This window comes from Mesoplodon mirus (assembly GCF_964341445.2).
Source record: "Mesoplodon mirus genome assembly, chromosome: 3".
Taxonomy (NCBI): domain Eukaryota; kingdom Metazoa; phylum Chordata; class Mammalia; order Artiodactyla; family Ziphiidae; genus Mesoplodon; species Mesoplodon mirus.
Genome location: NC_138978.1, coordinates 42,084,156 through 42,225,099, shown reverse-complemented (window position 1 = coordinate 42,225,099; position 140,944 = coordinate 42,084,156). Strand labels below are relative to the sequence as shown.

Genomic DNA, 140,944 nt, shown 5'->3' with positions numbered 1-140,944 from the left:
GATTAATTAATTAATTTATTTATTTATTGGCTGCCTTGGGTCTTTGTTGCTGTGAGCAGGCTTTCTCTAGTTGCGGTGAGCAGGGGCTACTCTTCGTTGTGGTGTGCAGGCTTCTCATTGCAGTGGCTTCTGTTGTGGAGTACAGGCTCTAGGCGCACAGGCTTCAGTAGTTGTGGCATGCGGGGCTTCAGTAGTTGTGGCTCGTGGGCTCTAGAGCGCAAGCTCAGTAGTTGTGGTGCACGGGCTTAGTTGCTCCATGGCATGTGGGATCTTCCCGGACCAGGGCTCGAACCCGCGTCCCCTGCACTGGCAGGCGGATTCTTAACCACTGTGCCACCAGTGAAGCCCCTAGACATTACTCTTGAGGGCAGAACCTTTCCTAGCTCCAAGATTAACAGAGACCTTTATGCCTGCAAAATAAATTTAGTGATAATGTCTTAGATTTGCAGACTGCTTCACACTCTTCAAAGTGCTTTCCCACACATTTCCTCATATAATCCTCACAACCAAAACCCAACTGAAGTATGTATGGCAGACATCATCAATCTCTTTCTACAGATGATGAGACGGACACAAATAAGGTATAAGTGGGCCAAGGTCACACATTTATAGTTAACAACCTAGTCCTTCATAGCATCCAGCCCAGCAGCAGCCATTCCCTCCGTTCTTCCTCTCCCCACCGGCACCTTTTATACCCCTAGTCATTCAGCAGGTGTCTAATGTTGATTCTGCTGGGCTCTGGGCTGGGATGCTGAGCATACCGTGATGAACAAGACAACTTGTCCTGTAGGATCTCGATCCAATGGGGGAGACACATGCAAACATTAAGCAATACAGTGAGGTCAGGGCTTATCATAAAACTATATGAAGTGAGGATATATTAAGAGGAAGGTTATTTTGCAAATGCTCCAGGTTCTTCCAAAACCTTAGAGGAGCAATATGGAAGAGAAGGGGAAGATGTGATATTTCTGATAGAGGGAACAGCTTGTTGGAAAGCATGGAGATCTGAATAGGTATAGCATTGGAGGAGGGGGTTGGGGGCAGGAAACCAAAGATAGGAAGGGAAAAAATACACATCTAGAAAGAACACTGAGTTAGGAGTCAGCAACATTTGGGCTCCTCTTGTCCCTCTGCTCAAAATTCCATAACGTTGGGCAAGTCACCTCATATCACTAGGTTTATTTCCCAGTTTTTTAGGTGAAGGGGTTAGCCATGTATCTCTAACATTCTGTGATTGTACGAAATGTTAATGCAGAAATAGGCTGTGAGGAGTGATTTATAAGTCCAGAGGAGGGAAAGCCTTCTGCAAGAGATAGCATTGGAATGGGACCTTGAAGCATTTTGAAGGATTTCCACAGTCATCGATGAGGAAAAGATTTCCTTACTTTTAGTAATACCTAATTATTTAACACTTTAAAAAGAATTCCGTTTTCACCACCAAAATGTTGAGTAATAATATCTGTTCTAAGAGGTACCAACATCTCTTTCTCCAGCTCTGAATTAATACATTCCCTGACTTTAAGGAGCTCAAACTCCAGTGTGGAAGAAAACATCAAACCCACAGAAAGGGGCTTAGGGTTTGGAGGCCTGGGTGATGTTCCCTATCTCCTCTCCGCTCCCCAAACGGGAACTGTTTGGATCACAGAAAACATCCTCACAGGAAATCCTGCTTTCCCACCTCCTGGTAAGAGGCTGAACTCCAGGAAAAGGACGGATTTGGGGAGAGCCCTGTGTCCTGCCTCTTCACGGGAGGTCTGGGACCAGGAGGACAAGAGGAACTAATTAAAAACAATGGAAAAGGCGATGTCAGGTATTCAGAGCTGCAGGGCCCTCAGAAATCACTTGGTCCTCACTGTACAAATGAGGACATCGGGGCCCCAAGAAAAGGGACTTGCTCAAAGTCACACAGCTCAGTAAGCACAGAGCTCAGGCTGGAACTCAGGACTCCAGTCTCCCAGAGCATGCTGTCATATGCCATGGTATTTGAGTCAGTAAATCAGGTACCAAGCATCAAACCTAGCCTCGCCTCCCCCGCCCCCCATTTCCCTTTCTACCATAAAGGAACGAAGAGGCTCTGTGTGCGCGCGGGCACGTACACACACACACACACACACACTCCAATTGCTCCTTTTGCCTCCACACCCTCCATGGGCTCAAAGCCCTATTAACTCTTCAAAACGCAGCTTAGATGCTCCCGCGCTCCACGACTCCTCCCCACCCTGCAGGAAACCTTCCCAGAATCTTCTTGTGAGAGTGGTTTTTTTTCCTCTCTTGACTTCTCATTACCCCCTCTCTGGTCCTCTTTTTGTCCTCTTCCAGATGATTACAGCCAGCTTGTATGTTGCTTGTGAGTACCCACGGCTGGGAGCTTCTTGAGGGCAGGGACCATGTATGATTGCCTTGTCCAATGAAGAGTCACAGGGACAAGGTTTGTTGAATGTCCCCACTATGTCTGGGACCTTGTGCTAGACCCTTGGGAGCAAAACCAAGAAAGAGAAGGTTTCTGGTAGACCCTGCCACTGTAAAGATGCATCTATGCATGCACGGACATATGTGCAGAATCCCACTCATCGAACACTTGTCTTAGTCCTACTCAGTCTCGTTAGACCTCACCCAGCCCTGCGAGGTAACAGCAGCAAATGTGCAGTTTCTCATGCAGTCACAGAGGTATTCACGACCACAGAAAACTGGAACAAAAGCAGAGGAAAAGACCTGCAGCAAGAGACAAGATCCTGGTTCAGGACTGTGGTAGGAGCATATGATGGGGGAAAGGAAGACAAGATTATTCTTAGAGATCTTTCTGAAGATCAGAAACTGCCTGTTACAGAGTCAGTACAGTTTGCTTACTGCCTTGCGGATCATTCAGGTCAGAGGAAAGCACAATTACATTTGTTTTCTCATCTAATCACCATAACAACTCAGTGACTTAAGAACAATAGTTAACAGTTACTGACTACATCTGCTATGTACTAAACCCTTTACATTGTTAGCTTACTTATTCCTCACAACAACAATATGAGGTAGATACTCCTATTATCCCCCATTTTAGGGAGTAGGAAATAGCAACAGGGGGGTTAAGTAATTTTCCCCAAGATCACACAGCCAATGTGAAGAACCAGGTTTCAAACCCTGGCAATCTCGCTCCAGAGCCCTCGCTCTTCACTCGCGCATTCTATGGGGACTATCCCTGAGAGGAAATGGACACTCAGTGATAAAGTGCTGTGCCCAAGGGGCACACGGTGGAAGCCAGTGTCTGAATATAGGCCTGTCTGGCTTCTCTTCTCCTTTTTCTCCTCCTCCCTCAGAGCAGAGGGTTGAGGGAAGCATGTGTTTCCATTCCCTAAAGATCCTGTTCCTACCTTGATAAGGTGATACCAGGTCACAGATGCTGGCTGCACCACAGCTGAGTCAATCCTGGTGAGTAACTTGTTCCAAACGCCCAGAATCACCTCCAGGGGGTGCGCTGTGACTCTCGTCTCCTTCCCCTCCCTCACCCCCAGCATGGAGTACCACCGAGCCAGGGAGAGTCCAGTGCCCCACCCCCATCAAGGCCTGCATTCCCTGGGCCACCCAGGAAGGGGCTGCGACCCACAGCCTGTGTAATGGCGGAACCATTTCTCTCTCCTACAAGGGCCACACACGGGCACTTGCACGTTCTCTGGGGCTGTTTCCTAGAAGCTGGAGGGCTGACCAGTTCTGTTTCCTCTAAGTTCATGGCCCAGGTTCCTGCTGGGTGGTGTTTCTCTCCCTCAATTTCTTTCTCCAGTTCTGTCTCTGTCGCTCTTATTTCTTCAAAATACATTTGTGGTGCTCCTGCTCTGTCTCTGTGATAGGCTGGGACATGGACAAACCAGACACGGTCCCTGTCTCCGAGGCCCCCACTGGGGTACACAGAAACCTGTCGCATGTGGTCGGCACCACGATGCAGGGAGGTTTAAGGGCCACGGGAGAAGGAGCTGGAGGCAGGAACTCCTGCTCTGCTGGAAGTCCCAGGCCAACCAGAGTCCCTGGCTCCCTCTGTCTTCCTCCAGGAGATTCACCTGGTGTTCACCCTTGTCCCCGCCTCCTCCTGCCTCCCCTGTGCAGCAGGGCCCCAGCGCACGGTCCTGGGAAAACAAGACAGTGATGGGACTAATCCAGGAGAAGCAAGGTACCCAACTGTGTGCTGCCAAAGGCCTAGATCATGGACATGATTTCATTCGACTCCTCTCCGTTCTCCTAAAGGTGAGCCTTAGCTCCTTGGGGGCAGCCCAGCTGCGCTCTGCATCCTCTCCCATCCCCTGCAGCCAGCGCGGGGTCCAGAACTCCCACTCCAAAAGTGTTTGCTTAAAATGGACTAACAAGCAGGGGCTGTGCCCACTGTGCAGATGAGGAAACTGAATTCCAGACAGGACAGGAGATTGCTCCCCCACCACGGCTTTTAGTAACAGAATGAGAAGGAGCCCAGCTTTCTTACCCTAGGGCAGGGCATGCTGTCTAAGAAAGGGGAGCATGTCTTATTTGTCTCTGTCACCCAGGCACCTAAGATGTTGTCTGGCACGAACTAGACGCTTAGCAAATGTGGAATAAAATGAACGAATGAAGCTGGGTGGCATGCGATGTGGAGAGCCCTGGCCCCCAATTCTCGCTGCGTCTACCACGGAGTCCTTGCGGATCACTTGAGCCACAGTCACACTGAGCTGCTTGCTGTCCCCATCTGTGCCCTTCACTTCCCACCACTGGGCCTTTGTACTTGCTATTACTCTTCCCTGTCATCTGCCCCTGTACCTCACAGAGCAAGACAGATGACACCAGTTCTTTAAAGTCAGGTCTTACCCTTCCTGGCAGAATAAACGTACACACATGCGCGCACACACACACAGTCTCTCCTGGGTTCCCAGCACACTTTGCACACTCCGCCCTAGTAGCATACTGATTAAGCTGCACTATAATTCTTTGCTTGTGTGTCTGTCTCCTCCATCTTAGGATCCCTAGGTCTACATACGGAGCTGGTGCCAAGTAGAGGCTTCTCATAAAAAATAAGAGCTTCTGTGTATCAGATGGTGCTAGGCTCTGTGCTAAGTTCTTTCTATATGTCTCATAATCTTTCCAACAATCCTGTGAATCATATGTTATTTTTACCCCCACTTTAGAGATGAGGAAACCGAGTCACAGAAAAGTGATGTAACTTGCATAGGGACACCACCTACTGAGTAGCCAAGGAGGAACTCTAGCCTAGGTTGGCCTAACAATCAGTAACATATGCTTAACCACACCATTAGGCTCTGCCCTGTGGCAGTGTTCCGGGCTGCATGCACAGGACCCAGGCCATGTGGACAAGAGGGCTCCTGCCACAGTGTTTTCCTGGTGACTCAGAGCTGGTGACAGAGTCCCGTAGGCCCATGTGTGTCTTTAAATGGTGACTTTATAAACTCTCCCCTTCCCTTTCCACCTTCCTTTCCATCACCCACCCCCTCACCCTGGCCCAGAACAACTGACAGACCAGCTTATAACTCTCTATCAGGTCTGACTTGTTAGAAATATGACAAGGGAACCGAGATGTCTGTTGGTATGGGTACCTGTGGGGGAACTGGAGTTCTCAGTGAGAGTCGGAGCAGAGACCAAAAAAAGAGGAAGGAGGCAAAGATGAGAAGTAGATTAAGACAGAGACAGAGAGTGAGGACCAGAGGCAGGAAAAAGAGCAGACCCAGCAAGAGAAACAGAGACAGAGACAGAGAGCGCAAGCTTGAGATAGAGATGGCAGAGATGAGAGGCAGAGTGAAAGAAATGATAAGAGATAAAAGGGAGAGAGGGATCCTGTGGTCCTCTCACCCCATTACATTCCCTATTACAGATGGGAAAACTGAGGGTCAGAGGGAATGACACTACTTCCTGGCAGATGTCTCTGTCACTTTTCTAAACACCATTCATTTAGTTCCTCTCGTGTCCCCAGATACGTACGAATGCCTCCTGTGCTGGCCCTGAGCAGCACGAGTTGGACTGTAGTGGAGGGTTCACGGGGATGCTCATCAGAAGAGCAAGAGATGAGAGGAAATATCCACGCAGGATTGACCAGGGAAGGCTCCCTGGACAAGATACGATTGAAACTGGGCCACAAAAAAAGGTTTATAAATGACTTTATTGAGGCATGATTTATGTACAATAAAACACATCCAGTTTGAGTGTACAATTTCTTGAGTTCTGACATGCATACGCTTATATAATCACCACCACAATCAAGATATAGAATATTTTCATTACCCAGAAAGTTCCCTTGTGCATTTTGCTGTCATTTTCCCTCTCCCACCACCCCGATCTGAGCTCCGTCATATTATAGATTAGCTTTGCCTTTTCCAGAGTTCCCTATAGGTGGAATCAGACACTAATATGCTCTTTTGTGTCTGGCCTCTTTCACCGAGCATAATGTTTTTGAGATTCCATATTCTTGCATGTATCGTAGTTTGGTTCTTTTTTTATTGCTGTGTGGTATTCTATTGCATGAATGTACCACAGTTTATCCATTCACCTGTTGCTGGGCATTTGGATTGTTTCCAGATTTTAGCTATTATGCATAAGGCTGCTATGAAGATTTATGTACAAGAGGTCCTGTGGATATACGTTTTTCAATTCTCCCAAGTCAGTGTATGTTTATAAACTGCATGTTTATAAGGAACTGCTAAAGATCCACCAAAGTGGTTGAGTCATTTCTGCACTCCCTTCAACAATGTATGAGAATTCCAGTTGCTCCACATCCTCACCAGTACTTGGGATTGTCAGCCTTTTAAATTTTAACCATTTTAGTGAATGTATCATAGTATCTCATTGTAGTTTTAATTTGCATTTCCCAAATGCAAGTTTGCACATCTTCCCATGACATTTTGGCTATTTGTTTATCTTCTTTAGGGTCACAAGGGATTTAAACCAGGACATACCACGAGATATTTAAGTAGTTCTCCCAATGTAGCAAATATTTCCTTATAGCCAACAGGAATGGAAAGGACATTGGGTCCAAGCTGACATGGGTAAGATGTTTCCTCACCTCTTAAGTTGGGGTCACATTAGCAGCCCAGCAGGGTTATTGTGGAGGATGAAGTAACCAACAGAGGCAGAAGCCAGGAGCAATGCAGGCACACACAGCAGGTGCTCAGCACATATAGTCCCCCCTCATCGATCCAAGGATCCCACCCACAAGTATTTACATTACACAAGGGCCAGGGCTCCATCTGGGTGACCAGTAACAACTATTTGCTGGCGAGAGGGCTGGTGGCTGCACACATGTTCTTCTGTCCTTTTCTGACAGTTCTGGGAGCAAAATCATTGATGGCAGAGCTGTGTGGGGTTCTCGCCTTGTGAGGACAGACCCACTTAGGTACTATCGGCTCTATAAGTCTGGGGAGCAGCTCTGGTCTTCTGGATGCTCCTGTACGAAGCATGGGTTAGGGAAAGGGAAATGGCTTCAAAACATTGGGAAGCACAGTGCTTTCTAAATACATTCAATTCTTTTACATTGGTCTTTGCGACACGAGGGTTTTAAACCAGAGCAGTGGTTCTCACAGTTTTGTGCTCATCAGAAATCACCTGGTTGTCCTGTTAGAACACAGATTTCTGGGCCTCACTCCCAGAGTTTCTGATTTAGCAGGCTTGGGGTGAGGCCTGAGAATTTGCTTTTCTAACAAGTTCCCAGGTGATGGTGATGGTCCCCTTTGAGAACAACTGAATTAGAGTGAAGTCCTTTCCATCCCTGAGCATTGTGATGGCAGCGCTGGGTTTGGCAGCACAGAGATGACTCTCCCCGCATCTCAAGCTTGGAATTCTGGGCTCAGATGTGCTTACTGAGGGGGCAAAGTTCTTCCAGGGCAAGGAATGGAGACAGTGGTCATATGGAGGTAGAAGGGGGAAACAATGACATCTCAGATCAGAGTTTTTACTGTTAAAAATAATCCTAAGAACAGTATGATGTATAGACAATTATCATCTCCCTTCTACAGATGAGGAAAGTGAAACGCAGAGATTAAGTAACTTTCCTGGAAACATACAGCAGGCAAGTTGGGGAGCAGGGTGGGAACTCAGGGCTGCCTGACTATTGTACTCATTCTGCCTCCCTAGGTGTGCAATCTGACTCCACCACCTACCAGCTGGGTGTTCTCTGCAAGTTGCTCAACTTCTCTGTGCCACAACTGGCTACCTACAATAATGGAGGTAATGGTAGTCCCTAGTCACTGGGTTGTTGTGAGGATTAACTGAAATTAATATTTATGAGGTGTTTAGGACAGCACCTGGCACATAGTACCACCATATACGTGTACTGAAAACAAACCTGGCTGACCACAGCAGTGCACACACACTGCATCCCTCCAGGGGACAAGCTCTGGGGAGAAAGCTCAGAGATTGCCTAGGACGCAGAGACAGGGTAGGCAGAAACACTTGAAAAAAATTTAAAGCCTCGAATCTGGGGGAGAATCCGGCCTTTGGTGGGGGTAGGGGACAGGTCGGAGAGTGGCGACGACGCCCTCAGGCCCAAAGCCCCAAAGCCGGGCTAGGCTGTTCTCTCCAGGCTGCTGCCTCCAGGACCAGACTCCAGACGCACAAGTCTGGGTCCCCACGTCCCCTCCCCCTCGACATCCCCAGCCCAGGAGCTCCGGGTTTCCTGCCCCTCCGAGGCCCCTGCTTGGGGCGGGTGGAGGAGGGGTGGCATTTCCTGGCGGGGCCGTGGGCAGCGTCACTCGCTCCCGGACACTCGGACAGCGCGCTGATCGACAGGCACCAGACGCTATTTCGGGCGGCTCTCGGCTCAACGCGCAGTTTCCGTTTTTCCATCGACCGTCGGAAACGGGGAAAGGGGGGAGGGTGTAGACGTCACGAGCCCCCAACCCCAGGCAGGGAGTTGGGGGACAGGTCAGGATGGCTGCCAGACTGTCAGAATCTGGAGCTTCGAGAATAGAGGGGGATGGGGAACATCACCTCCCCTCGCGTCTCTCTCTCCCCGCTGGGCAGGGCTGACAAAAGCCTTGCCTGTCCAACAGCCTGTAGGTGCCTCGAAGGCACCTAAACTCAAGAAATGTAAAACCAAATGCAGAATCCCTCTCCGTTTCCCTTGGCTTCCAAGCCCCCATCACCTGGAATAACACTCCCATCTAGGCAAATACAGCCAGAAACCCAGAGGGTTCCTGGATTTCTCCTTCCCCCTCATCCCTCAAACCCAATTCTTATAAACCCGATTTTGTATCCTAAATACATGTCATCTGCATCTGCCTCTTGCCGTCTCTCCTGGCGACACCCTAGTCCACGCTCCAATCCCCCTTATTTGGACCACTGCATCAGCCTCAGAACTGGTATCCCCACCTCATTCCACCCCACATACCCCTTCTTCACCGTGCAGCCAAAGAGCTTTCTAGAAATGCAAAGCTGATCTTTTATAGGACGTTCCGCACCCCCTCTAACCTAATGAACAAAATGGTGCCGCCCCCCCCCCAAATTCTGTGAATTGTCCACAGCCTTGCTCCAGCCAGTACTAGACTCTTCTCTATGCCTTTCATGAACCTCAGGCCCTTTTGTTCCAGCCCTTGGCTTACCTGGAAGGTTCTCAATGCTCACTCCTCTACCTACCCTCAGAACACACTCTCCGATCTCAGTCCAGGCATCAGTTCTCAGAGAAGCATTCCCTGGATGGGCTCTCCTTTTTTGGAGGGGCTCAGAGATGTGAAATGACTGGCCCAGTGGTGCCACAGCCCAAGGATGGCAGCGCTGGGCTTTGAACTCAGAATTATATTTAGTGATGCAACCAAGCAAAGACAACAGGGACCAGAGGAGAGAGAGATGAAAACCAACCCCCGTTGCAGAGAGACTTCAAGAAGGATAGAGCAGAAAGACTGAGTCTTGAAGGATGGATGTGAGAGGAGAGGGTGCGGTAAGGCAGAGGCTGACACAAAATGGAGGGTGAGTTGACTTTGATAGCAGTGGGTGATGTGTGGCTAGAGCCGCGGGGAGAGAGTATGAGATGGGGCTGAGCAAACCACAGAGGTCGGTCCCCTGAGTCCCTGCTGAGCAGTTGGTGTGGCTGGGCCAGGGGAGGCCTTGTGGCAAGTCCAGGAATTAGACTCTTTTCCTCAAGACATGGGTAGCCCTTCTCCCATGGAATTCTGTACAAGTTACCTGTATCCACATGGCATCCTGACTTCCACCAGAGAGCATGAGAGGAACAGAGGGAACAGGCTGCACTGGATTAACTGTATCTTCGCGGAGAGTTTCCTGATGGCCAAGGAGGGGCCAGACTCAGACTGCAGCCACACTCTGGGCTCAGTCCTCGACTTTGACTCAGTCTGTGAATTCTCAGGCGCCAAAAGGAGCTCAAAACCAGAGGTGCTAGAAGGACAAAGCAGCCTGGCATGGTGGATAGAGTTGTGGACTGGGAACTGGATAATTGAGTTTGGGTCTTGGCTTTTCCTCTAGGTCACTGTAAGCTTTGGTCAAGTCACATCTCCTCATGACCTAATTTCCTTCTCTATAAGGATAGACCAGAACTCCTGTGTGCAAGTGCACATGATGTCATGCTGGGCTCCAGGCTGGTAAGTTTCCACAGATTATTGCCTTCACCACCTTTTAAAGATCATCTTAGGGCTTCCCTGGTGGCGCAGTGGTTGGGAGTCTGCCTGCGGATGCAGGGGACACGGGTTCGTGCCCCGGTCCGGGAGGGTCCCATATGCCACGGAGCGGCTGGGCCTGTGAGCCACGGCAGCTGGGCCTGCGTGTCCGGAGCCTGTGCTCCGCAACGGGAGAGGCCACAGCAGTGAGAGGCCCGCGTACAGGAAAAAAAAAAAAAAAAGAAAGAAAAAAAAAGATCATCTTATATAGTCCTCATAACAGCTCTCTGAGGTGAAACAGGTTTGGAACTAAGTGACTTATATTTATTTATTTATTTTTGGCTGCGTTGGGTCTTTGTTGCTGCACGGGGGCTTTCTCTAGTTGTGGCGAGCAGCACGGGCTTCTCCTTGCAGTGGCTTGTCTTGTTGTGGAGCATGGGCTCTAGGCACGTGGGCTTCAGTAGTCGTGGCTCGCCGGCTCTAGAGCACAGGCTCAGTAGTTGTGGTGCACGAGCTTAGTTGTTCCGTGGTATGTGGGATCTTCCCAGACCAGGGATCAAACCCGTGTCCTCTGCATTGGCAGGCGGATTCTTAACCACTGTGCCACCAGGGAAGTCCCTAAGTGACTTTGGGACTCCACCCTAAAAGAATGAGCCCAGATACCCTCCATGGGCTGAGCCCATTGCCTACCCCTCACTGAACCCAGATTTCTAGGACACAGTACAGATCTCAGCTCCTGCAGTGAGTTGAGCCCAGATCCATCCTCCAAGCCTAGGCTCTAGCTGGGCTCCAGAGGACTCTGGTGCCAGATTTCCCTCAAACCCAGGTTCTACCACTCACTAGATATGTGACACTGGGGAAGTTACTTTCTCTCTGCCTCAGTTTCCTCATCTGTAAACTGAATAATTGCACCAACCTCTTAGGACTGTTTATGAGAACGAAATGAGTTAATATTTGTACGGTGCTCAGAAGACTGCTTCAGTAGCGAGATTAAAATGTTAAATTATGAGGCGAGGGATGTTTCCCAGCTCTGGGCTCAGCCTGAAACTCAGGAGGATGGATATTTTAAACTCTTCGTTGACACCAGTTCTGCCTCCATAGACCTTTTGGGTGTGACCTCAGTCCCAACATTCAGGCAAGCAGGCTCCATTTTAGAACAGAAAAGAGCCAGGGTTGAAGGGGGTGAGAGTCTTGGGGAGCTGGGGAGCTTTCTGGGATAAGAGAAACTGCCCATCGAAATCCGGGTATCCAGGACACTGGTATGAATGAATGTCAGGGAAGGAAGGGTTGGATGTGATCATTTTGGTGGTGTGGTCTTGCTGGGGTGCGAGTCGTTGGAGAAATGTGTCTGGAAGGCCGAGGGACTGAGGTTGTGGGGAGCCCGGGTTCCCGAGAGGCCTCGGGATCAGTAATGAGGCTGGACCCGCCGGGTCCTAGACAGAGCGCCCGCCCAACTCTCTCCGTGGCGCGTTACGGAGACGGTCCCAGAGCCGCGCAACCAGTCCCCACTCCCTCCGGTGAAATTGCCAAATTAAAATGAATCATTTGGCCCGTAATGGCCGAGGCGCTTATCGGGGGCGAGCGGACCCGCGGCAGTGCCTTATCTCCGCGGCACACACGGCCCCCGCGCGCCTCGGCCCATGCTAACGAGGCCTAGAACGTGAGCGGGATTAGAGCGCGGCGGTGGAGGAGCCGGGCGCGCCGCGGCGCGGAAGGTGGGGACTGGAGGGGGGGGGCTGGGGGAGGGCTCGGCACTAAGGACCAGGCCTCAAAATGGCCACACGCGTACCCCCTTAGCGGCAAAACGTGAGCATTCTGGCCTTTTTCTAGGGTCAGGCAACCTGCAACCTCCCACGGAATCCCCCATCCAGTTCCTCCCTCTTTTGCCCGCTCGCAGAAGAGGTTTCGCTCCTTTTCCCTGGGTTTCTTTCGATGGGGGGCATTTTCCACCGACGCCCTTGAGCTCGCCGCCGCCGCCGCCGCCCCTCCCGCCTCGGAGACTCTCTTCCTTCCTTCCCCTTTTCCTTACGCAATATACAGAAATGCGCGAGGCGGTGGTTGGTTTTCATTTCTCCTTGGTGGTTGTGTGCATGCGGTGGGATTGTGAGAGTGAGTGTGTGAGCTGTGGGAAGTGTTGACTTCTTCTGAGTGTGGTGTTCTAGGAGATAGGTTGTGTGTCCAAGTGTGATGGTGTTTGCCCTCTTTAGGGTGTAGATTTGAGTTCTCCGAGGCCCTTCTGCGTTTTCATCGTTGTATATAATTATGCTCGTTTGCCTTCTCGACATGTGTGTTGGGTCGCTTGGCCTTTGCGATTGTGTTTGTATGGTCTCGTTGTTGTGTCGGGCGTGTGTGATCCTGACTACATTGGGTTGTGCGGCCCTGAGCGATTGCGTTTGATCGATTTCGTTGTGTCGTGCTGGACAATGTTTGGGCCTGACCGAGTCGGCTTGTGGGGCAGTGTTGGGTTGTGCTTACTTTGCTTCGCTTCTATGGGGCTGGACCGCGTGTGGCCCTGTCCGCACCGGGTTGTGTGCCTGTGTGCTGGTGTCCTTTGGAAGTGCGTTTGTAAATCGCTGGGGGGTGGAGGGGAGGGCGAGCGAGCGAGAGATGGATGCGCAAGTTGAGGAGGTGGCATGGGGGCGGGGAGAGGGATTTCACGTTTTATTCCAAATTATGATGTATTCGGAAGCCAGTGTTGGCTTGGATGAGCAGCCCGATCAGCGGCTGCTCTGTCCAGAGGCCACTCTGTGCCTCGGTGTTGGAGGGGTTGTTAGTGAGTGGGAGGCTCTTCCAGGCTGGAAGCTGAGCAGCGCTCGCGGAGGCCAGCGCCTTCAGGCCGGTAGCCGCCGGCTTCGGTTCCCGCCGCATTCAGGCTTCGTCCATTTCTGGTCAGTTTCGCGGTACGGCCGCCGGGGTTTGCGGGAGAGGCCCGAAAAAGACAATGGGCGCATTCTCCAGGCCTCGCGCCTCGGGTGGGGACCTTCGGGATCATCTCCAAGGAACATTTTTCTACCCCCTCCCCGGGTGAGCGACATTCCCGCGTGGGTCAGGTACCCGTCACATCGATGACCGGGACCGGACTTCATGGAGGGACGGGGTCAGTGCTGCCCTAGCTCCGAAAGAAAGGATTTTGTTTTGCCAGTTATTGTGGTTGCGAATGTCATCATCATCACCACCACCGCCACCACTACTACCACCACCACCGTCATCATCATCATCATCATATTTTAATTAAAATAATCGTCCAGGAGCGAAGCGGCTTGTCCTTTTTAGCTTCTTCGGGGCCATAACAAAGCAGCGCGGGTTTCCTCCCACCAGCGCTGTTTTTTAAATTGCTGGGTTTGTGGTAGGGAGAGAAAATGGAGAGAGGGACGAACACAGAGACTCCGTCCTAAAGCAAAAATTAAACCCGACCTCAGACACCGGGCATGACTGGATTCCTCCTTGTTCCCACACCTCCCCCCTCATTTGGATTAGAAGAGGAGAAAGAAAACCTCCCGCATTGGACTGAAACCGCAGGGAATAATTATTACTGTATTTCCACTAAAGCCGGGGCAAAAACGAGGTGGCCTTAGCAATTAATCCAAGACTTCGATGTGTGACCATCAACTGGACAATTTAGGCAAAACAAATTAAACAAACCTTCCGGAGGGAGGGGAAAAAAGGTGAACCAAATTTCACTACCGCTACCCCCTGGGAAGCAGTACTGGATTTATTTTTACCCTCCCTCCTTTCCTTGTTTATTGCTGAAAAGAATTACTAAAATTCTCCCCTTCTCGGATGATCTGAATACCGATAAATCGAAAATCTTGTGTAGGGATTGTTGAGGGAAAGGCGAGGGCCTTTCCTTTCTTTCTTTTTCCCTTTCTTTTCTTTTCCTTTCTTTCTTTTCCTCCTCTCCCTCTTCTTCTCCCCCCCCCCCTTAATCTGTAGGAAGAAAAAAAGGGACCGGGATACATCAGATATCCCCCCACCCACCCCTTTCTCTCGGATCTGCGCCGTTCAGACTGTATCCCTTCCCCTACGGGAAAGTAGCCTTTGGAATTGGGTTCTGGTTTCGCTTTGGGTTGGAGGTGGGCAGGTGAGAGTCATGGAGAGAATGGGGTCTTCAGAGGTTCTGTCCCACCGACCAGGGTCTGAAGATTGGATCCCCCTTTTCGGACACACATCCCCCTACCCACCCATGCCAGGCTGCGGACGACTCCGCGCTGTGGCCACAGCTCCGGCCTGACTTCGGTTCCCGAGCCAACGGCGTAGACGAGTCTGCTTAGAAAACAAACGGCCACACTGAACCAGACATCCCGGTTGGAGGGTCCGATAACGTTCCGGGCAGTCTGCGGCGGGGTTGTTGTTGTTGGACTAGATAGTTATTCCTGATTGGTCAGGTGTAGGGTTCTTTTTTACGGGGGTGCGGGGGAGGCTTCAAACACCTGCAGGTTGGGGGCGGAAAGCTGCTGGCGATTCCCGGGGCGGGTTGGCGAGGACATGAGGTAATTCCCAGCCATTGACCCCCATTTCTCTCTCTCCCTCCCTCTCGCCCTCCCTCTTTCTCTCCACCCCCATCTTTCCTGGAAACTCGCTTTGGGCGCGGCAGACCGCCCAGGACCACACCGCGGCCTAACTGCCGGTCTCTCAGTGAGAGAGGGGGAAAGCAAAGACCCCCTTCCACAACCTGGACCTCGGCTCCCGCCCCTCTCCCGCCGGAGGAGGAGTGGAGATCCTATTCAGAGGGGCCGCTCTCTCTAAATATGCCCCAGGTGAGTTTTTGGGGAATAGTCCTGGTGGAAACAGTCACCAGGAAGGCCTTGGGATCTGGCCTGAGGTGGGGAAAGCTTGGGACAGAGGACAGTCCAGTTTCAGACTGGGGAGGAGGAGGGGAAGACGAACCCAGAGCTGGGAATCCGGGATCTGACTCTGCCACTGACTGTGGCCTCTGTGCCACTGTGGCTTCCAGCAGGGCCCTTTCCTGGCCCTGGGTGAAAACAGCTAGTTGGACTTAGTCCCCCCTCACCCAAGGTCCCCCTCTGTCCTGGTTCTGTGGACGTTTCACAGGGCTCATAACTTTGGGACGGCTATATCCGGATAGCGCAGGCTGTGTGCGCCCGGGGCTCTGGCAGGAAGAAGGCCGCAGCCATCCTGGCTAACGCAGTCCCAACTCGGGTGGGCCCAGGCTGGGGCCTAAGGCCTAGGGTGGGGCTGCGTTCAAACACCCCTCCACTCCAGTAGCAGCGGGAAAGTGGTTCTGTTCATGGGCGATTTTGGTTTGCGTGCAGGCTTGGGGCTCCCCCAGTGGGTCATGCGGGTGTGGATGCAGTATCAGGGACCAGAGGCTGTGTTTAAGGCGGTGGCTCCAGCCGGGGCATGGCGGAGGCTGTTTTCACATAAGAAATTTTCCTTGCTGGGAATTGGGAGCTGCCGGAGACCAGGTGCCTGCCCCCCAGGAGCTTTCGGGTTCCCCTGTCATGTTCAGACACACATGGAAGTTATCTGGCTGGCTGGCTGGCAACAGGAGATGAGCCTGTGTAGGGGGCTTCGAGCTGGGTCTTGGTTGCACAAAGAGGAGTTGTAATGGTCCAATAGTTTAGTGCTGTTCGGTTCGAAATCTGAAATCTTCTCACCCCCTTCTTCATTTTCCCTAATAAAAACAAATAAACATCACTCAGGCTTTCCTTTTAATAATCTTAACCAAAGCCAAGTGATGGGGTTTAGTCACCGACCACTGAAAGTGCTTGTGAGCTCTCTGGCAGCTTCCTCGAGAGCCTGGCCCTCTGGCCTGGGTGATCCTGGTGGCAGATGAACTGGCAGGGTTTTCCTGAGGTCCTGGGAGGGGCGGGGAGAGGTTGACCACAGACCCCTGGGGACCAATCATAGGTTTGGTGGGGGGGCTCAGAGATATAGATATTTATAGGCGTCTGGAGAGGGCATTTGGGGCCAGAGTCAGCTCGTCTGAAATACGTGCTCCCCTTGCCCCTCTGGGATCTGCTCCTACTCAGAGTCTCGGAATTAATCAGAAGGTACAAATGTGTCATATGGAGAGCTTGAGCTCATTCTGGCAATTGCTGAGTGAACCGTTTGTCACTCGGTTAGGAGCTGGGACTTAAGCACGTGTCACTGGGCGCACAACGGTGCCTGGGGACAGTAAGGTAGGGAGCCAGCTCCTTGGGGCTTGTATGTTTTGCCAGAGGACGGTATATTTCTAATGCATTTCACTGTTGCAGGGGAGCCAGGAAGTCTCCAATGGTATACCTCTGGTGCATTTCTAGTGGCCGCAGTGTCTTGACGGTCGGTCCCATTCTGTGGATACAGACAGACCTATTGTTTCCACCAGGAACATAAACTCGTTTCCAGTGAAGTGTTGCGGACCTACTGCCTTTGCAGCCAGGGTACACCAGGTCTGGGGGAATTTTGTCGTTTTGGGGCGCTGCCCGTGGGGCTGGCAGAGCTAGGGCAGGAGCTTAATCTGAATGGTGATTCTCCATCAGCTGTGTGTCCGGTGGCAATTGAGCTGAGCTCCTGAGGAGGTTTCAGAAGGTCCAGTCTCTCTTCTGGGGTGGCAGGATGGTTCCCAGGTTGACTCCAGTCCAGAGTGGTGCAGTGGCAGAATGGCTGCCAGGAATGATCAGATGGACTCTGCTTGGTGCTGAGTTGGATTTTTGTGTATTTGTTTTCTGTTACAAAATACGCCAATTATATAATTCCAACAGCAGAAACCTTATTTTGAACATCTGATGAAGCCTGTTGAGTTGATTATATTTTTATTGTTTTATGAAAACTCACAAGCATTTCCCCACTCTGGACACAGAGTCTCATACTTTTTCTGTTTTCATTCTTGCGGGGTGGGGTGTGTGTGTGTGGCGGGTTTTGGAAGAACTGGAGGGAGAGGTAGTGGGGAGTGGAGCCTCTGCCTGCGGTCACCCAGAAGTATGGTTGAGGAGGAGAGGACTGTCCGTGGCTGGAGGGGGGCGGGCAGGATATATGAGAGGGTGTATATGGGAGGATAACAAAGACAGCGAGACTGGAGTTCTAGTCCTGCTCTGGGGCAAACAGGCGAGTGTGACCTTGGGCAAGGTAGTCTCCTAGCTGGCCCAGTCTCCCAGTCTATAATAACGTTTATTGAGCATTTGCACAGTGCTTTTAAATGCATATATGAGGTACTCCTCCCACTTCCCAGAAGACAACACCGAGGTAGGAGAGGGGGATGGGGGAGTGCTGGAGGAGTTCAGCAGCCATCATGACACCCCTTCGCCCCACACTCCTGGATGGGAGCCCAGACCCCTGGGGCTTCAGGAGCACCCTTTGAACGTTGGGGCTTCACACTGCCTCAGGCAGGCTTCCCTTCTAGACCCCACCTCACTTTTGAGTTCAGCTGAGCAGAAGGGGGGTATATATAGTGTATGGGGAGGTATGGCCAGGATCATCTTCCCTTCCTTATGTCCCATATCCAGTCCCGGGAGGAGTAAAAGTAAAGGGCCACTGGGGTTTCTGGCGGCTACACAGAATACAGGTGGATTTGCGGAGTGTAGACGGACGCCGCCCCCGCAGGGGTGAATATGTGTTGAAAGGGAAAGCTGGCTCCTCCGGATAATTCTCTGCCAGCTCTGATCCCTCTTGCACACACACACACACCCACCAGGTTTCTGGGTGTATGTGTGTGGCGGTAGGCTGGGGGCAGGTATTGCTGAAAGGCAAGGGAGGTTCGAAAAGCACCCCACCTCCGCGCGACAGGTTCCCCGCCAAAACCAAAAGGGGGGCGGGAAGAACACGGTCGGGGATTTGTTCCCTCCTCTTCCCTTGCGGCCTGAGCAGGAGCACGGGGTGATATTTCTTTCTCGCCTCTTTCTACATTTCCTTCCTCCTCCCCCCCACCTCTGTTTTTCTTTCGCTGGCTGTATTCCTTTTCTTCCAATGTCTTTGTCGTCCTTCTCCACCTCTGTCCTTTTGGCCCTCAGTCTCTGTCTCCCGGGCACCCTCCTCTCTTCTCCCAAACCAGAAGCCCCCTTTCCCTCCTGCCCCAGCACTGCGGGCGGGTGTGTGTCCACGTGGCGCTAAGTTTGTCCGCTTCTTCTCACGTTTCGGTGCGTGAGTTTCTCTCTGCCTTTTACCCCCTCCCGCGCCCCCCGCTCCGATCCCACCCCACGTGGATGGGCTGGGGGCGGTGGTCAGAGCGGATGTCCGCTTGTCTGTCTGCCCGCAGGATGACGGAGCGGCCGCCGAGCGAGGCGGCACGCAGTGACCCCCCGCTAGAGGGACGGGACGCGGCCGAGGCCCGCATGGCCCCCCCGCACCTGGTCCTGCTGAACGGCGTCGCCAAGGAGACGAGCCGCGCGGCCCCGGCGGAGCCCCCGGTCATCGAGCTGGGCGCGCGCGGCGGCGGCCCGGGGGGCGGCCCCGCCGGTGGGGGCGGCGCCGCGCGAGACTTAAAGGGCCGCGACGCGGCGGCTGCCGAAGCGCGCCATCGGGTACCCACCACCGAGCTGTGCAGACCTCCTGGGCCCGCGCCCGCCTCGGCCCCCGCAGAGCTGCCCGGCGACGGCCGCATGGTGCAGTTGAGTCCGCCCGCGCTGGCGGCCCCCGCCGCCCCCGGCCGCGCGCTGCTCTACAGCCTCAGCCAGCCGCTGGCTTCTCTCGGCAGGTCAGGGCCGGCGGGAGGGGCGGGTGGGCAGGAGGCATGGGCGCCGGGGCTCTCCTTCCGCACGTCGGGAGCTGGCTGCCCTCCTCCCGGCGGGGCAGTGCGGCTGAGCGTGCGAAGAGAGGGGGAGAGGGGGACGTTTTACACCCGGGGTCGGAAAAGTCTTGCCTGGAGCCCCCGTGCAAGTGAGGAACGAGCCCTCTGCTAGTGTGTGTGTGTATGTGTGCGCACGCGGGGGGCGGTGTGCAGGTGCCTTGTTAACGCGGCGTGCTGGGAGCTTGGAAGCCGAAGAGGGGGAGTACCGGCATGTGGCTGGCTGTGAGCAGAAGCGCGCGCGGGGCGCTGCCTGGTGGTGGTGGTGGTGGGGTGGACAGGAGGAGTCTGAGTGTGAGTACCAGGAAGGAGTGTGTCTGAATGCGCTCCGCTGTGAAATTCTTCTGGAAGCTGCAGCCCTCGGTGGACAGGTAAGAGATGTGCATCTGAGGGTGCTTGCAAGAGGACTCCCTCCTCTGAAACTCCCCGCCAGCGCCTGCCTGGGGGATGGATCCCTCCCTCCTCTCCCGAGCTCCTCTGCCCCTAGCTGCGATCTCTGGCCAGGACCTGTGCTCCCTTTGGTGTGAGGGTATCCATTTCCCTGCTGGGGCCACTGAGGTGGTGGAGAGCAGGAGGCACGGTTGGGGTGGGGACAGGAAGATGAGGCAGGGAGAGACAGTGGGGGGCAGTCGGTGAGTCTGTGGGACACTGGAGGAAGAAGCTACGGAGAGTCGAGTGGGTGATGGGGGGGCATGTCAGTGGGGCTGAGTCAGGGTTTCCTGTCTGTTGTCTGTCCTTGGGCCCCATGGGGCTGGAGTGAAGGTGGGGTGAAGTTGGGGGTAAGGGACAGGGTGCCCCCATGTGGTGCAGGAATTGCACACTGCCAGGTGTGAAGGCCGTGTCTGCCTGTGTGAGCACCTGTTTGGGAGCGGAGGTGTCTATGGATTGTGTGCTTGTATGTGGGGGGTGTATGTTCATTTTTGTGTTTGCTCCATGTGTTCACCATTCATTCTGTGTGTGTGTGTCTGAGTGTGTGTGTGTGTAGGGGTGTGTGGCCGCCCTCCCCTTGTTTGTCTCACCACAGAGAGGCTGGGGGTGTTGTGTGTGTGTGTGTGTGTGTGTGTGTGTTTCATGCTCCTTCTATCCCCAGTTCCGATGTGAAGGGACCAGGGTTGCCCTTGTTTTTTGGGGCGGGGGCTCAAGAACACGTGGGGAGGATCTGTATGGAGCCCCTCTCTCCCCTCCACCCACATGTGATCTTGTGATCTGCCTGCTCCCTCCCACAGTGGGTTCTTTGCGGAGCCAGATGCCTTCCCTATGTTTGCCACCAACAACCGAGTGAAGAGGAGACCCTCCCCTTATGAGATGGAGATTACTGATGGTGAGTCTACCCCCGCCCCACTTGTGTACTCACTCCCTCAAGCTGTTAGAACCCTGAAGGAGGGATCATCGGGGACTACTCCCTAGGTGTCTCACATAGATGGGCAGCTCTCTTGGAGCCAAGAGGAGCTGTCGAAGCCCTCGCCCTATTGACCTGGGACTAGGGGAGGTCATGGGTGGGGCTGGGGGTTGCCACACTCACAGTCCTGGGAAGAGAGTGCGGACACACTGTGGCGCTTAGCCCAAACCTCCACGGTGAATTGTAGTCCCCACTCTAGCTCCATTCCTACAGTTGGTAAGGATCCCCCGGGAGGGCAGAAACACACAGCGTTTCTAAGCACCGACCTCCAGGGATTCTCTGTATCTCCTCCCAAGTCCTCTTTGGAGTCTGAAGTCTTCTCCCTGCCTGGAATTGCACCTTTAAGGGTCTTGTCCCAGGTCCCTGCAAAGTGGGGCCCTCTTGTCCCCTTTTCCACACTCTGAGCTGAGACTCGGAGTTCCCTTCCTGACATCATAGATTCTACCCTGCTTCCTCCCTCCCCGCCGCCCCAAAGGCCTCAGCATTTTTAATGTGAACTACCTGAGTAGTCTTTGGCCCTGAACTTGGGGGAAGGAGTTGGATGAGTGGGAAATTTGGAGGACCCCCTCCCTCTTCCCAAGGTTGACTAGATGTAGTAGATGGGGCCCAGCACCAGGGGGCAGGAGAGCAGGCTCTTCAGAGCCGAGGGACTTCCTGGAGCTCCTGGTGCACGCCGGAGGCCTTGGAGCCAGACTGGGATTTCTGCAAGTTGCTGGTGGGAGGGATGTATATTGAGCTGGGGCTTCTGGAGGGGATCCCTCTGTGGTGTTCTGGAGAGGAGGCAAGCTAGCATCTGGACAAGGAACAGATCTCAAAAGACCCAGCCAGCCTGGGGCACAGGGGTGTAGGGCCGGGAGGGAAGGGTGTTGGAGTGTCAGTGCTGCTAGGTTAGAGACAGGAGGTGGGTGTACCAAACAGGAAGTAGGCAAGACCAGCCCTGAAGTTCCCCAGGGAAGAGGCATTTTCTACAAAGGTCAGAGACGACAGAAATCAGGCACAGAAGAAGGGGCAAGGGGTGAGGGTTTGGGGGGAGTGCAGGAGTGTAGAGAGGCGATTACCCATAAATGATGCCAATATTTACCAAGCACCTACTCTATGCCCTGCCAACATGAGACAGAGGACATGGAGGGAGGTACAGACTCAGGAAAGAGGAAGGTGTGGAGAGGTGGGTGGTTCTCTGGAAAGGACCAGAGAGGAATAGACAGAAATGGAGGTGAAGGGAAGGGTGGAGGGGTGCTAGATATGCCCACAGGATTTTGAAATCAGAGATTTAACCAAAAAGAGTCCATAAAAGTGGAGCTAACACAAGGTCTAAAGCCAGGACTCGATGTGCATTCCTGTTGCTGAACTTCTCTGGGCCTCGGTTTTCTCACTTGTAACGTAGGGAGAATAATAGCTTCCTCACAGGTTGTTGAAGGAACGCAATGGGGTAAAATGCTTTTAGGGCCCGGCTTGGGGTAGGCACGGCTTCTGGAGCCTGTGTAGCTCTAGCTGTGACAGCAGCCATAATGCCTCTCTCCCCACCTAGGAGCTCCCTCAGGATCAGCCAGCTTCAGCCACAGAGCGGTGGTCCTCCTGATGGCACAGCTGAGGGACTCCCCTCTGTCTGTCCTGGAGGCCGGAGAACAGCAAGTTATTTCCTCTGAGGCACCCAGGGTAGGACTGCCCAGCAGGTGTGCTGTATTTTTCCCAGCCTGGGTCTGGCCTTTGGCAAAGAGTCAGCTGGGCTGGGGCCTGCTGGGGTTTGGAAAGATAGCTTCTGAAGCACTGTGGGCAGAGGATGAGTGATTCTCCCTGGGGGAAACATGGGGTGTGTGTGTGTGTGTGTGTGTGTGTAAGACAGAGATGATTAAGAGGGAAGTGTCGGCACGGATGAGCTGGGTTGCAGAGGCGAGGTTTGCCTCCGTCCTGGCCGCCGTCTCCCTAGCTGTGAAATGAGCAATGGGTCTTAGGTGATGCCTTCTCTCCTACCCAGCTTTCCACGTTCTGAGATCCGGTTCCAGGGTCATCAGAAGAGGGCAAGCAACCATCCCAGTACTGGCAGTTCCTTCAGTGCTCAGAGTTTCCTGAGGACTGCCAGGAGCTGGCTCTGTGCCTCAGGGTTGCGGAAGGAAGCGGCCGCCTCAGCCCAGGAGCCTGGGAGCACTAACGGGGTGCTCCTCGGCCTTTCCTGGCTTTGGGAATCCCAGGTCACGCTTGGACATTTAGTGCAGTGCTTTGTATACCGTAGATGCTCGATACATGCACGCTGGTGTCTGCCCCTGCTCTGCAAGTCTTAGTACATGAGCGCTAGTGAATACTGTTCTAGTCTGTGATCAGTGCAGTGTAGACACGGGGAGACGGAGGCAGACCTCAGACACCTGCCCAGAGCCTCAGGCCATGCCTGTGCATGGCTGTCTCTCCACTCCTCTCCTGGGGGAGACAGCCCGCAGTGTAGGTCATTTCCCCACCACTCTCTGCTCTCTCCTCCATTCCGTACCTGCCAGCATGATCAGTTAGTCAGCAGATATTTATTAAGCTCCTACCTACTCTGTGCTTCCATCACCCTTAGAATAAAATCCCTGCATCTTACCGCAGGGCCCTATGGGATCTGGACCAAGCCTACTCTGATCTTACCCACACTAATCTATCCGGGCTGGCTTCAGCCATTTTCCAGCTCAGGGCATGTACACATGCCCTTCCAACTTCCCTTCCTGTGTCTGGCTGGCTCTTCTTCGGCCTTAAGTTCTTCCCTTATAGATGTCACCTCCTCCGAAAGGCTGTCCCCAACCACCTCAGGTAAACATGGCAGGTCCTTTCCATCTTTCGTTTACATTCAGCTTCCTGTTTGTTTGTTATTTGTTTGCTGATTGTTCATCATCTGTCATCCCCATTAACATGTAAGCTCCACGAGGGCAGGGACTCTGTGCACCTTTATTCCTTAATGCCTAATTGTCAGTAAATAACTGATGAATGGATAATAATAGCTAACATTTATTGAAAGTTTCATCAGAGCCAGGTATTATCTTAAGTACCTTAACTGTATTAGTTGTTAGATTCACAAGACAATCTTACGACTTGAGTTACTAGTATTATCTCCATTTTACAGGTGATGATGCTAAGGCACAGAGAGTTCATGTAATTTGCCCAGAGTTACTGTCTAGGGAGTAACAGTCAGGAATTGAACCCAGACAGTCTGGCTCCGGAGTTTAATCTTTCTAACTAGTGCCATATGGCCTCTTAGCACAAGTGAATGAATGAATGAATGAATAATATATGGTTCCTGTCCTCAAATGTCTCACAGCTCAGAGAGGGGGACAAACATGGAAACATACAGTGATGATCAAGAGTGATGGAGATCACAGAATTATAGGGCCATGGTGGTTGGTTAGATCTGTCTGGAGGGGTTGAGGGAAGTTCTCAGAGAGGAGGAAACAGATTAACAGGGTTTGGAAGGGCAAGTAAAGAGTTTTCTGAGTAAAAGGAAAGAGGGCATTCTAGGTTTCCCAAGTTTCCAGGTGGATGGCTTCTCCACTTCCCCACAGGAGAAGATGCCCTGGGGGATCCCCGACCCACTGTCCTAACCCTTGTCCTCCTACCTCCAGGTCCCCACACCAAAGTCGTGCGGCGCATCTTCACCAACAGCCGGGAGCGATGGCGGCAGCAGAATGTGAACGGGGCCTTCGCTGAGCTCCGCAAGCTGATCCCCACGCATCCCCCAGACAAGAAGCTCAGCAAGAATGAGATCCTCCGCCTGGCCATGAAGTACATCAACTTCCTGGCCAAGCTGCTCAATGACCAGGAGGAGGAGGGCAGCCAGCGGGCCAAACCTGGCAAGGACCCTGCGGTGGGGGCTGGTGGAGGGGGTGGTGGTGGAGGGGGCGCTGCACCTCCAGATGACCTCCTGCAGGACGTGCTGTCCCCGAACTCCAGCTGTGGCAGCTCCCTGGACGGGGCAGCCAGCCCGGACAGCTACACGGAAGAGCCGGCACCCAAGCACACGGCCCGCAGCCTCCATCCTGCCATGCTGCCCGCCGCGGATGGAGCCGGCCCTCGGTGATGGGTCTGGGGCCACCCAGGACCAGCCAGGAGGGTGCCCTCAGGCCACGGGCACCATGGGCTTTAGGGCAGGTGGGATGAGGATTGGGCAGCTCTGAAGCAGGGCATGGACTTTTGATGAGCTTTCCTTGATGTCTGAACTGTGGGAAGTCCCAGCTGCCTCTGGGGCTGGCTTTCCTGTTTCCTGCCTCAGTAGGAGAACAGAAAAATGGAGCAAAGTGGTAGGTACTTTTTATGAAGATGGCACGGTCTTCCCCCTTTTCCAAATCCCTAAGACTTCTCAAGTAAGAGGCTGGAGTGGCATTGCTTTTGGCCTGGCACATAGGAGCCCTGTCTTGGCTGAGACAGCTCTCTCCTGAGGCGTCCGGCAGCCTCTGCCTTGCCTTTAGCCCCTCCCAAGCTCTCTGGGGTGGCTTTTGTGGCCACACTATCCAAATATACAGGTACCCAATAGCTGCCCATTTCTTGAGCCCCATCTTCACCCAGGCCCCTGTTGGTCCATCCAGCTTGCCAGTGCTGCAGAGTGTCACAAGCCTCGAGGTGCCTTCTTCAGGGCCTGGTTGAAGAAGACAGCCAGTGGACAGCCTGCTCTCGACTAGCTGGGCCAGAGGGTCAGAAACCCAGAAGCCCTTACTTCTTGCCCTGGGGATCGAAGCTCTGCTTTCTCCCCACTGAGACTTGCCTTCCTCATCCTTGTGGCTGTGGGGACTGAGCCTGCGGCTGTGAGCGTGCCCTGTGAGCTTTGTTCGAAGGCAGACAAAGGAGAAATGATGAGAGTGAAATTGAGCAAGAGCTATTTGGGGCACGTGGGCTTCACATCGTGGTGGTGTCTCAGAGCTACCTGCCTGCGTCCTCAGCGACACGTCGCTGTTCGTGCAGGGAGCAGATGCCAGTGTGCTGATCGGTGTGTGTTGGTGCTGAGAGTAGACATGCGGCCCCATCTCGTGTTCTCCTAGCTCCTCAGAGGGGCCTCCCTGCTGCAGGATGTCTGTTTGCTGATGGTCTGGTCTGTGTCCTGAAACTGAATCGACAACAAACTCTGTCCTATGAATTCCTGGCATTTGGGATTTTGCTTGACTTCAGGTATTTGTGGGATCTCTAGGTCTTGATGTGACCCAGGATCTAGCCCCACTTCTAGGGCCCGGGGAGCCCAGTGAGAGACCAAGCCCTGGCAGAGACCCGAACACATTGACATTCACTTAGCAGAACCTTCGGCATCCCTGAGTGCACAAATTTTGGTCATCAAGGGTGTGTATGGGAGGCTGGCGTGATGCGGTAGGAGTGCTCCCCACCCAAAGTTGTACATGATGTTTTTGTAAATCAAATCCTTATCTTCACCTTTTAAGGAAATACTGCCACAAGTCCCTTGGTAAAGTGGAGAATCCTTTTGTGGAGTGGACTTCAGCCCCCTCCTTGATCTCCCGTGTCAATCCAGATGGTGGGACATGGTTTTCTTAAGGCGAGGCCTGCCTGTGACCCACACCCCAAGCCCCTGGAACAAACTGCACACAAGTCCTACATACCTGTCATTGTGCCCTCAAGTCACCCCAGCTGGCTCTGACCGGGCTCTGCCTCTGAGGTCAGAGGGAAAACAGTGCTCTGACTTTGCCCTGTCCATAGCAATGTGGAAGAACCATCGCTGTGGCTGTCGGGAAAGGCCCTCACACCTTATGGGCTCCAGCCTGCTGGCTCGCCTTCACCATGGCAGAACCTTGGGGACAGCCACATGCCCGTGGGGAATGATCCCTACTCTCCTCCCCTTCCTTTTAAGTTGTGAGAGGTCCAGTTCGTGGGGGTGGGAGCAACATGGTTAACCCTTGTAGCACTCGCTTGGTCCCATTTCAGCGCCTCCCCCAGTCATATTTTGATGAACATTAGGATTCATTCCTTTCTGATACTTGGAAGCTCCTGTGAAAAATCCCATCTGTCTAAAGATGGAGCACCTGTTCTAGGTCCTAAGACTGTGTTTGCTTCCGGTGGGTTAATTCGAGCTGGGAGTGAAAAGTGGCCACGGTGAGCATAGGTGGATGGGTTTTAGGAGATGGATCACACATTCTATGAGGAACTCCAGCTTCTGGCTTCCTCTTCTCTCAGACTTGCAGTGTGACCTGGAAAAGTTCTCTCTCTGATGGTCAATTTCTCGTAAATACCCTGGCTTGGCCTGTCTCCTAGGGCTGTGGTGTGGACTGAATGGAATCATGAAAGTAGAAGCATTTTGAGACCCTACGGAACTCTGTCCCCCTCACTATCGTTCCTGCAGTGGGGTTTCCCACCCTGAGTCCGGGACCTAGGCAGTGGGCCAGTCTGCCTGTCTGCATAGCATTTGGGTAATTTAGGTTCTAAACCACTTTATCCTGAGTTATCTAGGTTATCCTTATCTCTCCAGATTGACCTCATTTCAGTCTCATTCCAAAGCAAGGCACAGGAGGGAGGCTAGAAAAGAGAGATGGGAACAGAGGCAGAATATGTAAAAAGTACTGCAGCTACCCGAGACAGGCCTGGGTAGGGGTGGGCAAAGCTTCGTGTCTTTGTTAAGAACTAGAAAAGATCCATAATTTTCACTTTCATTTCCAGCACCTCCCCCCACCATACTCTTCTCCTTCCTCTGCCTCCTCTTCACCCATGAACATTCTCCATCCAAGAATACTATCTGTACAAAAAGGAAAAAATGTAAAAAAACATGAGGAGGACAAAGATGATTGTTAATGACTGGAGGGAATCACGTCTTTTAAGACAAATTCGTATTCTTTTATTTGTAGTGGCAAACGACAAGATGGTACAACCTTTATCCTTTTCCGAAAGCAAAACAAAGGGCACAGCATCGGTAGTCAGCCGACAACTGTCTCGGCCTTTGGGGGTGGTCGTGTCGTACTTGTGATGTCAATGGTACGTGGCCCCCGCCGAAGGCTTGCCCCCCAGCCCATGTACATAGTGCATCGTTCCTGCGGGCGGGCCCAGCACTTTCCGTCAATGTTGTACTGTACGTGATGCATTGCGTTGGTCTCTGCATTTTTCTGCAGAAGAGGAGTAACCGCTCCAGGTACCTTGACCTTTGTACAGCCCAGAGGCCAACACTGTGGGCGTGTGACTCTTTAGCGACAAAACCCATGTGGTGGTGATGTGTGTATATATATAAGGATATATTGGGAAGATTTCTAAATAAAAGTTTTACAAAGGGGCCTAGACTCTGTGCTTGCATGTTGCACCCCTAGGACTGAGAGTTGGGACATTAAAGGAAAGGCGTGGCACGAACCTGTCTCCCCTGAAATGGGTTCTCCCGGGGTGGGCTCCCACCTTCTACCCTGAGGCTCCCCCCTTAGGGTTTCCGTTTTTTTTCCTCTGCCAGGCCTCACGGAGGGGGGCCTCTTCTCAGTGCTGTGCACGCACACTTCGGGCATGGGGCCTCAGCCCGGAGAGTCTTCTCTGCCTGTCGGGTTCAGCTCCGTGGCAGGGGCAGTGGCTTTTATCATAGGTTCAGGACAGATTAAGTTCTCACCAGAGGATGGCCCCAGGCTCCCCAGTGACTCAGTGGAGGCTGCTCTTGAGGATTGGGGGTGCGGGTCTTACGTGGGGCTCAGTGACAGAGGCTGAGGCTTCGGGAGCAGTGAGTGGAGGCTCAGGCAGAGAGCCACCATTCAGAGGCAGGGACTCTGGATGCCGGTGAGGCCTCTGCATGCAGACCGTTGGATCTTCGGGAACCTCAGTAGGTCAGGTAGGCACTTCCAACGAAGTACCAATCCTTCTTTCTTTCTTTCATTTAGCAAATATTTACTGAGCCCCTGTTGGGCCAGGTATTGTTCTAGGTACTAGGATCTAGCAGTGGAGAAAACCAAGATCCCTGTTTTTGTGTCACTTGAATTCTAGGAGGGAGACAGTAACCCACAGACACACACAGCCATATGAATATGTTGATTGTATAGTAGGTTAGAAGGTGGTTAGTATTAAGGGAAGAAGATGTGCCAAGTGGGGAGCTCAAGGGGCCCACAGATAACTTTGGCTCTTTTGGGGTGAGCCTTGCTCATCCTGCCAGGCTCCGATCTTGGCCGCCCCTGTTCCGGGGGTGCTTCCAACCGTTGCTAGGAGGGCAAAGGCACAACAGGGCATGGGGATACTGCTCTGGCCTGTAGGGAAGCTCCTTGGCTTTTGAAAGATGCCAAATGTGCCTCTCGACAGCCCAGGGCAAGGAGGTCCCTGGGCAGAGAGATGGTGAAGCTCAGTCATGGGATGGGGACACCAGTGGGAATGGGTTGCAGGTCTTGGCGCTGGTGGTGAGAGCAGCGTGGTGAAGGGACATGAGAGAGAGACAGGGCGGGGCAGTCAGAGGAGTAGGAGAGCTACTGGCAGAGTGTGAGTGTGATGTGTCAGAGGCTGAGGCCAAAGGGTGTTGGGGGAAGTGGTTAGCCAAGCCCAAGGCAGCCGAGAGGGCAAGCAAGAAAAGGTCTGAGAGTGCTGACTGGATCTGGCAACGTGGAAGCCGCTGGTGGCATTGGTGAGAACAGCAGCAAGGGAGGGGTGGAGGCAACAGTCTGACTGTCGTGGACACAGAATCGGAAGGGAGGAGCACCTATTTCCAGGAGGACCTTTCTCAGGAGAGAGAGAGGCAGTCCATGTCCAGAGAGCTCAGGAAGAGCCCGTCAGCTCTGTGACCACCAGGCAGAGACTACGAGGCCATCAACTGCCCAGGCTGGCTGGTGCCCCATCTCCAGATGGGGAGACTGAGGCCAGAGAGGAGAGGAATCTTCCCAGGGCCACACATCCCATGGACAGTGGCAGGCAGGGCAGGGCCGGGCCTCCTGTCCCCCACCCCCACAGGCTGTGCCTGTGAGGGGGAGGGGCGGCCACAGGGCCTCGCCCAAATGGTCTCTCCGGCCTCATTTCTCACCACCCCGCCCTTCGTTCTCTCTGCTCTTGTTTCACGAGCCTTTCTGCTCTTGCTACAATTATTTTTATCTGTCCAGTTTTTGCACTTTTGGTTTCTATCCATCCTCTGTTCCCACCCTCCTTCCATCTAGGTAAGTTGTCTTCAGCATCAGGAGACTGTCCTGACTCACTGGGGTCAGCTGCCTCTTTTGTGTCCCCACAGGCCTTCCTTCACTCTCTGTCTGCTTGTCCACTTATCTGCTTTCCCACTAAAACACGAGCTCCTTGAAGGTGAGGCCGTGCCTGATTTGTCTGTTCACCTCCAGCGTCCTGTGTCAGACCCGGTATGGGGCCCTTTCAACATTTGTTGAATGAAGAGGTTCCCCTGCATGGAATCTCTCAGCTCGGTGTTGAGGCCAGTGTGGAATGAAAGGGTAGAGGGGTGGATGGGTGGGAGGCTGGGTCATTACTGCAAAGATGCCCTCCGCCTAAAACCATGGGCCTGGGCTGGTCAGGGGCAGACGGACAGCTCTGCCCCTTTGGGCTGGCAGAGGACCTTGGGCTGCTTTGGTTGGTGGATAGGAAGGTGGGGTATGTATTTTCTTGGGTTGGGCCCCCCTAGCCTGGTTCTCGTACTGGATCCGAGTTGGGGTGAGGTGGGGATAACGAAGATCAGGAAGCTGATGATCTGGTCCGCTCATAGCAGCCTTACCTCCCCATGCTGCCCACTCCCCTTTCTCCAGCTTGCAAAACAACTAAGTGTTCCCCAGCAACCAGCTCTCCCCTCTCCGGCTGTGTGACCAGACTGCTGGGGACGGGCCATGGTGCTGGGCACAGTGTCCAGCAGTAGAGGCTTAGCCATCATGACTGTAAGGACAGGAGTCAGTCAAGATCACCCAGGCACCCTCTCTATCGTCCAGAGGAGGAAATGAGGCCCAGAGAGGGTATGGGCTTCACCAAGATTACACAGGATTTGAATTCAGGTCTGATCCAGAGCCAGTGCTCAGGGCCCCTCAGGAGAGGAAGAAGAAATAGCCAATAGGTAGGTAGTGCTCTTAGAGCGGGTGGGCCTGTGCTAGGCTGGGGGCAGATAGCAGCTCGGTTTGTCCAGCAATCTGCCCAGGACCATGAGCAATCAGTGTGGGCGCTGGAGAGCTTGCCGATAGCTACAGACAGGCTCGGCTTGAGGACAGGCTCGCAGGCAGTGAGGACAGTTGATGTGGTGTCAGCTCAGGGAGGGAGAGGCAGGACAGGAATGGGATTGAGCAGGAAAGGCAGCAGGGCCACAGAAAGAGCCTGGCCTTCGGGGTTAAGTTCCAGGGCTGCCGCTTCTTGTGCCTGCCGTGTGACTTTGGGTAAATCACTTAATCTCTCTTAGTCTCAGTTTCCTCATCTGTTAAATGAAGTTATTAACACGTATCTTACAAGACTCTCATGGGACTTCAATAATATATGTAAGTGCTTGTGTCTTGTAGAAAGAACCATTACTCTCGCTGGAAATGGGTTTGGGATAGGGCTGTATTTGGAATGGCAGAAGAGAGAAAGAGGGCAGAGGGGAAGTGGGAACATTAATCATTCACAGCAGCAGGAATTCCTCTGCACCTGCCCCATGCTGGGCAATGCTGGGGAGCCAGCAAGGGATCTTCCTTGTCCCTGTCCTCAGGGGGCTTGCAGGATGGGTGGAAGTGAGATGTAGGGGAAGAGATCCAGAGTATGACAACCCTGGAGGCAAGTGCTGTGAGAGAGAAAACCAGTGGGTGTGGGAGACCTGGCTCTGGCAGTGGAGGCCCAGAGTAAATGTTTGCTGAATTGAAGGAGCCTGGGAGGAGGCTGGGGAAGGCTTCCTAGAGACGGTGTCATTTCCATTCTTCTAGGTGCCTTTGCAGGTTCCCGCAGCCTGTCCCGAGCCCCAGCATCTTCTCTCAATGGCAGATGCAAGCTGCTCCAGGGATGCTGGTCCTCCGTCCTGGAGGCCCTACTCCTGTCCAGGCCACCTGGGGCAGGGCTGGGCTGCTGGAGCTATCCACGCCCACCAGGACATTCCCTCTGGCTCCTCCTTTCTCTCCCCACTCGCTTGGTCCGAGCCCTGCCTCCCTCCCCAGCTCCTGGCCTTCTCTGTCCACACAATAACAGGATGTGATCCGTTCGAAGAGAGGAAGTGGGGAGGACGGGCAGTGCTGATAGCGTGGTTCTGACTCTCTGCTCTCCGTGCCTCCCCTCCCCTCCCCTTTGGACCAGCCCCTGAGGCCACCTCCTGTCCAAGGCCCTGCCTGCCTGGGCCTCTCTCCGTGTTGGGAGGGATGAGTTTGGGGTCTTCAGGCTTGACTCAGGCCTGTGTAAGCCCACGGAGAGATACACACTGGCCCTCTGCATGGCCTGCCTCCTGGCTCTGGCTTTGCTGGCCTGGAGACAACTGTCTGAGACGCTGAGACTCAGGGAGACTGGCCTGACAAGCTCGGAACTCCAGGGTGTTTTCTGGAGTTGCCAGAGCCTGTGGGTGGGCAGGTGGTTCCCTCAGCATCCACAGGAGCAGGGCTTCACCCACCGCCTGTTTCCACGTGGGCCTGATCCAAGGCAGCAGGGCAATAGGATCAACCAAGAGGTCCTCATCAAGCACCGACTCTGCTCTGCCTTGTACAGAGTGTGGGATAGGCTGCCATATGGGGAAACTGAGGCTCCGAGAGGCAAAGGGAATGTCTAAACTCAGCATGAACTAGGAACTAAGCTGGAGCTAGAACCCAGCTGTCCTGACCCCCAACCTGGAGCTGTCCCACCCCCTTAGGCCTGTGCGGTCCAACAGAACTGAGCATGTTCCATCTGCCCTGTCCAGTATGGAAGCCGCTCAATCAGAGCGTGCAGCTCTCCGGCACTTGAAAGGTGGCTAGTGCAACTGCATAACTGAATTTTTACTTTTGTTTAATTAGAATTAACCTTAATGTAGACCTGTTAAACTGCCATCCCCTCAGGGAAGAGCCGGTTTTGGTAGAGCGAGGCCAAGGGTCCCCTGGCCCCAGACCTGGGGAGCTTGGGAAGAAGATGTTGGTCGCCAAGGTTAGCCTCACCTGTGCTCAGTGTCTGCAGTTTATACCGAAGGGATGTGCTTTCAGCTCTGCCATCTCACTGACTCCTCCCAAGAACCCGGTGTGAGGGGACAGTCACTCCCATTTCCCAGATGAGGAAACTCCGAGGTCAGAGAGGTTAAGCGATTTGGCCAAGGTCGAGTGGCTGAGAGAGAAGCCCAGCTGGGATTCTGACCCGGGCTGTTTGGGGAACCCGTTCCCTCACCCCAATGCAGATGAGCCCCTGGATACTGCCGGGATTACTGAGAGGGACACCACCCAGTCCCTGGCTGTTAGTGTAAGCCTACTCAGAGGAGCAATCAGAGGAGGGCCGCCCCCCCATACATTGTTGGGGGGAGGTTTTGTTATATGTTATTTTGTGAGTCCCTGTTACGGGGGAGACACAATCCCTCCTGACTCAGTCTCAGTTCTGCAGATGGTGATCTGAAGATAACACCCTCTCCCTCAATTGGCCCCCACCCCCTTCTTATCCCATAACTGCCACCACCCCCTGCCCCCTGCAAGACCCTTGCGTTTCTGAGACCCAGTGGAGCTACGGGACCAGGGTAGAAAACCCTTTCCCACCCCATGCCTGGTGACAGCCCAGCCAGCTGAGACCCGGGAGCCTAGGGTCCTCAGCCCTCCCCAGCTCACCCCCAGCAGCCTGGGACCTGTGATGCTCCCGGGTCCCAGGCTCTGCGGGATCTCGGCGGGGGGAGGGGGGCGGGGGCCAGGCCTTCTGCCCTCTGGCCGTTCCCACACCGGCAGCCCCAGTGCCTTCTCTCAGCGCTCCGCCCCTTCTCCATCAGTCCCCCGCGAGCTGCCGTCTTCAATGGGCTATCAGGCTTCCCCATCACTCTCACGCCCCCTCCCCACTACCCCTGAATAGGTGGGATCCAGACAGACACTGGCACTCCCAGCCCCAAGCCCCCAGGCAATCTCTCCCAGGACCTCCTGGGACCTCACAGCTATGATGCCTGCTACCTGCCTTCCATGCTCAAGACTCTAGGTCCTGAGGCTGCAATTCTGTTGTTGAGCAATGACACATTCTAGAACAGCGGTCCAAACAAGGGGCGACATGCTGTGATTCGACTCCGTGAGTCTAATGACAGGTAGAAGTTGATGTCTCTACGATCCTCAGGTTCCATCGCCCTAGGAGTTGTCATTCAGGGATCACACGCTTACTGGACTCCCTTTGGCTTTTTGGCGGCCGCAGCAGGTTCCGTGGGGCAATGCAAGGAGAGGCTTATGGGGTGGGCAGAGCCGGGTGGGGATTGCCTGGCTTGGTTATTTTTTGAGGAGGGGGGCCAGGGTTGGCCACAGGCCCCTTCAGGGTTCACATCTGCTCGGTTGGGGCTCGGCCAAAGCTGGGCTGCCGGTCCAGTCGCCCAGCTGCGGCTAAGCGGGGAGGCTGGCTGGCAGGCTTTCTGTCTGATGCTAATGAAGGCAGTGGCAGGCGAGGAGGGGGAGGCACCGCTTTTGTCTTGCACTTGTCCATGCTGGGGTCCTCAGAGAAAGACTAGGGACCCTCCTCACACCCAAGTGGCCGTGATTAGCCTGCCATCACTCACTTTGATGGCTCCCCGTGCTCTGGGGGTGTGGACAGGGTTTCGGGGAGGGAAGGGGGAGCAACTATGGTCCTGTGCCCCACCCCCCAGCTGTGTTTTCCGGGGAGTATCCTAAAAAAATAGGCTAGTTTAAGATCCGAGCGAAAAATGTGGCCCCGTTCTCTCTCCTCCAAACTCTCTTAAGGGCCTGTTGAGCTCCCCAAGTGTTCCACATCCATCCTTACTTTCCCTCCTCTAAGCCTTTGTATAAACCCGAGATGCCCTCTTTGTAGACTCCCACCACCAGTAACACTTCTGTGTGTTAAACTTTATTTGAGGCTGCATCTGCTGGTCCACCCCCCGCCCCGCCCCGGACCGGGGTCTCTCCTATTTCTGAACTCACAGAGCCCCTTGAACCATATCTGGGTGCTGCCTGCCATCTGCCCATGTTTGAATCCTGGACTCATCTCCCTATTTGTCTGTGAGCTGGTCATTGCTGGGACAGTGTGTCACTGGTGCCTCTGTCAGGCCCAGTGTGTGCGTGGGGTACGCAGGTGCTCAGTAAATGTTTACTGAGTTATTTCATCAGATCCTTGGGGTGAGTGGGCACAAATGGATCATTACCATCATTTTATTGTGGGCATTTTCAAATATACATGAAAATAGAGAGGATCATATAATAAATGACAGGAATCCATCACCAACTTCAACAGTTGTCCACATGGGTAATCTTCTCTCATTCATACCTTCATCCCTCCCCACACTCCCTGTCCTTGAAGAGGATTATTATGAAGCAAATCCCAGACATCATGTTATTTCATCTGTAAATTCAGTTAAAATCTCTATTAGTTGATTAAATTAATATCTACTGAACATCCATTCTGTCTGGTTGTGTGCTACGTCATTCTGGTAAATTCCTATTCATCTTTCAATGCCCAACTCAAATGTCACCTCTTCTTGGAAGTCTTCCCTGATTCTTCCTTTTCCCAGAGGTGTTTAATAGCTACTTCTTTGGGGTTCTAATTGTATACCTCCTTCACAGAACTCATTGCTTTTTAGTATTGTTTGGTTTTGTTTTGTTTATGTGAGGAAGCATTGTAATGCATGCTTAAGAGCTTTAGAATCAAATAGATGTGGATTCAAGTTCTGGATCCATTTACTTAACGCGTTTAACTTCTCTGAACCTCAGTGTTCTTGTCAGTAAAACAGGGATATAACACTCCCCTCATACTGTTGTGAGGCGCCTGGTACAGTGCCTGGCCCACAGTAAGCATTCCTTCCAGAAGTGGCAGCGTCACTGATGGGACATGCCTCTCTGTCACCATGAACTGAGCTGGATGGCAGGACCCAGGTACTTCCTGTGTGTGTCCTGGCACCTGAGAGGCTTCTGTAGAAGAGTATGGTGGGGGGAGCCTCCAGTTAGCCAGATAATATACAGACTGGGCTCTTCCACAGAACTCTAGTGGCCCTGCCTGGCCAGGGATGGATTCTTTGGCAAAGAAAGGCTCTGGGTTAACTTTTGGGCTATTTAAGGGCATCAGTAAAAATTTGGAAAAGTAACTTGATTTTGCCTTTTTAATGCACATTTTATTTTATTTTTAAACTACAAGGTCTCTCACCACTGCCCCCTATCCTCCACCCCAAACAAACATTCCTTGTTATAGAAAATCTGGAAAGAACAGAGAGGGACTTCCCTGGTGGTGCAGTGGTTAAACTGCGAGCTCCCAATGAACTAGATCCCACATGCATGCCACAACTAAGGAGCCCGCCTGCCACAAGTAAGACCCGGTGCAACCAAATTAAATAAATAAATAAATAATTTTTTTAAAAAAAAGAACAGAAAGAGAAAACAAACAAACAAACAAACACAAACTCAGCCCAGGTCACCAATGAATGTTTTCATGTATTTCCTCCCTTAAACCACACCCCCCCAAAAAAACCCATGTTTTTCTTTTCCCAACTGTGAAATTGCAATTGCATTTTGTTTAACTTTTGCGTGCAGCCTTTGAAAGTTATTTTCATATTGAAGGTCAAAGTCTGACCTTTCAGATAAAAGCTCCAAGCATGAAGTGGCCCGATAGTTTGGGTGTGGTTCCTTCTAGACCGAGTTAGAGGTGGTGAACCTGTGGCCAGCAGAATGTACCCCTCTCCACCCTGCTGGTGCTTCCGTTCTGAAAAAGGAGCGGTTTGGGACAGGGCAGTACAGCTCAAACCCTTGACACCTTGTTCAGATCTGAGAGCTCCTAACATTTATCAAGTATCTAAAGCTACAAGGTATTCAGGTGCATTATCCTCCAACCAATCTGCTGCAGCACTACTGGGAGACGAAGGCTCAGAGAAATGAAGAGACTTGTTCAGATCACAAAACTACTGGTGGGTGATGGTCTTGACCCTCAACTCACACTTCCTGGTCCCCAGGGACTAGGCATGGCGTCTATGCATCCCTCCCCTGCCCCTTGCTGTGCTCTACCTCCCCCTTGCGAGCTCACAGCTCCTGCTTGCACACCTCTAGTGATGGGAAGCTGAGCACCTCTCAGAGTCATCTCTGCTATCTCGAGACAGCTCTTTTAGACAAGCCTTTCTCTCCCTGAACCAAACCCAGCCTCTGTGTGACTCCTCTCATCATCCCCAGCTCGGCGCTCAGAGGGCACAGAGCACAACTTCGCTCTCTGATCTGGAGACAGAGCCCTCTGAGGCTGCTCCTTTTCAGGCTGAAAGCTCAGCTTCTCCAAATATTTAATAGATCAATGGCAAAATTAGTAACAAGGGAAGAAAACAGTTTTAGTTAGGATGAAATAAAATCAGTTACATGACTCCAAAGGACCTGAAACGTGAGGCATGCCTGATGCTTGTAGATCGTAAGGGGATAAAGGCCGTATGTGCGGCTTATCTTCCCTTCAGTTCAGATGGAGACCCACTCTCCATCCATTTAAGTAGGGCATTTCTTTCTTTTTTAAAAAATTAATTAATTAATTTGTTTTTTTAATAGATCTTTATTGGAGTATAATTGCTTCACAATACTGTGTTAGTTTCTGTTGCACAACAAAGTGAATCAGCCATATGCATACACATGTCCCCATATTAATTAGGGCATTTCTTAAGGCTGGGTCCCAGCCTGATGTCTCATCCTTCCCTATCATGGCCATATCATCTCTGCCTAAGGCCTCAGCCACCACTCATGAGCTGCTAAATTCTAAACCTCTAATTCCAGCTCAGATCTCTCTCAGGAACGCCAGACCGACACCCCTAGCTGCATCCTGAGATGTCCCCCAGGCCCTGCGAACTCAGCCTGCCTGCACTAGAAGCCCGGATATGTTTCATTGCTCATTGCTTGTCTTATCCACTAACATGTGAGTTCCCTCAGAGCAGGGCTGCGTAGCTGTAGTGCCTAGAACAGTGCTTGGCACAGAACAGACACTTTGAATGTTTTGTTAAATGAAGGAATACATGCTCTCTCCTCACTGCTTCTCTTCTAGTATTCTCTGGTTTAAAAAACAGCACCAACATCCAAGCATTGTCCAAGGTGGGGACACGGGTGCTGCCTTAACTCTTTTCTTTGGAGGCCCTTCCTCCCTGCATCCATGCGGTCACCACAGCCTGCCAGTTGTACCCCTTAAATTGATCTTTGATCCTCCCACTTTTCTCCATGCACTGCTCTAAGCCTTGCCACACCATCTCTCTCCTGGATTCCCGCGCCCCTACTCCCCTACCCCCATACACAGCCTGCTTACAGCTTCCTGCCTTATCTAACCCATTCTTCAAGCTGTGGTTGGAGAGATCTTGCTGAAATGCAAGACTGCCTATGGCACTTCCTCGCCTAAAACCCCATAATGGCTCAGTATCCTCTGTAAAGACCAAACCTCTTAACAGGTCCTGCAAGGCCCTCAAGACCCCTTTCCCAACGACCCTCTGCTCTCCGGCCAAGCCCATCTCCCATCAGTTCCTCCTGCTGGGGCTCCTTCCCATAGGCTTTTACCCAGCCTGGAAGGACTCCTCCCTACCACTGCCCAAGCCCAGCACTTCAGATCTTCTCTCCCTGGGACCCAGGGGAGCCTTACATCGCTGCCCCACATCTCCCAAATGTACATCTCCAGCCTGGACCTTGCCTCTTAACTCCAGATTCACGTACCCATCTCCAAACCAAACTCGCAAATCCTGCTCCTTCTGAGCAAGAATGGCCTGGTGTTCCTGAACCTTCCCCCATCTCAGCCTAGCGCGCTGAGCAGACTCAAAACCTTGATGCCGGGCTTCCCTGGTGGCGCAGTGGTTGAGAGTCCGCCTGCCGATGCAGGGGACACGGGTCCGTGCCCCACTCCGGGATGATCCCACATGCCGCGGAGCGGCTGGGCCCACGAGCCATGGCCGCTGAGCCTGCGTGTCCGGAGCCTGTGCTCTGCAACGGGAGAGGCCACAACAGTGAGAGGCCCGCGTACCACAAAAAACAAAAAAACAAAAAAAACCTTGATGCCATCCTCTTTCCCTCACATTCCACATCATGTCACTTTACCCTCAAAAGACAGCTAGATTCAGATCACATTATCCCCAGTTCATGGCTGCTACCTTGACCTAAGCCACTGACACCTCTTGCCTGGAGTGTTCAGTAGCCTCCTAACTGGCCTCCCTGCTTCTGGCCCTCTTGCTCCCGTGGCCTTTTCTCAACACAGCAGCCAGATCACGTCTTCTGTGCTCATAGTCCTCGAAGAGCTTCTCGTCTCAGTCTGACTAAAAGCTGAAGTCCTTACGGCACCCACAGGCCCCAGAGGAGTGGCCTCTTGCAGCCTTTCAACCCTCCTCTCCTGCCCTGTCCCTGCGCTCACTTCCCTCAGCCACAATGACACCTCCCTCCGTGCTCCTTCCCAGGGCCTTTGTACGTGCTCTCCTTGCCTGCAATCCTCTCCCCTCTGAACGCTGAATATCTTGTTTCCCTACTCTCAGCTCTCCTCAAATGTCACCTCTAGAGGAGCCTTCCCTGAAGTGTCTGTGTAAAACAGCACACCCCTCCCTGCGAGGACCCCATCTTCCTGATCCTATCTGGTCTTTCCCCTACTGCCATGTGACCTCTTTTATCTGTTTATTTGTTTGCTTCCTGGCTAACCTCTCTAGACTATAAGCTCTGTGAGGGCAGGGACTTTGTTTTGTTCACTGCTGTATCCCTGGCATCTCGAAGAGTGCCTGGTCCACAGAAGGCATTCAATAAACATTTGCAGAATGAATGAAGAAGTGAATTTTAGACTTAATACTCCCTTTTCTTGATTTTATAAACTAGAGGGCATACCCATTTATATACTCTTCACGCCCTTCCATCTCCTTTGAAATATTAGGTGCAATGGTAATTAGATAATAGTATAATGTAAGCTCTACCTTGTTCGCTACTGTCTCCAGTCCCATGGGAGACAGTACATGTGTGCTGAGTGAATGAATGAAAGCAAGCCGATTGCTGTTTGGGAAACTGACCAACAAGTAGGTGCTTCACAGTGGGACTGGGCTAGACAAAAGAATGCTTGGGGTTTAGCCCTATCTTGCCTACTATTGATAACTTACAGTGTGACCTCCAGTTAGTGACTGTCTCTTTCTGGGTCACAATTTCCCCAGCTGAAAAGTGAGGAGAAAGATCACACTACCCAGGATGAGCCTTTAGGCCAGGAGAGACCGTGATTCTAGAAACCAGCACCCACCGTGCGATTCCACTGCTGACCTACAGCCTGGGGCAGGGGAGCAGGGCTGTGCTGGAACCACTGGGCAAAAATTTGGTCTTGGGACCTCTGCTGGCAGGCTGGGCTCTTGGCCCAGGACCAGCCCTTTAGTTTCTTGGCAGAGTGAGTGGGCAGCAGGAGGTGATTGATCTTCCCCCACTGGGGGGTCCTGGCCCTAAATCTCACCAGCCCAGTGGGGTCACCTAGGACCCAGGAGTCCAGCCAGTACATTCCTTTCTGCTTTCTGCTCCTTCCAGCCCCCCGGGCACTGGGGCCCTCTATGGGCAATCTGACCGTGGCCCCCAGCTCTGAGTCCCAGAAAGCCTCTGTCCAGAGAGTGCCAATCTTTCTCCAGGTCTGACCTTGAGATCATGTAGCTTTGCTTTGAGCAGACCTGCCCCCGGCTCCCTGTGTCAGGACTTCCTAACTCTTTGTGCCATGGAAACCTTGGGCAGTCTATGGACCCCTTCTCAGAGTAATGCTTTTACTTATTTAGTTAGTTAGTTTTGAATAGATTTTATTTATTTAGTTAGTTAGTTTTGAGATTTTGTTTATTTATTTATTTATTTTTGCCTGCATTGGGTCTTCGTTGCTGTGCTCGGGCTTTCTCTAGTTGCGGTGAGTGGGGGCTACACTTCGCTGTGGTGCACGGGCTTCTCATTGCAATGGCTTCTCTTGTTGTGGAGCACGGGCTCTAGGTGCGCGGGCTTCAGTAGTTGTGGCTCGCAGGCTCTAGAGTGCAGGCTCAGTAGTTGTGGCACACGGGCTTAGTTGCTCTGCGGCATGTGGGATCTTCCTGGATCAGGGCTCGAACCCGTGTCCCCTGCATTGGCCGGCGGATTCTTTTATTTAATAAATTTATTTATTTATTTTTGGTTGCATTGTGTCTTTGTTGCTGCACGCGGGCTTTCTCTAGCTGTGGCAAGCAGGTGCCACTCCTTGTTGCCATGCGCGGGCCTCTCACTACGGTGGCCTCTCTTGTTGTGCAGCACGGGCTCCAGGCATGTGGGCTCAGTAGTTGTGGCACTCAGGCTCAGTAGTTGTGGTACATGGGCTTAGTTGCTCCGTGGCATGTGGGATCCTCCCGGACCAGGGCTCGAACCTATGTCCCCTGCACTGGCAGGCAGATTCTTAACCACTGAGCCACCAGGGAAGCCCAGTAATGTTTTTAAATGCATAAAATAAAATGTGTGGCATTGCAAGAAAACCAATTACATTGAAATACAGTTATTAAAATATTAAAAATACTAGTTTGCAATATAGTAACTATATGTACTTTATGATAAGATCTAGTGGAAGTCTAGTCCCAGTGACTGTTATATTTCCATAGTGATGAGCAGAAATAATAATCCATCCAGATATCTGCAACAATTGTATGGTGACAGGAAAAGATCACAGAGGGACTGTGGTTTGATGCCTTCATTCCTAATGGCAGAATATGGTGAATTTCAATTAGAGGTTAGTGAGATACAGATGTAACGTTTTTCTCATGCAAGTTCGTGAACCTGAGTACTGCCCATGGGCTCTTGTGGAGGGAGTGCTAAGTGAAGTGAGCTGGGGGAACCAAATGCTGAGTCTGAGAGGAGAGAGACTCACCCCTAACCAGCCCACTTCCTCAGAACCTGATTAAAATACAAAAATCTACCATAGTCTTTTAACAGAGTCACAGAATCACAGGCTTCCAGAGGTGGAAGGGCCAGAACCCCTTCTGTAGTTGCCCCCACTGGGGGACCTGGTTCCCAGCCTTGGCTTGTGCACCTCTAGGGGTGGGAACTCATGCTCATCCCGGGCTGGCCAGGTCCAGCTTCTCTGAACAGCCCTGACCCTGTCTCCTCTCACCCAGAGATGAAGCAGATCCACGCTCTGCGCCCACAGCTAGAGGACAGAGAAAGATAAGGTCCTGACTAGAGCTAAAATACCTAACTCATTCAACAATCATTCTCTGAGCTGCTCTCTGCCAGGCCAGAGGTAGGCGCTGGATACGCTGAGACTTACATTTGTTGCGTGTGTGCTCAGTACTAGTGTGCTGGGGCTGAAATGGACACGATGCCTTCTCTCCAGGGAGACAGACACTAAATGAGTAAACACACATATCAACATGTCGTTGCAATTTGTGATAACGGCTGTGAAGAGATGAGCGGGGGACTCACAGAAGGAGTGACTTCAGATGGGGGAGAAGGGAGATCAAAGAAAGCCCTTTGGAGAAAGTGACACCTAATGCAAGACTTGGAGGAGTGGTTAGAATCCGCCAGGCAAACAGAGGGGAAGAGCAAGTGTGGAGGAGGCCCTGATGCAGGAGAGAGCTTGGCTGCTGTTAGGAAGTGACAAAGGCCCTGGGGCCAGATGAAGCTGGAGAGGAGGGTAAGGGCAGGTGGTGGGGTCTTCAAGCCGATGCTAAGAAGTCTGCGTATTATCTGAAGAGTAACTGGCAGCCCTGAAGGGGTTTAAGTAGGATCTGTTTGAATGAATAAAATAAAGTCTCCAGGAGCTCTCAGGCTTGCAGCAAAGACATTAGCAAGATGAAACATAAGAAATGAGTTAAAAAACATTTTACTTCTGTGCTTTAAGCCCCAACGAGAACGTGCCTCCGTGCTTTTCCTCAGGCTGAGCTCTCTGCCTGGATGCCTTCCCCCAGGCTGTCTCTCTGCTAGGTCCAACAATTCAGCTAAACTTTTCCTAGCATCAGCCTCGCCAGGACGCCATCCCTAACGATTTAGCTGTTAGTGCTTCCCTAGAGCATAGCCCTGAGCATGCCAGGTGCGCTGTTCACAACATCACTGACTATTTGTCAGCGTCCACCCTCCCTTCCCTCAAACTACCCCTGGAAGGGGTCGGAAGTGGGGCGCTGGAGAGAGGAAGTTGCAGAACCTTCAGCTGCAAACTGGCTCCCCTCTATGCCCTCCCCAACTAGTCTGGGATCAGGGCTAGACTCTGCCACCTGCTGGCAACAAGTGGAATGGCAGTCTGGATGGGGTGCGGATAAAGGGGACTCCTAGAAGCAGTGAGGCCCACTTTGGCTTTTCTGAAGGGTAATCACACAAGACCTAGCTGTGTGGATGACACGGGGTGGCAGAGCTGGGCTGGGAACAGGAGGGAGGAACTGAGCGTTGATGGAACAGTGGCTCAGAGATGAGGACACGGGGTCCAGCCCTTTGGGGCTGCTGAGGCCTGAGTCCAGATCTTGGACCCAAGCCAGACCAGCAGGGGCTCCAACTTGTTACCATGGGGACTCAGGGCTGTGTCCATATAGCTGGGGAGATGAGCCCCCCCCCCCGCCCTCAGCTGGATGAGGACACCTAGAGAGAAGGGACCAGCCTCAAAGCCAAGTGTCCACCCACACCCCCCTTTTCCGGAACAACTTGTTTTGCTCTAAAGCTTGGGACTTTGACCTGGGAGGTGTGTTTTCCTCCTCTTGGTCACCTGATGTCCTTCCTGCTCACTCCCCTCCCGCAGGGTCCCCAAGCACGGCCCAGGGAGTTCTTGTCCTTCCCTGGGTTCTATAGGGAAGGGGGGTGCTTGGATGAGAGAGGCAGGCGCTGGGACTTGGGGACTGATGGGAGAGGCTGGGCTGCTCTGGGGGGGCACTGGCTGGAGGGGGGTCCCTGCCTGTCGTCTCTTCTTGGATCTCACCTTCCACACTTTCTGGGACACGCACTCTCTTGGAGTTTCCCCTCCTGCTACACCCTGACTCCTCTTCCTTTGAAAGACCCTATGCCTTCGGCTGTGTCCGGGTCCCTCACTGCTTCCCTCCTTGCCCTGGCTCTCTCCTTGCCACATGAGCATGCGTACACCCACACAGACACACCCTGGGGAGACCGTGTGCTTCCGTGCCTCAGCTACCAATGCCATGCCGCAGGCAGCTCCCAAAATGTGCCTCTCTACTCCAGACCCAGGGATCCCACTGCCTTCTGGATGCGTCCCTCTGGAGCATCCACAAGCACAGTACATCTAAACCTGTAGCTCATCATCCCGCCCTACCTCCTGAAACTTGGTCTGGCCCCTTCGGAGGCACCACCAAGCCTGAAACTGGGAATGACCCTCAGCTCCCTCCGTCCCTCACTCCCCACGCCCAGCTCGTCAGTGTTCTAGTGACCATGTCCCATCCATTTAATCCTCCTAAATATGGCTCAAGCCCATTCCCTCTGCCCTGCCCTGCTGCAGCCCGCGTCCCCAGCTGTTATAGCAGCTACCCCATGACCTCCCTTTCTCCGGTCTTTGTGCTCCCCTTTCATTCTCTGCGCTGTCCAGAGATGTTTTCTTGAATGCAAATCTGACCCTGTGACTCCCCTGCTTAGAAGAAGGCGTCAGTGGTTGTTTGTTACATTCAACCCAGTTCCCTGCATTCTAATCAGTGATTCACTGGCTGTTCATTAACACACAGGGTGCCTACTCTAGCCAAACTTTATGCCAGAACACTCTGAAGACACCAAGTTGGGGTAGGACAGACAACAACTGTCTAGGTATAGGAGGCATCACTCACCTCCAAGCCAGGTTCCCCTACATCATCTTGAGACCCCGTCGTTGCACGGCTGTGTGTACCACTCATGGTAGTGGGCACACACATACACACACAGGAAGCAGGGACGAGGCGTGATGTCTGGGTGCTACCACTGGCAATAGATAGGGCTGCCCAGGAGGTCTTGTGAGCAGCCGTCTGGTGGCTTCTGGGCAGGGACGCTGTGGAGGGGCTTCCAGCTCACGCCCTGGCTTCTGGGGACCCTCCATCTCTGAGACTTTGCCCCAGTCTTCTGGCTCCTTCTTTCTTGACATCTGTGGAGCCAAACTCCAGCATCCCTGGCTTCCTGTACTCCTGGGGGAGGGTAGGGGGTGGGGAGAAAGGAAACCCAGTATGGCCCTTGGCCCCGGGGCCTCGACAGGTACTTGGGTCATTCTCAGTTCCTGAGCTGGAGAGTCTCATGGGCTCCATGGGATCTTGGGAGTTGAGGGCCCAGGGGTTCAGGGCCCCAGACTTGGACCTTCCACCTGGGGTGTCCTTCTTTTGTCCTCTAGAGCAGGGCTGTGTTCACTTACTTCCCTCCCTGTGATGGGTGGAGAGGGGTCAGAAGGTGTGTGCAGAGGCCTCTGACCAAGCCCAGATCCTGTCCCAGCTTCTAGGGACCACCTCTGGGGCCAAGAGGAGGAGCTGAACTGGGTCAGGTCAGCTGGGCTGGGTGGGGAAGGCTGGGACTGGGACCCTCAAGCACTCTGTTGTGATCCCCATGGGAGAGGCTGCATTTAGAGAGTTACTGAGCTGGGCAGGGCGTGCAGGGACAGAAGCCAGGTCTGTGCCCCAGGACTGGGGCCCCAGGGTTTGGCTTGGCTGAGTGGGGACAGGTGAGGGGAAGAACAGGAAATAGGCCAGGTTCTCGGGGAGGGGGCAGCTTTGACCTTTCCCTAGCCTCGGAGAATTTCCCCGTGTCCCCGAGCCAGCCAGCAAATTAATTAATCCCACCTTCAGCCTTCCCAGAGGCCCCGCCCACTGGGCTCATTCAAGGCAGGAGCAAGAATGTGTCACTCCTATCCCCAGAGCTCAGCCCCACTGCCAGGAAGGGGGAGCTGACGCAAGACTCCAGGAGGCCTGAGGCTTGGAGGTGAGGCCCCGATTCTCCCCCACATCTCCCAGGACCTCAGACCCCTGGTCTCTGGAAGATGACCTCGAAAGCCAGCCTGAGTGGGCTGGGCTCCAGCCAGGGGAGGCCAGGCCTGGCACGTTACCACGGGAGGGAGGGCAGGTTCCCTCCGCCTTCCCTCCTCCTCCTCCCTCTCCTCCTTCCTTACTAGCACCTCTCCTCCAGGGTCAGACGGAGACCAGGCTGATCTCAGCAGACACCGACAGGCCCCAGGGCAGCTCCAGGAGCCCAGATTCCAGCGGCCGGAGAGAAGGCCCAGGAGCTGCCTGCAGCCATGTCAGCCCTCGGCCTGGTCATCCTGGGCCTGCTCACGGCAGTGCCACCCGCCAGCGGTCAGCAAGGTAGCACAGGCCTGGGCCAGCCTGGGGTGGGGATAGGGACTGCAGTACGGAGAGGGCCGGCCTGGGTGCTGGGAGCCCCGGGGTGGAAGGGGTGGCCTTCTGGCCCCTCTCATCACCCTTGGCACCTACACTTTGGAGGGGGAGCTGGGACGGGCTTAGCCAGAGGAACCTCCAAAGGCAGACACAGGCTTCTGTCTGTGACTTGTTTCCCACGAGTGAGAAATGGGGGCAGCAGGGGAAATATTGGATCTAGGGTCTAGGGTCGGGGAGGGGAGTTGAGACCCACATTCCAGGAGCAGAAATTGCCCTAGAGGTGGCTGGTTGCTGAGGACAGAGCGTCGGGGGCTGTAAGGGGGGTGGGAGTAGTGTGTGAGCCTCAACGAGTGTCTCCCTCAACGGCAGGATTGTTTCAGGGGCAGGCAGTGCTGTCAGGCGTTTGCCCATGGCTTTGGCCTAAGTTGTTTCAGCTTGCTACCCAGAAGACAAGGGTCCCAGTGGGGCCCCCACCATGTGCCTGAGCTCTTTGTCCAGCTCTGCCTCTGTCTTGCTGTGTGGCCTTGAGCAAATCACTGTCCCTCTCTGAGACTCAGTTTTCTCATTCATAAAATGAGGACAATAAACCTGCCCCACCCACCTCCCAGGGCAGCTACCACTCAGGGGTGGGGAAGGGCTTCACACTGGTAAAGCACCACACCCACCATCCGGTGTCAGCCCTGAGTTGTGGGGACTCTGCAGGTGGGATTTGTGTCCAGAGCGGGTTGGCAGAGACGCTCCCAATGCACCCCTCCTTTGCAGATGCCCTGAGCTCTCACGCATGTCTGCTTCAACTCTGTTTCTCAGGTCTTAGAAGCCCTCTGTGGGAATCGAAGATCAGAGGGGTGGAGTAACTAGTGTGGGTCACACAGCAGAGCAAGAAGGGACAGGGCTCAGATCACCTGTCTCCTGCCCCAGGCTCTGCCCCTTATGCTATATGTTCATCCCAGAGCCACCTGGAAGGAGGAGCAGTGTCCCTGGTGTGTCTGGAAGGAATTGGCTGCAGGGTCTGGAAGAAGCAAGGACAAGCCTCCCAGGGCTTGAGTAACCACTGACCTGAGGAGACAATGGGTCTGAACCATTGTTTTTTGGGGAAACAATGAGTCCAAAATACAGCTTTTTGGCAAGTACGGAACTTACAGTAAGCATACTGAGTACCTTTTGTTACCCAAGGAGATAAGCAAGGGCTGACCTGGCCGTGGCACAGAGTTCCCAGAGCCCTCCCTCCTTCCCAACACCTGCCAGGCTCAGAGAGCACTTGGAGAAGAGGCAGGGCCTCCCTGCAGCAGGAGAGCTTTCGGGTAGACTCAAGGAAGGACTTCGGAGCGGGAGTGAGGCAGAATGAGATTTTTTTTTTTTTTTGCGGTACGCGGGCCTTCTCAGTGTTGTGGCCTCTCCTGTTGCAGAGCACAGGCTCTGGATGCTCAGGCTCAGCGGCCATGGCTCACGGGCCTAGCCGCTCCGCGGCATGTGGGATCTTCCTGGACCGGGGCACGAACCTGTGTCCCCTGCATCGGCAGGCGGACTCTTAACCACTGCGCCACCAGGGAAGCCCAGAATGAGATTTCTGATGTTCAGCCTGGGCCCCTCAAGACACAGGATGGCTCTAGGGAGGCAGGTGTTTTGGCCTGGAGGCAGGACTCTTCAAAAGTCTCCTGTTGGCCTCTGTCCCCTCCTGAGACCTCTAACTGCTACTGTGTGTCTGTCCTCTGGGGGCCGGGCCCCCTCGGGCTCACAGAGCACAGTGATGTCCGGGGAGAGGAGAGCCCTTTGGGGCTGCCAGTGGCTGAGGGCAGAGACTTCTGGGAAGCCTGAGGGTTAGAGGTGGTGCCAAGCGTCAAGGGGCAAAAGGCAGAGAAGGTGCCTGGAAGAGGCCTCAAATTGGTCTCTGGCCCAGTCCCTGGGGCGCTGAGCCAGAGAAGGCAAAAGGGGCTCAGGTTTGAAGCTCCCCTCCTGGCCCCCAAGACCCAGAGGAGAGCTTGCCCCTCTGTCTTGACTTTCCTAAGACAAGTCCCACCCCTTTTTCTGGGCACTCCTGGCACCCTGAGCCAAGCAGCCCCTTCCACCTGCACTCCCACTTCACTCCCACTTCACTCCCACTGCACTCCCACTGTACTCCCACGCCTACCCAAACCCACAGAAACCTCTTACAAAACAGGATCTTCCATATGCCGGCCTAGTCCTATTAGTTCTGGGCTGCCTCAGCGTGGGAGCCACCCTCACTGGAAAGGCCTAGGCCGTCTGTTCAGGGGGCTGCCCTTTGGTCCCTGGGGCCTACGCACTCCCCGGGGGCCCTGCACTGACCCACTGCAGCGGGGGAGGGGTGGGGTGGGGTGGGGTGAGGGGACGGTCTGGGCTGCCTGGACCTCAGATGCTGCTCTCTCAGGCTTGTTCCCTCCTCAGCTCCTTTCCTTCTTCCCAATCCTGTCTTCCTCCAAACCACGGTCCGTTTTATAAGCCCAGGGGTCAGATGGGTCCTCATTCCCCAGAAGGTCTCCACTGGTCCCGGCAGCAGGCTGGTAGCCTCTGACAGGCCCCAGCCCCGGGGGGCATGAGGCCCCACCTGCACCCGCAGCCCCACTGTGCCCAGCCCTCCACAGCACCCGTCCCCCACTCCTCCCTTTCCAGGCCTGGGGAACCTGCAGCCCTGGATGCAGGGCCTTATTGCCGTGGCTGTGTTCCTGGTCCTCGTCGCAATCGCCTTTGCTGTCAACCACTTCTGGTGCCGGGAAGAACAGTGAGTGCTGTGCGGGGGCCCTGGGAGCTGGACCGGCGCAAGCCGGGAGGTCCCAGGACCACGGCCACTGCTCTGGTAGCAGTGAGAAGGGCCGCAGAAACCCTGAGCCCATTCCTCTCACTGTGTGGAAGGGACACTGAGGCCCGAGGTCTCGGGGACCAGAGCTGAGGCTTGCTGGAGCCCTGCGAGCACACTTGCTGCGCTTTGGGGAGCGTCTTTCTTCTTGGAGTCTCAGTGTTTCTCTCCGTATAGTTGGGACAGTGGCCCGTCCGTGATGGAAGCTGTGAAAACCCCTGGACAGGAATGTTCTGCCCTTCTTCAGGGTCTGCTGCTGTGTCACATGCAGGGGCTACAGAGGGGCAATGGGACAGACACTACTCTTGTGCTCACAGACTCCCAGACCAGAAGGGAAGGCAAACATGGAAGGGGTGATTGCAGTGTGAGCGCTGATGCTAAAGGAGCAGGCAGAATGCAGCGTGGGCCTGAGCCGGGGGGCGAGGCTGTGGTCAGAGAAGTCTTCCTACTGTATGTTTGTCCTGAAGCCCAGGCAGGAGCCAGTCACAGCACAGAGTGGGGTGGGAGAGCACTGCCATTGAGGGAAGAGTCACTGGGGGTCCTGAGTTCCGAGCAGAGCACAAAGGTAGAAGGGGTTGGGCTGAAATCCAGCTCACTCCGCACCTGCTGACTCTGGGGCAAGGCTGCATCTGTCCCCAGCTCTCACACAGGTGACCTGGTGCCTGGGTACCAGCAGCAGCACTGTAGGACCCACTGAGGGAACAGAAGCAGCTCATGGATGGAGAGGCCCGAGATAGACTGGTGAGGTCGGCAGGGCCCAGGCCAAGCAGACCCTTGGGCACCAAAGCCCCGAACTTTGGGCTTTATCTTTAGTGCAGCAGGAATCCAGTGCAAGTTTGTAAGCCAGTCTTGGGATGCGATGTGGCCGGAGCAGAATCACTGGCTGCCCCGTGGCGGATGCTTTGGGTAGGGCCAGTCTGCAGGTGAGGTGAGCGATGAAGAGGAGGTCAGGAGAGAGTCTGAGCTGTGGAGGCGGCAGAGGGGATGGAGAGAGAGTACAGGTCTAAGAGCTTCCTAGGAGGGGGTGGGGACACTGAGGACAGGAGGGAGGAAGGACAGGGATAACATCCAGGCTTCTGATGGGACCACTCACTGAGACACAGACCACAAGAGGCAGATCTGGGGCAGTTTGGGACATATTAAGTCTGAGGTGCCCGTGGGAAGTCCGAGGAAAGATGAGCCGTGGTTGGGGTCCCTGTAACCCTCATAAGAGTGGTGTCTGGGGAGCTGGGGATAGAGGACACACCTGAGTAAGAGGCGAGGAGATTTTTGTCGGAAATATTTCTTTTCTCCACTGGCCCCAGCTCTGCCTTCAGTGACCGCTCCTACCGCCTAGGAGAACCTTGCAGAAATCTAGAGCAGACACTGAGTCCTGCTGGGTCTGCCCTGGAGCTGAGCTGAGGCCAGAGGAAAACAGCAGAGGGAGGCTAGGAGGTGGCCGGTACAAGGCCTGGGGTACATCCTTAGTAGATCTCAGGCTGGGACCTGAGGGCCCCACGGTGGAGTAGGGAGAAAGATGTGCGGCCCCATGGCCAGAATCAGGCTGCTGACAGGGCCCTGCTGGAGAGAGGAGCTTCTGCCCTAGAGCCTATAGAACAGGGCCTGACTGGACTAGAGGGAGGAGGGGGACAGAGGGAGAGGGGACCCACAGAGCCCTAATGGTGAGCTCTGTCCCCAGGGAGCCTGTGAACATGGTCATGACCGTTGGAAACAAAGCAGATGGGATCCTGGTAGGAACGGACGGCAAGTACTCCTCGATGGAGGCCAGTTTCAGGTGAGGTTCTAGTATAGGGCTGGCCACCCTGTGCTCCAGTGTCCCCTGGGGACCTCAGGACCAGGTGCTTCTGAAGGGGAGAGGGCTCAGAGGATGGGGGCTCATATGGGGAAGGGCTCAGTGAAAGGGGGGCTCCGTGTGGGGAGATGGTGAGCGATGCGGGTTTTGAGAGCACTGCAGGGCTCCATGGAGACACGCAGCCTCAGTTTGGGGAGAGGGTTCAGTAAGGGGATGGGGACTAGGTTGGGGGAGGGGCTCAGGGGGTGGATTGGGACTCATAAGGGTGCAGTGGGGAAAAGAGGCTCAGCGCAGGAAGGGGACTCTGAAGAGATGAGTTGGCGGACTCAGTGTGTGGGGGGAGGATCTGTAGGGGAGGGAGCTCAGTGGGGAGGTGGGTTCAATGTGGGCCCAGTGGGGGAGGGGCTAGGTGGAAGAGAGAGATGGGGTTCAGGGGTGGTGGTGAGAGGCCTCAGGTCTCAGGTGCAGAAGACCAGATGTGGTCGGGGAACCCCCTTCTGGGGCTCAGACATTTATTCTGGAAGACACTGCCCTCACACATGCAGGATGGGGCAGGCAGAAGGGGATGGGATAGAAGGAGCAGTGACCCCTGTCATCCTCTTTCAGGTCCAGTGAGCATGAGAATGCCTATGAGAACACCCCGGAGGAGGAGGGCAAGGTCCGCAGCACCCCAATGTGACCCCTGCTTCCTTGTGCCCGATGTCCTGGCCCCTCCTTCTCTGTACAGGAAGCTGCAGTAAGGGGCTGACTCCTCCAGCCCTCACACCTGCCCCACCCTCCAGCCAAGCTCGGAGCTCAGACTACATCCAGGCTGGGGCTCAGCCGTGGCTCTGGGGTCCTAGGGGGTCTCCCACTCAATTCAGTTCAGAAGACCCTTCTGAAAGGGACGATCAGCTCAGCACCTCCCATCCTGCCTCACAGCTCCCTCCCTCCAACCGTGGAAATGGCTCTCATTTCTGTGAAATAAAGCCGTTTTGTACTTCTGGGTCTGAGGCTCCCAAGGGCTCAGAAATAGCTCCTCAGGCTACCATCGAGGCCTGATCTTGCTTTCTGGAATCATCTTCCAAAGCCTCTGTCATGGTGATTCTGGAGGATTTCCCAGGAAGCCCTCTCTGGGAGAACCCCTGGGGCCTGGGAGCACACCCCTTACTCCAGGCAGAGACCCTCCTACAAGTCCCCCCTCTCTTGACCTGCCTTTCACAACTGCAATTCTGGGCGATTCTGGGGTCTTCATGCAGCACCAACATCCTGACCCCCTGTCTCCATGCTGCCGGGCACTGAAGTGGGCTCACTCATCTCTCGTCCATCCAGCTCTGTCCTCCTGCCCGTGGCCCTTCTGGGCTGGGCTTTGGGCATAGGAAGCCCCAGGAAAGAGTCTTGGGCTAGGACTCAGGAAGCCCCGATTGGAGTCTGCGGTCCTCTGCTGACTTGCTGTGTGACTTTGGAGAGTCACTGTCCTCTCTGAGCTCTGCTAACCCTCTGTGGAGGATCTGGCCAGTCCCACCACAGAGCTCGAGTAGAATCATCCTCCCTAATGCCACTGACTCCCAGTCCTGGGGGGCGCCGGGGCCAAGGAACTGGGCCCCCGGGGGGAATGAAGCAGGAGGGAGAGGACACAGGAGGCTTGACTCAGCGGGGCTGGCTGACCCTGGAGGACCTTCACCTCTGTGACTGTCATTCTTTTTTGTTTTTAACACTTTTTATTTCTTTTTTTTCTGCGGCACGCAGACCCCTCACCGCTGCGGCCCCTCCCGCCGCGGAGCACAGGCTCCAGATGCACAGGCCCAGCAGCCATGGCTCACGGGCCCAGCCTCTTCACGGCATGCGGGATCCTCCCGGACCGGGGCACGAACCCGCGTCCCCTGCGTTGGCAGGCGGACTCCCAACCACTGGGCCACCAGGGAAGCCCCTATGTGACTGTCATTCTTATGGCAACAGCCTCTGTCTCTCTCTCTGGGGTGACAACTGGAGGCTGGCTTCCCCAGGAGCACTCCCAGATCCAGAGGAGAGGGGCTGGAAGGCAGGAGGCAGCCCACCTTGTCCCAACGGTCTCCCTCTGTCACCTGTCCCAACCTGTCACAGCCCCTCGTTTCTCCGTTAGAGCTGCTCCTTTGCTGTTCCAGGGCTTCACCCAAATATCCCTGGGGAGACCCATCTGAAATCCGAATTATCCTTCTCACCTTACTGGGGTCTAATTTGCAGCCTGCAGCAGAGGGAAGATCCCTGAGCAGAGGGTTGGCTGGGTCTTTGCCCTGCTGTGTGACTTGCCTCCCCTCTCTGGGCTTCAGCTCAGTGAATTGTGGCTGGAGCTCTTGTGATTCCCACTCTAGGCTTTTGTGCACATGGCTGGATGCCTTTTCACCCATCTCTGCCAGTTGAAACTCTGAATATTCCTTTTCCTTGGCCCTGTGTAGGTTCCTCTTCCTCTAGGAAGTCTTCCTTGGTTAGACCAGAGGGCGGAGTCAGATGACCAGCCAGCCAGCCTTTGGCTACCTTGGATCTGATCCTCCTTGCATGAAGCTACATTCCCTCCCACCTCTGCCCCCTGTTGTCCCTGGGGGGTTCCAGTCTGACCCCTCACTGGCCTGCCAGGGCCTGAAGACAGAGATACCATTCCTGTTTTCCCTCCAGCCCCTCACACTTGTGAGGTTTTACCAGCAGGAGCTGTGGCAGCTGCTGTCCTGCCCTGGCGCTGAGGGTGGGGGAGTGGGGAGCTGGGGTCGGGTCGGGGAGGCAGAATCCCCAGCAGGCTGCCTGGGCCTCTCCACGGGCAGGACCAGGATGGTGGGAACTCCATCCTGGGGTCCTTGCCGTGCTGGGCTAGCACTGAACTTCCCTCCAATCCCATGTTCCTGCCCTGACAGGGGGCAGGGGGCATGGAGCTGCCGACCCCAGAACTGCCCGAGCCCCCAGTCCTTATCGCCAGTTCCCACCTGCCAGCCTGGCCAGAGGAGGGAGGGAAAGGAGGCTGGGCCCGGGCCAGGGCGGTGCTTAATGACCCTCCGGGGGCCTAATCGCAGACTGGCAGCCGCTGAGTGGCTCGGGCTGGCTCCTGGAGAAGGCTGATAACACACCAGCTGGGCCCCCCACCATCTATCGGGGCTGCACAGCCAGTCCCTAGGGGGCGGCGCTGGGAGGGGGAGCCTCTGGGCTCCGGCGGCGGGGCGGCAGGGGAGGTGGGGGAAGCTCTCCGCCCCCGCCCCTGGGGGAAGCGGATTCTGAGCTCCTTGATTGGCAGACAAGGGGGAGGATGCTCCTTCAACGCCTTCCTGCTCCCTCCCCACCCCTTTCTCCCCAAGCAGGACCTCCCCCACCCAGGCCCGGTCTCCTCTTCGGCTCTCGAAGCCTTTACTCATCTCCGTCTCTGTGCTTCTGTCTTTTTCTGAGCGTCTCTCTCGTCCTGTTTTTACCTCCATCTTCTTGTATCTGTCGCGTCTCTCCGTTCTCCTCCCTCCACCTGAACTCAGTGCTCACTGGCCTCTCTCTCCCCTCGCATCCGTCCTCTCTTTCTGGCTGGCTCTCCCTGTGGGCCCCTCCCTAGCTCTCCCCGACGTGCCCGCGCTTCCCTGATGCCTCCTCTTGGCGGGCCGACTCCGGTGCCCTCACTGGTCTCACTCTTTGTGCCCTGTGTGATGTCGCATGACCTCCTGCTGAGCCCGCCACCTGCTCTCTGGGCAGAATGCACAGGCTGCCCAGGCCCTGGCTGTAGGAACCCGAGGTTCTCTTACCCACAGGAGACGTTCTTGCTCTTACAGCTTCCTGGAACAGGGCTTGCACCTTTCTTATTCTTCCCTTACCTAAAACATGTGGATTTCACAGGGTTACATTATAGGTTACACACAAACTCATGCACTAAAAGCTCCACCCAGGAAATGAAGAGGTGAAGGTAGATTGCAACACTGCTTACTTCAGTTAGACTTGAAGAGGAACTTCCAGCCTGGAGATGGTTTTGAAAAAAGGCTGCGGAGTTCTAGCTTGAGTGTCACCTGTTGTTAAGACAAGAGTGGCAGGGCGTTGGGCTGATTTTCAAGATGACATCCCTTATGCTCAGAGTGACATGAGCAGGAATACTGCTTGCTTATTGTGTTTCAGGGAGCCATCAGATGGGAACTACTGCTGGCCAGAGTCTCCTCCCCCAGTCCAGGGTAAAGGAGTGGGTGTGGGGAGAGGTGCAGAGTGTGTGTGACTTTCTCCTTATCCTATTGTATCCCCTTGGACCAACCTCACAGGTGAGTCAGATGGCTGGAGCCCGCAGAACTTGCTCTGGGATGCGGGTGGGAGGCATCTGCTTCCCCTCCAGATCTGGCCCGGGGCCTGGAGCCCCCAGCTCAGCTCTCCTCCCTCCCTAGCAGTACACACAGTGGCCAGGAGCTTGAGCTTAAGAATCATGAAGACTGTGGTTCAAATTCCAGCTCTTCTCCTCACTGCCTGTGGGACCACCTGGCCTTTCAGATGCTCCTTTCACTTGCCAGTAAAATTGGTTCTGTCATGGCTTCCCTGCGGGGCTGCTGGGAGGACACAGAGATAATGTATGTGTTATCACACCTGAGACTCGCCAGAAGTCTGCCTAGGCTCGGCTTAGAAGTTACTTCTTCTGGGAAGCTCATCCCCAACCCCTGGGTTAGGGGCTTCCTCTGAGCCACGCCAGCCATCTCTACACTCACTGCCCCGTGTTGTCTGTTTCCTTGTCTGTGTCCAGCTCCAGCCCCAGGTCTGGGAGCTCCTCAAGGGCAGGCAGGGCGTGACTTTCCTCTCTGAGTCACCAGCACCCAGGACGGGGCTGGGCCCAGGGAAGGGAAGCCCAAGGGATGGTGAAGAGACCCAGAAGGTGGACTAAACCCCAGTTGTCTGTCCAGCTGTATGTCTGTCCGTGACCCTCAGCCTCACACAGGCACAGACACACACCTGCACGTGCTCTCTCAAGCTCTCTCTGGCTGAAGGTCCTGGGGTCAGTGAACACTGTTACTCCATCTGGGCTTCAGCTGGCGGGGAAGGGCTGCTCTCCCCCATCTGCCTGTAGCCTCGGCTGCCACCTGGTGGCTGTACACTCAATGGGACAGGCAGATTCAGCAGAAACTTTGAACTTGACCTTCAGGGGGCTCTTCCCCCTTAAGCACCGGGACAAAAGGCCTTCCCATGGCACGGCCCCGGGGACCCTATAGGTTGTGCCAGCACCTTGCCCTGCAGGCTTCAAGGGCAGCCGGACCTCCAGTGTCCCCTCCTTGTGTGGCTAGAGGCCAACTCCATGAAAACCTCAGGTTCCGTGCACTACTGGTGGGGCCAGACTCTGGGGCACTTAGCCTCCCGGTCCTGATGACACACCTCCCTTTCTCTCAGAAATGGTCTGAGAGCCCAGTGGCATCTATCCTGAGTCGCTATTCCAGAGAGTAAGGAATGACAGTGTTTGTGGTGTCCTGTTCCCTAGAGACCCTGGCCCCCTGGAGAAGCAGAATAGAGAGAGTTTGATGAGAGAGAGTGAGAGAAAGTTCAAGGACGAGTCTCAGTACTTTCCTGAGCAAGCTGGAAGATGCTGGAGCTGGGGGGACACCGCACTGGGTTGTGTGGACTGCACCTCTACCTGCAACCTGGTGGGCCTGCATCCGCCTGCAGGGAGGGGTGCCTATTTCTGCTTCTCACAAAGGTACTGCACAGGCTAGTGGATGGCCCTGAGAATGGCAGGTGCCAGGGGACAGGCAGGAGCATGTGGGGTGAGGATGCATTTGGACACATGGAGTTTAGGAGCTGGTGGGACGTCTACAGGGAGTGGACTGGGGGCGGCACAGTTGGATGCACAGGGCATGTCTGAGGCACAGTTGAGCAGTTTGTAGTTGAGCCAGAGATTTTGCCTTCTAGTTGGATGCCTGCTAGGAGGCTAAGAGGCCAGGTCTGGGCCAGGCAGCCTGGACACAGTGCCACTCTGACACTAATACCACGTGACCTTGGATAAATCAACTCAACCAAGCTCCAGGTTACTCATCTGTAAATTGGGGGCAGTACGCGGTGCCTATTTATTTATTTATTTAAATGAGAAAATGCACTCATAATTTTATTTATTTATTCATTTTGCAGTTCTAGCGCGTCAGCACAGTGTTATCCACTTTCCGCTGTTTTCTTTTTCTTAATTTTATAATTTTTATTGTGGTATAGTTGATTTACAATGTTGTGTTAGTTTCAGATGTACAACAAAATGAATCTGTTATACATATACATATATCCACTCTTTTTAATTTTTTTATTTTTAAAAATTAGTTCATTGTTCTTATTGTTATTTTATTTATTTTTTATTTTTTGGCCATATCGCGTGGCATGTGGGATCTTAGTTCCCTGACCAGGGATTGAACCCACGCCTCCTGCATTGGTAGCATGGAGTCTTAACCACTGGACCACCAGGGAAGTCCCCTGTCCACTCTTTTTTTCGATTCTTTTCCCATATAGGCCATTACACAGAATTGAGTAGAGTTCTCTGTGCTATACGGTAAGTCCTTATTCATGGTGTCTACTTAATAAGAAGTGTTGTGAAGATTCAAATAAACGGTGCACACAAAACATATAGAATAGTGCCAGATATACAGTTAGTGCACACAATAAATGTTAGCTTTTGTTTTTTATTACTATTGTTATTATTACAGGATGAACTCGGTTGGATGCAAGACTACTGTGTCAGAGCTAGCAAAAACCTTAGAATCATTTAGCCCAGTTTACTAATATTGCACTGTGGAATCTGAAGCCCAAGGAAGGGATGGCACCTGCCCAAGGTCATGTAATAAGTCCGGGTGAGAGGTAGGCTAGAGGCTCTGCATGGCTGGTGGGTACAGAACATGCTGAGCACAGCTACTCCCCTGGATCTCTGGAGGCACCAACGTAATGGGGCTAGTTTGTTCTGCATTGCTGAGGCTGGTACAGTTCTGTACATGGACTTTGCAAATGAATAACTGTGCTCTTGACTGGTTCTGGCTGTGAGCTGGGGGTATGGGATGGGGGTGGTGGTGAGGATGTGTGCTGGCAAAGTGGGGGAGTGGTGAGGGAGGGGAGGGAACTCCGGGGAGCAGAGGGGAAAGGGAGAGAGAGGGATGGGAAGAAGCCAATGGAAGAATCTTCCAGGTGCCAAGAGCTAAGAAGTTGGAACAAGAGACCGGGAAGGGCCTTCCCTCAAAGCCAAACGCAGTGATGCTTGTGGTAATGGTGGTGGTGATTTGCACGTTGAAGCTGACGGCTACTATATGGTGTGTAGGATGTCTTCTGTTTGGAGACTCATTCTGACCCTATTTTCTTGAGGAAAAAATGCAGACTCAGAGAGGGAGGTGACTTGCCCAAGGTCACACAGCCCGGTAGTGGCACTGGACCTCGTCTAATTCTACCCCAGCATAGGGTTCTGTGTGTGTGTGTTTGTGAGAGGGAGAGAGAGAAAGAGAGACAGAGAGAGACAGAGAGAGAGAAACGGAGAGCTGAAGAGGAAAACAGAGTGTTTGCCACTGCAGCGCTCACAGTCCCTTTGGAAAGAAGCATCTGGGAAAGCGTCTGAGAGTGGTCCTCACAGCATCTAAGTGGAGTGGTCTGCATCGGCTGCTTCTGCCTCCATCCTTTCCACTAGCTCGTCCAAGTCTTCCACCCCCAACACGATGCCGAGACTGCTCTCACCAGGAGCACCAGAGTCCCGTCTTCTTGTTGCAAGATACGGTGGCCTATCTGGTCCTTCTGCCCTCAGCATAATAGGATGGTGGCCATTCTCTCTGGGGAGCTCTTCCTGACCAACCGCCCTCAGCTCACCAGGCTCCCAGAGGCCACTGGACTCACAGCCTCATGTTGGTCAGGGTGTTGCTCTCTGAACAAGGTTGTGAACGCTGATCTCCATGAGGCAGAGACCACAACTGTCTTGTTTGTCGTGATGTCCGAGTATCCAGCACAGGTCCAGAATACGGGCGGTCCCCGGTCAATGGTGGTTGAATGAATGACACAGGGACCTTACCACTCCATTCATTTACATCATTTCCCATGCAGTATCAGCTTCCGAAGCAGCACCTCCAGCCCCGTCCCTTCCAGGACCCAGTTGCCTCCTGCACAACTCCACAGGCACCTCAGGCCAAGGTGGAATTCCTGATCTCTGACCCACCTGAGTTCCCTGTGCTGTTAGTGACACCACCACTCATCCACCCAGGCCAGAGGCGGGACGCACCCTGAACTCCCCTCCCTCGTGCCACCCCATCTCCCCTGCTTCAGGTCTGTGGCTTGCCTGGATGTTTGCAGCTACCCTCCGCTCTACTTCTTGTTTTCACTCTGGTTGCATGCTCAAACTGTCCTCCACATGGTCACTAGAGAGACCTTTCCCAAACACAGAGTCAACCAGGACCCATCCCTTCACACCTGGGAGGTGAGCCTCCCTCCTCCAGGCAGGTGTAGCTTAGTGGCTGCGGGCCTGGACTTGAAGCCAGCCCTCCCTGGGCAAATCCTGCCCTGTCAATTTTATATTAGTGTGACATTGGGCAAGTTAGTAATAAATGCGCCTCAGCGCCCGAATCCGAAAATTAGGGGTAAAATGATGCACATATTATTGGGCTGCAGTGAAGAGTAAATAAGTTAATGTATGTACAGGAAGCATAGAGTAAATAAATGCTCAATAAGTGTTAGCAACAGACATCTGAATTTTCCTTCCTGTTTTGCCTGCAATGTCTTAAGCAGCCACTAGATGGCCACACTGCAGGCTCTCTGTGATTTCCCACACCAAGCTCTCCTTCCTCCCCTCCCACAACGTTTCACATCTCAGTGCCGATTTGTTCATGTTCCAGGCTCATGTTTTCCCTTCTGCCAGCCTCACCTCCTTCAAGACAGCTTTCTGATACATCTTTCCCACTCCATGCTCACCAAATGGGCTATGTTCTATGTCTGAGAGCTTCTGGAGGGCAGGATACCTCCAGGACACCTGGCAGAGTCCCTGCATAGAACAAGTGCTCAGTGTTTGTCGGATGAATGAATATGTGTCAGCCAGTCCCAGCTCAACGGCTTAAATAATTTGCATGATCTTGGGCAAATCACTTAACCTCTCAGTTTTCTTTTCCTTAAATGGACATCAAAAAGAGGCTCTATGTCGTATTTGTGGAGAGTCCGGTGTAAAGCCCTAGCATAAGATCTGGCATGCTGTAGCCCCAGGGCCAGCATGCACAGACACCTACCAACCATGGCTCATTCTCATCGCCCACCAGCTATTGCCCACTTGTGCTTACACCTTTCCCCTGTCCCAGCTGAGGGTATTAAAAATGGTTTTACCGGGACTTCCCTGGTGGTCTAGTGGTTAAGAATCCACCTTCCAGTGCAGGGGATGTGGGTTCGATCCCTGGTGGGGGAACTAAGATCCTACATGCCACAGGGCAGCTAAGCCTGTGTGCCACAACTACTGAGCTGGCATGCTCTAGAGGACCACACGCCACAATGAGAGATCCCACGTGCTGCAACAAAGATCCCGTGTGTTGCAACTAAGACCCGACACAGCCAAATTAATTAATTAATTAATTTAAAAAATGGTTTTATCTCTTCCCAAAGGTCCTTCTTTACCAAGTATGGTCTGGAATTAATCTGCAAGCTGGCTGCGCTTGGTGGGCCTAGGCTTAGTTGATGGTTCAGCAGAGCCCAGTGGGCTCCCACTTGCCTGGAAAGCACAGGTTCAGCCTCCCTGCCCCTGAAAGCCCCACTGTCCTCCTGAATGAGGCCCTCCTGGGCCTCCTTTTCTTCACCCTAGTTCTTGATGTCCCAACACTGGCTGGCATTCGGCAGAAGGTCTGGCTCCTGGATCTCTGCACTCTTATACTGCCTCTGTCTGGATGACCCTAGTCATTGTGCTTCTCCCATCAAACCACTGAAGCAATGGCCCTTCCTTAGGACAAACTCCCGGGAGTGGGATGTCTCCATCAAAGAATATGAGCATTTCTGAGGCTCTTGTAAGGTACGTGCTCACTAGTGGTTTCCTTAAGAGCTGAATCCATTTTACATTTAATCAGTTCACTGTAGACAGTGAGGGTGGGGGTGGGGGAAGATTTCAGTTTGCTTTGAGGCCAAACACTTTCTAAAGGGCTGTTCACGAAGTACAGCACTTTCTTTTTGCCGGTTGTCTCTTCTGTCCTTTTATCCTTTCTCCCTATTCCTTGCAATATCCTGAACAGCCACCAGATGGCAGAGCTCACACAGTCCCTGGGACGCTCCCTCTTATACCAGCAAACCCCTTTTCCTGTGTGTATAGGGGAGTGTGCCCAGGCTGGGGGTCTGAGTGTAGTGGCTGTTGATAGGATCCCTGGGGAGATATGGAGGTGGCCCAGATGGAGAGATCCCTGGCTGGAAGTCAGGGCGTTGTATGTAAGGGCAGTTCTTCAGCCCCAATCCATCAGGAGCTCAACAGATTGACCTGAAGCGAAGAAAGTTACCCACAGTAGTAAGAAGAAAGTGACAAGAAAGTAAAAGGAGAATGAAACAGAAAGCGCCTGGATGGGAAAAATTAAAAGACATGTTGATTCCCGTATTTTGTACATGTAGCTTTTGTGTGAGCAAAGGGATGGTAAAATTGCATGGATTATGGGCCTTAGGGGATCTAGAATAGAGGTAGAGAAAAGAATTTTCTCCAGTTGGAAGGCAGCAATAAATCATTTTACAATGCTGCAAAAGCTAAAACACCGACCGGATGTAGGTATAATTGAAATAGAAAGATAGGGAAAAAGAGAGTAAAAGTTGACTCTGAGTTGTCTAGTTTGAGCAACTAGGCACATGGAATATTATGTAGGTAATCAACATTACAATGAATAGTGTGTGAAAAATACCACTGCGCTGAATTAAAAAGAGGAAACTTCTATATACTAGGTAATAGCGCAGATCCTCATGAACAAGTAATGGGAGAGATCTAAGAGAAAATTGGAGTAATTGCTTCAGTATACTGGTTAAGAGCACAGACCCTGGAGTTTAACTACTTGGGTTCAAATCCTGGCTCCAACATTTACCGGTGGTAAAATTTCACCTCTTTGTGCCTCAGTTTCTCTAAAATGTACATAATACTATGACTTTCATGGCAGAACTGTTGAGAGGATTAAATGAGTTAATACATGAAAAACATATAGAACAATGCTTACCACCTAGACTGGTTGCTTTTTTATTACAGAAGTGAAGCTGATTTTGTAGGAAGCAATTAATTGCTGTTGGGCAACTATAGTAACACAGCTGCAATAAAATACTGCTGCAGTTTAATTGGACCCACTACAGCTGCCCAAGTCAAAGGCAGCACTGGAAAGAGGATTAAGATTAGAGGAAGCTGCAGAAAAACACCCAACATAGTCAAAGATAAATTTTGGCCTATTCCTTTATATGTCTGTAACATCATCTTTTCCAATCTGTCTTGCATTCCACCAGCAGATTCATTTTTCTAAAAAATGAACTATAATTATGCCACCCATCTGAGGTGTCTTATATATCAGTCTCTTGCTTGATCAAGAAAGGCTGAACACTAGCTGGGCCTTCGAGAGCTCTGTGATCTGGCTATGCCAGGGCTCCAGGTGTAGTCCCATAGCTTCCCTCTGTGGCCCCTGGAGACTGGTGGGTTGTAGGAGCTGCTCAGTGACACGCTGGCACGTGCGTATAGGGAGAGGAGAAGGCAGGCTGCCTGCAGCTTCATGTCTGTTCTTCAATCTGCCTCTGATGCCACCTCTTTCATCTTTACAAATCTCCTAGTCTGTCAAGGTTCAACACTGAAGACATGATGCTTCATTAAGTCCCCCTGGTCCACCCCTCAGTCTGTGTGGTGGAATTCTGAGGATTTTGCACCTTTGCACCTTGATAATCCAGTGCCAGTTTGGGGGCTCTGAGAGCTCTCTCCTTTTTCTCTCTTTCTGAGAAATAAAAACTCCTGTGGCCCAAGGCACCACAGATTCTAAGGACAAATGTCAGTTAGAGACATGAGTGTGTTAAGACGTTTCAGGACCTGCAGGTCAGGAGCGTCCATCTGGAGAGGTCATGCGTCTGTTGAGAGCACGGGACAGGATTGGGGAGGGCGGGTCGAGGTGGAAGCATTCCTCGCAGCACAGTGTGGTGAAGGGCGTCTGGCTCAGCTGTTTTTTAGGTGGAAGCACAGAGGGAAGACGGAGGAAAGGTAGGCAGTTAGCCATTGTATTGAAAGCCCAGCGTTATTCCACTTCTGTAACTGGAAACGATTTTTTTCTTTACCCAAAGTAGACTTCTGATGTACCAAATACCTCTTTTTTTAAAGGAAAAGATAAACGTGAGCATGAGCCAATTTTCACACGTGTGACTGGAAGGTTTTTTTTTTTCTTTCCTCTCTCATATATAAGGGTCTTACCCTGAGACATATCTACTCAGAGTCTAGAAGAGGTATTTGTATACCCATGTTCATTGCAACATTATTCACAATAGAAGCAACCTAAGGGTCCATTTGTGGGTGAAGGGATAAGCAAACTGTGGTATATACATACAATGGGATATTAGCCTTAAAAAGCAAGGAAATTCTGACAGTTGTTACCACATGGATAAACCTTGAGGACATTATGCTAAGTAAAATAAACCAGTCACAAAAATACAAATACATTATGATTTCACTTGTATGAGGTATTTAGGGTAGCCGAAATCATAAAGACACGAGATATAATGGTAGTTGCCAGGGGCTGGGGAAAGGCAGAAATGGGGAGTTAATGTTTAATGGATGTAGAATTTCAGATTTACAAGATGAAAGGTTATGGGATGGATGGTGGTAATGGTTACACAGCAATGTGAAGGTATTTAATACCATGGCTGTACACTTGAAAATGGTTAAGATGGTAAATCTTATAAACTCTCACACCTAAGGTCAATTAATCTTTGACAAAGGAGGCAAGACTATACAATGGAGAAAAGACAGTCTCTTCAGAATAAAACTCCTAGAAGAGAACATAGGCAAAACATTCTCTCACATAAACCGTAGCAATGTTTTCTTAGGTCAGTATTCCTTGACAATAAAAATAAAAGCAAAAATAAACAAATCGGACCTAATCAAACTCACAAGCTTTTGCACAGTATAGGAAACCATAAACAAAACGAAAAGACAACCTATGGATTGGGAGAAAATACTTGCAAATGATGTGACCAATGAGGGCTTAATTTCCAATATATACAAACAGCTCGTACAACTCCATAACAAAAAAACCCACAACCCAATCCAAAAATGAGCAGAACTATTTACAATAGCCAGGACATGGAAGCAACCTAAGTGTCCAGGTACAGGTGAAAAGATAAAGAAGATGTGGCACATATATACAATGAACTATTACTCAGCCATAAAAAGGAATGAAACTGAGTTATTTGTAGTGAGGTGGATGGACCTAGAGTCTGTCATACAGAGTGAAGTAAGTCAGAAAGAGAAAAACAAATACCGTATGCTAACACATATATATGGAATCTAAAAAAAAAAAAAAAAGGTTCTGAATGAACCTAGGGGCAGGACAGGAATAAAGACGCAGATGTAGAGAATGGACTTGAGGACACAGTGAGGGGGAAAGGTAAGCTGGGATGAAGTGAGAGAGTGGCATGGACATGTATACATACCAAATGTAAAATAGATAGCTAGTGGGAAGCAGCCGCCTAGCACAGGGAGATCAGCTCAGTGCTTTGTGTCCACTTAGAGGGTGGGATAGGGAGGGTGGGAGAGAGACGCAAGAGGGAGGAGATACGGGGATATATGTATATGTATAGCTGATTCACTTTGTTATATGGCAGAAACTAACACTCCATTGTGAAGCAATTATACTCCAATAAAGATGTTTTAAAAAATGAGCAGAAGATCTAAATAGACATTTTTCCAAAGAAGACATACAGATGGCCAATAGGCACATGAAAAGATGCTCAACATCGCTATAATTATTAGAGAAATACAAATCAAGACTACAGTGAGGTACCACCTCACACTGGTCAGAATGGCCATCTTTTTTTTTTAAACATCTTTATTGGAGTATAATTGCTTTACAATGGTGTGTTAGTTTCTGCCGTATAACAAAGTGAATCAGCTATACATATACATATATCCCCATATCCCCTCCCTCTTGCGTCTCCCTCCCACCCTCCCTATCCCACCCCTCCAGGCGGTCACAAAGCACCGAGCTGATCTCCCTGTGCTATGCAGCTGCTTCCCACTAGCTATTGTTTTTACATTTGGTAGTGTATATATGTCCATGCCACTCTGATTTCTTGGCGGATGTCTTGGGGAATATTTTGATGCCCAAGAGGTGGGTTATTTGGGGCTACTAATAGATGCATTCTCTGTTTGAATTCTTTACCTCCTTGGACTTCACTGTGTCCTAAGAATATACTAGCTCCTAACTTATTTAGCAAGTCTCTCCTGAGGAGAGGGACAGGGCATTCTGGCATATACAAGAATGAGTGAGTGATAATAATGGACCCAATTCTGCAGGCAAGGGGAAACATAAATCGCCTTACCTTTGGCTGTCCATCAACTCCCATCACTGTCCAGTCATGGCTGGAGAGGGGGCTGGCTGGCCAAGTCAGAACAGAGCAGGTGGCTCCAGTGTCTACAAGAAATTCAGTTCCCCTACCTGCCATGTCAAGGGTGACCCGAGGCTCCGCTGGAGTGATGAGGATGGATTGAGTGGGATCTGGAGCCCAGCAGGCACTTGGGCCCTGTCAGTCGGTGTGCAGGAATCTATCATCCAAGAGATTTGCAAGGAACTGGGGCCGGTCCGTGTTGCCCCTCCGGCATCCCACGGGACAGTGCTCAGGACATTCCCTCTTCCAGTACCCTCCTTTCTGACAAAGGCACACTGGTTTGGGCCCAGGCTTCTTCTTAGTGCTCTGTCCAGCCTTCTTGGCCCTCCAGGGTCTCCTCGAGGTGGTGGGTGGATCAGAGCAGCCAAAAGCTGCCTTTTCTTTATTAGCCTCTCATCTTTATTGGCTTCCTCCATTAAGTCTCCATTGTTATAGACCCTGAAGGCTTCCTCTATCAAGTTTGACAGTGGGGTTTGGGGCCCAGCCTCAAGTTTTTGTAGTTTTCTCCAGATATTAGGAGTAGGCTGGGTGATAAAATACATGGCCAATAGTGTCCTCCCTTCTGCAGACTCAGGGTCCGTATTGGTGGACTTCATGAATGCTTCTGTCACCCAGTTCAGGAAGACTGCTGGGTTCTCATCTTTTTCCTGTGAAACCTCTTGGACCGTATCATCATTTACAGGCTTCACCCTACACTTTTCATTCCTTCTGATAGACAAGTAATATAATGTCTCATCCTAGCCTGGCCTCCACGATCTTCACAGTCCCATTGTGGGTCATGATCTGGGATTGCATCCCCACCCACCTGATAAATTTGGTGGTATGGACTGATGGCCAGTAAGCCATCTGCATGTCCCCTGGCCTTTCTCAGTATATGCTCTTTGTCATCTGGGGTGCAACAGTGGGCCAGAATAACCATGATGGCCTGCCAGGTGAGAGATCACTTAAAGGCACAGAAACTCACACAAGCTGTTATCAAAAGCAGCGTTCCAGGACAACTTTGTTCTCTTATGAGAGAGAGAAATCAGATCCAGTCTTGTATCAGCCTACTCTTAATAAAATCCATTTACCTAATTAAATGTAATCCAACCTTAGAAAATCCTGACCACATACAATATTGTTTCCTCAGTGTAGTGTTCCTCTTCCGCAAACCTTCTGCAAATTTCTGTAGCCATAATTTGTCCCTCATTCTTTCCCCATTGAGAAATATCCAGCTCTAGGACACCATCACCCTTTTTCCTTTCGACAAAATATATTTCCATTCCCCATACCTTCTTTTCTGAAAACACGCATCCTACTTTCCTTAAGCAACCATGAACTGTCTTATTTATTCATTTATTTACTTATTTATTTATTTATGGCTGCGTTGGGTCTTCACTGCTGTGCGTGGCTTTCTCTAGTTGTGATGAATGTGGGTTACTCTTCATTGCGGTGTGCGGGCTTCTCATTGATGTCGCCTCTCTTGTTGCGGAGCACGGGCTCTAGGTGCACGAGCTTCTGTAGCTGTGGCTCACGGGCTTAGTTGCTCCATGGCATGTGGGACTCCTGGACCAGGGCTTGAACCTGTGTCCCCTAAATCCCATTGGCAGGCGGATTCTTAACCACTGTACCACCAGGGAAGTCCCCCATGAACTTTTACATAAGCATTCCGTATATTGGTAGAGAACATTTCAAGGCAGTACCAAATAGCTTAATTTCTCTCTCACAAGAAGACAAAAGTAGGTAAATTTAGACCTGTTTAGCAATTAGTATTCCAACATTTTACCTTATTTGAAATGGCCTGAATATTCAAATAGTTCCTATGATTTAACTTAATTTAGTTTCAAATTTACCAAAATTTGGAGAGACTTGTTTTAGATGGATGTTTCCAAAACATAATTATTCTTATAGAGGTTACCAAAAACTTCTTATCCCAGTACTTTTACTTAAAAATTTAATGATATCAGGTTACTTCCCCTGTTGACACGTTTTATAACAGAAACAATATGCATTTATTGACTTCCAGGAACCCTAGGTACAATGAAAGTCTTGTACTTAATGTTGATGACTCTAAAGATAGGTCTGTATTAATTAAACCCACAAGCTTAAGTTAGACAAGTTAATTTCTACAGAACCAGAGATTTCATAGTTTTCCTGCTTGAATTTAAAATGGCTCTCTTTTTCTTTTTTCCCTGGGTGTGGGGGACTACAGATGGATCAGGTACTTCCTGAGAGCCCAGGCAGAATAGTTACATTGCAAAAGCAGAGGCAGAGATGCAAGCCCCTTGATCCCAGGAAAGAATAGTTACATTGCAAAGGGAGAGGAGGGAAAAATGCAAGCTCCTGTCTTTTCTTTTTGTTCTTTAAAATCGCACTAAGTAACCCAAGGCTAGGGTCTCAGGCTATGTGGGCTGTGTTTGTATTTCAAGGCTTAAGTGCTCCACCGTGGTCACAATGGCAGCAGAGACTTGCAGGAACAGTTGCACAGAAAAAACTGCATCACAAACAAAGATGCTGATCACAAACCTTAAAGACACAAACAAGAAGTTTTAGGATAAAGTGGACGGAGTGTAGGGGTGAGGACCAAGGGAGAGGTAAACGGAGGAGGGACAGAAAAGAATGTCAGAAAAAGAGAAAGAGACAGAAAGAGACAGAAATAGAGAGATTGCCCTTTCAACCTGCCCCCGCGGGTGTCTATTCAGGCACCAAACAACGCTCTTCCAGAAAGGGCCAGTGAAGGAGGGAGCCCACTGGGGTGATTAAGCCCGGAAACCAGCCAGTTGTATGTTGTCTGTGGGACTCTCACCCACACGTACACCAGTATATAGAAATCCGCCCCTTCAGCCCGTTCCCAGTGGGACTTTCCTTGGCGGCAGGAAGATAAAGTTGAGAATATTGGGATGATAGGGCTTCCAGCCATTCCAGGATATGAGGTTTGAACATCTATCACTCTCATAAATCTCTGGTCAGGGAGAGCCCTCTGGACCACGATCTGCACGGCGTGAGGCAAGCCTCTCCCGCCTCTGCCTGTCACCCGTCAAGGTGAGCCGTTGCCGGCCAGAGGGAGCAGGTCTCACAAGCTGAGAGGAGTGATGCTGTAGCTGCCTGACGTCCACTCTCTCGGAAGGACAGGACAGAGGAGGAGAGGACAGAAAGAGAAGTAGAGAGATTTCAGGAGAGGGAAAGGGACTAAGGGGAAAGGGAAAATGGTGAGGGAAAAAGGACGAAGGGAAGGGGGAAAGTGTTGCCTGAATGAGGATACTGAAGCCCCCAGGGGCCAGGAAGGCAGACTTACCAAACGTGGTGACACTGAAGCAAGAGGTTCAGGTGGCTGCTTGTCACCCACTGTGAAGCTGCGTTCGGTGGTCCCAGAGGTGCCCAGATCCTCTTCCCAGACAGGCACAAGGGCCCAACGTTGGGCACCACAAAATATGTAACCGACCAGGGCTCTTGGCCTCCTTGATCAATAGAAATTGATCAGAGGCCAGACAAGAAATGCAGGCAAGGCTTTATTGGGGTCCCTGCTGCAGTGGGGGGAGCCAGAACAAACAACAGGTTCCCTTGCTTGCTCGTTCCCTGAAGGGGGGCAAGCTTGTCTCTTATATGGGGTGAGGGTAGGGGTGTGTCCAGGGGTCGGGCCAGAGGGTGGCTTAGGTGGTCTGCCCACCCCTTAGGTGGTGTCGTGTGCAGGGGGAAGGCGCAGCACCCTGCTTTTGCTCCCGACACCCTGTTTTTAATTTAGGCTCTTCAAAAGTGGCAGTTGGGGGTCAGAAGCCAAAACAGGGTGCTGCCCATGCCCCCTGCACACAACACCACCTAAGGGGTGGGTAATAAGTGGTGCTGGGAAAACTGGACAGCTACATGTAAAGGAATGAAATTAACACACTCCCTAACACCATACACAAAAATAAATTCCAAATGGATTAAAGACTTAAATTAAGACCAGACACTATCAAACTCTTAGAGGAAAACATAGGAAAAACACTCTTTGACATAAACCACAGCAAGATCTTTTTTGACCCACCTCCTAGAGTAACGGAAATAAAACCAAAAATAACCAAATAGGACTTAATTAAACTTAAAAACTTTTGCACAGCAAAGGAAACCATAAACAAGACAAAAAGACAACCCTCAGAATGGGAGAAAATATTTGCAAATGAAACAACAGACAAACGATTAATCTCCAAAATATACAAACAGCTCATGGAGCTCAATATCAAAAAAACAAACAATCCAGTTAAAAAATGGGCGGAAAACCTAAACAGACATTTCACCAAGGAAGACATACACATGGCCAAGAGACACATGACAAGATACTCAAATCACTAATTATTAGAGAAATGCAAATCAAAACTACAATGAGGTATCACCTTACACCGGTCAGAATGGGCATTATCAAAAAATCTAGAAACAATAAATGTTGGAAAAGGTGTGGTGGAAAGGAACCCTCCTGCACTGTTGGTGGGAATGTAAATTGATACAGCCACTATGGAGAACAGTATGGAGGTTCCTTTAAAAACTACAAATAGAACTACCATACGACCCAGCAATCCCACTACTGAGCATATACCCTGAGAAAACCATAATTCAAAAAGAGTCATGTACCAAAATGTTCACTGCAGCACTATTTACAATAGCCAGGACATGGAACCAACCTAAATGCCCATCGACAGATGAATGGATAAAGAAGATGTGGCACTTATATACAATGGACTATTACTCAGCCATAAAAAGGAATGAAACTGAGTTATTTGTAGTGAGGTGGATGGACCTAAAGTCTGTCATACAGAGTGAAATAAGTCAGAAAGAGAAAAATAAATACCGTATGCTAACGCATATATATGGAACCTAAAAAAAAAATTGGTACTGATGAACATAGTTGCAGGGCAGGAATAAAGAGGTAGACACAGAAAATGGACTTGAGGACATGGGGTGGGAGGGCGAAGCTGGGGTGAAGTGAGAGTAGCATCAACATATATACACTACCGAATGTGTAATGTATAAAATAGTTGGCTGGTGGGAAGCAGCAGCATAGCACAGGGAGATCAGCTCAGTGTGTTTGCAGTGACCTAGAGGGGTGGGATAGGGAGGATGGGAGGGAGGCTCAAGAGGGAGGGGATATGGGGATATATGTATACATATAACTGATTCACTTTGTTGTACAGCAGAAACTAACACAACATTGTAAAGCAATTATACTCCAATAAAGATGAAAAAAGAAAAAAAAAAGTGACAGTTGGGTTTTTTGGTCTCTTTGTATGTTTTGTTCAGAATTTGCCCCAACTGTGCATGGACATAGTTATTTTTAGTCCCACACACTTTCTTTGTATTTTGTTGCTCGAAGACAGGTGTAACCAGGTGCAAGCATTGTAGCGCTGCAGCAGAAGGTCCCAGGCGCAGCCTGTCTCAGCTGGGCCCCTCTAAAGATGCAGTTGAGGAAGCTACCACACAATAGCTGGGAGGCTCCTTCCCCGACAGGTGCCCGGGGTGAGCTTCTTCCCTCTGAGCCTTTGGAGACAAGCCCTTTCTCCTGACTCAGCTGCCGCGGGAGCCTCAGGTGACAGGCAGGTTGTGGGGCGTGAGGGACCCCAGAGTGTGAGGCTGCAGGGGTGCTGGGACACGCTTGTCCTGCTGGGGTTCTGGGCCCACAGACCAGGGGTCATGTCCCCTCCTCGTCCCCTCTGCCTTCCCTCCCCTTCTCTCTCTCTTCCATTCCATCCAGCTCCTTGCAAGGGAAGACACACACACTCCATATGACATTGTGAATTTATCCAGGGAGTGGGAAAGCGGGGAAACCAGGTTAGTGACAAACGGGTAGACCCGTAACACACGGGAGTGATCCGGGGCCCAAGGCGATGGTAGTCACACAGGACTTAGCAGCTACAGTAACGGCTGCCCAGGGTGTCCTGATCCTAATCCCCGGAACCGGAGAAGAAGCCTGTTTGATCTGCTTGGGTCCATGTAATCACAAAGGCCCTTATGAAAGAGAAAGTGATGTCAAGACAGAGCAGGGGAACATTTGAAGAAGCTGCTGGATTTGAATATGGAGGAGGGCCCAGGAGCCAAGGAATGCAAGGATTGCAGCTCTAGATGTGGGAAAAGGCAAAGAGAGGGATCCTCTCCTAGATCCCTGCACAGGGGTTCCTGCCAACATCTTGGTTGTGTCCAGGGAAACCCATTTCTGATTTCTGACTTCAGAGCTGTCAGAAAATAACTCTGGGTTGTTCTAAGTCCACAAGGCTGTGGCCAATTATTTTAGCAGCAAAAGGAAGTGAATTCAGAGACAGACAGACAGGCAGAAAGGGAGAAAGACAGAGAGAGAGTAGACAGACTGAAGGAGGGCAGGCAATCAGGATTTAGGTGGACAGTCAGAGACACAGGTGGGTCAGAGACAGACGGAGAGATAAGCAGAAAGGGAGCCTGGAGAAAGGTGCGAGGAGGAGGGCAGAACGTCTGATGGGCAGGAGGCAGGAGATGAGGTAGGCAGGCAGGTGGGCAGACAGAAGCAGGAAGTGGGCACAGAGGCAAGGACGGGAGAGAGTGACAGCGAGCCAGGACGGCAGGCAGGGCCCTCAGAGCTCGTCCTTGTCCCCAACAAGCATTACAGGAGCTTCCTGAGCTGCAAGTGGATCCCATTCTGGGGCTTCAGCACAAGCCTTGGAATGGGAACAGGGACCCTGGAGGGATCCGGTGCCAGCTCAAAGCGAAGCAAGGTCAGGGCCACGGCCACCTTCATCTCATTCATGGCAAACTGCTTCCCGATGCAGTTCCTGGGTCAGGGAGGGAAAAGGAAGTGAGCAGAGCCTTCTAACCCCTGCCGGGCACGGGGCATTCAGGGTTCTCCTTCATGTGGCCCAGCCCCGATCCCTTCCTTACAGATCACACTGAATGTGCCATCCAAGCCTCGGTCCACCCTCTCCCCCTGACCTTTACAAAGGCCACCTCTCTCCAGGACTAGCTCCTAAGTCCTACTTCTGCTCTCAGCAATAGCAAGTCCTTGTTGGGTAGGGTCGGCGCTCTAAGCCACAGGGTCAAGTCACGTGAATCAGTAAATATGAATTAGTACTTTGTTCACTCGTCCACAGGCAGTTTCTGGTTTCAGGCCAGGCCAGGGCACTGTAGTGGGGTGTGGGCAACTCTTGGGCCCTCACCACCCATGTCAGACAAGCAGGGGCCCCAGTCCCCAGACAGGACAGGACAGAGTTGTGTAAGGAAGTCAGGATGGCAACAGGCAGACTTCTTGGAGGGGCCACGGGTTAGCGTCCCTCGACCTGCTGGACCACTTTCTTCCCAGTTAATGCTCCGGCCTCCTGTCTCCCCGCAGCCCCTCAATCAACCCGCCCCTGGAGCCTTCCCATTCTACTCCAGCAAGGCCCCTCCTCCCGTCCCGTGGGCTCCTCACTGGCCTTTTCAGTCTCCTTGCCTCCCCTCCCTCTACTGCAGCCATGGCGGCTCGGGGCCTGCTGCGCCCTCCATCACAGCGAGGACAGGTCGCGGGACCTCAGCTGGCGTCACAGTGCTCTCTGGGCTGCTCCTCACTCACCTCGTACCTGTCCAGCCCCTCTTCCTCACTCCGCTCCTATTGAGGTCCCCTCCCCCCGCCTCTGCCGGCCACATGCTCAAGACTCAGTCTAGTGACTGCCTGGCCTCCCACCTCTGCCGCCTGCACCTCTTTCTCCGACATCCCCAAGCAGCTTTAGTGTTAACTCAAGGACACATCACCGTCCAGTGACCAGAACAGTGCCAGAAAAATGGAACATTCCACAATCTGCTCAGTGAATGAATGAACGAGTGAAAGAGTGGATGAATGCATGATGTCTGTCTTGTAAGGCAAATGTACTGACCACTACACTATGGAAACGTCGCATGTCTGTCTTGAATAGCAGTAGTTGTTTCCTGACTGTGAACTCTTGGAGCAAGGAAAGTTCCTTTCGTCTCTGTGTTCCCATCTTGTAATATATGGTTTGGCACACAGAGGCTTCCTTAATAAATAGCTTTCTATTTGAACAAAGTTAATTGAATTGAAAATAAAAGGACTGGAGTAAAATTAAACATTAATTCTGACCTCGGAATTGAGTTGCCAGGTACCCCCTGTCCTCTGGTGGCAGCCGCATGACCTGCAGCCAATGTCTACAAGGAAGAACAGGACCCTGGCACAGACCAAATCCTAGAGCAAATTCCGGGAACGTGTTGCGTCAAGCCTGTTTGTGAAGGTTGATTCACCAACTGAAAATTTCACAGAATTATACACTCAGAAAAACCTTGGATTACTAAGTAGTTCCAAAGTTATGAAAGTTACTATTTCAGGGGGGATCTGTAGCCATTGAAGATTTTCACAGCAGTCATTTTGGAGTCTATCATCCAGCTTAACAGCTATTTCATGTTTGCTTTATATTTTACACGGCAGGAACTTCTCAAATGCATGTGTCAAACACAACATAGTGAGTTTTCTCTCAAAAGCACTTGATTGACTTCAATTTCATCCTTTTTTCCAAAATTAGACTATGTAGATTTTGGGACTATGGTATATAATCCCCGCTATGTATATAGAATTTTGGCAACTAGAAAAGGTGTCATGTGTATATTAATACGTGGTCATAACTTTGTTGTGTTCGACCACAGAAATAGAGAACACAAACAAGGCTTTCTTCAAATGGCAACTGTAACTGATCACATACATAGCTTGAATCCTCGGGACAAGAAGGCAGCTGGAAATCCAAATCCATGAAAACATGACTGCTGATACAGTGAGAGGTGGATTGGTGAATTAAGTAAAAAAGACAGTGGGCTGGACTAGAAATGTGCCAAGAGAGAAAACCACCTTTTAAGAAGACTGATAATTGGGAAAAGCAAACATCTGAAGTTTAAGTTTCATGGAAAATTCTAATGTTGAAAAGTCATACACCTAAAGTGAGGAAAACCCTGGAATACTTGGGAGAGGCCACGGCCATGGAAATGTGGCTGGTTGTTGCGGAAGTCAGGAGGCCAAGGTCTCCGTGGCGTGCCCTGAAGGCCTTCTTGTACATGGGGACACACGCCTCCTTCTCAACATGCCAACATACAGGGACATAACTGCATACACCACATATGAATGTATACAGTCACACACATCAGGTAGCACCCAGTGACACCTGACTGCCCCAGGTACAGAAGGCCTCACCTGGATCCTCCTGAGAAGGGCAGGAAAGCATGGCTGTGTCGAGCAGAACCCGGTGCAAACCGGGATGGGTCAAACACCTGCAGAGAGAGCACCAGGGCCAGGGCAGGTGGGGTCAAACTCCTTGCACCAATCCATCAGGGGACAAGAATCCCTGAGGGAGAGCAGAGGAGGTGCTGGTCTGGAGAGAACATCCCATCCCCTCCTCCCATGGCCATCATACCTCTGGTTTCGGCCACACCTTCGGGTTGTGGTGAAGCGCATAAAAGGAGAGGGAGAGTAGGATTCCTGTGGGGCAGGGAGGAGAGAGGGAAGACTGATGGTACCCACGGCAACAGGGGCAATGTACACAAAAGGCCTGGGAGCCGCCATGAGAGCTACCCTCCATCACTCTGAATGAAATGGTGCTCTTGCAAGACAGGTGGGCTGGAGGTGACAAAGCACATGAGCACAGATTAGGAGTAGGTAACCATGCCCAGGACTGAGAAGGAAAAGAATTGGAGGCTTACATTTAGGATCACCTCACATGAAAACTCACATTTATCAGGTGCCATCATGAGCCCTTGGGGAAAGTGCATTAACTCATCTAATCCTCACAGCAGCCCTCAAGGAAGACACTCCTATCCTCACGTGCAGTTGAGGCACCTGAGCCTCCGAGAGGTTGAGGGATGTGTCTGTGATCCCACAGCTAGGAGGTGGCTGGGCTGGGATTCAGACCCACTGGGAGGTGAGCCAATGGGTGGCCTCCAACCATGACAGTGTTCTCAGACTTGAGCATCAGCTGCTCTCTGCCATCCACCTGAGGGCTCCCCAGAGACTGGACCCTCTGACGCATGACAATGGACTCCCTGAGCTCCCTCGTTTACATAGACCCCATATGGAAAGAACCACATCTCCCCTTACTTATTTCTGCTTCTCTCTCAAGCCTTCACATCTCAAGGAATTAGAATTTTAGGGCTTCATTACAAGACCACATTCAAGGGCTAGCATTTGCTTATTGAGCTTTCGTTGGTTCAAGTTCTGTGTCAGGCGTTTTACAAAACGTCCACACTGCAGAGTAAATATTAATTATCTTCAGGCGAAAACAACTGACACAGCATCCCGGGGCTGGAAAGCACATGTGTATTTCTGATCTCCCCTGTGGTCTTGCAGAGTGCTTAGTTTAGTGGGTGTGGTGAAGTTCATACCTGCAGGTAAGGAGCGTCCATCAGGGAAGGTGATGGGCTTGCTCATTTCTCTGCTAACGAATGGCACTGGTGGATAGAGTCGTAGTGCCTCCTTGAGGCACATAGTGGTGTAGGGCATCTTGTCCAGGTGGTCCCTGAAAAGAAGCCCATCTAAGGGCGGGCAACCAATGGTCCTCCACTTGTAGAGGGGCAACGTTCTCCCATCTGTTGGGCACTCACCAGGTGATGGAGGTGCCATCCCCCAGGAGGCTCTGGATCTCTTCCCGGCACCTCTGCTGATGCTCAGGGTGGGAAGCCAGAGCATAGAGGGTCCAGGAGATGCCACTGGCTGTGGTGTCGTGACCCTCAAACATGAACGTATCCACTTCGGCACGGAGGTCCGTGTCAGACAAGCTGCTCCCATTCTCCATCTGCAGAGGCAGGGAGAGTGCAGGGTTTGCCCTACCTCTGTGCTTCTGGGCAAAGCCTCAGGCCTCTCCTGCCCACACTCACTCTGGCAAAGAGGAGGATGTCCAGGAAATCCAGGTGCCTCTTGCTCCTCACCTTCTCCAGCTCTCCCTCCTTCTGCAGGTGAGCTTTCCTCCGCTTGATCACTTTATCTGTCCCAGAACAGTGGTTCCCAGGCAGAGCTGAGGGCTCTGGGGAACCAGATGCAGCACCCACCATACCCCTATCTGCCCCTCAGGCCCAATCTGGGTACCAGATAGATGAGGACGAGGGTGGGAATGGGCGCACATGTCAGGGCAGAGAGCTCCAGCATCGAGTGATCCAGGTCAGGAATCCCCTCAATAGCACAGCCCATGGAGGCTCTGTCTGAATGCCGCTGGGAGGGGGTCTCATTCAACCATCACCAAAGCTGTGGCACACGTTATCTCCCTGCACCTCACCTGACACCCTGACATCTCGGTTCACAACCCCTGCACCAGGAAGTACCCAGTGTGGGTGTGTGCCAGCCCCTGAAGAGGAAGCAGGAGTCTGGGCTCTGCCTGAGGGGTCAAGGCCAGGGGAGGAGCTACCCAGAAGGAGGAGAAGAACCTGTGTGTTGATGGGCCAGCTGGCAGGCCCGGTGGCTCCAGCGGCCTTCAGGGGTCAGTCTGTAGATGATGTCGTTCTGGTAGAAAGCATTTCTTATTCGGGAAATAATCAGATTGCTGAGGTCCCTGATGGCCTGGATGTAGGACTGGATGTTCCTGAAGGGAGAGGATTCAGAGGAGACTGGAGTGGAGGGAGCCTCTGACCTGGAGACGGAGTGGGGCTCCAGGTGGGGATTCCTCAGTCAGTGGGGACAGGCAGCACTGAGGCTTTGTCATTTCTGCCTTACAACCCTGGAGACCCTCAGTCCTTTACAAGTGGCCTGAGTGGCCAGGTTTCTCCCTGTTCAGGAATCAGGGACCTGTGACTGAGTCAACGTTGGTCTGGGTGGAATTTGACTGTGGTCCATGACTCTGTGCAGAATGTTCTGTTTTGTGCTGATAAACATCCATGCTGCCCTAACTGCCTCTCAGGTAAGTCCTCCCCAGCTGGTGAGAACAAGGACCCTGGCATTGAAAGGTTGCCACTGACCTGTCTGTCTGGATGCTGCCCTGGTGGCTGAAGGCGCACTTCATGATGGTGTCCAGGGTCATCAAGGAGACGTGTCCAAGGATCTCCAGATGTGAGTCTGAGCTGACGAGCTCCTCCCACTTGTCCTGTGGTGGGAGGGGAACATTGACCCTGCTCTGCTCTCCCAGAAGGCCTGTGCTGACATGGCCAGGCTCTCTCTCTGTCTCTCTAAATCTGATGAGATTTCCTCACTTTCAAAGCAGATATGTTTTAGCAGTTTGAAGCTGTAACACATGTGTGTAATGTGATGTCTATTTTCTCGGAATCATTTATTATATAATTAATGATACTCTCTCATAATATTCTGAATCAATTCTGAATTCTAGGAACAATTTATGGTGATAATCACCTTGTGGCAGACCAGAAAACATTGTTTCTCAAGGGACAAAGGGGTAATCTTTTGTGTCTTGAGATCGGAACTGAACAGGCGATGGCCAACTTTAGTAAGCAAATATTTCAAGGCAAGGAAAAGGTTGAGGGACTCTATTTGGGCTCCTATGAAGGGGCGATTCCTTTCATTCATCCTTTGTTAACTGAGACCAGCTGGTGCTCCGTCTGGATCAGAGGTGATGTTTGCAAGACCTGGCTCTGTGAGTGTAGACGTGGCCTCATTTCCTCCCATGAGTGGCTCAATTCCATGCAGAGGCCTTGGGCCCCAGGCCAGAGACTAGTTGAGTGACATCCTGGGATGTCCACTCTGCCACTGAAGCTGCCATTGTCCATGACATCCGGGGGCAGCTTGCACCGCTGTCCAGGGGAATGACCCTTGCTCTAATCTTCTGTGTTGAAGATGTGGAGATGAGAGGGGAGTGGACCCTGAATACACTATGTCCCTGCTTTCCCTTTCTTCGGAGCAAATTGTGGATCCAAGCTGCTGCCTGGGGACCCCCGTGTCCCTTCCAGTTTTGGTGAGCTCTGCCTCAGAGTACGTTCTGAATGCATCATTCTGGGGGCTGTGTCTGATGGACGTCTGAGGGACACAAGGGTCTGAGAGTGGACTTTTTCAGCAGTGCTGGATGGAGTGGGTCCAGGTGACAAGGGATGGACTCACCAGCATCACTCGGACAGAGTCGGCCATGAGACCCACGTAGGGCTTCAGGATGTCATAGTGGAAGGCTGGGGTCAGCATCCGCCGGTGCTGGAACCACGTCTGCCCCTCCAACAAAAGCAAACCATTCCCTGGGCCACAGATGGGTGTGTATGGGTCAGAGAGACTGGATCAGAGGGATGACTAGGGACAACTTGGGAGGAAGCACGGGTGTCAGGAGGGGGCACATCATGGGCAAAGGTAGGAAAGGCCAGTACAGTTCAGGAATGTGAATTTCCAAAATGGCTGGTCCATAGGATGTGATTATGACAGCTGTGAGACAGAGGTTGAAAAAGAGTAGGGGGGCAGGTGATAGAAGGTATTAATTAATAGTCAGGCTGAGAATATCGCAGAGGACTGAGGAGTGATGAAGATGAGGCTGAGTTTCAGGAGGGCTATCATCACCATTACAAAGGGTGAGAGCTTCACTGGAAGGAGAGAAATGAGGCTTGACTGAGAGATGAGGTGGTGACAGGGTGCCTGGCACCTGTTGTTCTCCATTAACCAAAGTGGTAGCTCTTGGTAAACCTAACTGGTGGGTGGACTGCAGTTGTATTTAAATGTACTTACCAATCCAGGGAATCAGCAATCTGTAGGCATCATGAGACTTTGGGTCTGAAAGGTAAGGAAGGAAAGTGGAGGGCACCAAACAAGACAGGCAGCCCCCAGAGCAGCTGTGGTACCTTCCATTCCTGATGCTTGTCAGCTGGCAGTCTGTCTCAAGCCACCTCCCTCTTGCCTCCCATCCCTGACTCTCTCTGTCCTGATGGTCACTGTGGGCCCAGGAAGGCAGACTCAGTGTCCCAGCAGCAGAACACCCACAGGACTAAGATGGTGAAACGGCAAGAAAGATAGGCTCTGCTCACTGCCACAGGGTAAGAAAGAAGCCTGTGGTTTTCCTACAGTTTGTGGTGGTTTGGCCATTTCATGACCCAGGACAGGCAACAGTGAGAGGTGTCAAACCTAAATCAGTGTGGACAGGGAATTGTCTTCCAGACCTGGGATCATCTCAATTGGGTTAAAACAAGAAAGAAAGTAAGACAGAAAAGAGAAGTCAGCCCCACCCAGGTGTTTAAGCATTTACTATAAATGAATAATGTTGGCCTTAGTCTGGCTTGTGGGCTGCAAGGATGGCTGGTAGAGAGTCAGGTATTGATGGCTGAAGTGCCAGTTTCTTCTGGAATTTCACAGATCCAAGGGCATGCACCCAGGAGGGAAGATTTTCTCCTGCTGGGATGTGGGTTTCCCTCTCACCTGATCTCCCCAGGACCACCTTCATGTAGTCAGGGTCATAGATCAACACTAGGGCTTTCGTCCCCCACAGCCAGCGAACACAGGCACTTGGGTATTTCTCTACCCTCTTCAGTAGGGGTCGCAGCTCGGTCTCCTCTTGGAACTGTCCCCAAGGGAAAGATAAATCAATAAAACCCTTCTCTGAGTTCCAGTGCTGGAGTGGGGGTGAAGGGCAGGATGGGTACAGGGAGATCGTTCTTTTTTTTTTTATTTTTTTTATAGTGTTTATTTTTACTTGTTGACAGTTTGCTTTATTTATTTATTTATTTTTGGCTGTGTTGGGTCTTCGTTTCTGTGCGAGGGCTTTCTCTAGTTGTGGAGAGTGGGGGCCACTCTTCAGTGCGGTGCGCTGGCCCCTTACTATCACGGCCTCTCCTGTTGCGGAGCACGGGCTCCACACGCGCAGGCTCAGCAATTTTGGCTCATGGGCCCAGTTGCTCCGCGGCATGTGGGATCCTCCCAGACCGGGGCACGAACCCGTGTCCCCTGCATCGGCAGGCAGACTCCCAACCACTGTGCCACCAGGGAAGCCCCCAGGGAGATCGTTCTTGATCGATCCACAGAACTAGGAGTTTGGAACTATTTCTTCTGACCTGGGCTCTGTCCCAGACCTTGCTGGCTGTCCACCTTCGTCCTAAGACCACATTCTGTCCCCTTGTCGGGTAGAGCCCTGGGCCACTGGTACAAACTGCCTACAGAAACTTACATCAGGGATTCACTCCCAGGCGTAGAAAACTTTGGGAAGTGATTCGTACAACATTTGCATGAGTAATTTATGATAAATCGTATCACTTGATAAGCAGTTTAGTCATATAATTTTATTTAGAGAATAAAGTAGTTTATATTTAAAAAAATAAATTTATATATTAATTTCCTTTTGCTTACTGACTTCTGTATATCATCAATATTCTCCCAGCATACATGTAAATGTTTGCTAATATGAAAGTGTTAGGATGTATATGGCTAAGTGAAAAAAACTAAGTACTAAATTGTATGTGTATATATTATTTTAAATATTGAGTGTATACACAGTGATAGGATAGATTCTGGATGTATACATCAAAATGGTATTGATCTAAGGTTCTTACATGTGGATCTTTAAATCTTATTTTCACTTACCAATAACTAGAAACTTGTGTGCACTTTCCACCGCCTAGAGGAATCTCTTGAAACTCCTCAGTGTGGACCACAAAGGCCCTTGCTTTCTGGCTTTACACTCTCTATTCTTGCCTCCTGCCGGGCTGGCGAGTCCACAGGACCCATTGCTCTGCCTCCAAAGATGCTGCCGCCAGTGCTCCTTGCACTGGCCCCACCTGCTCACACTTCTAGGCCTCTGCCCAGGTTCTTTCCTCTACCTGGTGTGCCCCTCCTCTTTGCCACAGAGCAACTGCCTCTCCTTAACCTTGGAGATTCAGCTTTGTTTTATCACCTCTGGATTTCCCATCAACATTTGGTCCTAGGCATGTTCTATGCAGTCACCTCGTCTTTAATTCAATGGCTTCTGTGTAGCTCAAAGCATCCCCCTGCCACTTTGGTATCTAATCTCTGTCTGCATCCTTCTACCATCAGGACTCATCAGCTCTGAGGCAACTTGCCTACTGTGGGATGGGTTCTTTAACTGAGCACGTATTTACTGAGCATTTACTATGTGCCTGGCACTGTTTTAAGGCACTGAATTAGGATGCGGCTGTAGATGCTTGTCTGTTTGGAGCCTCCAGGAGGAGAGAGCGAGATTGAGGCCATGACAACCGTAGGGGCTCATGAATGTGTGATGGACGGAAGACCAAGCTTCTGGGGAAGCTTTGGGGCAGGAACCCTAACTCAGACCTGAACGTTAGAAAGCTCTTCGTCATGCACTTGCTCATTCATCAAGTCATCATTTACCAAGATGCTCTCGGGTTACAAAGATGAACCAGAGGCGGGCTCTCCCAGAAGGAGCTCACAGCTATGACACCGCAGACAAAACTAGCTGAATCTGGTTAGCACTGCCTTATGAGAAGGACAGCCAAGGGAAAAAGAGTTGTCCCCTGCGCTCCTGGGAGACCCAGAAAGACATCTTGGAGGAGGTGGCTTGGGGTTGGGCCTTGGTAGATAGACATATGAGGGACAAGATCATTCCAGGTAGAGGGCACATGGGAGCAGAGTCCCAGAGGCCAGAATGCCCAGGCAGGCGGGGAGGACGCTGAGTAACCTGGGGTGCAGGAGATTAGGAAGGAGAGGGGAGAGAGGTACTGGGCCAGCCCACGTGGGGCTTGGGCTGTTTCCGGTTCCCGTCTCTGGCTCCACTCTACAATAATCATGCTGCAGAGAAAGGGAGGCCTCAGCTCTCTGCAGCCCCTGATTTTCTCCCAACATTTGTTCAGTCCACAAGCCCTTGAGGAGCCCCTCTCCATGTGGCCCCTGACTTGGCTCTGAGCCCCCCGCCGCCCAGGCTAGTGCTGCCAGTGCTGGGGGGGTAGGCGCTGCCCCTCCCCAGCCTGCAAGCCGCTCCTTCCTGTCCCTCCACACATTGGGCTGACATCCCTCTGCGCAGGCTCTGTGCAGGGTGCTGGGGGTGAGGGGGATTTCACACTCGGTTCCAAGAGCTCATAGTCCAGTGAGGGAGGACAACAGGCAGGTGACCTCACCCTGTGGATGGTGCAACTCAAATGTCAGTTCTCCTTACCTGGTACCATCCTGGGAACCTCACTCATGTGTGCCAGCAGCTTGTCAGGGTTTAAGCACTGAAATCAGGAGACTGGAAAATTCCTCAGTCTTAACAAACTGAGCCAGTTTGTCCCTACAGCTGACGTAACCCCCCACCCAGGAGGTGGGTCTCTTCTCCTGTGAACTGACATCTTCCTAGATTCCTGTCTGTCATATCCACCGACAGTGAGCCCACAGGGCAGCATCCATCAGACTGATTGATGTCTGTGCTCCCAGGCAAGCTCAGGGCCAGGCAGAGAGGATGGGATTGAGGGGTGGGGCAGGGAAGCATCTAGAAGCCTGTTCTATGAGAACAGCTGAAGCTGCTCAGCCTGGTGATGGGGGAGACTCAGGAAGGAACAGCCACTGTCCTCAAAGTGCAGGGCTGCTAGGACAGCCTGCAGATCTCCCAAAGGGAGGAGCATCTGACAGACCTGAGGACACCAGCACAGGGTCCTGGGAGGGAGGGAGCTACCCAGACTGGGATGAAGAGCCAAGACCTGAGAGGTAAGCTGGGTCCTTTTGTGAGGCCACGTGCTCTTCCCACAGCAAGGCTTTGTCCCATGGGCTTGCTGATCAGGACCATGGTCTGAGAGCCCCGGCCCTCCTTGCCCTCCCACTCCCCCGCCCCACTCCATCCTACCTCCTGCATGTGCCCATAGAGCCAGTGGGAAGGAGGAGACGGGAATTGCTGGAGGGCTTTGAGCAGCCACTGTCTGCGCAGGTAGAGCTGTGCTGCCTTGAGCAGAAGCAGAACCAGGCCGAGCAGGGAGACCACCTGCAGGAGACCAGAGACACCACCCAGGGCTCTGGGGGTGCTCAGTGCAGAGACACTCATGGTGCAGCGGCTTCTGGATCGCTGACTGTCCCTGAAGGTGGCTGACCTCTCCTGAGCACCCAGCCTGGTCAGAGAGGCTTGCCCCGCCCACCTGGGGGAGGGTGAAGGTGAGGGCAGAGCTCAGACCTGGGCCTCCAGAGTTGATTAACTGTGGAGGATGCACTTCTGGAAACAGTGGGAGAAAAACTTCTTCAGCTGACAGTGACAATGGCCAAGCGCAACCCCACTTTCCTTCTCCATATTACCTACCAAGTATTTAATGAGCACCTACAACGTGTCAGGCAGTCTGCTAGCTGCTGGGACACAGCCGCAAGCAAAGCAGACATGAATCTTGCTGACTTCAAGACAGTCACAGTCTCGTTTACCAATGTTCAGTAGATTTGGTTGGTTTTATTATCATCCCATTTCGGAGGGGAAAACTGATTTCAGAGAAGAAAAGTGATGTGGCCAGAGGAAAACAGCCTCTGCTTGTCCCAGTTGAAACTGAAATCCTTCTCTGTTGGACTTCAAAGCTGCCTGCTTCAGCTGCCTCTGAAATGTTCCCCAGGGCTTGTACCCATCCACTATGCAGTGTGTCCTGGGTGACTGTGCCAGTGGACAGAGCACTGGCCTTGGATTCAGGAGGTCCAGCCCCAGGGCAGTTTCACTACATATGAAGCTAGAGACTTGTCCTCTCTGAGCCTCAGCTTCCCCTTTGAAAGTTGGGAGAATAATTCATTTCCTATTTACATCCAAGAAATGTTCATTCAGTCATTCATTCACTCAGCAAATATTTCTTGAGCTCACAGGCTATAGGTAAAGGTATAAAAGTATATTAGTTAAGAAAAATGGTAGGCTTGTGCTGGAAGAATGAATAGTGTCCGGACCGATCAGGAAAGGAGAAAACTAAAAAAAAAGAATGGGGTTTTGAAGGGTGAATAGGAGTTCACTAGGTAGAGAGTGCTTCTAGAGGGATGGGCACTGAAAAAGTCATGGAGGTCATATGTGAAAGAGCAAAAGGGATGGGGAAACCTTCATTTTCTGTCTTCCCCAAGATCAAATCCAGTGTCCATAATTCAGAAAGTAAAACACCAAAGATTTCCATGAAGAATTACTTGGAAGCAAGCTCTCTTAGGAGCCTTGAGTTTCCTCCTGACCTGCTCCCCCACCAAGTTTAACTTCTGTCCCAAAAGCCTCTTCCTTTGCCTCTCCTCATGACAGGTGCTTCACACATAACCTATGGGGCCACATTCTGGGTTGCTGTCCTAACTAAAGGTCAGGGGTGACTAACCACCTACACATACCCCCTCACAGCCCAACCTTTCACCCCCTCTCAGGTTCCTCTCAGGTCTCTGCCTCTGCTTCCCCCGAGATTGTGAGCAACTAGACTTTCCTTTGTTGGTTCAGCAACTTGGTCCAGCACTAGGAACAGTAAGGAAAGTGAGTGCCCATCGTCCCATGCTCTCAGAGTAACCAGCCCAAGCCCTTCTGCACCACCTGACGCCAGGGGACCTGCCAAGCTTCCTGCCCAGGACAGTCCCAGCTAACTCTCCTGCACCACCCCCGGTCAGGCACAGAGTGTACTCCTGGCCCCAACTTTTTTTTTAACATCTTTATTGGAGTATAATTGCTTTACAATGGTGTGTTAGTTTCTGCTGTATAACAAAGTGAATCAGTTATACGTATACATATGTCCCCATATCTCTTCCCTCTTGCGTCTCCCTCCCTCCCACCCTCCCTATCCCACCGTTCTAGGTGGTCACAAAGCACGGAGCTGATCTCCCTGTGCTATGCGGCTGCTTCCCACTAGCCATCTATTTTACATTTGGTATGTATATATGTCCACCTGTCCCCTTCTTGGAGCTGAGTGAACTAGCCCTGTGACCTAGGAATGGGGAGGGGACTGGACAGAAGGTTCCAGCTGCAGGCAGCGGCTGGGGGAGATGTCCCCCTCAGGAGGCACATGGCGGCATCACAGCACAGCACAGCACAGGGCTGCAGGGGGGTCTCCTCTGGCACCCGGGGCCCTGGCTTAGGAAGGGCAGGGGTGGGACGGGAGGAGGAACTGTGTGCAGAAGCAGCAAGAGAGCAGGGCTGATGCAGAGAGGCTGGTGGAGGAGTGCAAGGGGCCTGGCGCTGGTCAGGGTCAGGAGGACCAGTCCCCCCGAGGTCTCCAGGAGTGCCAGGGTTGAAGAAGCCCGTCCTTGCTCAGGGGCCGGGCAGACACACGGGGGACTGCAAGGGGCTGTCCTGTGGGGGAGGTGCACCGGCTGGTCCTCTGTTTCGGGTCTGACATCCTCTCCCAGCAGCCAAGGCTCGTGCCCAGCTGTTTCCTCCCAGACCCTCCTGCACAGTCACCCGCTCGGGCCTCTGTGGAGCCTGCAGGCCCTGCGTGTGAGGAAGGGCTGCCGAGGGCTGGTGACATGGCCAGGCTGGGCTCTTCTCAAATCTCATTTGGGGTGAAGGATTGGCCTCCTGAGGCCCTCGCGTTGAGCCAAGTCTGTAAGTCTTGTTTGCTCAGGGCAGGATGGACTCTGGCTGGGCCCCTCTAAAGATGTAGTTGAGGAAGCTACCACACAATACCTGGGAGGCTCCTTCCCCGACAGGTGCCCGGGGTGAGCTTCTTCCCTCTGAGCCTTTGGAGACAAGCCCTTTCTCCTGACTCAGCTGCCATGGGATCCTCAGGTGACAGGTGGGTTGTGGGGCGTGAGGGACCCCAGAGTGTGAGGCTGCAGGGGTGCTGGGACACGCTTGTCATGCTGGGGTTCTGGGCCCACAGACCAGGGGTCATGTACCCTCCTTGTCTCCTCTGTCTTCCCTCCCCTTCTCTCTCTCTTCCATTCCATCCGGCTCCTTTCAAGGGAAGGGTAAGCTGGGACAAAGTGAGAGAGTGGCATGGACATATATACACTACCAAATGTAAAATAGATAGCTAGTGGGAAGCAGCTGCATCGCACAGGGAGATCAGCTTGGTGCTTTGTGACCACCTAGAGGGGTGGGATAGAGAGAGTGGGAGGGAGGGAGATGCAAGAGGAAGGAGATATGGGGATATATGTATACGTATAGCTGATTCACTTTGTTATACAGAAGAAACTAACACACCATTGTAAAGCAATTATACTCCGATAAAGATGTTAAAAAAAAAAAACAGGTTTAAAAAAAAAAAAAAAAGAGAAGACACACACGCTCCATATGACATTGTGAATTTATCCAGGGAGTGGGAAAGAGGGGAAGCCAGGTAAGTGACAAACAGGTAGACCCATAACACACGGGAGAGATTAGGGGCCCAGGGCAATGGTAGTCACACAGGATTTAGCAGCTACAGTAACGGCTGCCCAGGGTGTCCTAATCCTAATCCCCGGAACTGGAGAAGAAGCCTGTTTGATCTGTTGGGTCCATGTAATCACAAAGGCCCTTATGAAAGAGAAAGCGATGTCAAGACAGAGCAGGGGAACATTTGAAGAAGCTGATGGATTTGAATATGGAGGAGGGCCCAGGAGCCAAGGAATGCAAGGATTGCAGTTCTAGATGTGGGAAAAGGCAAAGAGAGGGATCCTCTCCTAGATCCCTTCATAGGGGGCCGTGCCAACATCTTGGTTGTGTCCAGGGAAACCCATTTCCGACTTCTGACTCCAGAGCTGTCAGAAAATAACTCTTTGTTGTTCTAAATCCAAAGGGCTGTGGCCAATTTTATTGTCAGCAAAAGGAAGTGAATTCAGGGACAGACAGGCAGGCAGAAGGGGTGAAAGACAAGGAGAGAGTAGACAGACTGGAGGAGAGCAGGCGATCAGGGTTTAGGTGGACAGTCAGAGACACAGGTGGGTCAGAGACAGACGGAGAGATAAGCAGAAAGGGAGCCTGGAGAAAGGTGCGAGGAGGAGGGCAGAACGTCTGATGGGCAGGAGGCAGGAGATGAGGTAGGCAGGCAGGTGGGCAGACAGAAGCAGGAAGTGGGCACAGAGGCAAGGACGGGAGAGAGTGACAGCGAGCCAGGACGGCAGGCAGGGCCCTCAGAGCTCGTCCTTGTCCCCAACAAGCATTACAGGAGCTTCCTGAGCTGCAAGTGGATCCCATTCTGGGGCTTCAGCACAAGCCTTGGAATGGGAACAGGGACCCTGGAGGGATCCGGTGCCAGCTCAAAGCGAAGCAAGGTCAGGGCCACGGCCACCTTCATCTCATTCATGGCAAACTGCTTCCCGATGCAGTTCCTGGGTCAGGGAGGGAAAAGGAAGTGAGCAGAGCCTTCTAACCCCTGCCGGGCACGGGGCATTCAGGGTTCTCCTTCATGTGGCCCAGCCCCGATCCCTTCCTTACGGGTCACACTGAACGTGCCGCCCGAGCCTCAGTCCACCTTCTCCCCCTGACCTTTACAAAGGCCACCTCTCTCCAGGACTAGCTCCTAAGTCCTACTTCTGCTCTCAGCAGTAGCAAGTCCTGCTGGGGAGGGTCGGCGCTCTAAGCCACAGGGTCAAGTCACGTGAATCAGTAAATATGAATTAGTACTTTGTTCACTCATCCACAGGCAGTTTCTGGTTTCAGGCCAGGCCAGGGCACTGTAGGGGGGTGTGGGCCACTCTCGGGCCCTCACCACCCATGGCAGACAAGCAGGGGCCCCAGTCCCCAGACAGAACCGGACAGGGTTGTGTAAGGATGTCAGGATGGCAACAGGCAGGCTTCTTGGAGGGACCACGGGTTAGCGCCCCTCAACCTGTTGGACCACTTGCCTCCCAGTTAATGCTCCGGCCTCCTGTCTCCCCGCAGCCCGTCAGTCAACCCGCCCCTGGAGCCTTCCCATTCTGCTCCAGCAAGGCCCCTCCTCCCGTCCCGTGGGCTCCTCACTGGCCTCTTCAGTCTCCTTGCCTCCCCTCCCTCTACTGCAGCCACGGCGGCTCGGGGCCTGCTGTGCCCTCCATCACAGGGAGGACACGTCGCGGGGCCTCAGCTGGCGTCACAGCGCTCTCTGGGCTGCTCCTCACTCACCTCGCCCCTGTCCAGCCCCTCTTCCTCACTCCGCTCCTGTTGAGGTCCCTTCCCCCCGCCTCTGCCGGCCACATGCTCAAGACACAGTCTAGTGACTGCCTGGCCTCCCACCTCTGCCGCCTGCACCTCTTTCTCCGACATCCCCAAGCAGCTTTAGTGTTAACTCAAGGACACATCACCGTCCAGTGACCAGGACAGTGCCAGAAACATGGAACATTGCACAATCTGCTCAGTGAATGAATGAACGAGTGAAAGAGTGGATGAATGCATGTTGTCTATTTTGTAAGGCAAACGTACTGACCACTACACTATGGAAACGTCGCATGTCTGTCTTGAATAGCGGTAGCTGTTTTTTCTTTTCTTTTCTTTTTTTTTTTTTTTTTTTTTGCGGTACGCTGGCCTCTCACTGCTGTGGCCTCTCCCGTTGCGGAGCACAGGCTACAGACGCGCAGGCCCAGCGGCCATGGCTCACGGGCCCAGCCACTCCGCGGCATGTGGGATCCTCCCAGACCGGGGCACGAACCCACGTCCCCTGCATCGGCAGGCAGACTCTCAACCACTGCGCCACCAGGGAAGCCCCCGGTAGTTGTTTTTTGACTGTGAACTCTTAGAGCAAGGCAAATTTCTTTCATCTGTCTTCCCATCTTGTAATACAGGAGTTGGCACACAGAGGCAGGCTTAATAAATAGCTTTCTATTTGAACATAGTTAATTGAATTGAAAAAAAAAGGGACTGGAGCAAAATTAAATATTAATTCTGACCTAGGAATTGAGTCGCCAGGTACCCCCTGTCCTCTAGTGGCAGCCACATGATGTGCAGCCTGTATCTACAAGCAAGAACAGGTCCATGGCAGAAAACAATTCCTAGAGCAAATTCTGGCAGAATGTTTGCGTGAAGCCTGTTCTGTGAAGGTTGATTCACCAACTGAAAACTTCACGGAAGTATAGACTCAGAAAAATCTTGTATTACTAAGTAGTCCCAAAGTTATGGAAGTTACTGTTTCAGGGAAAGATCTGTATGTAGCCTTTGAAGATTTTCACAGCAGTCATTGTGGAGTGTATCATCCAGCTTAACATCAATTTCACGTGTGCTTTATATTTTACATGCCAGGAACTTCTCAAATGCATGTGTCAGATACAAAAGAGTGAGCTTGTTTTTAATCAAAAGCACTTGGTTGTCCTTCATTATATTCCTTTTCGCCAATGAGAAACTCTGGACTCTGGGACTATGGTATATAACCTCCGCTATATATAAAGACTTACGGTAACTAGAAAAGGTGTCATGTTTATATTAATACACAGTCACAACTTTGTTGGGGTCGACTACAGAAATAGAGAACACACACAAGGCTGTGTAACTTTCTTCAAACGGCAATTGTAAATGATCACATACATGGCTTGAACCATCAGGACAAGGAAGGCAGCTGGAAATCCAAACCCATGCAAACATGACTGGTACAGTGAGATGCTGTCTGTTGAATTAAGTAGAAAAGGCAGTGGGCTGGACTAGGAATGTGTAAAGAGGGAAAACCACCTTTTATGATGACTAAAAATTACAGAAACCAAACATCTGAAGTCTACCTCTCATGGAAAATTCTAACGCTGAAATGTCATACTCCTAAAGCAAGGAAAACCTTGGAATACTTTGGAGCGGTCACAGCCATGGAAATGTGGCTGGTTGTTGCGGAAGTCAGGAGGTCAAGTTCTCCGTGGCATGCCCTGAAGGCCTTCTTGTACATGGGGACACACGCCTCCTTCTCAACATGCCAACATACAGGGACATAACTGCATACACCACATATGAATGTAGACAGTCACACACATCAGGTAGCACCCAGTGACACCCAGATGCTCCAGGTACAGAAGGCTTCACCTGGATCCTCGTGAGAAGGGCAGGAAAGCCCTGTGTTGAGAAGAACCCGGTGCAAACCGGGATGGGTCAAACACCTGCAGAGAGAGCACCGGGGCCAGGACAGGTGGGGTCAATCTCCTTACACCAGTCCACCAGGGGACAAGAATCCCCGAGGGGGAGCAGGGGAGGTGCTGGTCTGGAGAGAGCATCCCATCCCCTCCTCTATCATACCTCTGGTTTCGGCCACACCTTCGGGTTGTGGTGAAGCCCATAAAAGAAGAGGGAGAGTGGGATTCCTGTGGGGCAGGGAGGAGAGAGAGAAGACTGATGGTACCCATGGCAACAGGGGCAATGTGCACAAAAGGCCTGGGAGCCACCATGAGAGCTACCCTCCATCACTCTGAATGAAATCGTGCTCTTGCAAGACAGGTGGGCTGGAGGTGACAAAGCACATGAGCACAGATTAGGAGTAGGTAACCATGCCCAGGATTGAGAAGGAAAAGAATTGGAGGCTTACATTTAGGATCACCTCATGTGAAAACTCACATTTATCAGGTGCCATCATGAGCCCTTGGGGAAAGTGCATTAACTCATCTAATCCTCACAGCAGCCCTCAAGGAAGGCACTCCTATCGCCATGTGCAGATGAGGCACCTGAGCCTTCAAGAGGTTAAGAGACATGTCTGTGACCCCACAGACAGGAGGTGGCAGGGCTAGGATTCAGACCCACTGGGAAGTGAGCCACTGGGTAGCTTCCAACCACGGCAAGGCTCTCAGACCTGAGCATCAGCTGCTCTCTGCCATCCACCTGAGGGCTCCCCAGAGACTGGACCCTCTGACCCATGACAATGGACTCCCTGAGTTCCCTCATTTACTTAGACCCCATATGGAAAGAACCACATCTCCCCTTGCTTATTTCTGCTTCTCTCTTAAGCCTTCACGTCTCAAGGAATTAGAATTTTAGGGCTCCATTACAAGACCACATTCAGGGGCTAGCATTTGCTTATTGAGATTTCATTGGTTCAAGTTCAGTGTCAGGCATTTTACAAAACGTCCAAACTGAAGAATAAATATTAATTATCTTGAGGCGGAAACATCAGACAGAGCATCCTGGAGCTGGAAAGCACATGTGTATTTTTTATCTTCCATGTGGTCTTGCTTAGGTTAGTGGGTGTGGTGAAGTTCATACCTGCAGGTAAGGAGCGTCCATCAAGGAAGGTGATGGGCTTGCTCAGATCTCTGCTGATGACGGGCACTGGTGGATAGAGTCGCAGTGCCTCCTTGATGCACATGGTGGTGTTGGGCATCTGGTCCAGTTGGTCTCTGAAAAGAAGCCCATCTGAGGGCAGGTGGGGCCGGACAACCAGGAGTTCTCCACTCGCTGAGGGGCAAGGTTCTCCCATCTGTTGGGCACTCACCAGGTGATGGAGGCGCCATCCCCCAGGAGGCTCTGGATCTCTTCCCGGCACCTCTGCTGATGCTCAGGGTGGGAAGCCAGAGCATAGAGGGTCCAGGAGATGCCACTGGCTGTGGTATCGTGACCCTCGAACATGAACGTATCCACTTCGGCACGGAGGTCCATGTCAGACAAGCTGCTCCCATTTTCCATCTGCGGAGGCAGGAAGAGTGCAGGAGGCATGTGCGGAGGCAGGGAGAGTGCCCTTCCTCTGTGCTTCTGGGCAAAGCCTCAGGCCTCTCCTGCCCACACTCACTCTGGCAAAGAGGAGGATGTCCAGGAAATCCAGGTGCCTCTTGCTCCTCACCTTCTCCAGCTCTCCCTCCTTCTGCAGGTGAGCTTTCCTCTGCCTGATCACTCCATCTGTCCCAGAACAGTGGTTCCCAGGCAGAGATGAGGGCTTCTGGGGAACCAGATGCAGCACCCACCATAGCCCCATCTTCCCCTCAGGCCCAATCTGGATACCAGATGGATGAGGACGAGGGTGGGAATGGGCCCACATGTCAGGGCAGAGAGCTCCAGCATCGTGTGATCCAGGTCAGGAATCCCCTCAATAGCACAGCCCATGGAGGCTCTGCGGAATGATGCTGGGAGGGGGTCTCATTCAACCGTCTCCAACGTGGTGACACATGTGTCTCCCTGCACCTCACTTGACACCCTGACATCTCGGTTCACAACTCCTGCACCAGGAAGTACCCAGTGTGGGTGTGTGCCAGCCCCTGAAGAGGAAGCAGGAGTCTGGGCTCTGCCTGAGGGGTCAAGGCCAGGCCCTTTTACATGTGCATGATGGGGGTGGGTGCGCGGGAGCCGCCCAGAAGGAGGAGCAGAACCTGTGTGTTGATGGGCCAGCTGGCAGGCCCGGTGGCTCCAGCGGTCTTGAGGGGTCAGCCTGTAGATGATGTCGTTCTGGTGGAAAGCATTTCTTAATCGGGTAATAGTCAGGTTGCCGAGGTCCCTGATGGCCTGGATGTAGGACTGGATGTTCCTGAAGGGAGAGGATTCAGAGGAGACTGGAGTGGAGGGAGCCTCTGACCTGGAGACGGAGTGGGGCTCCAGGTGGGGATTCCTCAGTCAGTGGGGACAGGCAGCACTGAGGCTTTGTCATTTCTGCCTTACAACCCTGGAGACCCTCAGTCCTTTACAAGTGGCCTGAGTGGCCAGGTTTCTCCCTGTTCAGGAATCAGGGACCTGTGACTGAGTCAAAGTTGGTCTGGGTGGAATTTGACTGTGGTCCATGACTCTGTGCAGAATGTTGCTTTTTGTGCTGAGAAGCATCCACGCTGCCCTAACTGCCTCTCAGGTAAGTCCTCCCCAGCTGGTGAGAACAAGGACCCTGGCATTGAAAGGTTGTCACTGACCTGTCTGTCTGGATGCTGCCCTGGTGGCTGAAGGCGCACTTCATGATGGTGTCCAGGGTCATCAAGGAGACGGGTCCAAGGACCTCCAGATGTGAGTCCAGGCTGACGAGCTCCTCCCACTTGTCCTGTAGTGGGAGGAGGACATTGACCCTGCTCTGCTCTCCCAGAAGGCCTGCGCTGACAAGGCCAGGCTCTCTGTCTGTCTGTCTGTCTCTCTAAATCTTTGGATGAATTTTTCTCACTTTCTAAGTAGATGTGTTATTTAAGAGTGTAAAGTAAGTGTGTAATGGGATGGCTATTTTCTCAGAAAATTTAATTATGTAATTTATGATCATCCCTTATAGTTTGACTAAAGTTTGAATTTTAGAAATTAGTTATTATGATAATCAATTTTTGAAGACCAGAAAACACTGTTTCTCAGGTGCCAAAGGGGAGTCTTTTTGTTGATAGCTGAGCTGCACATTTTGGACAGGCGAAGTTCAACTTTAGGGAGTAAACGTCTCAAGTCCAGAGAAGGCTAACTGGATGTTATTGGGGATCCTAAGGAAGGGACATCAGGGACTTCAATTTCTTTTGTTCAACAAATGTTAGCTGAGCACAGTTGGGTGAGAAGCTGGAAACGTGATGGAAGGCGATGTGTTGGCAGGACAAAGCTCTACACAGATTGTAGACCTGGTTTCCAGTTCTTCCCATTAGTGGCTCAGTTCCATGCAGAAACCTGGACGTCTGGCCAGAGTCCACCTGAATGCCATCCTGGGATGTCTAACCTACGGCTGAAACTGACATTGCTCAGGCCAGAACTGCTCAGGCCTGACATTGCTCAGGCCGTGTCCTCAGGTTGTCCTGCTGTCCAAGGAGAATGACCATTGTTCCAGCCTACACTGCTGAAGACTCACAAGCAGGGGCAATGTGAACCCTGTATCCACCATGGCCCTCCTTTCCCTTGGCAATGAACAAATTGTACATCCAAGGTGGTTACTCTTCTGTCCAATCCATTTTACGGGGAGTCCTGTCTCATAGTCAAGACCTGGGACTCTGCCTTTGGAAATATCTTAGAAGGACTTTCCATCAAAGGAAGAGGGATTTATTTATACCAATTTGAAAAGGAAGCTTCTTTCTAAGAGTTGCAAAGTCAGTATATTTGGACATACATATCCCGAGTGTATAAATGCATGCCTGTGTACATCTGTCAGGTATGTCTCAATGTGTCCAAATATGTGCATATGTATGCCAATGAGTGTGTCCAAATTCTTACCTCCATATAACAGTAGCACATGTGTGTTGAGGTGTATGAGTCACATAGGGTGTGTGATAATGTGTCTATGTGTCTGCAAGAGGCAACAGGGTCTGGCTGTACAAGGGTGTCTGAACACTTGACATTGCATATGTGCACTTCTAACGTGTGATGTGCCTCTCTGTGGGATTGAGCGCATGATTCTGGGGAGCTGTGTCTGATGGATGTCTGAGGGATATATCTGTCTGAGAGTGGACTGTGGATTGAGCTTGCTGTGAGTTGTGCAGGTGAGAGAGAGATGGACTCACCAGCATCAGAGTCAGCCATGAGACCCACGTAGGGCTTCAAGATGTCGTAGTGGAAGGCTGGGGTCAGCATCTGCCGGTGCTGGAACCATGTATGCCCCTCCAACACGAGCAAACCATTCCCTGGGCCACAGATGGGTGTGTGTGTGGGATGGGGAGACTGGATCAGAGGGACGACTTGGGAGGAACCAAGAGTGTCACAAGGAGGTCTGTCACAGAAAAGGCAGGAAAGGCCAGTACATTTCAGGAATGTGAATTTCCAAAATGGCTGCTCCATTAAGAAGTGACAGTTTGACATAAAGTTTGAAAAAGAGTTGGGGGAACAAGGACCTACTGTATAACACAAGGAACTATACTCAATATTTTGTAATAACCTATAAGGGAAAAGAATCTGAATCACTCTGCAGTATACCTGAAACTAACAGAACATTGTAAATCAACTATACTCCAATAAATATTTTTAAAATATATTATAAAAAACTAATATATGTTTGAAATATAGTCACAATCTGAAAACATTTAATAATTTCTTACTTTGGTTAGTCATTATTAATTATTCATTGTGCAGAAAAAATGAGAAAAACAAGACATTTACCTCAGAAGTTTTGTCCATAATGATAGGTCATGAAATATAATCTCCTTTCTAGTATATGAAGAATAATATAGTGTAACTTATAGGGCTATTTTAAAGATTAAATGAGGCAATAAATGTATGTTGCATAGAACACATCTGACACTTTATTTTTTAACGTTTTTATTGGAGTATAATTGCTTTACAATGGTGTGTTAGTTTCTGCTTTATAAAAAAGTGAATCAGTTATACATATACATATATCCCCATATCTCTTCCCTCTTGCGTCTCCCTCCCTCCCACCCTCCTTATCTCACCCTTCTAGCTGGTCGCAAAGCACCGAGCTGATCTCCCTGTGCTATGCGGCTGCTTCCCACTAGCTATCTATTTTACACTTAGTAGTGTATATATGTCCATGCCACTCTCTCACTTCGTCCCAGCTTCCCCTTCCCCCTCCCCGTGTTCTCAAGTCCATTCTCTAGTAGGTTTGCGTCTTTATTCCTGTCTTGCCCCTAGGTTCTTCATGACCATTTTTTTTTTTTTTAGATTCCATATATATGTGTTAGCCTACGGTATTTGTTTTTCTCTTTCTGACTTACTTGACTCTGTATGACAGACTCTAGGTCCATCCACCTCACGACAAATAACTCAATTTCGTTTTGTTTTATGGCTGAGTAATATTCCATTGTATATATGTGCCACATCTTCTTTATCCATTCATCTGTCGATGGACACTTAGGTTGCTTCCATGTCCTGGCTATTGTAAATAGAGCTGCAATGAACATTGTGGTACATGACTCTTTTTGAATTATGGTTTTCTCAGGGTATATGCCCAGTAGTGAGATTGCTGGTTCGTATGGTAGTTCTATTTTTTGTTTTTTAAGGAACCTCCATACTGTTCTCCATAGTGGCTGTATCAATTTACATTCCCACCAACAGTGTATTGAGGGTTCCCTTTTCTCCACACCCTCTCCAGCATTTACTGTTTGTAGATTTTTTTGATGATGGCCATTCTGACCAGTGTGGGATGATATCGCATTGTAGTTTTGATTTGCATTTCTCTAATGATTAATGATGTTGAGCATTCTTTGCCATGTGTTTGTTGGCAGTCTGTATATCTTCTTTGGAGAAATGTCTATTTAGGTCTTCTGCCCATTTTTGGATTGGGTTGTTTGTTTTTTTGATATTGAGCTGCATGAACTGCTTTTAAATTTTGGAGATTAATCCTTTGTCCACATCTGACACTTTAATAAGAAGAGTTCATGTTAATAAGAGTTCTTGTTACCTCTTCTTCTTTAGACCTGAAAAAAACACTTTAAAGCGTTGTTGGGACTTCCCTGGTGGCACAGTGGTTAAGAATCCGCCTGTAGGACTTCCCTGGTGGCACAGTGGTTCAGAGTCCGCCTGCCAATGCAGGGGACATGGGTTCGTTCCCCAGTCTGGGAAGATCCCACATGCTGTGAAGCGGCTGGGCCTGTGAGCCATGGCCGTTGAGCCTGCGCGTCCGGAGCCTGTGCTCGGCAACGGGAGAGGCCACAACAGTGAGAGGCCCGCGTACCGCAATAAAAAAAAAAAAAAAAAATAGAATCCGCCTGCCAATGCAGGGGACACGGGTTTGAACTGTGGTCCAGGAAGATCCCACCTGCCGCGGAGCAACTAAGCCCGTGCGCCACAACTACTGAGCCTGCTCTCTAGATCCCGTGAGCCACAACTTCTGAGTCTGCGTGCCACAACTACTGAAGCCCGCGCTCCTAGAGCCTGTGCTCGGCAACAAGAGAAGCCACTGCAATGAGAAGCCCGCGTACCACAACAGAGTAGCCCCGACTCACCTCAACTAGAGAAAGCCCGCGTGCAGAAATGAAGACCCAAAACAGCCAAAAATAAATAATTTATTTTAAAAAGTGTTGTTGCTACTATCATGAATACTTTTAATAATAATAATACTATGGGCTGCCTTCCCGTCCTGATGCTTGTCAGCTGACAGTCCGTCTCAAGCCACCTCCCACTTGCTTCCCATCCCTGACTCTCTTAGGCTGGCTTGTGGGCTGTAAGGATGGCTGGTAGAGGGTCAGGTATTGATGGCTGAACTGGCAGTCTCTTCTGGAATTTCACAGACCCAGGGGCATGTACCCAAGAGGGAAGATTTGCTCTAGCTGGGATGTGGGTTTTGCTCTACCTGATCTCACCAGGACCACCTTCATGTAGTCAGGGTCAGAGATCACAGGGCTAACCTTGCTCCCCCCTAGTCAGTGAGGATGGACACATGGGAATTTCTCTATCCTTTTCAGCGGTTGTTGCTGTTTCTGTTCCTTTGGAACTATAACAAGAGTAACAAAATAAAAAAACCTTGTTTTAAGGTCAGTTGCTTGGGGTGGGGGTGAATGTTTGGACAGGCATGGAGAGATGGTTCAGAAACTATCTGCAGAGATCAAAGATTAGCTCTGATGAGCTGGGCTCTGATCCAGATTCTTGATATCTCTCCAGAGCTTGGCCTAAGATCGGATTCTGTCTCCTTGTTTGTTTCTCACTCAGAATTGCCATTATAAGTTTACGCATAATTCATGCTTGATAAATGTTCAGGGATTAACTCCATGGCGTATAAAACATTTTCATAGACATCTGTAATGCTCAAGACAAACATGTATAAGGGAGGGATTATTACTTGATCCATCTCACTGAAGAATGAGGCAACCCACATTAAAGGATAAGCCCAAGTGAGCTGCATCTAAAGTCAAACCTGCTGACTCCAAGGTGTCCTTCCCCAGGGTTCCCAAGGCTCCCTGGGTGCTTCTATTATCAGGTTTCAACTCAATGTTCTAATTGTGGGGCACCGTGTTGACAAGCTTACTTTTCATATATGTCATCCCTGTGTTCCTAGAGCCAGCATAGATCATGGTTCATAGAGATTGTGCCTCCTCACTTTTAAAAGAATCAATAATGTTCATGAAGAAGGAGTGAGTACATGCAGGAGTGTGAATGAATGAGTCTTGATTAAAATTGCTGTTGCAAGTGACAGAATCAGAGCTAACGGAAGAGAGAGGAAAAGGACAAAAAGAAAGCTGGGGGCCCAGGGGTGTCTCACGGACCCCAAGGGCAAGGGGCAGCCAGGCTGTGGAAGGGCAGAACCAGGGACTGAAGGGCTGCCAGGACTGTTTCTCCCATTCTTTCTCTCTGTACCTCCATGCATTCATCTCCCAGAAAGTGTTTATGGAGGTTCCACCTCGTACAGGCACTTTTCTAGAAGCTGGTGATACAGTTACGAACAAACAGATACAGTCACTGTCCTTGTGCAGCTGGGTCCAGGAGATACAGGAGGGAATGTCTGCCCTTCTGAGGTTGGCACCTCACCATTCTGCCACCATCATGTCTGAGTGGCACTGCTGAATCCTATTCCAAGAATCTGATTCTAATCTCATGGCCAAGACGTCCACCTGCTACAATCAACTGTGGCTGGGGGTGAATAGGGTTTTCGAAAGCCACCCTGTGCGAGGGAAGAGATCTCAGAGCAGACATCCAAAATGTTTCCACTACAGTGAATGTCAAATACATGAATGAGTAGATGGGTAGAAGGACTCATTCGTTTATCTGGTAACTCTGTGTTGAGTACTTACTTTGGGTCAACTGCCATCCTAGGAGCTAGAGATCCAGCAGTGAACAACAAAATCCCTGCTATTGTGGAGCTCCTGTTCTAGTGGGGGTGTGGGCAGGGCTGACAATCCTGCCCTGAACTGAGACGTGTCCTGCTTGAATTCATTCTGGGGGCTGCCCTGTGTTCCCAGGTCACGTCCATCATTGGGACTGCCCTGCTTTGTTGATCCAGTGCAGGGACTGACTGGTGGGAGCCTCTTACCTCCCCAGCTATGTTACCTAGTTTTCCTGGATCTCCTCTTGTTGGCCCAGAGGACTTGGGGTCCGTGTTTCTGCACAGGAGCATGCCTCCTTTCTGATTGCTTGGTGCCCAAGCCAGCCAGCTGCCTGCAAATCCTTCTTCATTGGCACTGCCTTTGTTCTACCCAATTATGTATGGCATTCTAATTCCTGACTCTGCCAATATTAGAGGGGTTGAAAGAAATCTCAGTATTATAAGAGCTAGAAATATTTGGTTGTGATTGCTATATTAGGCCAGTAGAAATTGAGAAGTAATTAAGCACCATGAGTAGTATAATTTATGTAAGGGAAATTATCTACTTATTGAGTCTATATATTCTCTGATGGCCATCAGTGTAATGGGAACATCACTGGAGGTGTTTTAGGGGTTCCATCCGTCAACTCTTAACTCAGAAAAGTGACAACTGCATCAAAAAAAGACCACAATTTCTCAAAATCAAAATAATCTGGAAATCGAATACAACCATTTTCATGAACAAACTGGGCTTTGGCTGACTCTCTGTGGCTTATTCCAATAGGAGCCATCTTAGCTCCACTCTGCTGATAATCACTCGGCCTCCTTCTCTTGAGAAAAGACTGGCTCTCACTGTGTGCCCTCACCCCCTGCATCCCCCCGGGGCTGAGTGCTGGCTCACTCAGTGGGTAGGCACTGCCCTTCCCCAGCCTGCAAGCTGCTCCTTTCTCTCTGTCTGCTCTCACTCCACACACCTGGGCTGAGCATCTCTCCAAGTCAGGCTCTGTGTTGGGTACTGGAGTACAGGGGTACAAGAAGGGGACGATACCTCAGCCCCAGGGAGCTCATAGTACAGTGTATGAGGGACGAGAGCCCAGAGATGAACAGACCCTATTTAATGGCACAAGTCAAATGTCAGTACCCTTTGCCTAGAGGCCATCCTTGAGGCCTGATTGATCAGTTTGCCTAGGAATATCACAGTTTTAACCACTCAGAGTCCTGCATTCCACCAAACCGAGCCAGTTGGCCCCCCTCTGACTGACATAACCCCCCACCTAGCAGGTGGGCCTCTTTTCCTGTGACCTGACACCTTCTTAGATTCCTGTCTATCATCTCCATGGACTGTGAACCCACAGGGCAGCATCCATCAGACTGATGTCTGTGCTCCTAGGCAAGCTCAGGGCCAGACAGAGAGGATGGGATTGAGGGATGGGGCAGGGAAGCATCTAGAAGCCTGTTCTATGAGAATAGGTGAAGCTGCTCAGCCTGGAGAGTAGGGAGACTTAGTTAGAAGAGCCATTGTCCTCAAAGTGCAGGGCTGCCAGGACAGCCTGCAGATCTACCTAAGGAAGGTGTGTCTGACAGACCTGAGGACACCAGGAACACAGGTTCCTGGGAGGGAGTGAGCTCAGCGAACTGGGATGAGGAGCCAAGACCTGAGAGGTAAGCTGGGTTTTCCCCAGGAACCATGTGCTTGTTACACAACAAGACTTTGTCCTGTGGACTTGCTGACCATGACCATGCTCTGAGAGCACTGGCCCTCCCTGCCCTCCCACTGCCCTCTGTCCCACCCCTTCCTACCTCCTGGTTGTGCCCGTGGCTAATTAGAAGCCCTTCAAGAACATTTTAATAATCACATTGGAGAGATAGGTTTTGCAATATCAATAGCATAATCATTTCTCCATTCAAATACATGAGAATTTCAAGATTAAGTTTTATCCTTAATCTTAATTATGATATTTTCCTACTAATAGGTTTACTTTGAACTGCAACCAGGAAATGTGCTCAGCTGGGACTACATCCCCCACTTCCATCATCCGTAGAGGGTCCAACACCAGTTTCAGTCCTACTTCACTGAAGTACTACAGTTGTAGCAGGAGTAGTTTTACTAGTTCCTTTTTATCCTATGTTAGAAAATAATTATACAATTAAATATTTTATACTCTGCTTAGGAGCCTTTAATATATCATTTATTGCAATCTCTTCTTAAACAAAAAATGCTATTTTAAAAATTGTTCCTTTCTTCTGATAAAACTTTACCTAGGTTCACCAAGAAAAAAAAGAGGATATGTTACAACTCATAACCATAGAAATACAAAGGAACATGAGACTACTATGAATAATTAAATGCCAACAAATTTGATAACTTGGAAGAAATGGATAAATTTCTAGAAACGTACAGCCTACCAAGACTGAATCATGAAGAAAATAGAAAATCTAAGCTGGCTGATTGCTAGTGAAGAGATTGAATCGGTAATCAAAAACCTTCAACAAACAAAACTCTAGGAACAGACAGCTTCACAGGTGAATTCTATCAAATATTTGAAGAAGAATTAATACCAATCCTTTTCAAATTCTTCCCAAAACAGAAGATAAGAGAACACTTCCAAACTCATTTTACAAGGCCAGTATTACCCTGATATCAAATGCAGACAAGAAGAACACAAGAAAAGAAAATTACAGGCCAGTATCTCTGATGAACATAGATACAAGAATTTTCAACAAAATGTTAGTGAACTGAATTCAATAATAATTTAAAACGTGGAAGCACAAAAGACACTAAATAGCAAAAACAAACTTGAGAAAAACAGAGCAAATCTGGAGGTATCATCCTCCCAGACTTCAGACTATACTATAAAGTTATAGTAATCAAAACAACACAGTATTGTTGTAAAAACAGATCCATAGATCACTGGAACAGAATAGAGATCCCAGAAGTAAACTCTCCTAAATGGTTAGTTAATTTATGACAAAGGAGCCAGGAATATACAATGGGAAAAGGACAGTCCCTTTAATAAGTGGTGGAAATTCAGAAGGAAGTGGAAGCATGGAGGGAAATGCTTAGAGTCTTAGAGAATACACATTTCATCATAACAGAATGTTGGGAGAAATATAAGCATTAAAGGTATTTCTGATGATGGCTCAGAAGGAAATGAGGGACATGTTATTGGAAACTAGAGAAAACCAAACTTGTTATATAGTGGCAGGAAATTTAGCCGAATTATATGCAGCAGTTGTGTGGAAAGCAGGACTTCTATGAAAACACCTTGGATATTTAACTGACAAGATTTCCAAGCAAAATATTGAAAATATGGCCTGGTTTCTTCTTGCTGCTTATAATAAGAAGTGAGAATAAAGAAATAAATTGAGGGAAGAGCTGTTAAACAAAAAGAAACTAGTTCTTTATGATCTGGGAAATTGCCAGCTTATCCAGATTGCAAAAATTATGCTAAAATGAAGAGAATCCTTCTTAGGAAATAATGTTATGCAGACAAGTCCAAGGGTGTCCTTTGCTGGTTCTGAAGAGGTCAATGTGTGACTCACAGATTCTCTCAAAAACTCAGAAGGCAGGAATAGAGGTGGGATTATTCAGAAAAGACCTCTGGAGGATCTTCCTGTCTAATGGTATGAATCCCTGTGGCATACAGGGGAGATCCACAAGATTTATGAGAATGTTCTATTAGCTGAGCTAACTTGTACTGAAAGGGATCAAGAAAGGACAAAATGAAGGAAGCCTGCTGGACTCCAAATTCTACAGGAAAGAAACAAGCTAACAAAATTACTCAGCTGCAAATATATTCTATCCTTCAAGAGAAAGGGAGAATGACTCCAAGACAAAACCTTAGTGTCAGAGGGTACAGTCATGAGCCCAGAGGATGGAACCTCAAGCCACAAAGGATTATTCCCAGGCCTGAAATATAATGACATTTGCCCTGCTGAATTTTGAAATTGCTACAAACCGGAGACTCCTTTCTTCTCTTGTCTTCCTTTTGGAATAGGAATGTCTATAACTCTTATACTAGGCTTTGTCACCAATTTACTTTGGGAACAGATCAATTGTTTTTTACTTTCACAGGGCCAAATATTTAGGGGAATTTTGTTCAAGGATGGCTTATACCCAGGCTCACACCCATACCAAAGTGAGATGATTTAGGTAATAAGATTGAGACTTTTGAGCCGATGATATTTCCATGAGACTTTGGACTTGAGTTGATACTTATTATAAAGGACGGAGGTTTGGGGGGTTATAGGATGGAGTGAATGTATTTTGCAAGTGGAATGGACATGAATCTTTGGGAGACACAGGGCAGACATTCGTAGGCTGAATAATGACTCCCAAATATATCAGATTCTATTGATAATTCTAGGACCATGTAAATATTACCTTACTAGAAAAAATGGTCTGGGAAGATGTGATTACATTCAGAATTTTGAGACTGGGAGATTATCCTGGATTATCAAGGTGGCTCCCAGATTAAATCATTTGTATCCTGATAAGAGGGAGGCAGAGGTAGATGTAACACACATGGGAGATGATCATGTGAAGACAGAGTGAAAAGAGATTTGAAGATGCCGACTTTGAAGAATGGAGATATGTGGCCATAAGCCAAGGAATTCCAGCAGCCACCAGAAGCTGGAAAAGAAAGGAAATGAATTCACCCTAGAGATTCCAGAGAGAGTGTGGCTTTGCCAATATCTTGATTTTGCCCCAGGGATACTAATTTCACACTATGGCCCCAAGAATGATGACATATTAAATTTATATTGTTTTAAGCCACCAAAGTTCTGGTACATTGATACAGTTGCCCCAGGAGACTAATATAGGTAGGATAGGAATCCTTTCTCTGAATACTTCATAGAATTATTCATTCAGTCAGTCATTAATTCACCCCAAAACTACTATATTTTGAGTTCACGGTTTAGTGCCCAAAGGCAGAGAAATAAATTAGTACAATAAATTATGATAAAGGATGTCCTGAAGGAATGAATAGTAGGTGTAGGCAACCTAGGGAAAGAGATGATTAAAAAATAAAGAAGTCTTACTAGCTGAATGGACACAAAAACAGGATCCATATATATGCTGTCTACAAGAGACCCCCTTCAGACCTAAGGACACATACAGACTGAAAGTGAGGGGATGGAAAAAGATATTCCATTCAAATGGAAATCAAAAGAAAGCTGGAGTAGCAATTCTCATATCAGACAAAATACACTTTAAAATAAAGACTATTACAAGAGACAAAGAGGGACACTACATAATGATCAAGGGGTCAATCCAAGAAGAAGATATATTGTAAATATTTATGCACCCAACATAGAAGCACCTGAATGCATAAGGCAAATGCTAACAGCCATAAAAGGGGAAATTGACACTAACACAATAATAGGAGGGGACTTTAACACCCCACTTTCACCAATGGACAGATCATTCAAAATGAAAATAAATAAGGAAACACAAGCTTTAAATGACACATTAGACTAGACGGACTTAATTGATATTTATAGGACATTCCATCCAAAAACAACAGAATACACTTTCTTCTCAAATGCTTATGGAACTTCCTCCAGGACAGATCATATCCTGGGTCAAAATTCAAGCCTTGGAAAATTTAAGAAAACTGAAATCATATCAAGTATCTTTTCTGACAACAACGCTGTGAGACTAGATATCAACTACAGGAAAAAAATCTGTAAAAAATACAAACACATGGAGGCTAAACACTACACTACTAAATAACCAGACATCACTGTAGAAATCAAAGCGGAAATAAAAAAATACCTGGAAACAAATGACAGAGAAAACACGACAACCCAAAACCTATGGGATGCAGCAAAAGCAGCTCCAAGAGGGAAGTTTATAGCAATACAATCCTACCTCAAGAAACAAGAAACATCTCAAATAAACAACCTAACCTTACACCTAAAGCAATTAGGGAAAGAAGAACAAAAAAACCTCCAAAGTTAGTAGAACTAAAGAAATCATAAAGATCAGATCAGAAATAAATGAAAAAGAAATGAAGGAAACGATAGCAAAGATCAATAAAACTAAAAGCTGGTTCTTTGAGAAGATAAACAAAATTGATAAACCATTAGCCAGATTCATCAAGAAAAAAAGGGAGAAGACTCAAATCAATAGAATTAGAAATGAAAAAAGAGAAATAACAACTGACACTGCAGAAATACAAAGCATCATGAAAGATTACTACAAGCAACTATATGCCAATAAAATGGACAACCTGGCAGAAATGGACAAATTCTTAGAAAAGCACAAGCTTCCAAGACTGAACCAGGAAGAAATAGAAAATATAAACAGACCAATCACAAACATTGAAATTGAAAGTGTGATTAAAAATCTTCCAACAAACAAAAGCCCTGGACCAGTTAGCTTCACAGGCAAATTCTCTCAGACATTTAGAGAAGAGCTAACACCTATCCTTCTCAAACTCTTCCAAAATATAGCAGAGGGAGGAACACTCCCAAACTCATTCTATGAGGCCACCATCACCTTGATACCAAAACCAGGCAAGGATGTCACAAAGAAAGAAAACTACAGGCCAATATCACTGATGAACATAGATGCAAAAATCCTCAACAAAATACTAGCAAACAGAATCCAACAGCACATTAAAAGGATCATACACCATGATCAAGTGGGGTTTATTCCAGGAATGCAAGGATTCTTCAATATATGCAAATCAATCAATGTGATACACCATATTAACAAATTGAAGAAGAAAAAACATATGATCATCTCAATAGATGCAGAGAAAGCTTTCGACAAAATTCAACACCCATTTATGATAAAAACCCTGCAGAAAGTAGGCATAGAGGGAACTTTCCTCAGCATAATAAAGGCCATATATGACAAACCCACAGCCAACATCGTCCTCAATGGTGAAAAACTGAAAGCATTTCCACTAAGATCAGGAACAAGACAAGGCTGCCCACTCTCACCACTCTTATTCAACTTAGTTTTGGAAGTTTTAGCCACAGCAATCAGAGAAGAAAAGGAAATAAACGGAATCCAAATCGGAAAAGAAGAAGTAAAGCTGTCACTGTTTGCAGATGACATGATACTATACATAGAGAATCTAAAGATGCTACCAGAAAACTGCTAGAGCTAATCAATGAATTTGGTAAAGTAGCAGGATACAAAATTAATGCACAGAAATCTCTGGCATTCCTGTACACTAATGATGAAAAATCTGAAAGTGAAATCAAGAAAACACTCCCATTTACCACTGCAACAAAAAGAATAAAATATCTAGGAATAAACCTACCTAAGGAGACAAAAGACCTGTATGCAGAAAATTATAAGACACTGATGAAAGAAATTAAAGATGATACAAATAGATGGAGAGATATACCATGCTCCTGGATTGGAAGAATCAATATTGTGAAAATGACTCTACTACCCAAAGCAATCTACAGATTCAATGCAATCCCTATCAAACTACCACTGGCATTTTTCACAGAACTAGAACAAAAAATTTCAAAATTTGTTTGGAAAAACAAAAGACCCCGAATAGCCAAAGCAATCTTGAAAACGAAAAACGGAGCTGGAGGAATCAGGCTCCCTGACTTCAGACTATACTACAAAGCTACAGTAATCAAGACAGTGTAGTACTGGCACAAAAACAGAAAGATAGATCAATGGAACAGGATAGAAAGCCCAGAGATAAACCCACGCACATATGGTCAACGTATCTTTGTTAAAGGAGGCACGAATGTACAGTGGAGAAAGGACAGCCTCTTCAATAAGTGGTGCTGGGAAAACTGGACAGGGACATGTAAAAGTATGAGATTAGATCATTCCCTAACACCATACACAAAAATAAGCTCAAAATGGATTAAAGACCTAAATGTAAGGCCAGAAACTATCAAACTCTTAGAGGAAAACATAGGCAGAACACTCTATGACATAAATCACAGCAAGATCCTTTTGGACCCACCTCCTAGAGAAATGGAAATGAAAACAAAGGTAAACAAATGGGACCTAGTGAAACTTCAAAGCTTTTGCACTGCAAAGGAAACCATAAACAAGACCAAAAGACAACCCTCAGAATGGGAGAAAATATTTGCAAATGAAGCAACTGACAAAGGATTAATCTCCAAAATTTATAAACAGCTCATGCAGCTCAATAGCAAAAAAACAAACAACCCAATCCAAAAATGGGCAGAACACCTAAATAGACATTTCTCCAAAGAAGATATACAGACTGCCAACAAACACATGGCAAAGAATGCTCAACATCATTAATCATTAGAGAAATGCAAATCAAAACTACAATGCGATATCATCCCACACTGGTCAGAATGGCCATCATCAAAAAATCTACAAACAATAAATGCTGGAGAGGGTGTGGAGAAAAGGGAACCCTCAATACACTGTTGGTGGGAATGTAAATTGATACAGCCACTATGGAGAACAGTATAGAGGTTCCTTAAAAAACTAAAAATAGAACTACCATATGACCCAGCAATCCCACTACTGGGCATATACCCTGAGAAAACCATAATTCAAAAAGAGACATGTACCAAAATGTTCATTGCAGCTCTATTCACAATAGCCTGGAGATGGAAACAACCTAAGTGTCCATCATCGGATGAATGGATAAAGAAGATGTGGCACATATATACAATGGAATATTACTCAGCCATAAAAAGAAACGAAACTGAGCTATTTGTAATGAGGTGGATAGACCTAGAGTCTGTCATACAGAATGAAGTAAGTCAGAAAGAGAAAGACAAATACCGTATGCTAACACATATATATGGAATTTTAGAAAAAAGAATGTCATGAAGAACCTAGGGGTAAAACAGGAATAAAGACACAGGCCTACTTGAGAATGGACTTGAGGATATGGGGAGGGGGAAGGGTAAGCTGTGACAAAGCGAAAGAGAGGCATAGACACATATACAGTACCAAACGTAAGGTAGATAGATAGTGGGAAGCAGCCGCATAGCACAGGGAGATCAGCTCGGTGCTTTGTGACCATCTGGAGGGGTGGGATAGGGAGGGTGGGAGGGAGGGAGACGCAAGAGGGAAGGGATGGGGGAACAGATGTACATGTATGACTGATTCACTTTGTTATAAAGCAGAAACTAATTAAAAAAAAAGACTCAGACGTAGAGAATGGACTTGAGGACACAGGGAGGGGGAAGGGTAAGCTGGGATGAGGTGAGAGAGTGGAATGGACATATATACACTGCCAAATGTAAAACAGATAGCTAGTGGGAAGCAGCCGCATAGCACAGGGAGATCAGCTCGGTGCTTTGTCTCCACCTAGAGGGGTGAGATAGAGAGGGTGGGAGGGAAACGCAAGAGGGAGGAGATATGGGGATATATGTATATGTATATCTGTTTCACTTTATCATACAGCAGAAACTAACATGCCATTGTAAAGCAATTATACTCCAGTAAAGATGTTAAAAATACATAAATAAATAAATAATAAAAAAATAAAAGTCAAAGCTTTTCCCAGTTTGGTGGGTAATAAAAAAATAAAAAAATAAAAATAAAATAAAGAGGTCTTGGAGGATGGATAGGAGAATACCAGTTGGCAACGCTAGAAAAATTTTAATGTATTAGCAAATCCATGGATATCATACATAAAAAAGCCAGGGATGAGGACACCATCGTCAACCCAACACTTCTCTCACTTTTCTCATCGTTATCTCCTTCAAGATCATATCCAAGACCCAAAATGCAGAAAGTAAAAAAAAATGAATTTCAAGGAGAATTACTTGGAAGGGATCCTCCAAGGGGCCCCATTTCCTACAGACCTGCTCTTCCACCTATTTACCTCTTACTCCCAACACCCTCCTCCTTTGCCTGTCCTCGTGACAGCTAATTCATTACACAACCCATGAGGCCAAAGTTCTTTTCTTTCTCCCCTAAATCCTGGGCTGCGTCCAAACTCCAGGGCATGTAACCACTTACATTCTTTCCTCTCCACTTTCCCCCAGTTCTGTGGTTGCTCTCCATCCCCCTCTGGGCACCCCTCCCCCCCCCACAGGGACGCTTGGACTCCAACTCTTTCCCTTACTTGGCTCAGCACCAGCTTTTCGCCCACAGCATAGGGGCAGTAAGGGAAAGACCTTTGAAGTGGGAGAGCCTGGGTTTGAATTCTGCTTGTACCTCTTTCTTTCCCTCCCTCAGTCCTCGGCTTCTTCTATATAGTTGCGCTCACAATGCTCGGTAATAGTGAACACTAGTGAGCACTTCCTATGTTCTAGGCACTGAGCAAAGCCCAGTATATCGTTTCTCCCACAACAATCCTACAAAACTGATTTCAAAAAAAATCCCCATACTCTAGAGGAGAAAACTAAGGCACAAAGAGGTTAGCTGCTTGCTCAGGGTCACTCTGTTGGCAAGAAGTAGAGCCAGGATGCAAACCCAGGGAGTCTAGCTCCAGAGACTTTGCTGTTAACCGTGAACGTAGAGCAATGACTAGTGGGTTGAGCCTCTGTTCCGTACATGACAGCCCCCTAATTTTCCAGGGGCGTTTCATGCTTGATCTGTTTTCCAGTGTTTCCAAGTAGCAGGAGAGTGTTTCAGGTTATCAACTCCATGTACTGGTATGAATGCCAGCGTCACTATCCAGGGATGCTTTTGTGAGAAAGGGTTAGGCAAACCACGTGCTTAGATGGAGCAGTCATTGAAAATGATGTTTATGGAGACTTTTCAATGGGCTTATAACAAACTGATCAAAGCAGACTGTACAACTCTCTGTAGCGTATGAGCTAAACTCAAAAAAACTGTGTCATCTGTGGTCAATATTTATTAACCAATAAATATTTTTCCCATTCATTTGGTACCCACACAACCCAACCAAGGACTCCTTGAAGGTTGTCACTAGGCGTTCTATATCCTTATACCTTCCATAGCCTGGACAAGAGGACTCTGCCTACTGATGATGCCCAATAAATACTTACTGATTTGATGAACAGATGAAGGAGGGACAAGCACAACTTTGCACTACTTAAATCATCATCTTCAACAGACTAGGGTGAGTTTTGGGTGTCATATTTTTAAAAAGGAAATTAATATTTTTATTCCAGGATGCTTCCTGATTCAGTTTATAGGCAACAGAAAGGCAGAAGAGGTGATGTAGTCAATTCCCAAGGCAGCAGCTTGAAGCGATTACTGCTGTGGGGAGATCACTCCAGGCACTTCTTGTTTTCTGTGTTTGAAAAAGTTGGGTTTCATGCTGATGCAATTTATCATATTGTGATTATTTTTACTCATCTACAAAGACTGCAACTTCCAGGCAAAAGTTTTTTAAACCTAAATATTTGCTTGCTTTCCCATTCAGTGCAAGGCACAGAGCTATTCTGTTTATTTTCACCTGGGTCAATCTATATTATCACTTTTTACCTGGAATGAGATACAGAAGTGATTCTGAGAAAGTGAGGTCTCTTACTCTGTACCCTGCACGACACAGGCAGTATAAGCAGGAAAGGTTTAAAACTATCTCCTCAACGTTTGCATAGTGCTTATACTTTCCAAAGCACAGTCACAATGACTCCTCAATTTACCAGGTGTTATTAACCTTGGTTTATGGACAAGAAAACAGGGCCAGAGATGTCAGTTGACTTTTCAAGGCACAAAGCAAGTAAGTGTCAGAGTTAAGACCATCACCGCAAATTTCTAACTGCAGGTTTGCTAATACATTGCTCTCACTCATTTTGCAGCTACTTGCTTTGTGCTGGCATGGTGCCAAGTGCTTTCTCTATGATGTCTCTTCATCCTTTCAATACTCTGTCCTAGAGCACACACCACCCTCTGGACAATCTCTCCAACCTTATCTCAGGCCACTGTCCTACGTAGTGGCAGCTCCTGGGAGACACCATACTTTTTCCTACTCCAGACTCTGTGCTTGCTGTTCCCTCTCCCTGGAATGCTCTTCCCTTACTCTTCACATGGTCAGCTCCTTATCAACCTTCCGGTTTGACCTTGAATGTCCTTTCCAGCAAGAGCCCATCCTGGGTCACTCTATCTAAGCAGGGCCTCCCGTTAGTCTCTCTCCCAGCGCTGTGTTTATTTCCTTCTTATTACTCACTACTTTCTGCAATCTTTTTACTTTGTTGTTTACTTGTTTATTATCAGTCTTCCCCCCATAGAAGGAAAGGGAAGGATCATGTTTCTCTCATTCCCCTGAGACAGGGCTCTGCACATAGCAGGTCCTCAATAAAAATGTGTTGCATGACATAACAGGGCTGGAATCAAGGTGGTTTCTGTATTGAACAAGAAGCTGGAATTCTCATTCTAATGAAAAACTTTGATGCTGAAAAGAAATCTCTTTCTGGCTACAGTGGAGATAGGCGTTTGGTGGCAGGCACCAGATGGAAGTAGCTTGACCAGTTTGCGGTTGCTGGGCTCACCCAGGGGCAATAAGAAGGTGGCTTGGACTTAGAGAAGTGGTTATGGGGCTGGAGAGGGGACTGAGCCCAGAGATGTGTAGGACAGGGTAACTGGCTAGGAGAGGGGGTGCAGGAGGAGGGAGTGGGTGCTCCCTGGACCTTCCTGGGCAGTCTCCTCTCTTCCCCGCTGGCCTGGCTGGTGACGCTGGGTTCCCGAGTGGCCTGGTCTTCTGTTGCCATTTCAGATCCAGCAGATGGGGAGTCTGGACAAGTTGGTGTCCCCACACCCACCCACTGTGGTTGGGACAGTTCCTTGGCTTCCTGAACATCTATGACCCTGACTACACCAAAGCTGTGTACAGTCGAGGCGGTGAGGGCTCCTGGGAGAAGGTGGAGCTTCCTGAGAGCAAAGGAACCATGTGGGGAGGGGTCCTGGGCCTGTACCCTAAGTCTAGGCAGCTGAGGTCCCCACCTTATTTATCACCAAGCATCCTCCGGAAATCCCCAGTCCCCGCTTGACCCAAGCTTCTCTTTGCCCTGCAGACCCTAAGGCCCCGGATGTGTTTGACTTCTTCCTCCAGTGGATTGGTGAGTGGGCACCTGCCTTTCCTGCCCTTGGTGCTGGGTGAGCAGGAGCCTTCCCTGTCCGGACCTCCCTGCCCAGTGCCCACTCTGGTAGTTGTTCCATCCACCGACCACCCGGCCCCCAACTGCCTATGCTAAGCTCAGCTGCTCAGTAGGAAATGCGGGAGGAAGCAGGAGAGCTCCAGGCTGCCAGGGACGTGGGTCTCAGGCAACTTCTCCTGCCAGAGTGTCTCTTCCCTAGAGAGCCAGGGCAAAGGCTCTGGACAATGTGTCCCTGTGAGGAACAGCGTCCTGGAGGAGGCGGCACTAGAGGTGATCCAGGAGGTTTTATTGGTGGCGCTGTCTGGGGTCAGGGCCTGAGGAAAGGAGTGGTGGCAGGACCCAGGCTGGTGTCACCAGAGGCTGCGAGGCTGTGTGGCTGGAAGGCAGAGCTGGGTTGGGATGCGAGGCTGGGCAGGGAGGACGGGGGCGGGGTTGGCTGTGCTTGGCCCCAGGCTGCCAGGGATGGGGCAGGATTGTGTGACCTGACCAGCCTGCCCTCCCCCATCCCTTCCCCAGTGAAAGGCTTGCTGCTCCTCCAGGGGCCCAAGTAGTTTCAGCATCACAAGCTACTCACACCTGGCTTCCCCATGACGTGCTGAAGCCCTACGTGGCCATGTTCGCCGAGTCTACACGTGCCATGCTGGCGAGCTCCCCGTGCCAGACTCCTGGAGTCTGTGCTGCAGGGCCAGTTTTCCCTGGGGGAGGGCAGTGAGGAGAATTGCTGAGGCCCCGAGGCCCGTTTCTGTGTGCAGTAGCTGTGCGAGCCTTGCCCTGCCTGACACCTACTGCGGGCTGGGTGCTGACCAGGTGCTGAAGCTCCAAGTAGCCAGGCAGCCCCGGCCCTTGTCTCCACCAGAAGACCCAGTCCTCCCTCTTCCCAGATCAAAGGGCCTCTGTGAGACCCCAGTAAAGCTCCTACTGTAGCCGATTTGAGGACTGCCTCTTGAGAATATTAGGAAGACCTTCCATGTCTAAAAAGTGTCTCCTCATTCTCGGCCTAGCACAACCGCCTGAAATAACATCAAGAGCAACTCATCTCTAAAATGGATGCTGGGGGACTTCCCTGGCTGTCCAGTGGTTATGACTCCGTGCTCCCAATGCAGGGGACACGGGTTTGATCCCTGGTCAGAGAACTAAGATCCCGCGTGCCACATGGTGTGGCCTAAAACATAAAATAAAATTTAAAAAAATTAAATTAAATAAAAATTAAATTAAATTAAATATAATATAAAATGGATGCCGGGTATCAGGGGTCCAGCTCAGAGTCTTAGGGCCGGATAATCCCCAGTCGTTAGTCAGGCTGCTCTTTCCCTTTGCAGGAGGCTCGTCCGCAGGATCACTGCAGGCCTGACTTACACACAGACTGTGCTGGGGAGCTCATCACCCCTCGGCCCTCCTCTCCCCTTACACACAGCTGCCTGGCTGGGAAGAAGTGTCTGTGTGTGCTGGGCGAGGCTGCCTCCTGGTTCTGCCCTCTGAGCCTGAAGCCTCTTCCCTCCACCACCCCCATAACAGCAGGATGGAGGCCAGGCCAGGGACCGGGGGTATGCGGGGGGAGGACAGCGGTGGGTCCTGGAGGGGAGGTGTCGGGCACCCAGCCTGGCTGGCCTCTCTCCCTCATCATCTTCCATCTCTGGGTTCTAGGACAAGTGGGAGGAAAAGTCTCGTGAGCATAAGAGCTTTGACGTCTTCTGTGATGTGGGCCCCATGGCGCTGGACTCGCTCCTGCAGTGCACCTTTGTCAGAGGAAAGAGCAGCCCGGGCCACAGGTCAGGGGCCCTCGGGGCTGACCGCAGTCTCCACCCAGGCGGGCTTGGCGGGGCGAGGTGGCAGGACTCCCGGGCCCTGGTCTGAGAGGAGATAGGGTCCTGCCCTAGGGAGCCCAGCTCAGGTGGAGCCGGGCCTTTCCCATGGCTTTGGTGGGAGGCTAATGGCAGGGAGAGGACAGGCAGAGAGCACAGCGGCTGAGGCTGGATTGTGGAATGGAGCCGCTCGGGGGCTCTGCTGGGGGTCAGTATCTGAGCATCCCTCCCTCCCTCCGCTGTGCAGGGACAGGAGCTACTGCCTGGCAGTCAGTGATCTCTCGCTGTTGATGCAGCCGCGCTTCGAGCCCTTCCCGTACCACAAGGACTCCATCTACTGGCTCACCCCGCAGGGCCGCCACTTCCTGCAGGCCTGCCAGGTGGCCCAGGACCACGCAGGTGGGACATTCCTGCACGGCCCACCCACGGGAAGCCCAGGTTCTAGTCTAGCTCCTCCTGGCCCCTGGGGGACCCCTCCCATTGCAGGACATCCGTTCCCCCTTCGGGCAGAGGGTGGGTCCCCAGACAGTGACACCCTGTGCTCCCGGGACAGACCAGGTCATCAGGGAACGGAAGGCAGCCCTGCAGAACAAGAAAGAGAGGAAGAAGATCCAGAGCCGGAGGCACCTGGACTTCCTGGACGTTCTCCTCGAGGCCCACGTGAGTGCACAGTCACCCGATGCGACCTGAGAACTTGTCCCACACGGGTCTTCAGAGCGTCCTCCTGGGACAGGGCTCACTGGACAGCAGCAGGGGCTAAGCATTTTCTTCCTCTTTCCCCAGCACATATGACCTGTTTCTTGTCCCATGATACATATCAGCAAAGGCTCAGAGGTGGGAAGGGGCTGGCTGTGGCTGGCCGTGGCACTGGGGAGAGATGTAGTGGCAGGGATGCTGGGTCACATGCGTGAAGACCAATTCCAGACTTCTAAGACTCTGAAGAATCTTAGCACCCGCAAATCTTACAATCTTAGGCTTTATACATTACTTATTCATTCATTCACTCATTCAGTTGTTCCTTTATTCACTCACTCCACAAACTCACTGAGCCCTACCCTGGGTTAGTGTCCGTGCTAGGGATGCAGACGCTGAGAAAGCCTTGGCCTTGGCCTCCAGACGCTGACGGTCTAGTGCAGGAGACAGGAGGTGGACATTGACAGACCTCTTCTTCCTCCGGGTGGTATTCTGTGTGTCAAGTGAGCCAAGATGACAGGGCTGGTGAAGTCACAGGTCACTTGGCCAGAGGGGTCAAAGAAGGCTTCCTGGAGTAGGAGGCATCCAAGCTGTGCTTGGGAGAACAGATAGGAATCTAGGGGAAGGTCCTCACCCCCAGTCTGAAAAGGAGCTTTCCCTCCCTCCCCCAGACCTTCATTTGACAGCTACTGTTATGAGGTCTTGTTGGAACCTACCTCAGATGCCTTGGGCGGTCGCACTGTGCCTTTGTGACCCAGGATGAAGATGGGATCGAGCTGTCAGATGCAGACCTCTGGGCCGAGGTGGTCACGTTCATGTTTGAAGGCCATGACACCACCACCAGTGGCATGTCCTGGTTCCTCTACTGCATGGCCCTGTACCCCGAGCGCCAGCATCGCTGTCGGGGGGAGGTGCGAGAGATTCTTGGGGACCGGGACTCCATCCAGTGGTGAGTGAGGCTGTGGGTGAGCCCCATCTGTCCTGCTTCCCGGTCCCAGGGAAGAGCTGTGCTTACAGGGCCACCCTGGAAACCAGGTGACGGCAGGTAACCCTTGTCCTTTTCCCCTTCAGTGCTGTGGCTTTGGGGGCAGCTCTGCGTGGACACAGCCCTGAGCCCTTTCTCTCAGAACAGACCCTTTTCAGATGGGAGTCATGGAGACAAGGTGGTGAGCAGGAGGCTGACCTGTGTTCCGGCTCCCTCTGCTGGCAGAATCTGAGGACCCTTCTGGCTTCCTGGACAGAGCAGGCAGCACCGGGAGAGGAAGGTTTGGAAACAGAGGATGCACAGAGCTGGGGTAGCCAGGGAGCGGATTCCCTCCCATCTGCCTTTGGATGGCCATGTGCAGCCTCTAGACTCCTCTGATGAAGGAGAAAAGGCTGTTTCCCAAACTCCATCACTTCAAAACTTGCAACTGTTTTCCGTTTCTTGGTTCAAGCTTGAGCTCACTGACACGACACTGGTTGACGCTGACCTCTCTGTGCAGAATGAGCTTTGGCGATCTCCCACGGACCCCTCTCCCAGCTGTGCCCTCTGCCCCGTCTCCCTTCCTCCCCTCAGGCCTTCGAGTCCTGTCACCTTTCTCTCTTTCTCACAGGGCTAGGCACACAGCAGGGCCTCTGAAAATGCTCAGTTGAGGGGAGACACTTTAGATTCACTGAGGGAGACTGACTGAGAACTCCAGCAACCGGGTGAAGGATGTGTGGGGGTTTTTTTGTTTGTTTTTTTTGAGGGTTTTTTTTTTTTTTGCGGTACGCGGGCCTCTCACTGCTGTGGCCTCTCCCGTTGTGGAGCACAGGCTCCGGACGCGCAGGCTCAGTGGCCGTGGCTCACAGGCCTAGCCGCTCCGCGGCATGTGGGATCTTCCCGGACCGGGGCACGAACCTATGTCCCCTGCATCGGCAGGAGGACTCTCACCCACTGCACCACCAGGGAAGCCCAGGATGTGTGGTTTTATTGGTAGGACACTGGAAACCTCCCAGGGTGTGCGGCCGTGTGCCAGGCACTCTCCGGGGTGTGGGTGCGGAGGGGGTGGAGCCACGATACTGCCCTCAGGGAGTTTTCAGAAAGACAGACTCACAGAACCAAAAAGCTAGAGAAAACCGCAGAACGGGGTAAGACTGCGTGGCCCTGTGTTGAGAGCGGAGGAGTCAAAAGGGGTGGACCTGAGTTGGCTTCCTAAGGAGCCCTGAAACTCAGGTAGGCAAAGGGGGAGAGCTGGGCCCTCCAGGTCAGGCAGCAATGTGAAGACGGCCTGGGGGCAGGGAGTTGAAACGTATTTAATTCTCATTTCATTCCATTTCAAACTTGAAGCAACTTAAAAGACACCTATTCAATGAAATGTAGAACACACATGAACAGTGAGGACCAGGGGGAATAAACCCTAGAGCTGGGGCTCTGTAATAAGGTGTTGCACAGTAGTTATAGTTGGACCACATTTGAGTCTGAGCTTCCTAGTGGCAATATATTCCTATATATAGAAAATTACTCACCCTCCTCTGAGCTTGTCACTGTTTATGCATGTCTTGCTTCATTTGACCAGTGTATATCAGGCCCTGTTCCTCTACATTCCAGCTCCCCAGGGAAACCAAGCAGAACCTAAAGAACTGTCCCTTGTGGGGTTTCTGTGGGGCCCTGAGAGACACAGGAGTGACCTTGTGTTTGATGGTTGGAAGCACATACACCCCTAGGGTCCTGTGCTTTCCCTTCCTAGCAGTGCAGGTGAGGGAGGGATGGAGAAAAGTGGAGCTAGATCCCTGGGTCTGAGTGGCCACCCTATGTCCAGCCTGGCCTGGACACTTGGAGCACTCGTGTCCCTCTGACTCTCGGGTGTGTGATGGTGGTGAAGGGAGGAGCTGGGGCTGGGCCCGCCTTCCCGCAGGACCGTGTTGCTCGCAGCCCGGAAAGGCCTGGCTGTGTTGCTGGCAGCGATGATCTGAGGAAGATGACCTACCTGACCATGTGCCTCAAGGAGAGCTTCCGCCTCTACCCCCCTGTGCCCCAGGTGTACTGCCAGCTCAGCAAGCCCATCACTTTGTGGATGGTTGCTCTCTACCTGCAGGTGGGATGGGGTGGATTCTGGGTGGAACCGGAGTCCTTGCGGGTGCTCTCTGTACCGTCGCACCAGTGGGGAAGAGCCCAGGCTTTGTGTTTGGCCTGCGTCCAAGTCCTAGCTCCACAAGGTAGGGGTAAATCCCTCTGCCTCTAAGCCTCTGCTCTCTCTTCTGTACCTGGGGATGAAAAGGGTCCCTGCCTTACTGGGTTGTTCTCAGGAGGAAAGAGACAACTTTCGTCAGGGCTGTCATGTACCACCATGCAGGTGGGGCCCTGAACAACTTCAGGAGGCATCATTCACTTCGGGTATGATGCTGTGCAACGTCCAACCTGTGTAACCGTGTGTGGTAGCTTTGTAAGGAGTGTTTAATGCTGGATCTGACACATAGTAAGCACCAATGAATGGTAGCTGTTGCTGCTGAGAGCATAATATAATGAACAAGTACTTCCCTTGAGAGTCAGTTAATGGAAACCAGAAAGTGTGTGATAGTCCTTGCCTGGCCTACCTCGTGGTGGGGTGCATCAGTCCTTTTTTCCTTTTCCTTTCTACAAATGTCTGTGTCAAGTGTTGTGCTCAGTGAGGGGCTGCAGGAAGTAGGTGTGATGTTGATCAGAAGCATTTTGATGTGTTGAGGGTGGTCGTGGACTCTCTGTCACTGGCAGTGCTCAGGGAGGGGCTGGTACCCAGTTAGGGGGATGCTAGGGGATGGATTCTGGCCCTGTGAGGAGGTGGGCCTGGCTGCCTCACAGCCACCTGGTCACCAGGCCTCTGCTCTGCCCACAGGTAACCTGATTTCTCTGCACATCTATGCCCACCGTAGGAATAGTGCAGTGTGGCTCGACCCCGAGGTACGCCATCCCAGGGCCCAGAGGTCAGATGGGGTGGGTGGCTATGGGGTCAGCCTGCCCTAGGACCTGGCAGGTATTTAAGCAAGGCCTGTCCCCTCAGGTCTTCGACCCCCTGCCCTTTTCCCCAGAGAATGTGGTTGGATTTTTGCCTTCATTCTGTTCTCTGCTGGGCCCAGGTAAGGAGAGCCTAACATCCCTGGTCCTCTGGACCAGGGAGGTGAGGATGGAGGATGTGGTTGGGGAGGCATCCTGTGGGGGAACTCTGGGATGAGGGGGACCATGCTGGGTGTGCAGTGACCCTGATGCAGGGGAAGTTCCAGGGACCTTCCTCCTACCATTAGCATAGTCTTGTCCTTGGCAGGTGGGTGGGTGAGTCGTTCCAAGAGAGACCCCCTAAGCCACAGCCCACAGTGTGAACCTACCTGGTCTGGGACCCTCACCATACTCCCAGGATCTGTTTCTTAAGCCCAGGTCAATCAATCAATCATTCAGTTGATCAATTGATCAATCAATCAATTCATCCAAAAAGAGTTACTGATTTCTGCTGGTCACTTAGAGCACTGGTTTTCATCCCTCTGGACACCCTGTAGCCTGATGTCATTTTGTGCTGCTCGTCGCAGGAACTGCCTTGCACAGCAGTTTGCCATGAACAAGATGAATGTGGTCACAGCCCTCTGCTTGCTCTGTTTTGAGTTTTCCCTGGACCCCTCAAGGCCACCCATCCAGATACCCTGCACTCCAAGAATGGCATCCACCTCCACCTGAAGCCGCTGGGCCCCGGCTCTGGGAAGTAGATCTGCTGAGAGTAGGGCCCCAGCCAGCCCAGGTTGTGGCCTCTCCCTGGGTGCTGCCATCTCCAAGCTGGGTTGTAGAGTAGCTGTGTTCCCTTGTCTTCCATAGGCTTGTGGATTAGCAGGGAATAGGTAACTGCATAGACTGTCACCTCGAGGGCAGTGCCATGTAAACATGTGTGTCTATAAATGCTTACAATGCGTGTGTTTCAGAGCTCACTCAGTCATTCAACAAACATATAGTGAACACCTACTTGCCTCTAGACTCTCCATTCATCTCCCATAATTGTTCATCTTTCTAAAGTTTACACAGCGTTCGCAGCCGAAGTTGTGCCTTGGGATTGGTGGTTATGACCAGGCACTCACCCATTCCACCTGATAGATGGATGGCTTTCGGGGCCTGCCCCTTCACTGTGATCTGTGTCTTTGTTTAACTTTGTGTGTATGTTTTTGGAATATAACAGACATAAGGAAAAATTGCTTAAACCAAAAATACACAAGACAATGAATTTTTAAAGAAAACTCCCTGGTAACCACTGCTGAGGTCAAGGAATGTGGACGATGGTTCCATGGGTGTATCCTCTGCCCCTCCTGTGACAGGTCTGTGCGGAACTCCTGCCATCATCAGTGTCTGTGTCAGAGTCATCTGGTGCACTGGGCATGCAGGGTTTTGCTGGGGAAGGTAGCAGGGTGGCATTAGAGTGTGGCTTCCGGGAAAAGATGGTGCCTGAATCAGGCCTTGAGGCAGGGTGAGGTATGAAGGTGCAAAGGAGGACTTTTGGAGACGGACTGAGGCTGGGGCCACATGGGGAATTAGCACTCCTACCCTAGTTGTCCCTGCAGCAGCTGCCTGATGGCTGGGGGCACATACACCTCTAGGGGTCAAGTCTAAGGGCATTAGTGCACTCCAATACAGGAAGTAGACAGGTGTGGAAGGGAGGGCACTGGACGTTGTGGGAAGGGGTAAGAGAGGGGACTTCTGGCCCTGGGACTTGGGGATGTCTTTATGTGGCCCTGGGATTGACCATCTGGAGACACATCCTTCCTCATATTGATGCTTCCCCTCTGGGAAGAAGCTCACAGCCTTGGAAGTTTGGTCATGGGCCACATGTTCACTCCTGCAAAGCCCTGTCAAGACTGAGACCTCCTTGCTCACCTGAGGCTGGGATGCCGAGGCCTCAGCCAGAGTGTCCCCCATGCCACCCACTTTCCCCTCTGTCCTGGCCCTGGACAGACCTTTCTGTGCACAAGTGAAGAAATGGCTTCAACAGGCACCATCAGGGAGCAGAGCCCAGTGTCCCAACCATGTCTGGCCCACGGGTGGCACGTGAGCCTAAGATGTGTCTACTTCCCTGATCTCTGGATCCTCAGGAGGCCAGTGAGGCAGGACTGAGGAGGCTTAAATACTAAGGGAAGGAACCTGCCAAGTTGCTCATCAGGTAGGAGCTTGAGTGGAGGCCTTCTGACGCTGGCCTCTTTTGACTAAGACTCCATGGGTAGAATTGCCTTTCTCTCTGAGGACACGTGTCTGTGGGAGCTCTGGAGCCAGAGGGAAGGAGGAGGCTCCTTGTCCCCAACAAGCATTACAGGAGCTTCCTGAGCTGCAAGTGGATCCCATTCTGGGGCTTCAGCACAAGCCTTGGAATGGGAACAGGGAGCCTGGAGGGATCTGGTGCCAGCTCAAAGCAAAGCAAGGTCAGGGCCACGGCCACCTTCATCTCATTCATGGCAAACTGCTTCCCGATGCAGTTCCTGGGTCAGGGAGGGAAAAGGAAGTGAGCAGAGCCTTCTAACCCCTGCCGGGCACAGGGCATTCAGGGCTCTCCTCCACGTGGCCCAGCCCCAATCCCTTCCTTACGGGTCACACTGAACGTGCCGTCCAAGCCTCGGTCCACCCTCTCCCCCTGACCTTTACAAAGGCCACCTCTCTCCAGGACTAGCTCCTAATTCCTACTTCTTCTCTCAGCAATAGCAAGTCCTGTTGGGGAGGGTTGGCCCTCTAAGCCACAGGGTCAAGTCACGTGAATCAGTAATGTGAATTAGTACTTTGTTCACTCGTCCACAGGCAGTTTCTGGTTTCAGGCCAGGCCAGGGCACTGTAGGCAGACATGCAGGGTCTCCAGTCCCCAGACAGGACAGGACAGGGTTGTGTAAGGAAGTCAGGATGGCAACAGGCAGGCGTCTTGGAGGGACCACGGGTTAGCGCCCCTCGACCTGCTGGACCACTTGCCTCCCACTTAATGCTCCAGCCTCCTGTCTCCCCGCAGCCCCTCAATCAACCTGCCCCTGGAACCTTCCCATTCTGCTCCAGCAAGGCCCCTCCTCCCGTCCCGTGGGCTCCTCACTGGCCTTTTCAGTCTCCTTGCCTCCCCTCCCTCTACTGCAGCCACGGCGGCTCGGGGCCTGCTGCGCCCTCCATCACAGGGAGGACACGTCGCGGGGCCTCAGCTGGCGTCACAGTGCTCTCTGGGCTGCTCCTCACTCACCTCGCCCCTGTCCAGCCCCTCTTCCTCACTCCGCTCCTGTTGAGGTCCCCTCCCCCCGCCTCTGCCGGCCACATGCTCAAGACTCAGTCTAGTGACCGCCTGGCCTCCCGCCTCTGCCGCCTGCGCCTCTTTCTCTCACATCCCCAAGCAGCTTTAGTGTTAACTCAAGGACACATCACCGTCCAGTGACCAGGACAGAGCCAGAAACATGGAACGTTCCACAATCTGCTCAGTGAATGAATGAATGAGTGAAAGAGTGGATGAATGCATGATGTCTGTCTTGTAAGGCAAACGTACTGACCACTACACTATGGAAACGTCGCATGTCTGTCTTGAATAGCGGTAGTTGTTTCTTGACTGTGAACTCTTGGAAGCAGGGAAAGTGCCTTACGTTTCTGTGTTCTCCTAATACATGACTTGGCACACAGAGGCAGCCTTAATAAATAGCTTTCTATTTGAACAAAGTTAATTGAATTGGAAAGAAAATTGGAATAAAATTAAATGTTTATTCTGACCTAGGAATTGAGTTGCCAGGTACCTGCTGTCCTCTAGTGGTAGCGACATGATGTGCAGCCAGTGTCTACAACAAAGAAGGACCCTGGCAGAAACCAAATCCTAGAGCCAATTCTGGAAGCATGTTTGCTTCAAGCCTGTTCTGTGAAGGCTGATTCACCAACTGAAAATTTCACAGAATTATAGATTCAGAAAAACTTGTTTTACTAAGTCATTACTAAGTTATGGAAGTTACTATTTCAGCAGGGGACTTATACTGTTGAAGATTTTCACAGCAGTCATTTTGGAGTGTATCATTCAGCTTAACAGCTATTTCAAGTGTCCTTTATATTTTACATGCCACAAACTTCTCAAATGCATGTGTCAATTACAAAATAGTGAGTTTTCTCTCAAAAGCAATTGATTGCCTTTAATTTTGTGCCTTTTTGCCAATGTTAGACTCTGTAGATTCTGGGACTATGGTATATAATCCCCGCTATATATAAAGAATTATGGCAACTAGAAAAGGTGTCTTGTTTATATTAATAAGCAGTCACGACTTTGTTGGCTTCAACTGCAGAAATAGAGAATACACACTGCTGTGTAACTTTCTTCAAACGACAGGAACTGTAAGTGATCACATACATGGCTTGAAACCTCAGGACAAGGAAGGCAGCTGGAAATCCAAACCCATGCAAACACAACTGATAATACAGTGAGAGGTGGATTGGTGAATTAAGTAAAAAATGCAGTGAGCTGGACTAGAAATGTGCCAAGAGAGAAAACCACCTTTTAAGAAGACTGATAATTGGGAAAAGCAAACATCTGAAGTTTAAGTTTCATGGAAAATTCTAATGCTGAAAAGTCATACACCTAAAATGAGGAAAACCCTGGAATGCTTTGGAGAGGCCACAGCCATGGAAATGTGGCTGGTTGTTGCAGAAGTCAGGAGGTCAAAATCTCCGCGGCCTGCCCTGAAGGCCTTTTTGTACATGGGGACACACGCCGCCTTCTCAACATGCCAACATACAGGGACATAACTGCATATACCACATATGAATGTATACAGTCACACACATCAGGTAGCACCCAGTGACACCCAGATGCCCCAGATACAGAAGGCCTCACCTGGATCCTCCTGAGAAGGGCAGGAAAGCCCTGTGTTGAGAAGAACCCGGTGCAAACCTGGATGGGTCAAACACCTGCAGAGAGAGCACCGGGACCAGGACCGGTGGGGTCAAACTCCTTGCACCAATCCACCAGGGGACAAGAATCCTGAGGGGGAGCAGGGGAAGTGCTGGTCTGGAGAGAACATCCCATCCCCTCTTCCCATGGCCATCATACCTCTGGTTTCGGCCACACCTTCAGGTTGTGGTGAAGCCCATAAAAGGAGAGGGAGAGTAGGATTCCTGTGGGGCAGGGAGGAGAGAGAGAAGACTGATGGTACCCATGGCAACAGGGGCAATGTGTACAAAGGCCTGGGAGCCACCATGAGAGCTACCCTCCATCACTCTGAATGAAATGGTGCTCTTGCAAGACAGGTGGGCTGGAGGTGACAAAGCACATGAGCACAGATTAGGAGTAGGTAAAAATGGCCCAGGACTGAGAAGGAAAAGAATTGGAGGCTTACATTTAGGATCACCTGATGTGAAAACTCACATTTATCAGGTGCCATCATGAACCCTTGGGGTTGTTCATTAACTCATTTAATCCTCACAGTAGCACTCAAGGAAGGTACTCATATCCCCACGTGCAGTTGAGGCACCTGAGCCTCCGAGAGGTTGAGGGATGTGTCTGTGATCCCACAGCTAGGAGGTGGCTGGGCTGGGATTCAGACCCACTGGGAGGTGAGCCAATGGGTGGCCTCCAACCATGGCAGGGTTCTCAGACCTGAGCATCAGCTGCTCTCAGCCATCCAGCTGAGGGCTCCTCAGAGACTGGACCATCTGACCCATGACGGTGCATTCCTTGAGCTCCCTCGTTTACATAGACCCCACATGGAAAGAACCACATCTCCACCGGTTTCTGTCTGCTTCTCTCTTAAGTCTTCATGTCTCAAGGAATTAGAATTTTAGCCCTGCATTATAATACCACATTCAGGAACTAACATTTGCTTATTGACCTTTTGTTGGTTCAATTTCTGTGCCAAGCATTTTTCAAAAGTCGTTCAAACCACAGAGTAAATATTAATTATCTTGAGGTGGAGAAAATAGTCATGTCATCCTGGAAGTGGGCAAGCCCATGTGGATTTCTGATCTTCTATGTGGTTTTGCAGAGTGTTTAGTTTAGTGGGTGTGGTGAAGTCCATACCTACAGGTAAGGAGTGTCCATCAGGGAAGGTGATGGGCTTGCTCAGATCTCTGAAAATGAATGGCACTGGAGGATAGAGACGCAGTGCCTCCTTGATGCACATGGTCATGTAGGGCATCTGATCCAGGTGGTCCCTGAAAGGAAACCCATTTGAGGGTGGGCAGGGCCGGACAACCAGGAGTTCTCCACTTGCTGAGGTGTAAGGTTCTCCCACCTGTTGGGCGCTCACCTGGTGATGGAGGTGCCATTCCCCAGGAGGCTCTGGATCTCTTCCCGGCACCTCTGCTGATGCTCAGGGTGGGAGGTCAGAGCATAGAGGGTCCAGGAGATGCCACTGGCTGTGGTGTCGTGACCCTCAAACATGAACGTATCCACTTCGGCCCGGAGCTCCCTGTCAGACAAGCTGCTCCCATTCTCCATCTGTGGAGGCAGGGAGAGTGCAGGGTTTGCCCTACCTCTGTGCTTCTGGGCAAAGCCTCAGGCCTCTCCTGCCCACACTCACTCTGGCAAAGAGGAGGATGTCCAGGAAATCCAAGTGCCTCTTGCTCCTCACCTTCTCCAGCTCTCCCTCCTTCTGCAGGTGAGCTTTCCTCTGCCTGATCACTCCATCTGTCCCAGAACAGTGGTTCCCAGGCAGAGATGAGGGCTTCTGGGGAACCAGATGAAGCACCCACCGTACCCCTATCTGCCCCTCAGGCCCAATCTGGGTACCAGATGGATGAGGACGAGGGTGGGAATGGGCGCACATGTCAGGGCAGAGAGCTCCAGCATTGTCTGATCCAGGTCGGGAATCCCCTCAATAGCACAGCCCATGGAGGCTCTGTCTGAATGCTGCTGGGAGGGGGTCTCATTCAACCATCACCAAAGCTGTGGCACACGTTATCTCCCTGCACCTCACCTGACACCCTGACGTCTCGGTTCCCAACCCCTGCACCAGGGAAGTACCCAGTGTGGGTGTGTGCCAGCCCCTGAAGAGGAAGAAGGAGTCTGGGCTCTGCCTGAGGGGTCAAAGCCAGGCCATTTTACATGTGCATGATGGGGGTGGGTGAGCGGGAGCCGCCCAGAAGGATTAGAAGAACCTGTGTGTTGATGGGTGAGCTGCCAGGCCCGGTGGCCCCAGCGGCCTTCGGGGTTCAGCCTGTAGTTGATGTCGTTCTGGTGGAAGAGATTCCTCACTTGGGAAAAATTCAGATTGTTGAGATTCCCTGATGGCCAGGATGAGGACTGGGAGTTCCAGATAGGTGAGGATTCAGAGGAGACTGGAGTGGAGGGAGCCTCTGACCTGGAGATGGAGTGGGGCTCCGGGTGGGGATTCCTCAGTCAGTGGGGACAGGCAGCACTGAGGCTTTGTCATTTCTGACTCACAGCCCTGGAGACACTTAGTCCTTTACAAGTGGCCTGAGTGGCCAGGCTTCTCCTTTTGCCAGGATCGGGGATTTGACCATGGTCCATGTCTCTCTGCAGAATATTGCTTCTCGAGCTCATAAGCATCCAAGCTGCCCTAACTGCCTCTCAGGTAAGTCCTCCCCAGCTGGTGAGAACAAGGACCCTGCAGTTGAAGGGTTATCACTGACCTGTCTGTCTGGATGCTGCCCTGGTGGGTAAAGGCGCACTTCATGATGGTGTCCAGGGTCATCAAGGAGACGTGTCCAAGGATCTCCAGATGTGAGTCTGGGTTGATGATCCCCTCCCATTTGTCCTGTAGTGGGAGGGGGACATTGACCCTGCTCTGCACTCCCAGAAGGCCTGTGCTGACAAGGCCAGGCTCTCTCTCCATCTCTCTAAATCTTTGGATGAGATTTCCTCTCTTTCTAAGCAGATGTGTTTTAGCAATTTAAGGCTGTATCACACATGTGTAATGTGATGCCTATTTTCTCAGAATCTTTCATTATATAATTAATCATGTTCTCTCATAATATTCTGAATTAGTTTCGAATTTTAAGAATAGAGTATGATGATGACCACCTTGTGGCCGACCAGAAACCATACTTTTTTATGGGACAGAGGGGGAAACTTAGGGGTTCTGAGATCAGAACTGGACAGACCATGTTCAACACTAGTAAGCAAATATTTCAAGTAAAGTAAAAGCATAAGCGGCTCTATTGGGGCTCCTAGTAGGGGGCATGATATACTTCAATTCCTTTCATTAATCCAGTGTTAGCTGAGATCAGGTGGTGCCCAGTCTACATCAGAGGTGATGTTTGTCAGGACCCAGCTCTGTGCATGTAGACCTGGCCTCATTTCCTCCTGTGAGTGGCTCAATTCCATGCAGAATTTCTGGGCCCCACGCCAGAGCCTACCTGAGTGACATCCTGGGATGTCCACTCTGCCACTGAAGATGCCATTGTCCAGGGCATCCGGGGGCAGCTTGCACCGCTGTCCAGGGGAATGGCACTTGCTCTAATCCTCTGTGTTGAAGATGTGGACATGAGAGGAGAGTAGACCCTGAATACACCATGGCCCTTCTTTCCCTTATCTCAGAGCAAATTGTGGATCCAAGCTGCTGCCTGGGGACCCCTGTGTCCCTTCCAGTTTTGGTGAGCTCTGCCTCAGAGTACGTTCTGAATGCATCATTCTGGGAGCTGTGTCTGATGGACATCTGAGGGACACAAGGGTCTGAGAGTGGACTTTGTCAGCAGTGCTGGATGTGAGTGGGTCCAGGTGACAAGGGATGGACTCACCAGCATCACTCAGACAGAGTCAGCGATGAGACCCACACAGGGCTTCAGGATGTCATAGTGGAAGGCTGGGGTCAGCATCCGCCGGTGCCGGAACCACGTCTGCTCATCCAACACGAGCAAACCATACCCTGGGCCACAGATGGGTGTGTGTGTGGGTTGGGGAGACTGGACCAGAGGGACAACTGGGCACAACTTGGGAGGAACCAAGGCTGTCAGGAGGGGGCACATCACGGGCAAAGGTAGGATAGGCTGGTACATTTCAGGAATGTGAATTCCCAGAATGGCTGGTCCATAGGATGTGATTATGACAGCTGTGAGACAGAGGTTGAAAAGGAGTAGGGGGGGCAGGTGATAGAAGGAATCAATTAATAGTCAGGCTGAGAATACCACAGAGGACTGAGAAGTGATAAGAAGAGGCTGAGCTTCAGGAGGGCTCTCAGCACCATTACAAAGGGTGAGAGTTTCACTGGAAGGAGAGAAATGAGGCTTGACTGAGAGATGAGGTGGTGACAGGGTGCCTGGCACCCGTTGTTCTCCATTAACCAAAGTGGTAGCTCTTGGTAAACCTAACTGGTGGGTGGACTGCAGTTGTATTTAAATGTACTTACCAATCCAGGGAATCAGCAATCTGTAGGCATCATGAGACTTTGGGTCTGAAAGGTAAGGAAGGAAAGTGGAGGGCACCAAACAAGACAGGCAGCCCCCAGAGCAGCTGTGGTACCTTCCATTCCTGATGCTTGTCAGCTGGCAGTCTGTCTCAAGCCACCTCCCTCTTGCCTCCCATCCCTGACTCTCTCTGTCCTGATGATCACTGTGGGCCCAGGAAGGCAGACTCAGTGTCCCAGCAGCAGAACACCCACAGGACTAAGATGGTGAATCAGCAAGAAAGATAGGCTCTGCTCAGTACCACGGGTAAGAAAGAAGCCTGTGGTTTTCCTACAGTTTGTGGTGGTTTGGCCATTTCATGACCCAGGAGAGGTAACAGTGAGAGGTGACTAACCTAAATCAGTGTGGACAGGAAATTGTCCTCCAGACCTGGGATCATCTCAATTGGGTTAAAACAAGAAAGAAAGTAAGACAGAAAAGAGAAGTCAGCCCCACCCAGGTGTTTAAGCATTCACTAGAAGTGAATAATGTTGGCCTTAGTCTGGCTGGTGGGCTGCAAGGATGGCTGGTAGAGAGTCAGGTATTGATGGCTGAAGTGCCAGTTTCTTCTGGAATTTCACAGATCCAGGGGCATGTACCCAGGAGGGAAGATTTTCTCCTGCTGGGATGTGGGTTTCCCTCTCACCTGACCTCCCCAGGACCACCTTCATGTAGTCAGGGTCATAGATCAACACCAGGGCTTTCGTCCCCCACAGCCAGCGAACACAGGCACTTGGATATTTCTCTACCCCCTTCAGTAGGGGTCGCAGCTCGGTCTCCTCTTGGAACTGTCCCCAAGGGAAAGATAAATCAATAAAACCCTTCTCTGAGTTCCAGTGCTGGAGTGGGGGTGAAGGGCAGGATGGGTACAGGGAGATCGTTCTTGATTGATCCGCAGAACTAGGAGTTTGGAACTATTTCTTCTGACCTGGGCTCTGCCCCAGACCTTGCTGGCTGTCCACCTTCGTCCTAAGACCACATTCTGTCCCCTTGTCTGGTAGAGCCCTGGGCCACCGGTACGAACTGCCTACAGAAACTTACATCAGGGATTCACTCCTAGGCGTAGAAAACTTTGGGAGGTGATTCGTACAACAGTTGCATGAGCAATTTATGATAATTTGTATCACTTGGTAAGCAGTTTTGTTGTATAATTTTGTTTATTTAGAGAATAAGATAGATTATATGTTTAAAATTAAATGTATACATTAATTTCATTTTGTCTTACTTGTTTTATATTTTCAATAGTATCTCAGCATACATATAAATGTTAATTTGAAAGAGTGTTTGGGATGTATATGGCTAAGTGAAAAAAATTAAATACTAAATTGTGGTTTGAATCATATTATATTACATATTGAGAGAGTACACAGATTCTGGATGTATACATGAAAATGGTATTGAATTAAGGTTTTGACGTGTGGATTATTTTATCCCATTTTCATTTACCTGTGTCCAGAAACTTGTGTGCACTTTCCACCGCCTAGAGGAATCTCTTGAAACTCCTCAGTGTGGACCACAAAGGCCCTTGCTTTCTGGCTTTACCCTCTCTATTCTTGCCTCCTGCCAGGCTGGCGAGTCCACAGGACCCATTGCTCTGCCTCCAAAGATGCTGCCGCCAGTGCTCCTTGCACTGGCCCCACCTGCTCACACTTCTAGGCCTCTGCCCAGGTTCTTTCCTCTACCTGGTGTGCCCCTCCTCTTTGCCACAGAGCAACTGCCTCTCCTTAACCTTGGAGATTCAGCTTTGTTTTATCACCTCTGGATTTCTCGTCAACATTTCGTCCTAGGCATGTTCCATGCAGTCACCTCGTCTTTAATTTAATGGCTTCTGTGTAGCTCAAAGCAACCATCTGCCACTTTGGTATCTAATCTCTGTCTGCATCCTTCTACCATCAGGACTCACCAGCTCTGAGGCAACTTGCCTTCTAGAGGATGGGTTCCTTCACTGAGTACATATTTACTGAGCATTTACTATGTGCCAGGCACTGGTTTAAGGCACTGAATTAGGATGCGGCTGTAGATGCTTGTCTGTTTGGAGCCTCCAGGAGGAGAGAGCGAGATTGAGGCCATGACAACCGTAGGGGCTCATGAATGTGTGATAGAGGGAAGACCAAGCCTCTGGGGAAGCTTTGGGGCAGGGACCCTAACTCAGACCTGAACGTTAGAAAGCTCTTCGTCATGCACTTGCTCATTCATCGAGTCATCATTTACCAAGATGCTCTCGGGTTACAAAGATGAACCAGAGGCGGGCTCTCCCAGAAGGAGCTCACAGCTATGACACTGCAGACAAAAGTAGCTGAATCTGGTTAGCACTGCCTTATGAGAAGGACAGCCAAGGGAAAAAGGGTTGTCCCCTGCGCTCCTGGGAGACCCAGAAAGACATCTTGGAGGAGGTGGCTTGGGGTTGGGCCTTGGTAGACAGACATATGAGGGACAATTTCATTCCAGGTAGAGGGCACATGGGAGCAGAGTCCCAGAGGCCAGAATGCCCAGGCAGGCGGGGAGGACGCTGAGTAACCTGGGGTGCAGGAGATTAGGAAGGAGAGGGGAGAGAGGTACTGGGCCTGTCCACATGGGGCTCGGACTGTTTCTGGTTCCCATCATTGGCTCCACTCTACAATAATCATGCTGCAGAGAAAGGGAGGCCTCAGCTCTCTGCAGCCCCTGATTTTCTCCCAACATTTGTTCAGTCCACAAGCCCTTGAGGAGCCCCTCTCCATGTGGCCCCTGACTTGGCTCTGAGCCCCCCGCCGCCCAGGCTAGTGCTGCCAGTGCTGGGGGGGTAGGTGCTGCCCCTCCCCAGCCTGCAAGCCGCTCCTTCCCTCCTTCCTGTCCCTCCACACATTGGGCTGACATCCCTCTGCGCAGGCTCTGTGCAGGGTGCTGGGGGTGAGGGGGATTTCACACTCGGTTCCAAGAGCTCATAATCCAGTGAGGGAGGACACCAGGCGGGTGACCTCACCCTGTGGATGGTGCAACTCAAATGTCAGTTCTCCTTACCTGGCACCCTCCTGGGAACCTCGCTCATGTGTGCCAGCAGCTTGTCAGGGTTTAAGCACTGAAATCAGGAGACTGGAAAATTCCTCAGTCTTAACAAACCGAGCCAGTTTGTCCTTACAGCTGATGTAACCCCCAACCCAGCAGGTGGGTCTCTTTTCCTGTGACCTGACATCTTCCTAAATTCCTGTCTGTCATCTCCACGGACAGTGAGCCCACAGGGCAGCATCCATCAGACTGATGTCTGTGCTCCCAGGTAAGCTCAGGGCCAGGCAGCAAGGATGGGATTGAGGGATGGGGCAGGGAAAGATCTAGAAGCCTGTTCTATGAGAACAGCTGAAGCTGCTCAGCCTGGAGACGGGGGAGACTCAGGAAGGAACAGCCACTGTCCTCAAAGTGCAGATCTATAGGCCTGCAGATCTACCTAAGAAAGGAGCGTCTGAGAGACCTGAGGACACCAGCACAGGGTCCTTCGAGGGAGGGAGCTCCCTGGACTGGGATGAAGAGCCAAGACCTGAGAGGTAAGCTGGGTCCTTTTGTGAGGCCACGTGCTCGTCCCACAACAAGGCTTTGTCCCATGGACGTGCTGACCAGGACCATGGTCTGAAAGCCCCGGCCCTCCCTGCCCTCCCACTCCCCCATCCCACTCCATCCTACCTCCTGCATGTGCCCATAGAGCCAGTGGGAAGGAGGAGACGGAAACTGCTGGAGGGCTTTGAGCAGCCAATCTCTGCGAAGGTAGTGCTGTGCTGCCTTGAGCAGAAGCAGAACCAGGCTGATCAGGGAGGCCACCTGCAGGAGCCCAGAGACACCGCCCAGGGCTCTGGGGGTGCTCAGTGCAGAGACACTCATGGTGCAGCGGCTCCTGGATTGCTGACTGTCCCTGAAGGTGGCTGACCTCCCCTGAGCACCCACCCTGGTCAGGGAGGATCACCTCACCCACCTGGGGGAGGGTGGCGGTGAGGGCAGAGCTCAGACCTGGGCCTCCAGGGTTGGGTTTTTATGTTTTGTTTTGTTTTGTTTTTTAAATTTAAACCAATCTATTTTTTGTTACAAAATGTAAGTAATATAAAGAGAAGATAATATTTATAAATAGAAGTGGGAGTTTGTGTTGTAACAGGATCCTGCAAACTATCAAATGCTTACATTTTTAAACACTTTAAACAAATTGAAATAAAACAGGATAGTAAATGTTTTTTCAAACTCCCTTGAATAACGTATCTCTGTGATATCTTGTTTATCACTGTGATATTGTACAGACCAGAATTTAAGTCTGTCGTATCATCCAGCCGTGGACTACCCTGCATGAGCACACGAATCATTTTCATTTGTCCAATGCAACTGAAAATTCCATCCCACCCTTTTTTTCAACTAACCAGCAGGTTAATGCACACAGAGTGTATGGATGCTTAAATATTTTTTTAAGTTTGCAGGGGTTTTGTCTGTGTGAATACCCCTGTCTTCCTTCTTAAGAAATGAGAGAATACAAATTTGAAATGTAGTGAAAGATGGTTACTACTGAAATATGATATATTTTTTAAAAGGTTTGGAATTATGTACTTAATATTTAAAGAAATCTTTATTCAGATGTCTTGCTTTAGTCAGCTTTTGAGGCTTATAGACCCTTAAAGCAAGATTCCTTTCAGAGTCATTGTTTTCACTCTGTTGTTTATTAGTCATTGAATTAATTTGTATTTTTCTGTTGGATTAGATAAAATAGGTAGCTGAGAATCTTGTAATCTTTATATTGTTAGCTATATTATAAGTGCAGCTTCTTTTGCTGTATATGAAGTCTTTCCTGAATACAGTGTTTTTTCAGAAATTAAAAAAATGCTGAAGAAAAGAGGACAAATTAAATTTTCATGAAAGGAAATCTTAATCATCAGTGACAGTGTAAGAGAAAGATGATTGCCACTTGGTCATCATGGAGAGGCGCTTAGATTTGGTGTCAGTGCTTCTGTTAACAATGACTAATGTCTTTCTTGGAGCAAGTGCATGCTCCGTCATAACTGTACCTGCCTAGAAAGAGAGGGCTCAGCAGTAGGCACCACTCAGCAAAAGCAAAAAACAAACGCAAAATAATTAAGAAAATGGTAATAGGAACATACATATCGATAATTACCTTAAATGTGAATGGATTAAGTCCTCCAACCAAAAGATATAGGCTCGTTGAATGGATACAAAAACAAGACCCACATATATGTTTTCTACTGGAGATGCACTTCAGACCTAGGGACACATACACTAAAAGTGCAGGTAAGGAAATAGATATTCCATGAAAATGGAAATCAAAAGAAAGCTGGTGTAGCAATCCTCATATCAGATAAAGTAGACTTTAAAATAAGGAAATAAGGAATGTTACAAGAAACAAGGAAGGACACTACATAATGATCAAGGGATCAATCCAAGAAGAAGATATAACAATTATAAATATATATGCACCCAACATAGGAGCACCTCAATACATAAGGCAACTGCTAACGCTATAAAAGAGGAAATTGACAGTAACACAATAATAGTGGGGGACTTTAGCACCTCACTTACACCAATGGACAGATTATCCAAATAGAAAATTAATAAGGAAACACAAGCTTTAAATAGCACAATAGACCAGATAGATTTAATTGATATTTATAGGACATTCCATCCAAAAACAGCAGATTACACTTTCTTCTCAAGTGCACACAGAACATTCTCCAGGATACATCACATCTTGGATCACAAATCAAGCTGCAGTAAATTTAAGAAAAGTGAAATCATATCAAGCATCTTTTCTGACCACAACGCTATGAGATTAGAAATCAATTACAGGGAAAAAAAGGTAAAAAACACAAACACATGGAGGCTAAACAACACGTTACTAAATAACCAAGAGATCACTGAAGAAATCAAAGAGGAAATCAAAAAATACCTAGAGACAAATGACAATGAAAACACGATGATCCAAAACCTATGGGATGCAGCAAAAGCAGTTCTAAGAGGGAAATTTACAGCTATACAAGTTTATCTCAAGAAATGAGAAATCTCAAATAAACAATCTAACCTTACACCTAAAGCAACTAGAGAAAGAAAAACAAAAATACCCAAAGTTAGTAGAAGGAAAGAAATCGTAAAGATCAGCACAGAAATAAATGAAATAGGAACGAAGAAGACAATAGCAAAGATCAATAAAACTAAAATTTGGTTCTTTAAGAAGATAAACAAAATTGATAAACCTTTAGCCAGACTCATCAAGAAAAAAGGGAGAGGATTCAAATCAATAAAGTTAGAAATGAAAAAGGAGAAATTACACTGACACTGCAGAAGCACAAAGAATCCTAAGAGACTACTACAAACAACTCTGTGCCAATAAAATGGACAACTTGGAAGAAATGGACAAATTCTTAGAAAGGTACAACCTTCCAAAACTGAACAAGGAAGAAATAGAAAATATAAACAGGCCAATCACAAGTAATGAAATTGAAATTATAACTAAAAATCTTCCAACAAACAAAAGCCCAGGACCAGATGGCTTCACAGGCCAATTCTATCAAACAGCTAGAACAGAGCTAACACACCTATCTTTCTCAAACTCTTCCAAGAAATTGCAGAGGGAAGAACACTCTCAAACTCATTCTATGAGGCCACCATCACCCTGATACCAAAACCAGACAAAGATACTACAAAAAAGGAAAATTACAGACCAATATCACTGATGACTATAGATGCAAAAATCCTCAACAAAATACTAGCAAACAGAATCCAACAACACATTAAAAGGATCATACACCATGATCAAGTGGGATTTATCCCAGGGATGCAAGGATTCTTCAATACACTCAAATCAAGCAATGTGATACACCATATTAACAAATTAAAGAATAAAAAACGTATGATCATCTCAATAGATACAGAAAAAGCTTTTGACAAAATTCAACACCCATTTATTGCAAAAACTCTCCAGAAAGTGGGCATAGAGGGAGCCTACCTCTACATAATAAAGGCCATATATGACAAACCCACAGCAAACATCATTCTCAATGGTGAAAAACTGAAAGCATTTCCTCTAAGACCAGGAACAAGACAATGATGTCCACTATTGCCACCATTATTCAACATAGTTTTGGAAGTCCTAGGCATGGCAATCAGAGAAGAAAAAGAAATAAAAGGAATCCAAAGTGGAAGAGAAGTAAAACTGTCCCTGTTTGCAGATGACATGATACTATACACAGAGAATCCTAAAAATGCCACCAGAAAACTACTAGAGCTCATCAATGAATTTGGTAAAGTTGCAGGATACAGAAGTAATGCACAGTAATCTCTTGCATTCCTATACTCTAACAATGAAAGATCAGAAAGAGAAATTAAGGAAACAATCCCATTTACCACTGCAACAAAAAGAATAAAATATCTAGGAATAAACTTACCTAAGGAGGAAAGACCTGTACTTAGAAAACGATAAAACACTGATGAAAGAAATCAAAGATGACACAAACAGATGGAGAGATATACCATGTTCTTGTATTGGAAGAATCAGTATTATGAAAATGACTATACTACCCAAAGCAATCTGCAGTTTCAGTGCAATCCTTATCAAAGTACCAGTGGCATTTTTCACAGAATTAGAGCAAAAAAATTTTACAATTCATATGGGAACACAAAAGACCCCGAATAGCCAAAGCAATCTTGAGAAAGAAAAATGGAGCTGGAGGAATCAGGCTCCCTGACTTCAGACTATACTACAAAGCTACAGTAATCAAGACAGTATGATACTGGCACAAAAACAGAAATATAGATCAATGGAACAGGATAGAAACCCCTGAGTTAAACCCACGCATGTATAGTCACCTTATCTTTGATAAAGGAGGCAAGAATATACAGTGGAGAAAAGACAGCCTCTTCAATAGGTGGTGCTGGGAAAACTGGACTGCTACATGTAAAAGAATGAAATTAGAACACTCCCTAACACCATACACAAAAATAAACTCAAAATGGATTAAAGATCTAAATGTAAGGCCAGACACTATCAAACTCTTAGAGGAAAACAGGTAGAACACTCTATAACATAAATCACAGGAAGATCCTTTTTAGCCCACCTCCTAGAGTAATGGAAATAAAAACAAAAATAAACAAATGGGACCTAATGAAACTTAAAAGCTTTTGCACAGCAAAGGAAACCATAAACAAGACCAAAAGACAACCCTCAGAATGGGAGAAAATATTTGCAAATGAAGCAACTGACAAAGGATTAATCTCCAAAATTTACAAGCAGCTCATGCAGCTCAATATCAAAAAAACAAACAACCCCATCTAAAAATGGGCAGAAGACCTAAAAGACATTTCTCCAAAGAAGATATACAGATTGCCAACAAACACATGAAAGAATGCTCAACATCATTAATCATTAGAGAAATGCAAATCAAAACTACAATGCGATATCATCTCACAACAGTCAGAATGGCCATCATCAAAAATAGCAAAAAAACAAACAACCCAGTCCAAAAATGGGCAGAAGACCTAAATAGACATTTCTCCAAAGAAGATATACAGACTGCCAACAAACACATGAAAGAATGCTCAACATCATTAATCATTAGAGAAATGAAAATCAAAACTACAATGAGATATCACCTCACACCAGTCAGAATGGCCATCATCAAAAAATCTAGAAACAATAAATGCTGGAGAGGGTGTGGAAAAAAGGGAACATTCTTGCACTGCTGGTGGGAATGTGAATTGGCACAGCCACTATGGAGAACAGTATGGAAGTTCCTTAAAAAACTACAAATAGAACTACCATATGACCCAGCAATCCCACTACTGGGCATATACCCTGAGAAAACCATAATTCAAAAAGAGTCATGTACCAAAATGTTCATAGCAGCCCTATTTACAATAGCCCGGAGATGGAAACAACCTAAGTGTCCATCATCGGATGAATGGATAAAGAAGATGTGGTACATATATACAATGGAATATTACTCAGCCATAAAAAGAAACGAAATTGAGCTATTTGTAATGAGGTGGATAGACCTAAAGTCTGTCATACAGAGTGAAGTAAGTCAGAAAGAGAAAAACAAATACCATATGCTAACACGTATATATGGAATCTAAAAAAAAAAAAAAGATCATGAAGAACCTAGGGGCAAGACGGGAATAAAGATGCAGACCTACTAGAGAATGGACTTGAGGATATGGGGAGAGGGAAAGGTAAGCTGGGACAAAGTGAGAGAGTGGTATGGACGTATATACACTACCAAATGTAAAATAGATAGCTAGTGGGAAGCAGCCTCATAGCACAGGGAGATCAGCTCAGTGCTTTGTGACCACCTAGAGGGGTGGGATAGAGAGGGTGGGAGGGAGGGAGACACAAGAGGATGGAGATATGGGGATATATGTATATGTATAACTGATTCACTTTGTTATAAAGCAGAAACTAACACACCATTGTAAAGCAATTATACTCCAATAAAGATGTTAAATAAAAAATAAAAATAAATAAATAAAAATAATAAGGTACCACTACATGTCTACTAGAATGGTCAAAATCCAGAAGAGTGACAACACCGAATGTTGGCAAGGATGTGGAGCAACAGAAACTCTCATTCATTGCTGGTGTTAATGAAAAATGGTACAACCATTTTGGAGGACAATTTGGTGGTTTCTTGCAAGAGTAAACTTATTCTTACCATACAATCTCCAGTCATCCTCCTTGGTATTTATCCAAAGGAGCTGAAAACTTAAGTTTACACAAAAACCTGCACACAAATGTTTATAGCAGCTTTATTCAAAATTGCCCAAACTTTGTTTTTTGAAAGGAACTAAGATGTCCTTCAATAGATGAATGGGTAAACAAACTGTGGTACACCCATACAATAAATATAATTTAACAATAAAAATAAATGAGCTATCAAGCCATGAAAATACATGGAGGAAGTTTAAATGCATATTGCTCAGTGAAAGAAACCAATCTAAAAAGGCTACATATAGTATGATTCCAACGAATGACACGGAAGAAGCAAAACTATAGAGACAGTAAAAAAAAATTAGTGGTTGCCGGGGGTTCAGGGCAAAGAAAGGAGGAATAAGTGGCTGGAGCACAGGGGAGTTTTTAGGGCAGTGAAACTATGCTTGTGATACTGTAATGGTGGAAACATATCATTATATATTTGTCAAAACCCATGGAGTGTACAACATAGAGAGTGAACCCTAAATTATGGACTTCGGTTAATAATAATGGCTCACCAATTACAAGAAATGTACCATACTAATGCAAGATGTTAATAATAAAGGAAACTGTGTATGGGTGGGGGTGAAGAAGTATCAATATATGGGAACTCTGTGCTTTCTGCTCAATTTTTCTGTAAACCTAAAACTCTCTGAAAAACACCTTAGTAATTAAAAAAACATACTACAAAGTCTCTTTAAGTGAGTCAGTGTGATTCTAGCACACAAATAGAGAGACGAATGGAATAGAAAAGAAAGTCAAGAAATAGGTCCAAGTATATATGCCAATTTAGAATATGATAAAAGTGGTTATCATCTCAAATCACTGGAAAAGATGGAACTTTTTAATAAATGGTGATGGGACAACTGGATAACCATTCAGAAATATTAGAGCAACTCCTCATATCATACATAAGAATAAACTTTAAATGGATCAGAGATCTAAATCCAAGAAGAACAAAACCACGCAAGCACTAGAAGAAAATATGAATGAATATCTTTACAATTTGGTTACTGGGCAGTGCTTCTCAACCAGGGACAATTTTGACCCCAGGGGACATTCAGCAATGTCTGAAGATATTTTGGTTGCCACAACTGTCAGAGTCCTACTATCATCAAGTGGGTAGACGTTAGGGATGCAGCTAAACATCCTACAGTGCACAGGACAGCTCCTCACTGCCTGGATAACAAAGACTTATCTAGCCCAAAATGTCATTAATGTCACAGCTGAGATATTCTGGAATAGGGAAAGGCTTCTGACTAACACTCAAAATCTAGATGCAGGGCTTCCCTGGTGGCACAGTGGTTGGGAGTCCACCTGCCAATACGGGGGACACGGGTTCGTGCCCCGGTCTGGGAGGATCCTGCATGCCGCGGAGCGGCTGGGCTCGTGGGCCATGGCCGCTGGGCCTGCACGTCCAGAGCCTGTGCTCCGCAGCGGGAGAAGCCACAACGATGAGAGGCCCACATACCACAAAAAAAAAAAAAAAAAATCTAGATGCAGTAAAAATATTGATAAATTTGACTAATAAAATTTTTTAATTTTAAAAGTTTTTATTTTTAACAAATTTAACATTTAATTTCCCCCTAATATTCTGCATTTTGTTTTTTCATCATAATTATGTAATAGAAAGAAAATGTGAAGAATTTTTTTTCACAACGTTCTGTGTAGATGCCCCCAAATCCACTCTTGTTTCCTCCAATGAGCCATACAAATATTAATATTTTCTGTGTGGGTCATGATGAGAACAAGTTTGAGAACTACTGCTATACATAATGTACATTTGTGTCTTAAATAATTTCTAATCTGCTTATCTGAGTGTCCTCCTTATAATATCTATGTTTGTGTGTGTCTATATGTATGCATGTGTAGGTGTGTCTTGCAAGTTTCCTGGGGCAAATATATTTTATATTTAACATTTATTCAGTTCAAGACATTGTCCTAAGTGCTTTACATATATTAACATATTTAATCATCACCACAAACCTATGAGATAGGTTCTTTTTTATCTCCATTTTACAGATGACACTGAGACAAAGCAGTCACTTGCCCAAAGTCATACTGCTACTTAGTGGTGGAGCTGAGGAAGGATTAATTAACTGCCTGATAAATATTCTCTATTATGGTGTTCATGAAAAGTGATGTTGAACTGCTTAAAAAGCTTAATTGATTCCACATATATGTGTTAGCATATGGTATTTCTTTTTCTCTTTCTGACTTACTTCACTCTGAAGAACCTAGGGGCAGGACAGGAATAAAGATGCAGACGTAGAGAATGGATTTGAGGACATGGGGAGGGGGAAGGGTTAGCTGGGACGAAGTGAGAGAGTGTCATGGACATATATACACTACCAAATGTAAAATAGATAGCTAGTGGGAAGCAGCCACATAGCACAGGGAGATCAGCTTGGTGCTTTGTGACCACCTAGAGGGGTGGGATAGGGAGGGTGGGAGGGAGACGCAAGAGGGAGGGGATATGGGGATATATGTATATGTATAGTTGATTCACTTTGTTATAAAGCAGAAACTAACACACCACTGTAAAGCAATTATACTCCAATAAAGATGTTAAAAAATAAAATAAAATAAAAAATTTAAAAGCTTAATTGATTTCAACTTTTATGTTTATGTTTTGTTAAAACGATTTATTTCTGGACCAAGCTTCTTTTATTTTATTTTTTTAAATTGTGGTAAGAATACTTAACTTGAAATCTACCCACTTAAATTTTTAAGTGCACAATACAGTATTGTTGGTACTTCCCTTGTGGTCCAGTGGTAAAGAATCCACCTTCCAATGCAGGGGACACGGGTTCCATCCCTGGTCGGGGAGCAAAGATCCCAAATGCCACAGGGCAACTAAGCCTGCGCACCATAACTACTGAGCTCGCATGCCTCAACTAGAGAGAGAGAGAAAAAATTTTGTTTTCTTGGCATGCTGTACTATAGAAAGGGGACTTCAAGAGAGAGTGGGTCAGTCACCCCCTTCATTTGCACATACATACCAAGGCATGGAACCATGAACTCATACAGGAGCTTGGACTTGGGATCTGCAGAGTCAAGCAGAGGAAACGAAAGACAACATTAGAGGAAAATTACCAAATTTGGTGAAGGTTCTCTTCATTTGCCTGCACTAACCATAAATAGTGAGCAAAAGGGAGCCCAGGGCTCATTACTTATAGCCTTGGCCACCTGGGGAAACATACAAATCTTGGTTCACAAAGCTGACAGCAGCAGCCCCAGAAGGCAGACAGGTACACAAACCCAGATTCTTTCCTTGTTTCCACTTCTCCCAACAGAAACAGAGATTGCAAAGTGTCCAGAACAGGAGTTGGGACAATATATCACATCTTTTTGGAAAGCAAGTTAAATATGAGAGCAGGGACCAGCAGACCCCAGAGAGTGAGAACCCTCTCAGGGTTCTCGTGATCTCTAACATGAGGGTGTTTTACAGCTCGTGTCCTTTACAAGGTGAACATGAGACGAATCAGAGCTGGGGGACTGGGAGACACGGATCAAGGAAAGGCTGCTTTCTTTTATCAGGTTTTACTCAGTGTAATGGAGGTAATAGTACAAAGAAGAAAGGTGAGCATATCAGATCTTAGTTTTACAAAGTTGTGGGAGCAAAAACTGGACATTGAAATTTTGTGGTATGAGATCATCTACCCTGGAAGCATTGAGAAATTACTCAGGGGAAGGCTAGATGCCTCATGCCCCCAAAGGGAACACAGTTGAGAAACATGCAGAAAACAGAAACATTTTAGACCACAATCAAGAGGTTAGACTGGCAAATGGATGATCTACATTCAGGTTTACACACTGAACCAGCAGAGACAACACTACTTCTGAATTCTCCTTCAGGAGAATAAGGAGACTTTATGTTCAAGAAAGGGGATGAGCGTGGGGAATATTGCTGATGCTGAAGTCACAAAACCAAGAGAGGCAAAGGAAGGCCCTGGAGATCTGGTGGTGCCAGATGGGCTTTAAGATACACTGACCTAAAAGGGCCCACGGGAGTCTGAACTAGACAAGGGACTGGGGGATGTGGGAATCCCCTTCAGGATTGGTGGGAAACCTCTCCACACTTCCCCCAGTGTCTCTTAAAGGCCCAGTACCAATCTTTGCTTCAGAATTCCTTCAGAATCCAGCTTGTGGGTTGTGCATATCACTCCTAGGAGGATTAGGATCCTGAGATTCATCCCTTTTCTTACCCATTCTGCTCAGAAATGTCTTTGCATAGTCTGGGTCATAGATATAGAAAAATG

General features: G+C 50.1%; 4 protein-coding genes and 1 pseudogene across 8 annotated transcripts; 3 read left to right on the top strand and 2 right to left on the bottom strand.

Moving 5' to 3' along the window:
• Positions 1–13,853: 13,853 nt before the first annotated feature.
• Positions 13,854–27,895, top strand: TAL1 (TAL bHLH transcription factor 1, erythroid differentiation factor). 3 transcript variants are annotated; one of them, XR_014293405.1, is made up of 5 exons: positions 13,854–15,316; positions 18,754–19,191; positions 20,508–20,602; positions 24,265–24,939; positions 25,225–27,895. XR_014293405.1 is itself a non-coding variant. In XM_082614046.1 (5 exons), exons 3-5 carry the CDS (start codon positions 18,755–18,757, stop codon positions 24,717–24,719), a joined length of 987 nt encoding a protein of 328 aa, XP_082470172.1. In that variant the 5' UTR covers positions 13,854–14,224; positions 14,693–15,316; position 18,754; the 3' UTR covers positions 24,720–27,895. The 3 variants fall into 3 exon arrangements, 2 of the variants coding, with proteins under 2 accessions (XP_082470172.1, XP_082470173.1); XM_082614046.1 differs by having other exon boundaries at positions 13,854–14,224; positions 14,693–15,316; positions 24,265–27,895; XM_082614047.1 differs by lacking the exons at positions 13,854–15,316; positions 18,754–19,191 and adding an exon at positions 19,326–19,652 and having other exon boundaries at positions 24,265–27,895.
• Positions 27,896–45,381: 17,486 nt separating this feature from the next.
• PDZK1IP1 (PDZK1 interacting protein 1) lies at positions 45,382–51,472 on the top strand. The gene is made up of 5 exons (XM_082616299.1): positions 45,382–45,468; positions 45,673–45,848; positions 48,510–48,618; positions 50,372–50,467; positions 51,092–51,472. Exons 2-5 carry the CDS (start codon positions 45,782–45,784, stop codon positions 51,162–51,164), a joined length of 345 nt encoding a protein of 114 aa, XP_082472425.1. The 5' UTR covers positions 45,382–45,468; positions 45,673–45,781; the 3' UTR covers positions 51,165–51,472.
• A 19,858-nt stretch (positions 51,473–71,330) lies between these two features.
• Positions 71,331–82,851, bottom strand: LOC309800450 (taurochenodeoxycholic 6 alpha-hydroxylase-like). 2 transcript variants are annotated; one of them, XM_082614577.1, is made up of 12 exons: positions 82,636–82,851; positions 79,269–79,410; positions 78,585–78,629; positions 77,979–78,106; positions 76,889–77,013; positions 76,361–76,515; positions 75,818–75,924; positions 75,545–75,735; positions 75,326–75,459; positions 74,362–74,426; positions 74,142–74,218; positions 71,331–71,751 (listed from the first exon to the last, which is right to left on the bottom strand). In XM_082614577.1, exons 1-12 carry the CDS (start codon positions 82,828–82,830, stop codon positions 71,583–71,585), a joined length of 1,533 nt encoding a protein of 510 aa, XP_082470703.1. In that variant the 5' UTR covers positions 82,831–82,851; the 3' UTR covers positions 71,331–71,582. The 2 variants fall into 2 exon arrangements, with proteins under 2 accessions (XP_082470703.1, XP_082470702.1); XM_082614576.1 differs by having other exon boundaries at positions 75,869–75,924; positions 82,636–82,848.
• Positions 82,852–86,259: 3,408 nt separating this feature from the next.
• LOC309800451 (taurochenodeoxycholic 6 alpha-hydroxylase-like) lies at positions 86,260–130,828 on the bottom strand (the record flags this gene model as incomplete). Its single annotated transcript, XM_082614578.1, is given in 12 exon segments — positions 86,260–87,017; positions 89,662–89,735; positions 89,872–89,936; positions 90,829–90,961; positions 91,060–91,248; positions 91,352–91,458; positions 91,926–92,080; positions 92,454–92,625; positions 93,996–94,115; positions 126,943–126,987; positions 127,626–127,767; positions 130,634–130,828. Coding segments are annotated over 12 exon segments (1,566 nt in total). The 3' UTR covers positions 86,260–86,848.
• LOC309800768 (cytochrome P450 4B1-like) lies at positions 100,604–118,368 on the top strand (annotated as a pseudogene). Its single transcript has 13 exons — positions 100,604–100,657; positions 108,205–108,273; positions 110,797–110,921; positions 111,095–111,139; positions 111,695–111,821; positions 112,823–112,947; positions 113,228–113,379; positions 113,534–113,640; positions 114,432–114,622; positions 116,600–116,732; positions 117,510–117,574; positions 117,675–117,750; positions 118,195–118,368. The product of its transcript is annotated as a cytochrome P450 4B1-like (transcript).
• Positions 130,829–140,944: the final 10,116 nt, after the last annotated feature.

Coding starts and splice junctions, on each gene's coding strand:
- LOC309800450 (XM_082614577.1), bottom strand. CDS start 82,830: ATGAGTGTCTCTGCACTGAGCACCCCCAGAGCCCTGGGTGGTGTCTCT. Junction 79,411..82,635: donor TCTATGGGCACATGCAGGAG/GTAGGATGGAGT, acceptor CCTTGGGGACAG/TTCCAAGAGGAGACCGAGCT. Junction 74,427..75,325: donor TGGACGCTCCTTACCTGCAG/GTATGAACTTCA, acceptor CCTGCCCCACAG/GAATCCTACTCTCCCTCTCC.
- TAL1 (XM_082614046.1), top strand. CDS start 18,755: ATGACGGAGCGGCCGCCGAGCGAGGCGGCACGCAGTGACCCCCCGCTA. Junction 19,192..20,507: donor CCGCTGGCTTCTCTCGGCAG/GTCAGGGCCGGC, acceptor TCCCTCCCACAG/TGGGTTCTTTGCGGAGCCAG. Junction 20,603..24,264: donor TGAGATGGAGATTACTGATG/GTGAGTCTACCC, acceptor TCCTACCTCCAG/GTCCCCACACCAAAGTCGTG.
- PDZK1IP1 (XM_082616299.1), top strand. CDS start 45,782: ATGTCAGCCCTCGGCCTGGTCATCCTGGGCCTGCTCACGGCAGTGCCA. Junction 45,849..48,509: donor ACCCGCCAGCGGTCAGCAAG/GTAGCACAGGCC, acceptor CTCCCTTTCCAG/GCCTGGGGAACCTGCAGCCC. Junction 50,468..51,091: donor TCGATGGAGGCCAGTTTCAG/GTGAGGTTCTAG, acceptor ATCCTCTTTCAG/GTCCAGTGAGCATGAGAATG.